At 42.9% G+C, this 144,179-nt stretch overlaps 1 protein-coding gene and 1 long non-coding RNA gene across 17 annotated transcripts; one reads left to right on the top strand and one right to left on the bottom strand.

Moving 5' to 3' along the window:
* Positions 1-23,470: 23,470 nt before the first annotated feature.
* On the bottom strand, positions 23,471-143,050 carry kirrel3b (kirre like nephrin family adhesion molecule 3b). Of its 16 annotated transcripts, none has more exons than XM_057049591.1 (17): positions 142,751-143,047; positions 142,552-142,621; positions 74,177-74,326; positions 69,123-69,272; positions 59,344-59,513; positions 55,031-55,181; positions 49,467-49,572; positions 43,834-43,982; positions 43,620-43,747; positions 43,115-43,241; positions 34,304-34,404; positions 32,354-32,564; positions 31,283-31,390; positions 30,772-30,855; positions 30,389-30,504; positions 29,584-29,670; positions 23,471-28,022 (listed from the first exon to the last, which is right to left on the bottom strand). In XM_057049591.1, exons 2-17 carry the CDS (start codon positions 142,592-142,594, stop codon positions 27,561-27,563), a joined length of 2,343 nt encoding a protein of 780 aa, XP_056905571.1. In that variant the 5' UTR covers positions 142,595-142,621; positions 142,751-143,047; the 3' UTR covers positions 23,471-27,560. The 16 variants fall into 16 exon arrangements, with proteins under 16 accessions (XP_056905571.1, XP_056905572.1, XP_056905574.1 ...); XM_057049592.1 differs by having other exon boundaries at positions 30,395-30,504; positions 142,751-143,046; XM_057049594.1 differs by having other exon boundaries at positions 32,366-32,564; positions 142,751-143,045.
* Positions 41,135-42,805, top strand: LOC130534925 (uncharacterized). Its single transcript, XR_008952999.1, has 2 exons — positions 41,135-41,468; positions 41,886-42,805. It is a non-coding gene; the product is annotated as an uncharacterized LOC130534925 (long non-coding RNA).
* Positions 143,051-144,179: the final 1,129 nt, after the last annotated feature.

Below are 144,179 nucleotides of genomic sequence, written 5' to 3'. Positions count from 1 at the left end.
GTTGTCAGCCAATATTCCAGTTCCATTCTCAGTGAGGGATGGTACAAACCCCCGTGCGTGGCACATGTATTCTGAATACTTGCATATTGTATCCCTAAGAGGAAAAATCAAAAGCTTTCATTTCAAGGCTGATACCAACTCTCATTAACTGCGTTTGAAACAATCTTAAAGTAACTTAACGCAGTGATTTCTGTGAAATGTTGGAATTCTGTGAGTGATAAATGAATAAATGGTTGTTTTTTTTATTGTTAAATAATCCAGCAGACAACCTCCTTAAGGATATAATTACATTAAAAAAAATCAATGGTGGATAAAACTCATTTATTCTGTGGGTTAAAAGGATAAACTGTGACCTTGGATGAATGAAGGAATCAAAGCCTGATGGGATTTTGGGTTGGAAATGTTACATTTGCAATTTTCACATGCTGCCAAAGTAAATTCTGCCAACACGATGACCTGCGCCAGAACACAGTGTTCATTCCTTTCACCGACAGCTTTGCTCCTTCACTTTAAATGTCTCTTTGTTGTTTTCAAATAAATAGTAGAAACAGGACTCAGTGGTTCATTAACTTGATGCTGAGGGTGATGCTCAGCGGTGGCAATGTCAACAAAAGTCAACAACACATTTGAATAAAAAAAGCAAAGGTTCCATTCCAATGGTTTTAGAGTCCATCGGGATGAGAACACAGATGGCAGGTGGTCCGCCCGACGTTTCCCCGTGGGGAGAAAAGATAACCACAAAACCCAACAAGCTTTCCTTGCAAGAAGTCAACCATTCTTTAAAATGTGAAGTCCAAATTGATTCTCTCACACACACACTAACACACATCCTGGCATTTAAGGTCTGCATGCATGCTTTCTTTAAGAGTTTTGAATGATGCCAGAACGTGACGTCATCCACCCAGCAGCAGTTCAGGCTTCCTGCCTTCAGCCATATGCTCCTGCAATATGACTGCCTGGATGCATCCTTTCTTGGTGATAATATAGCATTTGTGGATGACACCAGACACTTAATGCTGTGCTGTAGCAATAAATATCCATACGATTTAGGATACTCTACAGCTTAATGGTTGGTGGGGGTCACTGAGGGAAGCTTTTAGTGCTGGACCTGGGAGTCAAGATGAACTTAATGGACTTCAGTTCCTTTTTAAGCAAAGTGCAGCAGGCGCTGTAAATGGGCTGCTGGATGATTGGCCGTGACCTCTGGGCTAACTGTGTGTCAAGGATGTTGTTATACCTCAGCAAGCGAGGTTTCCACCAATGTCTCCCAGAGTTTCTCAGGTCTGGAAAGATAATGAACATAAAGAGAAAGGACGCAAACACAAAGGCTGAACTTTAGCTCCAGACTGAAACCCTTGAGAGAAATTAGGAGGGGCGCTGATTGAAAGTTTTGTGTTTAACCTGTTTTTATACTAGGATTTTCCTTTGGGTTGTTTCACTCACTTTTGTCAGTAATGATAGGGAAAGGTCAAGTGGAAAATGGTGGTCACCTGTTTTAGAGGGAGCAGTATGTAAGGAATGTAAAAGTATGTCTATCGCTGACTACATTAGTCCAGCCAGAATTTTCTGATGTCACGACCTACCAATTGCCAAATGAGGATTGTCGCCAAGTCAGGATCGTCTCAGCATCTGGGTTGCCAGTTAACACCGAGCTGCTGCTACAAATGTTTTCCATCGCATATATCTGATGTTAATAAACCTAAAACAACTCAATATGATTCACAAATGAGTGATTACAAAGATGACTTTAAAAGATGGAGACGGTTGAAAACGGAAAAGAAGACGAAGACCAATGTCGAGGTGAGATTCAGTGCCAGGCGAATTGATCAACCGCAGCACATTTTCCACTTGCTGTAAGAGAGGGAGTCGAGGTGAATACCAAGAAATGATGAAACTTGAAGCAAGCTGACCCCCAGCAGGTGGATATGTGAATGATGTCTGCCGACTGATCGATGTTTGCGCTCACATTTTGTCATTTCTGTGCAGAACAAGCCTGTTGTTCACTTGTATGTCAGGGTGGGAGAGCTTTTTCTGACCTATTCGGCCTCTAAAACTAAAAACCTATTAAAAGATACCTTAAAAGCAGCACTCCATAACTTCTCACCTTGAGGCAAGGAAGGCAGCTCTGCGCGGCTCCCCTTCAGCTGCTAAAGTTCAGCTGCCTTCACTCGCCACTCCTCCTGATGAGCTGTCCAAATTGAAATGGCGTGTAGCCTGAGGCTGAGCTAACTGGTAAATAAAGGCACCACAAGAAGGAATTGTGGTGCAGTATGAGCAGAATTTCAGTGTTTGGCTTTGCAGCCATTCAGTGTTTTGCTGAGACATTAAGTTGCCTTTTCTCCTCTCCCCAACTTGATTTTGCAGAAACTTCAAAAGGCAACAAGGATGTATAGTATATAAATATATACTATATGTATTTCTAACTCTACAGCTCACTGCAGAGTCTGTGAGCTGTGTTTTTTTTTTATGTGTTCCTGTCAAGGGGATTCTCATGAGGGATTTGTGAATGCAGCTGGAACTGCTTGGGCTGCTTGTGGAGAAAAACGCCCTCCCCACATGAATGATTTCCTCTATCTGCTGTGATCCCATAACAAGACACAGGGAAGATAGGGCAGGGGTGGAAGAAGGTGGAGCAGGGCCACTTAAAGCCTGGAGGTGGTGAAAGTCAAAAGTGGCTTAAAGCAGTGATCCGATGTAAGCCAGTGGCCCGGCCTGGTCCGCACACTCATTCTCACTTCCCGTCAACAAACGAGCTATTGATTGTGGCTTTAATGGGTTCTTTTGGGTCGAGTGCAGTTGTGCTCTAATTGAAAATGAGAGCGTGGGGCTTCCACCAAACAGAACAGAATACATCTGCTGATGGTATCCCTGTTTTGATATTGGATGTTATTAACAGGTTTGATGGACACGTGATGACAGGATCAGATGTTTTAAGCTTGATATTTTCAGTGCAATAACAACATGTGCGTATAAAGCCATATGTCCAGCTTAATAATTATGAATGAATCCTTTACATGATGGTGCTGATTTGACTTTAACTAAAAGAATGGAGGAAGCGATTCATTTTGAGGAGTTTAGTGGAACAGCCCCCGCAGACTGATAAGCACATCTCCACCCTTTTGAGAATATCCCATTTCAGTTAAGGTAATCACATTTTGAACCACAAACATGGTTGAAATGAGATGACAAAATCAGTTACACACTAGAACAACTACAGATAAAAAACTGCTGTACCAGAATGTGGACAACACCCTGTAGAAGCACTAGCAGAAATACAGCATGTTTTTCTCATATTCTAACTATCTGTACAAACATGAAAGTAAAAACTCTCTCCCCCTGGGTGGTCTCCCTCCCCTTTAAGTGCGGGTCCTCTACTCGACTATTAGCTGTTCCCAGCACTGTACTCGGGACAGAGATCTCAGATTTTCCTCGGCTCTGTTGGAGCCATTCCACCACTTGGGAATCACAAGTGCTCCCATGACCACAGGGATCATTGTTGTCTTCTCTCCCCACAACCTTTAACTGTGCTCTCAGGCCCTGGTAGTTCCCCAGCTTCTCCTGTTGTTGGGGACTGCCACATCTATCACTACAGCCCTTTTGTCCACTTGTCTTGTCCAGACTTGTTTGTCTGGTTTGACATCACTTGTTTGTCAGTCTGTATCTGCAAGTCCCACAAGATCCTAGTTCGGTCATTTGGAAGTTGTGACCCACTTTGACCTCAGAGTTCCCAGTCCACAGATGCTGCTGTGCACTATACCAGCTACGTTGTGGCATCTCTTGTGAGCTTTACCTGCTAGCATCATTCTGCTTTTCTTCTTCTGCTACCATGATCAGTGCCTCAGTCCAGCCTTTTCCAGCCACTGGTAGGATTTGGTGATATCTGACACTTTCTCAGTGTGGTGGTGGTATACGTCATGCAGGGGCTAGCAGCAGAAATCTGATGGGGTCTTTTCAGGTATTCACTTAGCATCTCTAGGAGATGTTGTTCTGATCTTATCCATTTCATCCTGGACCTTTGACATCCTGTCAACCCATTAAGGTCTGATAGTTGTACATTTGACTATCAGCATTAAAGCACTTCATTAAAACACCCCAAACCACTGCAGTTGAGTCTTTAACAAGATGCTCCCCTGCTGATCATAACGGACTATAACCAATCAAACACTTACGTTATTCAAGTACAGGTAGAGACAACATGAGGGAAGAGAAAATGCCAGTTTAACACTAAAGTTTTGGCAACCCTAACCCTAACAAAGTGATTTATAAGTCCCAAAAACACATTAGTGGTAAGAGCCAAACACGAATATGGGTCCATTAACACATCATCCATCCTCAGTTAGCTGCTTGTTAATGCTACATAAATTAGGGTCACATGGGTTCCTGGAAACTATCCCAGCAGTCACTGGGAGAAAGATGGGAAATGTCCATATGCCTTGGACAGCACATCACAGGAGGCACACGTGCACACACACTCAAACTTAATGGGTTCCAATCAACATAATGTTGTGGACCACTGCATCAAATACCTGTTCGCTACAATCCAAGAGTGTCTCTAATGTGGAGGGTCCACAGGGACTCATGAAAATAAGTTGTCTGAAATGTGACCACTCTGGCGTAGTCATATTCCGCTTCCCATTTATCTGTAGCTTATCTTGTTAAATGAAGTTGACTTTAATGTAGAGCAGCTGGAAGGTTAACATAACACATTTGTGTGTATCTCACCCAAAGCTGGCCGCCTCTCGCTTCTACGTTTGTTTCACATGACATCACGCAGCAGCTGCAACCGTTCAAGGACCCATTTGATGCAGACCATTTGCTGTGCAGTTGAACAGGACCGGCTCACTAATGACAAACAGTGTGTCAGAAACATGATTCTACAGACAGCTCAACCAGGAAAGTGTCCAAAACTGAAACGCTCTGTTCAGCACGATGGAAATGTTTGTAGCCAGTAATTGTAGCACAGGCAGCATCATGGTATGACATAGTTTACACACGACATAGAAAACTGACTTCACCAAGTGGCATTCACCAACACTGATTAAATATCTCACATTCACTTATGTCACAATTTGTCAGCAGGCTTGCTGAGATCCATCAACGACTTGTTAACACCCTTGGAAGTGTTCTACCCAGGAGGAAGACATAACATTAAGCATGTTCTCATGCTTCCCACCTCCCAAGGAGCCATCCCAAGACACACACACACACACACACACACACACACACAGAGTTAAAAAAGGATAAGCTGCCCCTGCATCTGCACCAGAGTTCATCATGTCTGTCACAGAATTTGGGAAAGGTCAAAAGGTCAGCCGTTTTACACTCTCCCATTAAACAGAAAATAAAGTCAGGACATTTCCATACTTACCATACAACACCATTTAACTGAAGCTGTAACATAATGCAAGGTATGACCTTGACTGATGCTGTTAATATTGTTGCTATACTTATACAACAACTGGTGGTTTAATAATAAATAATGCAGAACACTGCAAATAGAGATGGAAACCTGTTTGTGTTCTGTCATCTTGGAGAGGAAATGGCACGACGAGAGGGAATGGTGGTGCGCTGTAGCTATCACCATGGATACCACTGCTTCTGTTTTAACTATTTGTAATGTGGCTACAAGAGCGCGGACCGTACCCTAGCCGCTGCTACGCTCTTACTAATGAATCACTCAATTCCAATCATGGAGGAACATTTAAGTACCAAACAGAGACAACTTTTATGAGGCAGTGTGGATGCAGAGGGAGTGCTTTCAGGATGTAAGCTCTCTGACAAGATTGTGGTGAAGTGCACTCCAAAAAAAAATTAACATTTGTGCTTATGGAAAATCATCATTATAATGAAGGTAATTAAGAAGCCAAATGTCTACATATATATTTTTAAAAATTATTTATAATAAATCATCCACAATGAAAGCTTGCTACTATGTTACAGTCATCCAGATTCAAACAGGTCTGGCTGAAATAGTCTAACATTAACACAACATAGTGTTAATTTTAAACCGATGAACCATGAAACAGGAAAGCTAGCATTTGTAGCGGTGAGAGGGAGAGTGGAGACCAGGAGAGGAGTGCTCCATGCACAGACTAAATAAGACAAAGGTGGAGAGTTACTGCACATATAAGGTTTTGGAAGGTTTTCAGCTACTGGACAGAACGTGCACAGTAACCAGAGGGAATTATGATGTAATATGCAGTGATTCTGCTACGTTGCTGCCAAAAGAAAATAATATATTTGATATAAGACTTCAGCAGCTGGGATGATAAGATTCCCATCTTCTGAGTGAATCCTGCGGGGACTCATCACTCTTCAGTCTGCGAAGTACCCCAGCAATGTGCCATTTTTCTCACAACAGAGAAATAATGGTTCTACCGCATTCATGCATTTTACACAGTTCATTATTTTAATTGGTTGGCTTGTCCGGCTGATCTGGGCAACAGGGTAAATGTCACGACCTGCTCTTCTGCTCCCATGCTGAGGTGGAAAATTTCGCTCACTCTGCCACACCCCTCTTCCACACCCATCTGATTTGGCTTCACCATTTTCACCTTTTGCTTCTGCCCAGGCTGCATTGAAGCCACGACAGTCCAGTTCTGCTTTGTCAGATTGTTACCACTCCATTCCTGACTCTCCAGCACTTTCTTTGATTGGACTTACTGGTTTTGACCCTGCCTGCCTTGTTCTGTTCTTCTACGCCTCTGCCCTGGTAAATCTGGCAACCTTCTGCCCCCGATTAAGAGTTTTGCCATGTGTTTATTTGGACCATTGCCTGCCTGTGGCAGTGAGGTGTTTTCTGCACTCCACGGAGGCCCATGATTACTTCTGTGCTGTTACCCACAAGTATTTAATAAAGTAGTTTATTAAAACTTTCCAGAACTTCTGTGTTGCGAGTGGATACCACCACACCCATGTCAATAAATCTGCATTGTCATTTTAACCCTCATCTGTTGCAACATTGGAAGAGGCTGATGTTTAACATGCCCCCCTGGCTGCTAGATGATAATCAACTTGTCTTGGCCTGAATTAAATGTATTCATGCATCATGTTTGTCATCTCTCATGACAACCTGTGTAAGTATTGAACTGCTTCATCTCTGCTTGCGTTCTGGTCTTTCTTTTGTTGAGAGACATTTCTGAATACAGGCGTTTCCTCTGAGCTCCCCCATCCTGGTTGCTCATTCTTCTGCCTTTCGGACGGTCAGCTGTATAACACTGATGGTTCCTCCACCATGTAATGAGAATTTTATATCATCCATTAGCATTTGCAGTTCTGGATACAGCAGAGCTCCCTGCACATCGGATGAAGAGGTCCACATAAAACTACGTAAATCTATGTTGATCAAAGTTTCTTTGTTAATTTTTTTAAAGAAATGCTGAATGTTAAAGCTTGTTGTGCAGTAGTAACAGCATCCAAAGTAGCAACTTTTATTTCACACATTTCCAGGCAGTTTATTTCGCTACTGTGGTCAATTTGCAATGATGTGATAAAAGTAACTTCACTCAAGTTTTCCATAAACTTCATTTCTGCTTCTTTGATGTGGTTGATGGGAAATAAATGGGCCTATTTATAAAAATCACATTCTCTGCCCCCCCCACCCCCTACCTTTACACACACACACACACACACTCACACACACACACACGTGCGCAAATGTCAGAGGGGCAATGAGCTCCTTATTAGAGAATATGCTCCAGAGAGAAGCCTTGCTTTAATTAATTTTGTGCCCCGCGGTAACCAGAATAAGAGAGAGAGAAACATGATCAATTGGATCTTCTTAAAGACAACGTCAGTCTGTCTGGAGGATTCACTCCTATCACCTTTTTCTTGTTTTTTAATAAAATAATATCACAATAGTAATACTACCTTTCTGGTGTTGTATTCTGGACTCTCCAATCCGGATTAATCTGGCATTGACTGGACACATTGTGCCACCCTGCTACGTTGATCTTTTCACTTTTGGTCACATGTTAAGATCCTTTTGGGGTGATCCAGCATTGACAGGTCAACATCCCATCAGAGGGACCACAGAATCCAACCCAGAACCTTGTTGCTATGAAGCAACGGCACCAAATGGTGCCCCAGCTCTCTCCCTGACCAGACCAGCTTTAGTTTAATATATTTATCATTGTGAAAATAGATTAATCATAGTCAGTAACATCCCAGAGATCATTGTGAACCAGTAAGACCTGTAATATTAAAAATAAATAAATAAATAAATACAAAATGTCAGCAGCAGCAGATCTTTATGGCTTTATACTCAATATTAAAGTATTTTTCTAGGGCAATTCCAGCATCTGGCTGATTTTATCATTGTCGATGATTAGGAACCTGCAGAAACTTGAGGTGCAGAGTTGGGTTTTAAACTCTTTGTACTGTCATGTGCAACACACTGAAAAACGCTCTCATTATAAACAGTTTTGTGGTGCAATGTACCCATTGAGTTTGGTTTCATGTACTATTGCAGACAAAATGTGGACTTTCCTACGTATGACTGACACCCTTCCTACAGGAAATAATTATCTTTTCTTTCCAAGCCTCTCTGTTTGAAATGTAACAACAAAACTGATGTGAGGAATGGAAAATCTCTTAGCTGAATGTCCGGCCTGCTCACAGCTGCTCATAATGTTTCACATTGCAATGTAATTCAACCGTCAGTGGCAAGGGTTAGGACTGGCCCCGGTCAGGGCTTTTTATGGGCTCTACCTCAGGGAAGCTGACCAGGGAAGAAACCCAACTCAAGGAGGCTGGCCTGGGATCAACCAAATAGTCCTCAGTGTGTCCTGTTGTTGGGCCCTATTATCAGGTTGTAAAGTCCACTATTTCTAAATTATGACTCACATATGATCAAAAGACAGTGTTGCTTTCAACAGCGGTGTAGTGGCCCCTGGAGAGGTGGGTCTACTCTTAATTTACACCAGTTGCTGGCCGTCAGGGCCTTCTCTGTTGGCCGAAAAAATATTAGAATTATGGTCATTATATTTTTTCCATGTATACTTATAAAATTATTCCAAATGGTGTGTCTATTTCCAATTCTTTTTATTGTGTTTCTGATGGTTTTGTTGCTTCCAGATATGTATTTTTATATTGGAGCATTTAACCAATCACATTTCTGCTATCCTTTGTTGCCAGGCAGAAATCAATGTTTTCACTTCAACCAATCAGATTTTAAGTTGGTGTCACCAGGGCCCTCTAGCGGGCATAGGCAACGTCACCGTATTCAGACCCACTGAGTGGATAATCGGAGAGCATACACAAGCTAGCAAACTGCATTAGCCGCACACACAATTGTTTTAGTGATTTCTGACAGCATGCAAAAAATAATAATAATAAAAATAATTTGTCAGTCCACAATAGCTGAAGGAGGATGAGAAGAAATAGATTTGGTGGCTGATATACAGTCAAGGCCATTTTCAAGATGGACTTTTAAAGAAAAGGAAATATGTTCTTTCAGTCAGAACATTCTGATACAGTGGATGAGTTGTTTGAGACTCTTCAGGTCACTAATTGGTTCTGCCAGTCAGTGCCACATTCCATTCAGCTCCTTGTGCTGTGCATGAGTTTAAACGTGTTCACAGTTCTTTAACATGTTCCTCAGTAAGGCGGATGCTAATTTCCTTGATGGCCACATGATCTTCGATCTTCTGCTTGTTTGTTTCAGCAGGCCCTCCACTCTGAAGAGTTGTGGAAGCTGCTGTGACAGGACACTTTGTTCGTAGACTGTTATATATGAGGAAAGGGTCACAAATATATTCAAAAGTTTGGAAATGTTTTAATAAGCCACTACTCATCCGACCAAACATTCTTAAAGTGCTGCACAAGAGCTCCGAGGGATCTCCAAACAGCACAAAAGCCCGAAAAGCCAATGTGAAGATGAGCCTCCTTCAGCTGCTGTGTCTATGAGTTGAAATTTATTTTTGCTTCATTAGAAAGCGATTGACCCCTCTTACCTCTTTAACTGCATCTGATGCAGCAGGTTTAAGTGTTTGGTTCATACAGTGCCTTAGAAAAGCTTCAGGAATATCGGGGTCAACCTTTTTACCACTCTGGTGGAAAGCCAGCATTACTTAAACAGGTGAGTGAACCCTGTATATCCCATCTGCTCTTGAATTTTCTAGTGCAACGAGTTCAAGGACGATGAATTCAGGGCTTTCATCTTGAATTGATGCTCTGAGAGAACCTTAAAAAAGAGGCCCCATCAATTAGGACAGCTAACTTATTCGATGATGCTATTAGGTTACTGACACTTTTGCTCTGCAGCTCATCTCAGTAGGTTTTTTGTACTTGTGTTGCAACATAAGCACTTGTCCTTGTCCATATACAGTATATGTTGTATATTCTGCCATGAATGTGGAACTGAGCCCAACTTTACACCATTTAATGAAGCTTTCGTGGTGAGAAAAGGGTCTGTTCAAGGGTGAGCAGTAAACAGCTTCAGTTTCTTTCCTATGAGATAAAGTCATTCTCTCCACTGCACCTTCAGTGGTGGCGTATTTTCATTGTCCTGCCACCTTCAGAGCTTCAGTGAGGGCCTTGGTCCAAGTGTGTTCTCTCACCTTATTTCTCAAGAGTGACAGCCTTATCTCGCTACTTCCATGACCAGACACTTCCATGTGCTCTTTCAAAGCTGCTGCTGAGTTTAATAAGGTGGCCACCATGCTGAAAACAAGCTTTATCCAACGATCAAAAACCATAATGATCACTGACAGGTGAATCACATTAATTGCCTCTTCATCGTGGTACCTATGGTATATTAGACAATTAATCATTTTCTAAACACTTTGTCCCTCAAAGTTAATGATGTAGAAATGGGAAATGTCGGCATGTCTAAGAAGTTGAGACAGTTTGATGGCTAACAGGCTCGTTTGAGGGATCTCCAAAACTACACTATTTGTTGGTGTTCCTTGTCTGCAGGTAAACCGTCAGCAGGGTTATGGGATCTGCCAGGGACGACACCGTCAGGGGCCTCAAGGTGGCCATGCCTCGATGAGTCAGGGCTGTTTCAGCAGCCAAAGTAGGACCAACACAATAATAGCCTGGTGGACATCATGTCATATCTAATCGGGATAATTTGTTAGCGAATCAGTAAAAATCTGACCTCAGGAAATACAGCTGGCTATGCTAGGTTACAACAGCAGGTAGTTTAACAAAGTATGTTTATCTATTAGAATAGAGAAGTATTAAAAAAACATTAGAGGGAATCAGAAGATCAATTGAGTTTTTTGAGTGAATATGATTTGCTTGGTTCAATATTCCTTGAAAAGCTTCAAATCCTTTTCTAACGACACAATAACGAATAAATTACGATGAGGATCAGACGTGGAGCTCCAAAATCAGGACGTCACCTTTGGAAATGGAAATGCTCAAATAGGTTTTAATGCATAACAAATTAACCTGAAGTGATGCTGATGCTCGGAGAAGGCAAGATTTATGTCTGCCTGCTGTCTGGTGCTGAGTAGGCAGCGACGAACGTCACTTTAGGGACTTTTCACTGAGGGTAGATGCTGAATATCTGTTATGAGATCAGTAAGTGTGAACCAAGGTGACAAAAAATGCTTAACATTAAGCCAAAACTCACTGGAAAGCCAAATGGAGGCACAAATGAACTATTTTTGATTCCAGTTTTGAAAAGAAAAACTTGATTTTTGCACAATTCATACCACATGTAAACAAGAAATTATCACAGGATTCCATGCTTTTGGCTTAAATTACTTTAGGATTAGCAACATGAGGCAGCAAATGCCATTGGTCATGTAGTCCCGTTGAGTTAAAAGTGGCAGAGCAGCAGCGCAGGAAGGAACAGGAGCTCAAACATGCAATGCTAATCTGTTAAATAACTTTGCAGCATTGCTGATGCTCCGCCACGCAGCGCTGACCCCCTGGTGCGATGGCATATGTTAATGAAAAGTGCCACAGGATGTCCTCTGCATCCCTAATCTGCCAGTGTCAGAAGGGATTTGTGGGAATAGCCGTAGACAAGTTCCTTTTTCCGTGTGGTTGTATCTACTTGACACACGTATGTGTTTGTGTGTCTGTGTGATTAATGTGCATATGTTTCCACTCCTAATTCAGAGTGGGCCAAATATGAGCACGAGGTAGAGGCAGAGAAGGCACATTGTTTACATATTAATGTTACTTTATTTAAATAAAGGGCTTATTGTGTGATGCTGGTGATAATTACCTGTTGTTGGGGGAAGGGGGGGGGGGTGGGGGGGTTGTCATTGAATCTGTGCCCGATGCAGCAGAACGTCTACAGTAACCGGTGAGACAAGACACACGGCACAGATCCCATCTATCCGATAGCTGGTGCCAAACATGTATGAGCCATCATCATGGTGGAGCTGACAGGAGGAAAATGTGCTGGAGTGACTGGGATATTTCCAGCTGCACCACAGCATTCGGGGCACTCCAGTCAACAACCTTCAGCTTTTGTGATGGAACGACAAATAGCCAAAACCCCAACAGTTAAGAGATTTGTATTCTACTTCCAGCTGTCAGCATGATCCAATTGAAGGGAACCAAAATGTTCTTTTTTGGACGACGCAGAGCTTTAAATCTATATTTTGAAAAGCAACATCCCAGCTTTAATGCTGATCCATCTTGGAATCCGCACATGTCTGCAGATTATTCATGCACAAAACGATTTACCACTTTGAAATATTCATACAAAACAGGAACAATTCTTTGTATCTGGACAGGTGAATCATTCTGTGCAGGCAGCAAGTGTAAGTTGGACTGCCCGCAGCACCTTTGTTGTCATTCCGCATGGCTGAATCCTGAACATGCCAGCGGGCATTAAAAATAATCCCACTCATGCTCTGCGGCGCTAAGTTCTCTGCCACTGCCGACTCGCCGGACTCGGGTCCAGGACATGCTGTGCAGGAGCCACAAATGGGAACGAACAGGTGTCACTTTAATTATGTGTCCTCCCTCTTGTTTGAGACTGGAAGAAACGTGGGCTCGTCTCATTATCCTCGGAGCTCTGCTGGGACACACTGACAGGGGCTTGCTGGGCGACTCAAAATATAGATTTACAATATCTGTCAGTTCGTGTGGCTTATAAGAATGAGCACCAACAGAGCGTGCTCCTTCCTGTTCACCTCTGCTTTTTCTTTCTTTCTCAGTCTGTCTCCTGCTGTAGCTTCACATTCAAACCTAGCAACTGCTCTGCTAACACCGAGAGGGTTGGAGGAAACTGCTTCCTCTTTTCTTGTTGTAAAAGCCCGAATAACTGAAACTTCCAACGTCTGCACCCACCCTCTAGTTCCAATGAGCAGTAATGTTTCTAAAGAATATGTAAATCACCTTTCCTTTGAATTTAATCAAGCTCGGTTGTTTTCACACCACAGATTTGATTGGCATTTATATCCAAGTATACTGATCAGTATCTACAAACTACAGATGTTGTATTTCACATCATCCAGACCAGGAAAAAAAGAAGGTCAAAGAAATTCAACCTCTTTAGTAATGTCACTATTTACTGAGCAAATTCTGCATAGTTTCATATTGAAATGCACATGATTACTCTGAATGCATTAATAAAAGTGTCTATTGAAGCTTAAAAACAGTCGCCTTCACTGCTACAGCGTTGGATATTGATCCTCGCATGTCCTCGTGCACGCTATGCTTACAGTTTGACTCCTGACATCAGACTAATGAAACTTTCAGGGCACAATGGCAAGTTCTAGTTTTAAAATGATCCATACAATTGATGAATGGGTTTGTGTCCCTGTCGGTCTTTGCCAAACCTTGAGTCAAACATATCCTTTAACTGGGTTTAATCTCATGAAAATGTCCTTTAGAAAACCTCTAAATGGTTCAAATAGCTGTCAGCCAGTGTAAATTTGCTGTTCCGAGGAAGCGTTGGATCCACAATACCTGAAAGAATATTATTATTATTACCCATTTTGTGAAAGGTAGCTGGAGGAAGGAAGAAAAGAAACAGCCTCACAGGATAAAGGCATTAACACCCCTTTAACATTTAGCATACAGGTTCCCTTTGAAATATCACAGCTTGTTGCTGTGGTTATGGTGAAAGTTTGGCCATCCTTCCAGGGTGCATTTGTCTCTGTATCCACTGCTAATACTAACAAACATGTCATCACAGCGCCCAACTGATAAATTTAATGTTGTTTGGACACATTTTGCTCTCTTTGTTCTCACTTAGAGCTGGGTGAAGTTCACCCACCACCTCGTGAGCAACAGATGATCAAAGGGATCCAGCAGATCCTTTTGGCTCCGATACAGGCGAGACCCTGCAGACACCAAGCGCTTCATGTCAGGCTGGTCACCACGTGCGTGAGGCCGACCCCTGACTGCTGTCACTGACCTGCTGCTCATCGCTCAGGTTCTGCTAATGAAGGTGGATGCAGAAAGCGCTTCTCATTTTCTCTAAACATATAGGTCATTATTTCAGACGTGTGCACATGATGATTGACTCATTAACGGCATCTCCCGCTACTTAGCTGTTCCATCAGCTTTGTTTCCTAGCTACCAATATTCTTCTATGCAACAATAGGATGATTTGAAACCATATGAGGAGACTATTGGTACATTTCTATTTCCCTGGGGATTAATTAAGATTTCACTGTCAGTGCGGTTACCCTTTTATCTCTGTTTTCAATTTCCATTGGTAAAATAAAATAAATTCCCTTAGATTAAAAGTTCTCCCTCGACTGTCTTCCTCTTCATCTTAGCTCCCTTTCTTCATGATGTAGAGAGAGTTTTCTAGTTCAGTGGCCAGCTTGTCACATGCTGCTGTTTCACCATTTCTGAATTCAAATGCATTCAAAAAAATGGTAAAACTCCTCTTTAAGTAGCTCCCAACCCTGGTTCTGCTGCATGGTTAATTTAGAATATATGCTGATGATATTTCTCCTTTGTCTGAAGTGAGAAGGTCATGTCCTCCTGCCCATGAAAGCCAGACTGGATTGTCTGACCAGTGAGTAAAGTCTTTTCTCTGTAACAACAAGCATTTGTAACATTCTGGTGAAGATGGAAAGGAGAGAAACTCTGCGTTTGGGGGGGAGGGGATTCTAAGCCTTTTCTCTGACTTTTTGTTCCCTGAATTTCTCTTTACTGTCAGTTACTGAGCTCAGATAGAGCAGGGCTTCATTTTCCGCCTTCCGTGACATCGCTTCATTCAATTCTCAGATTGTGAGGTCTCCTCTGCTGCTATTGAGTCTGAAGCTTTGAGCTTGACGGCTATCGCTCTCACACAGCTCCGCTCCAGCTTGAATTAGTGGAAGCTCTGCAGGTTCCTGTCAGGTCCAACCCTCAAACTTTAGATATTGAATTTCCGTCCTTTAGATCCAACATTGTGCTTCTGAAATAAAACTCAGCTGCCTGAGGGCAGCGTGCGCGCGCACATGCATCTTGTGTAATGCTGTTGCTTCACCATCGATGTGCAGCTAAAGTCAGGATCTTGGCCCACACAGAAATTCAATCAATAAAACCGCACTTGATCACGGACCAATTTGACTTCTGCACCTACCCAACAATAAATGCAGCATCTTTCACTGTGTTCGCTAATGTGTGTGTGTGTGCGCGCGTGTGTTCGTACGTGGGTTTAATGAATTAAATAAAGAATTTAGTTCTGCGCCTTGTGACATAACTCCTCTATTTCTTTTTCAGGCCTGTGAACTGTCTGATGTTGACAAGGTAACAACACAAACTCATTTCTTAAAGGTCAGCGAGGCCTGAAATGCCTCCAACACCATCACGCCAAAGGTAATACATCTTTCACAGCCTTTGAAAACTTTACTGACTTTTTTGTTAAAAAGAAGTTTCTTGTTTTCTTAGTGACCTCTGCAACATGAGAGGAGAAATGTATTGTATCGATTCCCTTCTTTCCTTTTTATTTTACAGCAAAATAATGTCTTTTATTCAATGATTGAATCAATAGTTGACTTGTAGTTGTGTTTCCAGGAGATAGAATCTGTTCCACTACAATCCAGCAGCTAAAATGCAGTGAAGTGTCCAACCCAGGGTGCTTTTTTAGGAAATTAATACAGGTGAATTACCTTAGAATCACCTCCTCAGGTCTTCTCTGCTCTCAGCTTTTTTTGACTGTGGTTAAAATGCATCAATGTTGAGTTAGGTGTGAACAATTTGACAAATATGACACCATAAATATGACACCAAAGTAAATAAAGTCATAATGAGTTACACAGTACACCGACACGAGCTATTAAACAGTCTAAAACCTGGATAAACGTCATAGCCATCTCGTATGCGCACCCACTGACTGTAGTGAGAGGACGCGTGTTATCGTCCATCCAAGCTGTAAAGAACTGCTCCATTTAAATAGAGCCAAAACATCAGAAGTCACTATGCTCCAGTGGTTTTTATTTTGAGACCCGTCAGAGCTAAAATGGTGGATGAAGCTGGGCTTATTTCTTCACTGCTGGCTGTCATCATGGGGGTGCTTTAGCGTCTCTGCTCGGTTATAATTTAGCTTAATCGAAACCTTGATGATTTCAGCTTTAAAGTATAGGCTAGAACAGTTGCTCAGGCGAACAGAGATAAAAACTCTTTTCCTGACAACCATGCAAATAAAACACAAACAATCTATAAGACGATAAAATGAATTAAAGGTCTACAGAAGGACAAGAGAAAGAATACAATCCTGCACATTGTGTGACATCAGGAAATGTTATGGAATGTGTGTTTTCTTTAAGTCAATTAATCAAATGTGTTGCTGGAGGCTTGGTGAATCTTGTAGCTGTGCAGTGAGAGACAATGTTTCTCTGAGGGGAGCAGGTGAAAGACATGGTGCCTGAGGTGATGAGAGGTTTCGCTGAGAGACCGGCGGCTGCAGAACAGCTAGCGTACTAGACTGAGTTGCCATTCACCACGATGCAGATGGGTGGAATTGGAGCAGGAGTTGCATATCCAGAGAGTTCCTCCTCAGGAGCCTCGGGAAGCGCAGACGCTGCTTTGCCGTTTTCACAGCCGTTGTGCTACTGATTGTCTGAGCCAGGTCCTCACTGATGTGCAGACCAAGAAATTTGAAATGTTGCACCATCTCCACCTTCTCAGCTCCTGGTTAACACATCAGAAGCTCTGTGCTGCGTTCCCTGAAGTCTGAAAACAGTTCTTTTTGTGTGTCAGGGATTGTTGGGGGTGATTGTGCTGAACACACACCTATAATCCACAAACAGCATTTCTACAAAGCTCCCACTGAGCTGAGTGCTGTCGGGACAGCGTCTTCCCTGGATATACTCTGAAGAGATAGGGGAGACCGGAGAGACCAGTAATGGGACCAGTATTGAGCCTGGTTTATCCTGCTTGTTGTTACACTGATAACAACTGTGAAGCAGTGCATAACAAACTGCCAGCTGCTTATTACTAGCTAAAGAAATTAGCTTTTTTTCATTATATCATCAACAGACCAGCTTTTGGGGAATATAGAACTCAAGAAGTCATTTCTAAATATCTCTCTCTTTCATGGCATTCATGTGTGGCAGCAGATGGATGTGTAGGAGACTTGCTTTTTCATTGGCTGCTCAGTTTGACCCTCTCGCTGTCAGACTGCTGTGTCTCAGACAGGTGGGCGCACACCCACCACCAGCCATAGAGGGTCCCTATAAGTAAGAGGTCATCCAACAGTGGGTGAAGGTCCAGCTGGGCAGCATTTGGACACAAATGGTTGGGATTTACCAATAAATGAGTACAACATGTTTTATTGCAACCTGCTCCTGTTTTCTCAAACATGTTCATATAATGTGGACACAGGAATTTATAAAACTCCAACATTTCTGGTAATATATAACATTTCTGTGGTGAATTTTTGCTCCTAAACTGTGAGATACTTTCAAGCAGGCTGACTTCTAAACGCCTCTCTTGCAGCACACACTCCTAATTATTGTCACAGATGGAGGTGTTCTTCAATCACTTGATTCTCCACCCTGATTACACTTGACATTTTACTCCCGAGTGTCCAAAATTATCTCCATGTATGTAAATTTCTACATTATGCAAATGATATTGCAAAGACATCAGAGACTGGAGGCTTTTTGTCCCAACACGTGTTGTGATCATGTTGTGGCAGGACAATAACTTAAATCATACTCAACAGTGTAACATTGTGCATCTTATTGTGAAACCTTTATCTAAAGACTTTCTGAAAATAGCAGCCCCCGCTACATACGGTAGACCACCGGGCAGAGCATCCTGGTAGAGATCTCACCGTTTGTTACCACGAGGGGGCAGTATAGAACCACCGAGGCTGGGGTGTTGGAGCAGAAAATCAGCTTTAGACTTTGATATCTGATTCCAGAAGTTTGATGGCTGTCATAATCTCCAATCTGCCTTTTTCCTCAGGTCTGTGTTGTCATTATGAGCCGCTTAGACCGCCAACTTTGGCTCCGACACACTTCCCTTTACAAAGAAAGGAACGGTTTACAAAGAAATGGTAATCCATGAATATACTTTTTTTTAATATCTACCAATCAATATTAATTCCCAGTGACACATTGCATGAGGCATTTTTGCTCTATGTGCCTAATTAGCCACTTCCAGGCCTCATAATGTCATCACAGAGGTTGTTTCTAACATGAGTGGTTTACATTTGAGTGACCAAGAGACACTTAGAGGGAATGTTGGGCTCATTAGAAAAATGAGTCATTGTTATCTCTCCTTCTTCCATAACTACAGGCACGGCTACAACCCCTGGGCCTGCTCCCCTCCTTCTGCACTTGTGTGAATAACTCACAAAGTCCCATCCATGGCGCAATTAGGGGATTATTACATCCTCAGCTGGACCTCAAGCTCCAGGGTGAATTGTGGGGGCAGAAGGGGCTGGACCTGACCCCCATTTCCATCCACGCACCAATATGAAGCCTTGGCTGCTCTTATCCATGACCCATTTACTGCTCGTGTGTCCCCGTTCTACATCTCCCTCTCTCCCTCACGCACACACACACACACACACCACACACACACACACACCACACACACACACACACACACCACACACACACACACACACACTCTCACAGTATGTTGTCTCATCCAGCAGGCAGGAAGATGGCATCATGAGTCACGTCATTGCCAACAGCTGTGCAAAGAGCGCCATGTGGGGTGTTCGCTCTGCCAAGCGGTGGGTGGGGGTGTGAGGTGAACATGGCTACAAGTTGGCGTGTGAGCACCTCTCCTCTGTCTGCTTCTTTTACCTTTCTCCTCTTGTGGCTCTGCATGAAAGACGCCATCTGCCCGCTGCCAATCATCCGGGGTTGCCACTGCAGCTGTGACACTTTGCTCTTTGAGTCTGTCCGTCATGCCCTCACCTCCCTGCATCCTCACGGGACAAAAGTCATCATTGTCTATGGCCGACCATCTTTTTTAAATGGCTCTTTAAGCTACTGTTACTGGAAATTTAGGATTGAAATACAATCTAGGATACTACTTATAAAAAACGCATAAAACATAATTGTTTGAATTCAAATTTTAAAAATAATCGGCAAGTTAAATATAATTGAGAGAGTGTAAAGCTTCAGAACTGTAGGACTATTGTGGTCATCAGGACAGCAGCATGAATGATCAAGATTATGACTGGAATAAACTGGGAGCTGTGATACCACCAAACATAAGAACAACTAAATAAAAAGAACTAGATGTGGTCAGGAAGACAAAAAGGAAACAATTGTTACCTTGTAGAACCAAAGAAGTTGGTAGGGATTGTAAAGGTAAGGTAGCCTTCAACTGCCTTCTATTCTTTCATAAATATGTTTGTTGTGAAAGTGGAGGGAAGAAAACTTCCATGGGAAAGTTTATCTGTGTAATAATCCAAGTCAGATGCATCAAGATCATCCAAAACTGATCACTAGCCAATCAAAAGCATCCCGACTCCTTTGTTATCGGGGAAACATCTCCAGACTATCTCTCTTGATAACATCAGACCCTGCAGCCTTGTGCTCCTCTTATTCAGTCTTCAGAAGAAAACACTCTTCTGCTTCAGAGAGCAATAAAGGTCACCTCCATCTCCCCAAAACTTTGGTAAACAAAGTTTCATCAGCAATTAGAAAGACTGAATAGAGATTCCAACAGCGAAGGTTCACGCTGCTAACAGCTGCAGGAGACAGGCTGTCCCTGTGTCTGTGCTGCACGTCCACCTGAAGAGAAGAATTTAACAAATGGACTTCAACCGAGCCCTGGAACTGCGATCCAAATGCCACGTCTGCCAGCTCCATTTGTTTTAAATGTACTGCAAATGAAAAGCAATTTAAGGCCTGAGACCACTAAGAGAGGCCCTCACCGCTAAAGTGCAAAGCAAACCTTAATTAGGGGAACGATTACTGGGCCGTGCACATGCTCAATTTGCTTCAAAATCCTCTCTTTCTATACCTCCTCCCAGCTACCGTTCGCACGACGTCAACAGATTCAATTAAAGCTGGAGTCTGGGAAGAAGACGCATCTTTCCTGCCATGACTGGCAAAAGATGAACTGACTGATGTTCCTCCACTAACTGCCGTGATCCAGACGACTCTGTCAACACCACCTGTCAAAACCCCCCCGCAGGGCAGAGGAGGACACCATCCCATCAAATATCACACCTTGCCCTCCTGCTGGACGAGATGTTGTCCTTCCCGGACTTCTGGAGAAGTGTCAAGGTCGCTGCACCCTTCCATCTGTCCATATATCTATCTATCTATCTATCTATCTATCTATCTATCTATCTATCTATCTATCTATCTATCTATCTATCTATCTATCTATCTATCTATCTATCTATCTATCTATCCATCCATCCATCCATCCATCCATCCATCCATCCATCCATCCATCCATCCATCCATCTATCTATCTATCTATATAGGAGGAGAGGAAAACTTTAACACTGGGAATGGTCATAGGATCAATAATTCATTTAAGGTGCTAGCTGGGATTGACCGTGTCATCGCCTCGTAATCAGGGGGGAAGATTTATTTAACTCAAACTGCTTCAAATCCACAATCCGACGGCACGAAAAGGGGATGTTCTGTTGATTTTCAGTGTCCTCAGGTGGCCCCAAGATTTGTTTTATCCTCCCACAGTCCCCCCCCCAAGTCACCCCCCCCCCCACCACCCAGAACCAGCATGCAATTCCTTTAGAACTCCATGGAAATAAACAAAAGGGCAAATATTTCAGGACAAATAGGGTCAAAAGTGTATTCTTTAGTATCCAAACAAACAAGGACCATGGACCATCACCACCTGGCGACATTATATTTCTGTTGCTTTGTTTCTTTACACCCTATTATAAGCATTAACATAATCATTTAATTACACAATAAGAGTCCTCTTAAAACATAGGCTTCTGTTTTATTTTATCAGTGTCTGAATAATCTGTTTGGCATCAAAGGAGAAGATTTATTGAATCTTGGTTCCGACCTAAATACTCCTCCCGCAGACATGGACCCATTTTAAAGGAAAATAAGCATAAGCAGAAGAGGTTAGGTTGATCCCCCCTGGCTGCAGTGGCTCAGGATCGACCTCCAACGGCCCCTGAAACGTCCCACATATGATTTATAGATCATTCATTTATGATTTATCACTGAGGCGCATCATTATAACAAAGATATTATCATTCTTGTGGAGTTTAGCGATCTTCGGGGCTTACGTAGAAACAGATGATTTCAATACAAATAACTGGAACTGAAGCGTTTCTTTGTCAAATGTGTTAATAAAATGTTTAAATTTAACTAACGTCTGTTCGGATTCCTCTTTCACCTCATTGATGAGGTATATACTGTATGTTATCCTCCTTGTGCCGAGGCCTGCTTGTTGTCTGTAAAATCAATCAATCAATCAATCAATTAAGCAATCGAGCATTTAACCAATCAATCAATCAATCAATCAATCAATTAACCAATCGAGCATTTAACCAATCAATCAATCAATCAATCAATCTTTATTTATATAGCATCTGTTACAATCAAAATTGTTTCTAGGAGCTTCACAGAATCCCAGGGTCTGAGCCCCCACAAGCAACAGTGGCAAGGAAAAACTCCCCTTTAACAGGAAGAAACCTTGAGCAGGTCCAGGCTGATGTGGGGGGACCCTCCTGCTGATGGCTGCTGGGTAGAGAGAGAGGAGAAGGGGGGAGGACAGGTAGAGGAGAGAATAGGTAGAACATAGAGATACATTATATTAATTACAATAAGCGTCGGGTTGGGTGGGTGAGCGGGGTCGAAAGTCAGTAGGTGGGCATACAGCTATGAAGGTGGCGATACCTGATGAATACAGAGTGGGGGGAAGCAGAAAAACGACACAAGAAATAACAACGCTGGTCTACTTGGTGAGGAGGAGAGGACAGGACAGGAGAGGAGAGGAGAGGAGAGGAGAGGAGAGGAGAGGAGAGGAGAGGAGAGGGGAGGGGAGGGGAGGGGAGGGGAGAGGGGAGGGGAGGGGAGGGGAGGGGAGGGGAGGGGAGGGGAGAGGGGAGGGGAGGGGAGGAGAGGAATAAAGTAAGGGAATAAAGCAGAGATTTAATGTTAGCTCTGAACTGGCTACTTGAGGCCTTTCCCCTGCTGGACACCCCTGCAGGCAGGCAGGCAGGCAGACAGACAGACAGACAGAGAGACAGACAGACAGACAGACAGAGCTTCTACTGTGTTATAACTGAGGCAGTAGTGAATGATTAGATTAGAGCCTTCCAATAACCTGGTCCAGGGAGAGGTTTTAAAGCGGCACCCTAAGCGAATGGTTGGCGTATGCTTGTGCAGTAATGAGTTGGGACTCACTGCGATTAGTCAAATCTATGACAAATGGCACTATTTGTGTCGGCTTTACAAAACATTTTTGAATTCAACTTGGGAAATCCTTCCAGGAAAATACATCCATGGCAGATGGATCCTCAATATTAGGACCACTCTGCTAATGGGACTTGCTTCACAGGTAATCCTGTGCAGGCAGAACAAAAGCCTTTTTTCCTGCCGTGTTTGCTTTCTTCCCCCCCTTTTTGGGAAGAATTGTTTGTGATGTGGGATTTTCAGAATGTTTCATATCCACGCAGCCTGGGGATTAAACCAGCTGGAGTGTGATTTCATGTGCATTGTATTGATTACATACAGGGGGAAATCGAATGGCTTTCAACTTGGAGCCAGCTCCTGAGACAACTTCAGGTGTTTATACGAGTTCATTTCATTTGGAGTAAGACTTCAAAAGAAACCCATTAATGGATTAAAGGGCTGCTTGTTAATGTAATGATGTGGATCTGCTGACTGTTCAGGAAAGTGTGTGTGTGCGTGTGGGGTGGGGATCGATAAATAAAAAGCATGCATGACCTTATGTATTTATTTTTATATTTATTTCTATATTTATCCTTAACCAATTTTCTGCTTTTCTACTGACCCTTTCCAGCACTAATTAGTTCTAACCATCTTTCTTCAGCGCATCACTAGCTTTTCTTTAAATAAACTGATAAATCACATTTGTGTGAAGACGAGACGGATCCGCTCACTCAGCTCTCACCACGGCAACAATGTGAACACAAACTCAAACGTTGGTTTTATTCTCCAAATGTACAGAGTAAAATCATCATAGAATCACAGACCAGTACAGTTAAAATACAACACCGTCTTAGATACAGAGGTCCACTGCTTGAAAATGGCCTTTCACCCAATAAAATGTACATGTTCTTTTTTTTCAGTAGAGTTATGCTTGAAGCATCACTATTTGTACAAACTCAACATCGGCTGTCAGATCTGGATCAGCAAGTATTTGCAGAATACTTTGCATTACTTGGATTATAAACTAGTGCAGACAATCACAGAGAAAAGTGCTAATTTGCCTTTCAAATTTGTTTTTCTGTAAATTTTCCATTTGAACTGTCTTTCTGTTGTAAAGATAGTCCTGCTGTGCCCTTCAGGCTGGTGCAGACTCAAAGAAATATTAATGCAAATACAGTTTAGTCCAGGCTTTTTTTCCATCCAGCTGTTTGTTATTGAAGGACTAATAAAGTAATGCCAGAAGAGAGAATGAGAAAGAAAGTAGGAACGTGTGACAGAAAGCATCAACACAGTGAAAACTGCAGTTTTATTTATATTTTTAAATGTCTTGAGTTGAACTCTCTCTGATGTGGAATCAGGGCCTATCATACAGGGATGGAGCCCCACTGATAATCTATATTTTGTTGGCAAAAGTCTAATCTGCACTTCATTTTCTATTTATTTAGAGCAAATTTAATGGGTTTTGCCTAAAAATCCATTAGATCTGGAGGGCAGAAGAGTCATCACTTGCAGTTGATTCATTTCACACTGCTCCTAAACTGTCTGCATGGAATAACTGGCTGCCCACTGGTCTCCACCGTGGACGGATGGCTTTGTTTTACTGTGGAAGGGGCAAAAACCCCTTGTAATTGGTCTGGGTCTCTGTGTTTATTCATCTGTTTTGCCTTGGCAAGTGTGCACGACTCACAAGCAGGGAAACCGGCTGAGCCAGCACTCGCCGGAATTGCGTCCACAAGTGAGCAGGGATTGACTGTTTCCCTACATGGGCTTTGACTCCCAGAGGCCGAGATTGCACACAAATCCATGTGCCCACTGTCGGTGCTGTCACGGTGCCGCTGGTGCTGGGACAGAAGGCAGGCCTATCAAATATTTATCTGTTTGTTGTGCAGAGCGCTGATTAACCCGGCTGGTAAAATGTTGGGATTAAAGTGGAAGCTGTGGCAGAAAGAAAAGAGCGGACCTTTAGAAAAAGAAGCTCCACCCATTTTGCATTTTCAACTGAAAACATGTGGCGTGTTTGCCCTGTGAGAGGCTGCACATATATTAATTTGCATTTGCCCGTATGGAAAGTGCATCACACCACATTGGGCTGACGCTCATATTAAGGTACTGATTCCACCTCCGGCCATAAATGTTGGGTGAAGATGAATACGAGCCTTTCAGAGGGGCTGACTGTATCATAACCCACTGTACCCAGTAACCCTACAGAGTTCCGCCTGCGAGAGTTAGAAGGTTGCAAATGATACTTTTCAGAAAGAAAGCAGAGAAAGTGATTGTCGTCTTGTTGCCTTCGCTGTGTGGGTTCTGAGCTTTAGCATGATAAAATCTAAGGACTGAGAAAGAAAGAAAAAGCAGAAAATAAATGTACACACAGAGGGACAGACTTCTGAAGAGCTTGATTGGTGCCAAAATCGATTATTAGCATCCAAACAGCACTTTTTGTCCTAAGCTGTACAATTGGTGCAAATCCATTTGTAAAATTAAAGTCCAAATCCTCACTAAAGTGATAATCTTATGTTGAGTGCCCACGAAAGCCACCGTCATCATGATGATGAGAGCGAGGAAGAAGGTGAGAACACTTAAAGATTCATTTGAACTATTTCACTCATCAAATGTCAGTGACATGTGTTTTTTTTTTTGTTTGTTTTTGAATTATAATTTGTGCTCAATGAATCAATTCATGTGACTGAAGTAGGTAAAATTTAATATTTTTTGTGCCCATGCAAAGCTTTTGTCGGGTGTAACAGCAGTTTGAGGCAGATAATCTGCTCATAAATGGAGAACCTGTGGATCAGTGTTGGAGAAGACGCATGTTCAGGAGTGAAACTCTTCTCTTCAACAAGAACCGTTTACTCCTCCTCTGGAGGAGTGCTTAGAGATGGAATAAAGAAACATAAGAGTTCAAACAATTATTTCACAGCCCCCACAAATGATGAATTACACCCCATTACACAAGATGGTACTTTAAAAGAAAGTGGAAAATAGAACAATTCTGAATGGAATTTCAGCTCCCTATTCTGGGTGAAACAGAATTCAGATTTTTTTTAAAAAGACGTAAAGGAAATTCTACATGGTTAATTATTTTCGGCGTATAATTATCCTCCAAACAGATATCATGTGGGAAGTGATTGTTACTGCAGTGATAATCTGCTGTTTACAGTTCATATAGGATGCTTTTGGTTTATTAACACACATTTTTAGAGACAGAAGCCAGTTAAATGTCTAATTATCAGGTGCCCCGTTACAATGCTATTGTGTTATTAAGTCTCAGTAACACAAAACCCTCTCTTCAGTAACTTAATCACTTCCTTGAACTCGTGGAATAAAGAGAACAAGGACCTCTGATTACAAACTAAAGAAATTGTCCCACGATGTGTGCTAGCATCTGTAGCAGAAAACAAAGATGAATTTTTGTCCTGTTACGTCTGCACGATGCTTCAAAAACCAGCAGCTCAGCAGATATTTCTCTGTGATTTGCCACAAAACATGCAAAATGCATGAGTGTAACTCTTTGATAACCAGGCTGACTGTAGACTTTTCACAGGAAGAATGAGAGTCTGCGTATCTGCAATCACAGGATTCCGTCTCTGCTCTCAACTCAAGCAAACACAGCGGCGGAGCTTCAATAACTGAACCAGTTTCATACGTGTTGCACCCAGAGTGGAGCGCAAAACAAAGCAGTTGCGTCAGCACAGGAGAACAAAATAAAGAGTAGAGAGTGAAAATAAACATTCCTAAATTTAATTTTAACATCCCCTGACCTGTGCAGAAACACACAGTTACTGAGGTCCAGAGTCAGCGACGATGTCGACAATATAATGGAGAAAGAACACAATAAGATCAGCTAAGAAAAGGTTTCCCAGTGTGGCTGATGAACCCGAGGGCGTCTCAGTAACATCCTGTGTTGCATTTGGGGAGCGTTTGTGCTGCAGGCTTTGGCTCTGCCGTTGGTGGAGTAACACCGCCGAGGATCCAGCTCATCAACAGTGAATGATCATCTGCCTTAGTCAAAGTTTGTATTCACAAAATTCACCATACACTCAAGGCAAAACAGATGTGGAGGTGAGGGGGCTCTCGTCTCTCATTTGGAGTTCTCCACGAGGAAAAAGAGTCAAGATTCAGGTGCTAGAAAAGGAATGACAGTCACATATGTACACCGATAATCTGTTTCACCTAACGCCATGGGAAAGTAATGCCTTGTAATGAGATCTCCATCTCTCCTTATCAGCCCAACTCTGTGGCCCAGGCACCGCCGCACTGAGGGGGAATATATTCCAGACATCCGTGGGCACACAAAGAAAGTTTCCTTCCACCTACACGGGAGACCAGTTTAAACAAGAAAGCTTCGCGTCCAGTGTTTGGAAAGAAAGTGCAGGAGGGATGATAAGTTGTGGCATTAAGAGCTATTAGCCAGCAGCACATTCATTTCTAGAGGAATGGCAGGACACAGAATACCAATAACCATCACTGTTTGGAAACAAAAATCATCAAGAGGCCCAAGACAAAGCCTTTGCCTGGTTGATTGTCCCACAGCCACCATGCCCCCTGCTGTCAGACTGCAAATTCCAGATATGAAATTCCAGAAATTCTCTGTGTCAGAGATCTGGGATTTAGTTTCCCAAAAAAAAGGGAAGGAAGTGAGGGGGTTGTTGGGAGAGAAAAATAAGGCTTCTCAATTTGATTTTTGGGAAATAAAGACATGAAATCACACAGGTTCCCTCAAGCCAACAAGTCCTCATGTCTCTAGGTGTTCAGAGCAAAGAGTAACGTCCATCAGAGCTGCTTCAGTCTCACAATCCTATAGCTGTTTGAACATCCTGTTCAATCCCTGTCCCCCACTGGCGGTCAGACGTGGGTCTGCATACGCTTCTGGAGCGGCCGCGTGAGGTCTGAGTTCTGTGAGGAGGACTGAGAGTAGTGGGAGGAGGATGAGGCTGAAGCCTTGCTGTCTTTGTCAAACTGCACGTAGCCTTCCGGTTTACTGTAGCTGCTCACGCTGCTGTCGCACTGCGTGTCGATAAACGAACTGGAGTCGCTCAGTGAGCCACGCTGGAACTCACGCTCACAGAGCTCGATGGAGCTGCTGCCCATGCCCAGCACAAAGCGCTGGCTGTAGTCATAAAGGCGGTTAGGCCCAGCCCCAAGGGTGGAGTAGATGTTGGTGAAGGACATGCCCGTGGGAACCCGCTGCTTGCCGAGGGTCCCCGTGCTGGTGGGGTTCCTGGCCTCCGTGGGCTGATTCCCAGCCATGGTGGGGGTATGGTGCTCCTTGAAGGTGTTGACGCTGTAGTAGCCATTTGTTGGGTCCTGTTGAAAGCACATGATATAATTAGTTTGCTATGATACAGCGGGTCAGATATTTTGACTCCATTTGCTTATTTTATAATGTGAAAAAAAGGGATAATTTCGTCGCCAGTGTTTTTCTGTGTAAAGAAAGCTGCCAACAGCAGTCTGCGGAGATCAGCCGCTCTCTGCAAGCCTCTCTTATCAAGAGCGACTCTCACCACTCAACAAGGGCTGTCCTTGCTTAGCATTTGCAGAAGACGTGGGTTTGGCATTCATTCGTTCCTTTATTTTAGACACAAAGGTGTTTTTTTATGCTGGAATAGTGGCAGATGATGTTTGACTTCATCACGGTGCAGATGAGGGCATTTACTGGGCCTGCATGTGTGCATGTCCACAGCAAGAGCGACTTAATCCCACTATGACTGGTGAAATGTGCTGAAATCCCTCCTTTATTGACATGTAAGTAAATGTCTGAAAGCTTGGAAAATAGCCGTAATTCTGGCTGCAACTACCAATTAAAGTTGAAGATAAACGATCAAAACAAGGCACCCCGATTATGAGGAGCAAAAGAAAAACAGTGGGTGTATTTAACCTAAAACCTTCAAGACATGTTCCTTGCTAATTGAACGATCCTAGTAGCATCAAGTCTGAGGAATATGTCACGGCCAGGTTCAGACACAGCAAATTGAATTGCTCCTCACAGCCGTCGTAGTCACATGTTTGACTGACAGGTGGCTTCTGAAGCCACGTTTGTGTCTGACAGGATGCCACCACAGAGCCCATCCAGTTAAAGGTTCGTACGTGTGGTGGGTTTTTTATGCCTTCGCATCCTCGACTGAGCAGATGCAAATGTCAAGAAGAAGATGGCCAAATCCTAGAAGAAGAATGCTCGTAATGAGAAGACGGGAACAACATGCGGGGCATCTCGTTATCCTCGTCATTATCACACAGCACAGGCAGCCGTTGTTTGTGCATTGGCTATTTTTTATGCTTCACACTGCCGGTGGCTGCTGTTATCAGTGATGAATAATGCCTAAAGAAAAGCAGAGGGACCTCCTGGAAGCATGTGGACACCTGACAGTGACATTAGCTATACTGGAAACTGAGAAAGGGGTTGGTGACTGCAGTGAGGTGAGGCTTCAGGGGCTGAACTTGACACCTGAGAGGATTCCATTAGCACTTGTAGACGCACAATATGTGTTAGAAACATGTGGCAGACAGGTGTGTGAGCCTGAGCCTCTGACGAATGCCCTCCATTTTATTCCTGTTTTATGTGTTTTAAAGCTCACCTCAAAGTTGGATTTAACTCCATCAGTAAAAGAAATAACAGCTTAAGGGCCAAGCAGCTTGCAACTACTTAAACCACCTTTGATGGGAGCCTAATTATTAAAAATCAGTTCTTTTGCCTCTGGACTTCAGGATACTTGAGAAATCATGTGATTCATGGCAAGGGATTAAAACTGATCAGCTATTTCTGGTGCTAGAGTTGAAGGTCACCATCTGCCCTGAAGGTTCTCTTTCTCGCTCTCTCTCTTTCTCTCTGTGTCTCTCTCTCATTCTGACTTTCCCTTTACTGTCATACCTTAATATGCTGATACTCTTTGTCTTCCTCTTGCAACACCTCCAGCTGCTTCAGAACAGACTCCTGCTGGAACTCTTCATGTTCAACCTGTGTGGGCACCAAACAAGGAATACTAAGAACCTGGGCAGCCATCTCCAAAACATGGCATCAAAAGACATCATTTCGACTTTTCCCTGAAGCCATTTTTAACACAAGATCACCTTAAATTGGGTTTAAGGGTTTTTTCCTCCAGGTGTTACCCGTTTGGAACAGACGATAAAGTATATCTGTCTCTTTCTAACCATCTATCCACCCCATGTTGGTGCGACATCGATCATTTTGAATCTTTTATCGGTCATTTTAAAAACAAACTGCTGATTTTCTAGCTAATTTCCATTTAATAACCGGAAGAAACCTGACTGCATTATTGAAAGGGGAATGAATCCACAACCACACGCTACAAATAGTTCAGCCCTGGAGCAAGCTGCACAAAACCGTAACACTGGGACACTTCCAAAGAGGAAACACTTCTTTGTGTGTCTTGAAGGCATGTGGATAGTCCACAGAAGTACACCCACTGTAGGATTACTCAGTATGCATCAGCATCTCCATAGTTACAGTGTATTGGGATCTGTTCCGCTCATTGGGACAGTGGCGACATGCTGGTAAAAATAGTTTCTGTGCCTTCAATACAGCACGCCCTTCTGTTCCCCCATTACAAGCATAATGCTGCAGATTAAATGAAAGGGTATTAAGTGTGAGAATCAGCCAAAAAAAACTGCGAGAACAGGAACAAAGGTGAAAAGAAGAATGTAGTGACACTCACACTCACCATCAGTTGTTTCATGGAAGTGTGCTCTTCGTTCTCGCGCGCAGCATTGTGGTCTTTGTGCACGATTTCCACGCGGATGTCATTTTTGGCCGACACGACTCCTTTCAAATCTGGCAGAAACAGATGGCACACATATATCTGAACAAGCTGGACAAACAGTATATGTGTTGCCTTGGCGGGGTGTGCAGCAACAAGATATCTGGTGATCAGTGAAGGTCCCCCAGTTTAAATTTCAAACACTGAATGATTAACCAGGTGTTTCCTGACAAAAGATAATCTTTTCCTACATAAGCATATGTAATCTCACACAGCCTTTCCATGGTTGGGAATTCTGTTTGGGACAATGCTTTGGATACTGTCATATAACAAAGTCTTACTTTCTGTCTTAATTTTGCTTGCAAGTTCTCTCTGGTGCGCACAGATGGAGACGGGCAGTGAGGGCATAACCAGGTGCGCTTCCTCTGTAGTGTACAGACAATAGACATGCTGAAGGGACCAGGAGCACAAATCAGGGCTTGGATAGAGACAGCGACGGACCGACTCTACCCGAGACACTTGGAACACGAATGGGTTGCGGTGAACATAATGTCTGATGGAATTAGCCTCAAAAGTGAATGTACTCAGAACGGGATTGCATGGAGGCAGCGCTTGTTGCAACCTGACATAAACAAGTCTGCCTTAACAAGTGAGACATCCTCTAATGTTCCCTGACAGTAATGCCACCTGCTTGTGTCACAGTAGAAAGAGTTGACAACCACAGTTATTTGAGAGCAGATTTATTCTCATTAGCTTTAAATGACAACAACATTGAAACAAATCAACCTTTTTTTCCCTCAATGTGCTGAAACAGGCATGACTACTTCAGGAAAAAACAAAAACTTAGCATACTTCTCTGGGAACGGGTGCAACAAAATGCCCCGATGGTTCCAATGAGGACGATGAGGGCAACAAAAGCTCCCACCGCGATGCCGATGATCACGGCCACTGGCAACGACTCTGCAGAGAACAATCAGAGAGAGGCGGACGGCGCCTTTTACACACTGCAAACATTACAAATGAGAGACACACTCACACAAACACGCACACACATCAGATTGTCTGCAACCAATTCCGTGTACAGGCAGATACTCAGTGTCAATATCCTCTCAGGCAAAAGGTCTTAAAAGAAAGAATAATACATCTTGAATAGCTGCTTCAAACCAAGCAGACAAAGAAAGTTCTCATTATCAGTGCGCAGATTTGTGTCGTTGTTTTATAGAATTCAATAACTCTCAATTTAGTCTCATTTATGCTGATGACAGAGTTCTCTGAGTGCTTTTATTTTGGACAGAGTGCATTTACAACTGCAGTGATGTTGCGCCTGTGCGAAGGTGGAAATCAGACACACATTTAAATAGTTCTCAGACATCTTCATTAGAGCAAACTTTAATAATCCTTGTTAGCCGCCCACATTGATGACCTTCTGGCTTTTGAGCAAATGCAAGCGCTCCCCCCCCCCATCCATTAAAACCCATTTAATGTCTTCTCTCATCAAAGTCATTTTTACATGAGCAGTTTATAATTTTCATTTGCGATTAGTGGGAAAACAGTAATCACAAATGGTAGAGAGGGAAAGGTCAGAAGATAACAAGTATGTGTGTTTGCAGCAAAAGAATTAGAGAATGGATTAAGTGTCAGTATCACAAGATCAAGAAAGCAGGTACTTGGTATTTTATATTCAGGCTACAGTCTAAGGGTCATTAGTTCAACGTACCAGGGGGCTGCTCTAACCTACAAAACAAAATTTCATTAACGTATCGCTGTTATTATCACAATTATGCTGCTGAACATTAATCATCCTGTTATAAATGGGCAGCAGTGGTGAAAGGCAGAAAAAGGCCATTTTAAAGAGGACGTGAATGTTTTTGCTCTCTCACGTTCACTGCCACACCAGAGAAGAGGAAGGTGAACTTGTCGAACCTTGGCTCCCACCTTGTTCCTTAAGGCGAATGATCTCTGTGTCAGAGCCAAAGCTGTTCCACGCCGTGCAGTTGTAAATGGTTTGGAAGTCAGCTGGGACAATGTTGCTCATGGTCAGGGTGGAGATGACTCCTTCCTCGGTGGTCACGGTCTCCACGGTGTAACGGCCAGATGTTCCTGACTCCAGCACCGTCTCCTTCCATGACCAAGCCTGAGGAAAGGCAAACGTTTCAGAAAAGGCTGTTTCTGACCCCGACCAGCAGTGTTCCCTTGTGAAAAGAAGGGACAGGTCATAATTGACCAAAAAAGCGTTATGTATTTATTCTGATTTTTTTTTTTTTTGTTTATTTTGTTGAGGGTACGTGGAAAGATAAGAATAGGATGTGTTTGGGTGCATTTATAGCAAGTGAAAGGATCTTAAATAGGCCTGAACAGGCAGTGTAAGGAGCTATCAATGAGAATACATGTTTTCATTAATCTTTCTATTAATCTATCCATCCATCCACACGTGTCTGTGGTGGTGGGGCAGCGGCAGCCTTTTCAAGCAGAGGAGCAGGAAAAGTAGCGCCTGGACAAAAAGTCATTAACAGGACTGCCAGGAGCCAGGATGAAAACATGTCAGGATGTTAATGAAAGCATGATGGAATGATGTGATGGTGGCATTTGTAGGGATGCGGCGCAAAAACGGGGGAAAATAATCGACTCGCTTTTGCAAGGTTTATTTATGGCATTCCTTGCCAATCTTAAAGCCTTTCATAGCGGCTGCTTTGTTCGAGGTATCATATGGCGGACTTGTTTTACCTTCCTTGTGTACATTTTATTGAAATTTTCTATTGTTGAGCATCGAATAAAACCACAGTTCATGTGTCAGGAAGACAGAGGCAAATTGGTAGAAACTGAATGTGTCAGTCAGTGACTTACAGGCACATTTTGCCTCGCTGAAGTGGCTTTAAAAAGTTTCCCCTGCAATTAATTAAGTTCTAGGATGCAGACTAAATATAAGGAAGCAGTTTTAATGTTGAAATCTTTTGTGCAAAGCTTAAGGTTTGAGAATGAAGGACGTTGTCTCAACAGCACAGATGTTTCCCATTTATCAGTTCCATGCAGGAAGTGACGAGAATGCAGCGTGACAAAAACCCAATACTAATAAAGGATAAATGTTCACCACAAACACCCCTTCTGTATGATTGTGATAGCAATTGTGCTGCTGTTTAATGCTGGGAATTAATATAATTACTGTAAAAAGAATATGACATAAACAACAAGCTGATAAATAAAGTATGTAATTAAACACACATAATCTTGTATATGTGCAACCACTCACACACATTCACATTTATACACAGACAGGAGCTCTGACAGAAATCTGACGCTCTATTAATCCTGATGGTGCGACGCAACAAGAGTGAGCTTTAGATGAGATGCTGGGTGTCCAAATCAGGCTTTGATGAGAAAATCAACCCTGCTAATTTAGAAAATGTTACTGTTGTAGGAATATTTATCTTCATGATGAGGTGAATGTTTAATTGGAATGTTTAATCGGCAATTGTGCTGCTAGGGAAATCCTTTCCGTATTTGTCTATTACGGACCTGTACCTGTATGTTCTCCTCAGATTATTTAAAATGCTTTCTGTAAATGATAGAACAGAATCTCTTGGGGTTTGCTTAGTGGGCATAAATTGCACATCAAGTGGACACTTGAGTGCGTCTGTGTATGTGTGTATGTACTTACAGTGTGCTTACACTGCACTGCAGTTCAGACAGGCTGTTACTAATGTGGAAACGCAACATTAGCAGATGATGTCTGTGTTTGTGCTCTGTCTTCTTCCTCTCTGTAAATTTGTGCTGACAAAGTTCTGTGGCATGTGTGACTGACACAGATCCATCTTGTCTTGGCTGTGAGGACATTTTCAACCTTCAGCCGTGACTAAATAGCTCATGTGTACTTACGATGCGGTCTGGAGGAGGCGTACTTCGTATGAAACACTTGATTTGGCCTTTTTCTCCATGTAAAGCTTGCTGCGTCTGTGTACTGGAGATAGTGGGTGGCCCTGAAAGGAAAAATGAATAATTTGAGTTATTTACTAAATTTCATGTGACATTTAGCCGACATTTGCAAGTAAATTTTAAACTAATTGCTCTCTGGTCTCAAGCAGGAACACCTGTATTGGGTAATTGGGGACTCTTGTTGGAGACTGAGCATCTCTCAACACAATCATCACATATGCACGACAGAAGGCCATAAATAAAGCCCCAGGACTCTTCCTGGAAGTGTTGAGTTATGGCTGGCTTAATTCCTTCCCCAGAGATAAATATTGATGAAGCGCGCAGGTTGTGTGGAGTGCTACAGTAGTGGAAGACAGATTAAGACGAAGTCTTCTAACTTTATTCAGGAATATACCGGTATGTGTTTCAAAACAACCGGCTTGCCTTCACTCAAGAATACATTTCCCCAAAGCAGACAAGATCATGAAACAAGACAGGTGAAGAGGGACCAAGTTATGATTCCTAGACCAAGAACTAATGCCATGAAAAAAAATGGTATTGTTTACAGCTATTTCTGAGTGGACTAAATTGTCATACATTATAATCCAAGAGAGAAGTCAAGAGAGTTTTAAAGAATAACTAAAAAGGTTTTTCTTTGTAAAGGCCTGAAGAATATGTGACATGTCTGCTGATTTTGTTATTGAAATTCTTATATTTTAATGTAGTTGGTAAAATGTTGGAAATGTGATTGTTGGCAGGAAAATTAGTGATGAAATTGTATGCATGTATCTATTTATGTAAATGTTGTAGATTGGATTTATATGAATGTTTGTAATATGGACCCCAGGAAGAGTAGTTGTTGCAGAAGTAACAGATAATGGGGATCCAATGAAAGAAATAAACAGGGGAAAATAAACATAACTGTTGCTTTATTGTGTAGTCATTCAGCAGGTTTCACACACAACAGGAGAGCAGATCAGAAGAATCAGACCAAAAACATTATAAACCTTTCCATTAGCCTGTCAAAGCTAAAAATAGAAATGTTGACTGGTTGAATGATAATGAGATCATAATAATTACTAATATTTGATAATCTTTCACACAGATTCACACTTACATTTACCATCCATCCATGGAGCCCATCCCAGCTGCCTCTAGGTGAAAGGCAAACGGTCGCAGGGCTAATTTCCTCTATAAAAGACAATCACTCACACCTTAGGTCTGTTTAGAGGAGCTAATTCACCTTTCCCTCCAAATGCATTGATTTGGGCTGAGGGTGCCCAGAGAGAACCCACATTACCACAGGGAGAACTCCAAAGAGAAAAGCTTCTGCCCCCCCACCCCCACCCCTGTGATTTTTACCCAGAACCTTAGCTGTGAAGTGACTGTGCTAAATGCTGCACCACCATACTGGTTAAATATCTCTCTAAATTGTTCATCAATAAAAAAAAGGGTGGGATCATAAATGTGATAAAGCTGGAGGATGTGAGAGCTAATCAAATGTGAGGTGAGATCACTGGTGCGAGACATCAGGGTGGCAAAACCCTCCCACAAGTGACATTTTCCCAATCACACATTTTGTCTGCGGGGTTGTGGAGCGGTACTACTTTCTGTAGAGACACCCCACCAGGAAGGGTCCTCATCTGGTAAAGCCCAGTGGAAAGGTGCTCCCTACACGAGCTGGGTGAAGCTGGAGCCTTTCTGACGGCCTGTCCTGTTAAACGTGTCTGATAACGGCAACCTAGCCTATGTGACCGGTCGGCCATCAGCCTGTTCTGGAGGCTCTTCACACCAGGTGACAGCACTAATGTGAAGATGTCACATGTGACCCAAATCTTTCTGTCATGTGCTTCCTCCTTCGTCCTCAGACGTTTTCTAGGAAGCACAAAGGCGAACAACGGCCAACTGAATAGCGTTCAGCTGTAAAATCAACAGCTACCAACGCACAGATCATTTGAAGATAGTGAAAATCCTAAATTTTCACTGATAATCTGATTTAATCCATTATAAAAAACAAAGACGCATCTGCTGTAGGCTGTGGCGTGGTGGAAGTTACAGAGTTTCAATGTGACAAGTCACCTGAAAATTCATCATTGTGACAACAAATAATGGGAAAAACAAGAAGCGGTAATTCAATAAATGTTAAAAAGAAGTAGTAGGTTGGCAGGACTTGGAGATATGTGATCAAGCAATATTCATTACTGCATATAGCCCCATTGTGAAGCCTGCTGTCCCTTTTCAGACCCACTTTCAGCAGCATCATAGTAGGAAAGGTTCGTGAAATTTGGAGAAGAGAGATACAGTTACAGCCCTGGAAATGTGCTTCCATTGTCACAAGCAGCTTGAAAAGCCCAACATTTAGCACTTCTCTGTACAGTTTTTCAGGCTGTGGCAAGTGAAGCTCCACGTGAGACTATTTATTCTCCACAAACTTCCCTCAGACCTGAGCTCTCTGCCATCTCTCTGATGATACATAATTGCGCTTTATTACCTGTCTCTTATTAAAATGAATTAGCATTTTAATGAGGCTTTGCCAGATGGTGTCTTGGTAGGAAAATGCTGAAATAACGCTACTGCTCCAAAACAAATGCAGCAGCAAATAGAGGAATTAAAAAGGGGTTTATGATCTCACCCATTTTTTCTTCTCTCTTGCCAACACAGAGCGGCTGCACGAGCCGTGTGTGGGATAGCTTGTGCAAGGACATGCCTCTATAAATGTTAGCAGCTGTAAGTGGGTTGTACAGCTACAACTGTCAAAAGGAGATCAATTACATACTGCAAAAGGGCAGGAATAATGACTGGGAAAGATCTATTCTATGGATTAGCGCTGCAAATGAGGATTATAATTAGATACGTTTATCTCACTGGCACAGGCAGGGTCTATGTACTTGCTACTCAGATCAGAACTTGTGATCTTAGGCTGGTGAGGGGTTGGTAGCAGCATCAACAGCAGGGGGGCATTCATCATGTTGGGTGGAACATTTCATTCATTCAGGCAAGGGTGATTTTGCATTACCAGTCTTGATCTGGGGTCTGCTCTTGCCAAAACCTTCCTTTGATTTCTTTGACCTTTTTTTTAATAATAATAAACCTGTGCACAATTCAGCCACAACACAGCTGGCAATAAAACATAAACTTGGTCATTGGAGAGCAGGTCCATGAAGGCAACATGAAGAAAACCTTGTCAGGCTTTCATTTGACTCAACATAATAAAAGTAGATTGAGCAGGATGTCGACATATTACAACATTCAACAATCTGTGTGTGTGTAATTCTCTTAGTGCCATTTCAGCTGGAATATTTTAGAGAAATAGAAGCAAGCAGAAAGGCAGGAAAGCACAATAATTCACTGTCATCACTGGCATAATTGGCCAGCTGAGGCTGGTATCATGTTCGATTGTCCTGAGTGTGCTAACAAAAGAATCCTCCACAGCTCAACACATCTTTACAGATGACACCTGGATGTTTCCTACCGTTCCAGATAGCTCAGAGCCAGATAATAAAAGCTGCAAATATTCACATTTTTGCTTAACGCAACTTCCAAATTACAGAAAATTGCTGTGTTTATCCCGAAAGAGCCCCCTTTTTTCCCAGTGTTGTTAAACAACAAATAAGCAAAAACAGTTTTTTTAAAAATATGCATAACACATGAAGTACCGCGGAACTATTGTCGATGACAATAAAAGCCCAATTCTGATCACTGAGATCATCTTTATTGGCCCCTAAACTGGAACAGCATGTCAACAGTGCCAATCCAATTTGTATCAATCAATCACCATGTTTTCTCACACCTTTGATGCAATTCACTCTTCTTTAAGACAACTGATCCAAAATAACACAGTTATAGCTTCTTGAAAATGCAACTGAGAGCAGACAGCTACTTAGTTCTATTCCCAACCTGAGAATCTCAGCCGATGGGCTACTGAACTTCTGAATTCCTGAGAAAGCCCAGAGGAGACCCTGCACATTTTGTTCTTCTTGAGAGTGGCTCTTTATTCAATCAGGCAGTGGTATTAAAAGGGCCAAATCCAAGATTTTAAACCATTTTTCAAATGTATTTAGCTTTAAATAGAGTGATGATCATTGTTAGCTGCAATTTTGTCACCCACTGTCCCTGAAGAGAACCGATGAAAGCGTAAGCAAAGAAATAAATCAGGGGCTCATTCTTGGTGCTAAAACAAATATGAGCAAATGAACAAAAACCAATATCAGTAAGTTATGCGATTTTAAAATACCGCCATACAAGACTGATGATATGGTTTTTGAATATCTGATAAAGAGTCAAAATCCAATTCTACAACACGTGGGACTGCCTCCAAACCTCACTGGATAAAGCTGAGAGGATTTCTCACCTTGATTCTGTACAATGAAAGCTGCTGCTGAAGCCACCCAATCATCTGACAACAAGCCAAGCTTTCACTATTGCAATGTGAACATTTGAATTTATATATTCAATCGCAGGAAAATGTATCAACTGTAACTACGATCCAAAAGTTACTCCTGACTTTTAGTCATTAAAAAGGTTCAGAGACGTAGTTCAGAGACATTGAAACCCTGCCTTTGCTCACTTTAGTGTTGATGACCATCTGCTTGGAAAACCTTTCTCTTAGCTGACTTTTAATTGAAAAGTATCAAAAAACAGCAATTAGAGTCTTTTAGGATGTTGAGACAGCTCATGTGAAGACGTCAGGTCAAAGCTTTGCGGAAAGTCCAGCTGAGCTTATCTCAACATACTTGAAATTCTCTGTTCAGATGGTAAAGGGCTGCATGTGAAATGTAGTTTTCAGCTTCATTAATTTGCGCCTTCCTTTCTTAAAGCAGGCTGCAATGCTAATTACCTGGGCGCATAAAGACAGTCTCAGCTAGAGAAATGGCACAAAACGAGAAAAAAGAAAGCTCTATAAACCAGAGCTCTGTGGGATATTGTGCGATCTGTTGGCCTCCCTCTCCCTTCCTGTGGTAATGGGCTTTCTCTCACTAGGTTGCCCGCGCCGTGTGCATGTGTCATTATGCATATCGCGTTGCCCACACACATGCGCTAACACATAGTTGCAGCTGCATTAATTAATATGTATTTCACAAATATATGGTCCTTAAGTACACAAGCTAAATCCCTCCACGCACATCAGAGAAGTTCTCTAAATTCCAAAATCAGAATGAGTCTGAGAACAGCTATGAATAAATATTTCAGGATCGACAAATAATCCTAAACAGGACGCGTTTTTATCCATGTGGACAATTTTTTGGTCACGCATGAAATCCTGCAGAGCTTTCCTCCACTCTCAAGATGTTTTAACTAAAAACCATGCATTCATTAACCATTAAATCACAAACTGCATCCCCTGCTAGCTGTTTGATTATAATCAAATTACATTTTTCCCTGGGGAGGGCAGGAATCCTCATGTCGATGTAGTACAACGCAGTGGGAGCCAGTGACACCGTAGTGGGGAGAGACAGACACAGGGAATGACAAACGCTAAACACATGTAATTTAAATGATGGCTCAAGGGGAAGGGAAGGGGTGGGGAAGGGGGCTGAACTGCAGGGAAAACAAACAGCAAAGAAGCATTCGATGTGCGGCAGACGCTACCATATCTAAATATGCACAGCGCCGTCTCCCATTCCTCCAATTGTCCGCGTCCCAATGAAGGTTCGCTCATCCGTCATTTTGCTTATTCAGTGTCAACGCCACGCAACTCGTGCCACGATGGTAGGGTTGCATAGATAAGTTAGAGAGGATGATATAGGACCGTGCATGAACCAAGAGCCCCCTCCTTCCTCCAGGCGTACATACACTTAAACCACAGTGTTGGCACTTTCACAACTTTGACAATCAGATTTGCCTCGAGGATCTGGATGAAAAAGGACTTCTCGTGTGGTTTGAGAGAGAGAGAAAAAAAAGATGAATTTCAATTATTCAGAAGAACAAAAAGTAAAATAGCCTTTGAATGTCAAATATCAGCCCATGCGGGAGGATGCAAAAAGGATGGAAAGCGAATATAAAAGTTGAAATAAGGCAGCCTAACCTCGCATGAAGGAATGCTGTGGAGCCTAAATAAACATGCCATTCCGGCTCTGTTGGAGTTGCTTTTGCATTCTAATCTTTATTAAATCAATCCATCTTCTCTTTGTCATAGAGCAGTATCGTCTGCAATAAGGCAGTCGCGGTACGATGGTGGTACAATGGCTGTTATGGATTCTGTTTAAGATGTTAGGAATGTGGAAAAGATGCCAGCTTGAACGGCAACCAACAGAATGAGAAACAAAAGAACTGCTCCCACCCCTTTTCTTCACACAGGCTTTGATTCCATCTGAGTTCCTGGCTGGGGGAGACGGGATGTGCCTCGCAGTGAGCAATGAGGTTCCGATCTTGTGCTGGAGGGAATACTGGAATCCCACCCTCTCTGATATGCAAAGCTACAATATCAGCCCTTGAAAAGGAAATCTTTACAAACATTGTTCTCGACTTGATATCGCTTCATCCCCAAATCACCAAACTCTCCTGTAGTTGTAGGAATTAGCAGCAATACATAGCCAGAATTAACTTAACATTGTGTCTCCGTCTTCTTAACCCCCCCACATCCACCCCCCCACCCCCCCCTTTTTACCCCCCTTAAACTTTCTGTTATAGTGGTAGCTATGGTTCAGATGGAACTGGGGTAAATAACTTGCCAGTTCGACATCTCCGCCACAGTAAAGCATGCTCCCTGAATATCAAGTACTGATAATGAAGTCATTTGTTTGAGAGTTGCCAGGTCTCCCAGCAAGGCTGGTATTCATTAGTCAGTCAGTGGTAGCAAAAGGAAGCTTCTGCTTGACTCACATGGAATATAATTATCAGTGAAGTACATTTCACCTGTTTATATAAAAAAAAAAAAAAAGAAAGCACCTCATTTTTGTGATGTGTTCTGTAGCTGCTTGGTAAAACGCCTCTAAAATCTGCTTCAGAGGCTATGCAGAGTTTTGAACATTGCTGCTTTTATCCATCGTAAATATGTTTAACTTGCTGCCTTGATGGATGCCAGTGTGGACAACGGGACTGGCCACCGGCCATCTGGACCAGCAAAGTAGGTGGATTTCTGCGCTCAGCCGTAAAGATCGGGAGCCCAGCGTGGAAGCAAGTAAAACATGTGCGTAGCCAACAATTCATTAACAACTCATTAACCTAAATATCGTCTGTTGTGTCCTGTTCCCGTCTAGATGCCCTCAATTTATGTAATATGAGTATTTGACTACAATGGTTCCGATTAAGATGCCACGGTGTAAGTCACGCTAGCTAGTCGACTTTAACAGTGTGACATGATCTCACAGCACCAACACATTTCTTTTCTCCTCATGCAGCACCTTAAATCAAGTTGATCTAGAAATCATGTTTATCTTGCATAAATTCCCCCGTGTGGGACAAATGAAGGAATCTGAATCTGAATAAACTACTCATTTCCAGTTCTCATTTTGAATACATTTGCCACATCCCGCGCATACAGGCACTGTTGCACATTATCTGAAAGAAAACCTCAATCCCTTATTTTTTATTCTATATTTTTCAGACACCACTTTACGTGCCGTCGATTTTTCCGCACGGAGCTTCTCCCCTCATACGTAGACGTGAGCAGGAGGACTCCGTATATCTCCGTGCAACAGAAAGCAAGAAGCGACGAGGGATACAGAGCTGTCTGCTGGAAGAAGACACATGTGCAGCACGTCCTGTAAGGCCACATGCACAAATGCAGTGAGCCAGCAATTAGGAGTCAAATTTTCTAAGTACACGTAATGTAATCTGATCTGAGGCTGTAGATTTTACACTGCAGCAACTTGTTTTGAGAAATTCTCTTTGACCTGAATGACTGACAATGCTCAGCAGCACTGTTGCATGCAATCTGACTTGTGAGTGACAGCGTCACTGCGTCTGACAGCGCACCAACTGCATACTCACTGTATACATGTAGTCATTTCTGTTCTTTTTCTTCAAAATGTTAAACAGCTATATACTGTAAATGTTGCCTTTCCTTAATCATTTAACTGACATGTTCTGTGAAGACAAAACAAATAGCACAATGCTTGAGCAACCACATCGTCTGGCTAGTGTTTAAACTCTGTTCAGTCAATTTCCATGCAGGCAAGAAATACAGATCATGCAGTCCAGTTTCCAGTACCCATGGTTTCTCCAGTCAGATGGCTGACCCCACCAGAAAGGACAACATCACCATTTTCATGGGTAATTTGCAAGTTATTTGCAGCAGAATCACAGTTGAAATGACGTAGGCGCGTAGGCTCTATGGTTGGAAGCCCTTCAGACGGTTGGTTATGTAAACCAAAGAAAAGGCAGAATAATGAGGCCAGCTTTATAGTCCAGACATCAATATTTGTATTTGCATTTGTATACATACATACTTGACAAAAACTCCCCTCCAGACATGCATCAGTCCCTGAACATGTCTGCAGTGATTTATAAAGTCATGCCAAGTTCTGGCAGCTTGTCTTGTGCAATTCATCAGAAAGCACCAATTTATTGAAGTTGATGGTGTGCTGACTGTGCTTCAACTTCCATGTAACATCAGGAGGGTCTGTCTCTATCTCTCTGACAGATGGCTTAGTGGGTAAAAGGGAGATGATACACATTTGCACGGGCTGAAATCTTGTGTGGAAATCACAAAAAACTACAGGACTGGTCAGCTGTTTTGACTTGCGATAATGAGTGAAAAGTCCATGCAAAAATCCCACTTGTATTTAAAACTGGGTGAATTCCTCCAAGGATCTGGTAAAAAATGCCGCTTACCATTGACAGTGAGAGAAACTTCCTTTTCACCCGCTCCCACACGTGGCACCACAGCACGGCAGACGTACTTCCCGGCGTCCTCCTGTCTCACGGACTTCAGAGTCAGGAGGTTCTCATTGCTCAGAACCTGTAAAAAAGTCAAAGATCATTTCATGGGGTGATAGCGATTCCAACCTGTGATAGCAACAAGACGCTCCAGCGGCGCTGAGCAGCTCATAAACCTTTTTATACCTTAAAGGGCACTTCTCCTCAATTATTAAAATCCAATTTAAGTTCAGGGACAAGCAGAGGAAAGTGCTTGAATTTGGCCTTTGGAACTGACAAAGAAAAGCTGAAACGGAGGTGAATTCAGGAGCGGCTGAGTTGGACTGTCATGTCTCCCATTCATGAGCTTCCCTTTTTTGTATTTTTTTTTGCTTTGACAAAGTCACAAAAAGAAAACTATTTCAAAGGTGATGCAACAATGTGTGAAGCGTTTCTTAGTAATGCAGATCAATATTCTCACCACTCCAGATCCTCTCTTCATCCACACTATGGTGAGGGAGGGATTTCCTGTCCAGGCACAGTTGAAGACAGCGTCAGACCCGAGGTCCACCTGCAGGGACTGAGGTTCGGCAGCCATGCGTGGGCCAACTGTCCAAGACAAACATCACTGACTCTCCATGATGATCAACCTGTCACATTTCTGAGAAGGCATGGAGATTTGATGCTTCACTCACAGTAGACGTCAACATTGCGGCTGACATTGGTACTGCCGAGAGGGTTGGTGACCTCACAGGAGACGGGTTCCGAAAAGAATGAGTGGTCCACAATGACCTCATATGTGTCTCCAGAGACCTCCTTGATTATACTTCCCCCTTTTGCCCACCTAGTGACAAGAATACAGAGAAGAGAGAGATTTGGTTCTGGGATGAAAAAGCTAAAGAGGAAGATAACGAGTTCACACGTTCTTGTGTCAACAGAATTCTTTTGTGTGAATAAATCATCATGCAGGGCCTTTTTTGTGCTTTGGTTTGAGCATGTTTTTGTGGCAGCTCTCCGTGCTGTGACAGGTTCCCCGGTGACTCGCCGCAGACAGCACGTTCCTCGTTATGCCAGGAAGAAGAGGAAGCACAGAGTGCCAGCTAAGAAGAACAAAGCTAAAAATGATAAATGGGTTGCTCCTCCACCTATGAAGATGTTGGCTGACACGCGCTGTATTCCATATGACAGCCAAAGTTAATAAATTGACAGAGGTTTACATAAAGAACATCTGTTTGTGTTTGTAAATGGCAGCTCTGGTGACAGCCACACAGACCCTCCCCGAATGGTGAGGTGAGACTTTTAGAATTCCACAACTGGCTGAGTGAGGTAAAAGCATCTGTGGATGTGTTCAGCTCTCTTGGAGGAACCTGAGCGGCATTGTGGGAATAAACAGCAGACAACAGACGCGGTGTCTCTCTCTATTTCACTTCCTGGCAGTATGGAGAGGAGTTTTGTGGGACAGGGAACCCATTTGTTTTCCATGACTAAACTGGTGCCATGCTTGACTGAAAAGCTATAATTTAAATGAGAACAGATTACCTCATTCAATCATTAAGTGAAGTGAAGCAGAATTCTAATTGGGCTTCATGGGACTGGTTTTTTTTCTGAACCTATTCTCCAGCAGTATATCTTCTTTGATTATTTATTTATTTTCCTTGTATCACATCTCAGCGCTCCGCTACACCTGTCGTGCCAAAAACATTACAAAAAATAGGCCACGGTTCTTTTCTTCGTTATTAATCCATTTTTGGTTGTACTTGTCAGGGAATACTCCCGTGGTAGCCTTGGGACAGGTGCACAGTTTAGATCTGCAAAGATCCATTGATTTAGGAAAATAAGCTCATATCCTTAGCACATTAACCATCAGCTTTGGAAAGCATGACATTAATCACAAGACCCATGGGTGGTGATAGAAGTGCATCTCTCACACCCTCCCCTTGCCTCTGCTTGCGATCAAAGACCGGCATCGCAATAACCCTGGCAGAAAAGTTGGTGATAATTGCAAACATAATTGGTTTTGTTCATTTCTCAAAACTTGTATAGAGAAAAAAGGGAGATAGATACACACAAACACCAGGATAGTAAAGCTGCTGGTTGTGCTAAAGGCTGGGTGAAGGTAAACACAAATGTTTTGCTATCTGGCTTGTCCAGAGCAGAGGACGTGTCTGTCAGGATTGTGAGCCCTCACGAGCATTGGAGAGAGCACAGACAGAATGCTGTCATCCTCAGGGAGCATTGGCGCTCTGCTGGGGTACTGGGCCTTGTCCAAGACTCATGTCTAAACATAGCATGGCCCAGGGTAACACAAACACCTGCACTCCCTTTGGGAGGATATAAGGGTCAATGCAAGCTTACTCAATACCTGACTCACTTCACACCGCTGAGATACACGTGGTTTTGATGCAGACAAACGTGTGAATCACGTCAACATGAGGTAATGCACGTGCGTGTGCATAAGCATCTGTGTGTGTCGTGAATGGTCTGTAGGGCAGCACTGTTGAAAACATAAAGGTAATGGAAACAGAACATGAGGGACACGGGGAGAGTTTTATATTGCAAAATGTGATTAGAGCAATAATAGTGTTAAATCAGGCAGGTATCTGTGCCATCAACATTCAGGCCATCTTAAATCAGGTCCTACAGTTGGCGTCTTATCCGCCTGGTGATGCATGGCACGGTGCAGCTACCGTAATTTCCGGACTATAAGCCGCTACTTTTTTCCTACACTTTAAACACTGCGGCTTATTCTACGGTGCGGCTTATTTATGGTTTTTTTCGTGGCGCACTATCACAACTATTGTAAATCAGTCATTTTTACTAACCCTCATCAACAAGGAAAACACTAGAAGAAAAGGTAATGATGCGACTTTTAAGTTAAAAGCGATTACTCTGGCGGTTGAAGACGGAACTCGAGCTGCCGCGCGTAATCTTGGCATACATGACGGTAATCAATGGCGAGAAGGTGGAGACGCCAGCATGAAGAACTGATCCAAAGCAAAAAGACAACAAAAGCTTTTAGACATAAACATCGCAGGTGGCCCGAGCTTGAAAACGTTCTGGAAGACTGGGTGAACACACAGAGAGCAGGCGGCTGTGGTTTTTCCGCTGTACAAATCAGACGGAAGGCAAAAGCAATCGCCGCCGCGATGAAAATAGAAGATTTTAGAGGTGGGCCATCGGGGGTTTTTAGATTGTTCATTGTTTGAGTAAAAAAGCATAAACAACGTAATTTGTGTGTAGCTGATACAAACATATATTTCAAGGTAGCTGCATTACAGACACCGTTAGAAAAAAAAACATTGACACGTACAATATATTTGTTTATGTTGCTAAGCTAAAAGTTAAAAAATCCTGACGTGATAAAATTTGGATTTAAAGTCTCTGTATAAACATACAAGTGAAAAGAGTGGCTGTTGTTTCTTACCTGTCTGTTAGTCACTCGTCAGTGACTCGTCTCTTACGGTAATAAAAACATACCGGTACTGAATGTTTTCGATCTAATTTTTCATATTACTACGTGGGATACCTGCAGCTTAAAATCTGGTGCGGCTTGTATAAGTACAAAATTGATTTTCTTTCTAAAATTAGATTATGCAGCTTATAATCAGGTGCTCTCTATAGTCCAGAAATTACGGTAATTGATGGCTTTTGAATTCTCAGTGGAATATAAGATGAGTCTGGTGTGATGCTGACAGTTTAACATGTGCATAAAACTACAGAATTGATGGTAATGGACTGGAAACTCACATACAAACATTCTGTCATTGGCCTCTTGGATTTCTCTCTTTTTTCTTCCAGCATTATTTTTGTGACCAACTGTGGACTATGACATTGACTTTGTCTGTTAGCAGCAACTCGGGCGGTTAGACAGACTCGAACCGGCAATGCTTGGATGGATAAATGGACATCCAGATTTGTATTGTTAAGCAAAAGGCAACAAAGTCTCCAGCTGTTACACCAACATCAGCCTAACTCAAGACTAAAAATGTGCGAAGGACGTTTGATTGCTGCAGCGCAACGCCAATGAGGAGCCTGTTGTCACCCCGTGCCGTTATGTTTGCTTGGTTTGTTATTCTTTTTGCTCTCTCTGGTGATTTCTTGCTTGGATCTGAAAAAAACAACACTTCTTCTCATCAGACTGTGGCAGCGTGATTGTGAAGGATTCTATTTAACCCTCCTACTAAAGAAGAGAATTGAAGGTGTTCAGATGCACTCTTTTTTGCTCTCAGAGTGTGTTGATTCCCCAAGTGCAGGCGGCAGCAGCACATGCCCATTACTCTTGCTTCATTCACACTTCAGCATCACTTATCTGTACTTCCAGCCCCTGTCTCCACACCAATCCTTTCCAATTCACCGGTTGCCTTCATCTTCACCCATGTCCAGTGTCTGTGCTGGAAATGATTTGTGTTGCTGTAAAAAAATATATCTCGTTTCCATTTTCGTGATTAAATTTAGATTTACCAAACTAGTGTGGCAAAAGCACATTGCCAGCACTATCTTGCCCCTGTCTTCAGTGCACATTGGGAATGGATGGCTCTTTTGAGGATAGAAAAGAGGCCATCTGTCTGAGGACTACTCTGTCCTTGCGCTGTATCTGATCTTGGGTAGACAGAGTGTATTAGCACTGAAAAATGGTCCCACACTGCTTGACCAGCTTCCTACTCAGTTTGTAATATAGCTCTCTTGAGAGGGGGTGAGTGCGTGTTCTATGTGTGTGTGTGGGGGGGTGGTGGTTCAAGTCTCTTATCCCGATATTACGAAGCTCCCTAAATCGTATGCTGTGTCCTAAAGTTCAATAATTCAGGGGTCTTTCAGTGACAGCAAGAATTGAACAGGAATCTAAATAGGAGAGCACATACTTGGCAAGTCATGTGACCTTGGAGTGGACATTTACTCCCGCAGTGGCCACTGCACTCAGATGGCTGAGGGACTGGGTGACAGCAGCGAAAATGGAAGACAAATAGCATAAAGAGAAAGTTCAAACCTTTTCTTTTTATTCTGTTTGTCAAAAGGAGAGAAGTCATCTTAGCAGCTATTGTGTGTTGGCTCTTGCTGCCCCAGGGGGCATTCTGATTCAAGCATTGATCCAGTCTCAAAACAATAGAGGTGAAATCCCTTCACAGGTGCAATATGTGTCCTGTCTACGCTGCAAACCCACACAATCAAATACAAACCTTGTTTTTCCACCAGATCACTCACCACCCCTCCTCTTTTCTTTCAAAAGGGCAGAATCCATCAGAAAGGCCGCGTCGCTGTGTTGCCACCTGCGAGGGTGCTATACATCCATTTCATTTCCCCCAACTCTTACAAGATTCTTAGTCGGCCAATTCCCTTTGCTATCGATTTCATTGCATTTATTTTGCCGGGTTTTTAAAACCTCCCCTGCGCAGACCATCTCTTGACGAATCACTTCTGTCTCCTACATCTATGTGACTACGCCAGATATTTGGATCTCTTCTTCATAATGGCACCAAAAAATACAAGAAGAATCCAACTGAAACATTACGCTTAAGTGTATTGTTGATAAAAAGAGTGTGTCCATTTAAACAAAACTCCTATTTTGATTCTATTGTAAAATGAGCACTGTGCTGTTTTACTTTGTGAATACCTTTCTATCTGAAATGGTTTTAAATCCAGGCAAAATCATTTTCTCTACCGACTGCCATCAAGACCTGTTGTGATATGAGGAGAGTGCACGCCACCAAACAGGACCCGCGTATAAAACAGTTGGGCTTCTGTATTTCTCTGAGTGAAAATTTCATTTGCCCGGGCTGAGAACATTGTGGGTGTGATGATGCAACACCCCCCCCCCCCCCCCCCCTCCAGATGCACAGAGGAGTATTTTACCTTTTTACACCATTTAAAATAAATAACTAAATCTCATTCATGTTGTTTAGGTTTTTTTCTTTATTCCATCCACATGTGTTCTGACAGGTACAATCTGTTTTCTTTGTCGCCCCAACTGCTGACCATATCTTCACTAAATCCTAGCAGATAAGGGACCGCCCATCTGTGCAGGGGCCCTTTGTTTGTTCTCTAAGAAGCACTCAGAGAGTCCAGAACAACACCTGTTAGGTTGTTTTGTTACAGTATAGAAGGTGGTTGAGTAAATCTGGAGGAGGGACGTCTCTCGCGGTTTTCCCCACACACACATACCATGAATTCTGCTGGGATGGTTTTGCAGATGATACTTTTGAGAAGCATTCTTGTTTAGTATTATATTGTAAATTTGTGTTTACCCATTGCTAAACACTACATGACACTGTGGTGTCTACCATGATCAATACAGTGAACATTACACAGGTACAGACCGATGTTGTCCTCTTACCTATATAGTGTGACTGGAGGGTTGGCCTTTGCAGAGCAATGGAATTTCACTAGATTGCCCTCCAGAACAGGCTGAGGCTCCACGGACAGATTGACCAGTGGGAGATCTAAAAAACAAACACAGAGATGCAGTTAAGGATCTCCTCTCCTCTCCTCTCCTTTCCTCTGGTTTTCTTATTTTCTTAAATGAGGAATAAGTACAGCACAAACGGCTGTATCACTGGTGTAGATGCACTAGATGCAATTTAACTGCAATATTATAACATGTTTAATAAATGAAAGAAATAGAATGGCTAATTATTTTAGGTAAACAGCAATAAACAGCAAAACAGTAACTAGTCCTCGGCATCTTCTCCAACCCAGTCCAATTAATTCAATTCTGAGAATAACAAGCACACAGTTTAGATCATGTTAATCTGCACTCATTAACATAGGTGTGATTCCTCAGAAGATACATTCATTTCCATATCAATCTTTTCCCTCTGAAGCAAAAACCATTTCACTGCCCTGACTCAGAGCAGGAAGTTACTGGTAAAGCTCTTTCTTAACAGTGTGTGCAGAGGGGAAAATTAAATAATCTGATTGAGAGTTAATATTTTAAAGTGTGTGTCAAATGACGATGACAAGTAGTGACAGAATTGGTGACTAATTCCACTAAAAAACTGTATATATACACAATCTCCTGGGAGCTTGTAGGTCTGCAGTATTTTAGTTTTTAGTTGTTCTACACTCTTGAAGTCTCAGTTGTTGGTCCTTGGATCTCCAGCTTGGTTGTCAAAGCCCAGAGTGCTGGGATGCCAACAGGGACCACCTCGGTCTCCTGTTTCTCCTGTTCCTCTCAGCTGATGTTGCTCCCATTGGGACTGCCATATCCTTCACTACAGCCTTTTAGTCCAAGTCATAGTACTTTTTGGAAGTTCAGTGATGACACCTAATTAAAATACCACATTCAGACAGATATTCAGAAGAAAAGTTTAAAAAACTACTCTACAAATCCATTCAGAAACGCAGCACAGAGTTCTGTCTGTGGTCATACAGAGATTTAACCCTGTAGCTGTGCAGATGTTATAGCTGGCTCAGCTACCATCAACCCCAGAGATGGGGTGGTCTGGGTAATACCTGCTTATACATCCATATTCCTAGGCAATATACATATTTTCTTCCTTGAGTGACTACATGCGCTCCACCTCAAACTTCTATTTACATCCATCAGCAACAGCTGCAGCAGCTTCCTATACTGAGCACCCCCCATGCACAAGACACTGTCTGCAGGCAGAGCATGCACGTGTGGGTTTGTGTTTGCTGCATATGTTTATAGAGTAGCTTGGCGTCCTCCATGCTAGCACTGCATGTCTTAAGTATCCATTTAGTGTTCTCAACCTTGCAGGTGGTTATTTATGGGAACAACAATGTGATCATCACTAACCTCAGAAACAAAATGACAGATGTGAGGAAGGCGGAGGCAGTAAAAACACTAAATAAGTATTACATTTAGGAGGAACGGGAGGGCAGAACAGGTTTGGTAGTCTCTGTCTGTGCTAACACCTGTAGTCGGCAAAGATTTATGTTGAAGTGGAGGTAGAAGGAGGCAGACACCTTCTTGAATAAAAGTATTTCCACTTTGCCAAATCTTAGCCCTGCCAAAAAGCCAAAGAGCTCATTGCAGGCCAAATGAGAGTCTAGGTGGTCATTACAGTCTTAATGATTGGGGCCTGAAACTCTGAGTCTTTATTTCCAAATGAATCACAGGAAAAAAGGGAAGTTTTCAGGAAAATGACTGTTACATTTTGACATCTGCCTCCTCAAATACAACAGACAAATTAATCACTTTTGAACTTTGATGCATAGAATAATGTAAATTAAATGGTTCATTTCTGAGAGCGTTAAGCTTTAGAGAAGATAAAATGTCTTCAGACGTCGCTGGTTGAGTCAAACAACAGGATGAAGATGGAGGCAGTGATAAACCCAAGCTTTTGATCACGTGATTCAAAGTGGAGACCAGATGGTGTTTTTTGGAGCAGTTTACCCACTCCATGCTCTTCTTTAAGGCAGTGCCAGCATACGTAGTTTTTTCTTAAGGCTTATTTTCCAATATCTCTGGGTCATTGTCGAGACAGATGTTCCCCAGTACAGGACCAAACTCAAGCTTCAGGAGTGTCAGCTGCCTCTGAAAGACGGGGACGATGTTTGTGGGCTGCTTGTTATCTTGATGCCTCGACAATATGGCAACGCTGTCGTATAGCTGCCTGAACAGAATGACTGATGACCTAAGGTTATGCTTGTAATGAGAAAGTGAACGGTGGAATCCACATCTGTTCACAGTAGACAGTGTGAGTTCTTCCAGCCCATCCGCAAACATTGTGCCAGCAGATCAAAGAACTGATACCAAGCCCATGAAAGGATTGCTGTCAAAGAATGGCTTGCAACATGTGATTCATCTTCAGGGCAGTGAGTCTGGGAGCTATGTGGACAGAGCTCAAACATACACAACTACATGAATCAATCATCAGAACTTAAGCTAACAGCGGAGCATTGTATTGCCTGTGCGCCTTCTCATCAACAATATTCTCTTTTCTGTTTCCCTACTTCAGATAAATTTGCCATTATCTGCTTGATTAAGCAAAGAGATCATGTAGCTGCTACTAAAAACAAATCCTCCCCAATTGCACATCTGCATGTTCTTTATTAATTAGTTTCAACAAATGGCATCCATTTATCTCCCACATGGCTCAGCTTGTTTGCATTGCAGGGAACCTTGGCTGTGCCCATCCCTGAGGATTCATATCCAGCAATGTGTTTGAGAGCCTCCATGTGGGGCAATGCTCTGCAGATATCCAGCTGGACTTGAACATATTTGAAAAGCATATTTTTAAACTGAGTGATGACTAAAATCAGGACATGGAACTGTGGTCTCAGAGTCATATAATGCCATGGTGTTTTCATGCTAGTGATTACAGTGCAACGGCCATAATGCAAGTTGAATCACGCAGCTAGAGGAACCAGCTTCGGGGGGTAGCCACCATACTGCTATCAAATAATTACAATCTACTAATAGACTGCTATGCAGCTACGCAGTCAGCAGTCTGTCCAGGGTTCAGAATCAACACTTCAAATACCTCTAATTCTGGCAAAATAACCAGAACATACTACATTTAGATGCTAATTTATCCAGCCCATGGTCACAGCTCCCTATGAACTATCATGAGGAAAAAAAATGCTGAATTTGGTGTAGCAATAGCATTAGAGTGATGATAAAAGAAAATACTGCTGTACAATGCATTGGACTTTAGGCTTATTTAAGCTGTACAGCAATGTGCCGCGTTGTCTTTAGACTATTCTCATTTGGATTACTAGAGAAGGATGAAGCAGAGAGGAAATAGTGCAACTAAGCAAATGGGGGAGCCAAATATGAAATGCGGAGAGGGGCAGACGGAGCCAGATTTTAATTACTTTAGTCAACATTAGTTTATCCAATAGGATAACATTGAATTGAATTTCTGCAACGGTAGCATCGACATCAAACTGGGCATTTTGTGTATTTGTATCTTACCACAAATAGTCATTAGTACATGTGAATATCGATATTTAGATGCACATTATTGTATATTTAATGAGTATTGTTTCACAGATGGAGGCCGTTTTGGTTTGTTTTTAAGTGCAGAGAATATGTAAAAATTCTATATACTGGTATGTTGGGTGATCAATAATGAGAGGAGAAAAGAGGACCAGTGTTGCATTTATTCCACAGGTTGACATGTGCAGCCACATTTTGATTTGTGCTTTTCAACTGTATCCAGGCTTCTGAGCCAAGTCATTTCTATTCATAATATTGTGTATTGATATCTCTACGAAGCTCTAAATGTCTTGTATGCCTTGAAAGCCAAACATTCCACAAAAGTGATAATAAACTTTGTTCTCTATTTTACTTTGTTAATGCTGACCTCCGTCCCCAAAATAATTTATATTCTCTCGGGCGAGGACATATTAACAAGAGCCTATTTCCACCCTTTTCCTTTAGACAGTTGAGTCTCTAAATAATCGTTTAATTGATGTGGATGAATCCTTGAAACCACTGGTAAAACGTGTGTGTGGAAGAGAGAGATTATCAGCGCTGATGTTACAGCTGAACCAATGTCCACTGGATTCAAGGGCTCCGGGGGATTCGCGGTTCCCTTCATATTTCCCTCCAGCTACCTTTTCCTCTGTGGAGCTGCAACACTCCGACTCAGACTGTGTGCTTTCTGCTCCTTAGAGACACAGAGATCAAGTCTGATGTTTTCCTTCAGGTTGCTCATCATGTATTCATCTGGCGGATGCCCTGATCTCACAAAGTAGTGAATCACAGAAATCCATGCGTTCCAGTACCGCAGATACATTAAACACATCGAAGCTGTTTTCAGTGGCTTAGCGTCAAATCAGGCAGCATCGGTAGAGAGCACAAATCAATTAATGTTCAATTCTGTCACGTGTCATTTCGGGAGCAGCCTAAATTGAGGCGGGAGCGTTGTGGAGGTTCTGATTCACGGTGGTGGCTCTCTAGTCTCTACCCATCACTGGGGATAAAGAGGTAGGATTCGGAGAGAGAAGGATGGGGGACAATTAGCAGCTAAAGCTTTTGAGATTGAATCTTAACAATTTGACTCTGCTGTCGCCCACTTTGAGCTCACTCTGTGTAAAATGTTGCTAGAGTATTTAATTATTCTAACTGCATTTTAATGCCCCATTTTTCAGAGTTTCATCCCAGCTGATTCCAGGATGATTAGCATTATTCAAAGAGACATTATAGATGCCGACAAATCACATCTCATGTGGGCAGGCCTCTGTCTCGCAATGTATGGAACATTAGTTGCACACAAGCATTTTATGGCCTGTGCATGAATGCTGGAGCCTGCTCTTGCATTTTTGCCTCCTGTAGTGGCGGTTTGTAGAAAGCACAATGCTGTCAGTCACACTGCTCCTCTGAATAGCATTTTTTGCTTTATTAGTCATACGTAGTGGTGTTGAAGGGGCTGTAAGTGATGTGAAATCCATTTGTCCAAAGCCTTTCTCCTATTGTGAAGGGCTCTTGATCGAAAAAGATTCCCAGACAATTGAAGCTGAATGTGTTTTATACGCTGGGCTTATTTTAGAGGGGACCTGTGCACGCTCTCATCAGAAAGATTGATGGCATGAGCAGGGAAATAAAGGAGTTGGAGACATACCGCAGCAAATAGGTAGCCAAAAAAGACAATTACATTCATTTTAGATGGACGGCTCCTTTGATATTTATTCATAGCTAACAAAAATAGTGATGCATCACCAATTGTCCACCTACTGAAACGGTATCAAAAAGAGACAAATTATAAATATCCATCAGAGCATAAAGCTGAATCCTAAATGTTATTGGAACGTTAGCCAAGTATGCAGAAGGAGGATTCACTCCTGGACGAGCCCCATTTCAGAGCTTTTGGTCCCGTCTATTTAGATTCTAGACAGTTGAAATGATAATAATTCAACTTTAGCTGAAAAATAAAAGAGAAAAGCAACCAATTGTCCCTCAGGAAAATGAAAGAATGGGGAACTCACGCTGGATGTCAATGGTGACGCTGGTCTCTTTGCCACTGGGGACAGCCTTGTTGGAGGCCTTACAGATGATCTGCTGCCCCGTCTCGATGTTGGAAGGAGACAGATAGAGCGTGCTCACCGTGCTTTCCCTCCTGCCTTCCCGGAGCAAGGTCTGCAAGGTGACAGAGGAGCAGCGTTGAAGAGAGGGGTGTAAATCCTGTAAATCTATGGATGGAAAGGTTAAGGCCTCTGCATCTATAAAAAGCACCATTCAGCATTTGGTTCCATTGCAGTGTCAAAAGCGAACTTTTTAAATCTCTGGGTGGAAAGAAACAGTGTATTCACAAATACACTCAGCGTGTTTTTTGGGGTGAGCTTAACTGTAAAGCTTTTGTTATATATTTAAATAATATATCTTATTTTGGGCCACTTTTTTTTGTATCTAGAGAGCTGCACTCTAGCACACGGCTTATCATACTCCACAAAGAAAATCAATGTTCTTTTCAGCATTTCGTCCTCTGAGCCCTACATTTCGGGAGCCATCTGGAATCGGTTGGTAGCGCTCAGTAACTCTCACTCTCCCTAAAACGCTCAGGGGAGATTTCTGGGAGTCTTTCTTAACCAATATGGGGCAGAACAGAGCCACTGACTGGAACAAATTGCGTGGGTAACAGGGCACAGTGTGGTCAACCACAAAGTCAAGATACATTTCCTTGCCATCTCTCTGAAGGAGGCATGCAGTTGCTGTGGGTGTGTGTTTTCCTTCTTTTCTAAGGAGATAAGGCTCTGCTGTAGTGAATCACATCAACTGTTATCTCAATATAGAAACAGAGCTACAATATTGACCAGGAAGAGCTCCCAAAGGCTTTGTTTCCCTGTGGTTTTATATTTTCCTGAGGTTTTATAACATATAGATTGCTTCAGTAATGCAATTACTTCCTATCAGGAAGATTTTTGCCTTAACCAATAAGTTCAAACTATTCCAGTCACACTATTGTTTATGTTGTAGAAATTAATACAAAACTAATGCTTAACGGGGACTTAAATATCTGCAGAACTTGCCAAAAATGTCCTTGGACATCCACAGCATGACAGATTGCAGAAGACGTTCAGTAAAACCTACAAAAGTTCATCATACAATGAGAAAAAAACAACATCTTTTATTAACAGTATTTGAATAAATTGCTAACATGAAAAGACTCTCAGTGAACTTGAAGATGTTTTCCTGAAGCCTTGAAAAAAAAAATGTTTGCGGCTAACAGAAGCTGCTATTGGCATTGTGTTATGTGACCTCTGACCTCAGCGAGATACAGTCTCAAAGTTGATTGTCTTGAAAAAGCTATTAGGTGCTGTGGAATAACAGGGGAGCCATGCGAGCGGCGAAAACACCAAGGACTCAAGTGGCATCTGAAAATTTGGCGGTTTCCAGTGCCTATTGCATTGGGATGATTTGCATTAGCGTGTTTAACAGTCTGAATCCAAGTGCAGCTCAACAACTTGAGCTTCTTTACCGGAACGAGCTGAGTTGTGAGAGCATTTCCAGTATACCAGTTTGGACTGAATGAACTTCCAGTGATGTTTCATCACTAAAGATAGCAGCTCTTTAATGTGAGGAACATCTACAAATGATGCAGTTCCTCATCTACATCTGCCAAGATTTCTCCAATGAGCTGAAACCTCAATAAATTTACCTTTACATCAGTCGGTGTCTTAAGAAGCTAATTATCAGTGGAAAAATTGGCTTCAATTTTACTTCTCATTCTTGTTTGATCACAACATATTTAACTTTTCATGGAGTAGAAACACTCAGCAAGACATCTGCAATAGAAACCTGTCTTCAAACCTGTTCACAGTTAAAGTACCTTTTATCACAAGTTATATAAAAAGATCCGTAGAGGGATTGAAGGCTACTTTTTTTTTGTAAATCATTTGTCTCAATTAGTGTTCCATTAGTTGGTACTGCAGAAGATTTACATTTTCAACAGAAGAGCGTTTGTGTGTTGAAAATCAGCGCACGTGTCACTTACAGAGCCGCGCACATTAGCTCAGTCGCAGGACGTGTCAGTGTAATATCCTCGGTGAGACAATCACCATTGTTCCCCTCCTCGCTCTGAACCCGTCTCCAGTCATTCGTCTTCGAAACGGCTCTTAGCTGGCTGTTGCTTTGAATTCCACAGCATGCCACGTTGCAAAGTGACACATTTTCATATTACTGCCTGGAGCCTATTTGACAAATTCCTTAAATCACATTGGGGGAGGAATATCGGATGTAACAGAGGCGGAGGGGGTTGTTTCCCCCATTTAAAAGCTGATTTACCAGTATAATATAGAAACTGAGGTGTTTGTGAAGGAGGGCCTGAGGTTGACCGTTCCTTTTGGTCTGAGTTTGTGCTAATTGTGCAAGACTGAGTCATAATTCAGATTTGTGTCAAGCAACAGCATTAATAGCCGTAATGATGTTATCAAAAGTTGTTCACTTTGCTCTGAGGGCTCTGACCCCCCCCAAACAAATGTGTCACGTTAGGTGAATGAGCATGTTCGCAAATTTGTGCATATTAATTTACTGCGGTGTAAAAATGTTTTTGTTCCCCTTTGAAAGGTTACATTTATTGATGTATTATTTTTGTTATGGACCATTCGTCCGTGTTACTAATTATACGATGCAGCCGCCTATAAATCCACCTTTCATTTCTACTCCATCCATGGTGGCTTTTTCCCAGGATAATGCAATGGAAACAGCAGCAAATAGGGACAAAAACCCAAATCAACATTCACAACTAATCACGTCAAAGCAGAAGTTTATATATCGGACTGAAGAAGATCAAGAGAACGAACGTTCACATAAGTACCGGTCCTGTTTTCTGTTGGCTCAGAATGAAACGCAGAGCGGCCCATATAACTGTCATCTGTTTAGAGTGAGCTCGCTCTGCAGCCTGCCCCAGAAGCATACGTGGGAAATGATTGTTGTACAATTTCAGTGTAAAAGCATGGCAGAGCGAGTGTGCCCACCTCTGAACCTCTGCCCGAACACCGGAGGCTGCGAAAACAGCCCTTTGCTTTTCTGCGACTGAGCGGACGAGCAGATGGGAGATGAGTATTTGAGGGGAGAGAGAACATTATTGCATTATTCATTAACATCCTCTGCCCACATTTTTGCAGCTTGTCTTGATATATGAATCATTCACCTTCCCGCAGCTAACTTCATCCATTTAATTACCCCCCCCCCAATGTTGGCAATGCATCATTTCAGTGACGCTCTGTTGTGACCAACACAGTGCAATCTTATGCTAAGCAAGAGCTTTATTTCATTCACTTTGTCTTCAACCCCTGTTCCAGTCAGTAGTCTTCCAAGAGATCGTAGAGGTGAAGCACTAGGGGCATTACTGGGAAATTATCTTTGGGTCAAAACTATCATTAGATATGACACCATCAGGAAAGCAATTTCCTCCACCACATCTGCTTGCATTAGTCTTCCTCATCTGTGGAATATGAGAACCATCAGGGCAGATGCTTATGCTAACAAAATGCCCCCTGCTACTCAAAATTATTTATCATCTTTCAATCGAACCCATTGCTATTTAATGGGAGGCAGTAGAGCTGGGGGAGGACCCCTCCGTAGCAGATCTCAGACCAGGCAGGTGATCATCCATCAACTCCCAGCAGAGAATGACCTCAGGCAGGAAGCACACTCCCGTCCACCATTAGCGCCCCCCCCACACACAACCGCTTAATTCAAATCAGTCTGATGTCGTACGCCAGTCTAATCAATGGCATTTATCTGATCTTTGAAAAAAGCCGATAATGGGTTGTTGCAGCGCAGACTGTGAGAGGCGGCGTGGGAGGCACGGGGAGTCTAAAGTGCTTGCACTCGTCATGGACTGTTTAAATGGAAAGAGAACACGACAGCGTTGATTACCTGACGGTCTTAATGGTGAAAGTGAGTCAAGAGCATCTGCGGGCAGGTGATCGTATCACCAGAGCAATTTTAGCTCTGGCAAACACTCACCACAACAACAAACATGGCAACTTGGACATCTCACACCTCAGGTAGAAGACTGCAGAAGAAAAGTTACAGAGCTTTGGAAGAACCATCCCGGGGAATTACATCACAACACTGCAAGGGAAGGTTTCCCCTTTTGATTGCGTAACCATCACCTTGTGTAAGTTGAATTTTTTTTTAAACTTGGAAGCAAAGAACCATCCTGAAAGCTCTAATGGATTTTCTTTTTTTTTATCCTTTTTCAGTAAAAAAGCAAAGCCTGCATCTGTAGAAATTCAGCCCTTCCACATATTCAACGTTCCAAACTGGTGGTGGAATCGGGAATGACACACACCTCCGAGCTTACCTTGGAGTACATGGCCCCATTGAGGACTTCTCCGTTACGGATCCAGATGATGGACGCGGGTGGTTTGGCGTTGTCGGTGTGGCAGGTCAGATTGAGGGGGTCCCCGGCCCGGAGGCTCACCACCGGCCCTCCACTTATGACTGGGTTCTCAGGAGGAACTGACACAAGGAAAGAGAGGACACACCTCAATCAAAGCACAATTAACTTGATGTAAAATACAGTGGAAACTGTACAATCAGGCTGATATCAGTATTGTGTTAGAGATACACCTTCTTTTTTACTCTTTAGTCACTCTTTCTCCCTGATATTGTTCAAGAGGAATGAAAAAATATGGAGTAGAAGTGCTGTCATTATATATTTATGTGCCCTTTTTAAAAGTTGCAGCTTTACTAATAAACAGAATGAAATCTCAGAGAATGCACCGAGTCGATTTGTGACCAGCAGACATTTCATGTGTTCAGCTTTGTCTTTCTGTTTGATGCTACACTCCTGGATTCATTCAACCACAATCATTGGGACACTTTCTTGAATTTCACCCTAATCGTAATTCCATCTCATTTTTTCAAATGTGTCCTGAACACAACCCTCCAGGAAAATCAGCTGACGGACCTAAATTTAGGCTGCATTTTCTTACATTGAGCGTGGATTCCGCTTGTCGTCAAGAATACTCCCTGGCAACAGCTTGTGCCTGGAATGTAAATCAACCCGAGCTTAACCCCCCTCAGACACACCATGTCTGCTCAGGGCACTTTTCCTTCTCTGAACTGTGACAGACACAACAAACAAGTATGACAGCAGAGCTAGGTGTACCTGCGGAGGACACGGATAAGCTCCCATTCCTCCCATATCCACTCTCTGTTTGTTTTTCCTTTTTTTTAATAACTGAAACTACGGTGAATTATTGATTAACCTGAGTGCTCATTACAATGCAGATCTGGGTCAGGATGAAATCAAAGGCTGCCGGCAGCTGCCACACGGGTCTCCGAGAGAACCGGGACTGCAGCCAAGGCTGTGCCACAGCACTGTGGTGGAAACTGAGAGATTTCCTACCTTTAAGGAGCAAAAATTGGTTTTATTTTGAGACGTCATTTCCAAAGAAGTTTGAAAACAAGAGTAACTGAACAGCTCCAACACGCTACAACCTAGAGATACCCAGTTTGTACTGCAGTGCTGAGGATGGAAAGACAAGCATCAAGCAGATGGACCACGGAGTCAGTCTTGGGGCTGTGGTTTGTCATCACATGCAGGTGGTGCATGAAGCGTACACGTGGACACATTTTTGCTTTTATCCACACTAAATCGTGTGAACGAGTGACGTTTATTTGAATATAACCGCACATTATCTTTACGCATACGTCTTGGACAACTTCTGCAACAGCAGACACAAGCAGCCTCAAAAGAGCTGCGGCGTGACACCCGAACGCTCCTGTATGCTCGGGGGAACCATCTGGAGCAGCACGCTGACGCTGACTGGACATCCACAGGCACAGAGGAAAGCGCGGGGGCATTCTGTTCGTGCGACAAACACATTTGCAGTGCGAAAGGTCGCTGACGAACAAACAAGAAGGACGATCCAGATGATCAGACGCCTCTGAATCAGTGGCGCACATTTCTAGTGAGTGAGGTTTGAGTCAGGGGGTGGGAAGACTGAAGTTTGGACTGTAACGCTGGACTAATAGCTCTCGCCACACGGACCTGCGAATCTGCTATTCCAAAGGCAGTTCCACTCAATGGTTTCTATTGTACATCTGAGGCTGAAATTCAGCGTTAATTCCAGCCGGCTCCCTTTCATCTGGTTTTCATTAATATGCGGGCGGTAGTGAGAGGTGGAAGAATCTCGGGTCAGCACTACGAGATCAGACAACAGAGTGTGCTGATCTAGGCAAGTGAGGAGGAATCTTTGTGAGAACGTGGTCACCTTCTGCTCCTTTATCAGCAATCTTAAACAAGGTCAAGGAGATCACTTTAGTTTATTCTTAATGTGAAAAATAGGCCTAGAGCGATGTCATGGCATATGCCAATGAGGCAGGGAGACTGCAGAAGGTACTAGTGACTGGGACTCTCCACTTTATCATTAACAAAATATATAAAAATGGAGACTTTGTCATGGAACCTTGAAAACCTATTGTTGAAGATTCGCTGTTCTTGGCCAAGTGTCAGCGCTTTCTTGCACCGACGAGAGAAACGTTAATTAACTGTCAGGCATAAAAGGCACGCATAAAAGAGTTTTTATGGCAGGAGGAGATTAGAAAGAAGCATCTGACAGTGTGTGACTGAGAAGAGCCGGAGCATGTCCAGTCAAATGCGTTCTCGCTCGTCAGCCTCCAAGTCTTTGTTCAACGCTTCTTTCCTCTGAAAGGAGGAAAAAAAAAGTTTCCAATGTTGTTGTTCCTGCTGGGGGCACAGGAGCGTGGGGTGTTTTTAACACTGTGCATGTGCAGCTAAGCAGGTCAGTGGCAGACAGAACAGCGCACATTACCTTTTCAGGTCATGTCCCCATGGAACGGCTACCTGCGCAGTCAGACACTGAGTGACCGGTGAAGGAGAAGCAGGAGGACACGGCTGGCTGCTTCACACCTCCTTTCTGTTGTCCTCCATTGTTTATGTGCGGCGACGCGCTCGAAGAGCGCCGTCCAAAGCCCTTGATGCCACCACTGTAGTAACAATATTCTTTTCAAAGCTTGAACTTGCCTGACCTATGCGAGAGCCTTTCGAAAAGGGAAGATTGGACCAGTAACCTAGAACCCATTGGATTCAAATGAAATGAACCGTCGTCTGAGATCTACTGATCCTGCATCGACGGTCAGGTGTGACAGTCATACGGAGGCCAAGCTTTAAACCTGAATCAGCCATCATCATTGCTGGGCTGTTTGCAAACTCGGCACTCCCTAATGGCTCTAAATTAGCTCTTTACTGCAGCAATTCGATGGACTTGGCATAAGTATGGTCGGTGGTCCAGATTGATCACTCCTCTTTAATTACTGGGCTGACTCACCACAAAGTCTCCTTCTCTCGCTGCATTTGCCCTCAACAAATTTACAATCCATCCTGCAAGTGCACTGTTGGTGCACGTGGACGTATGTAAATGCAATGGCAGCTTTGGGTTTTCAAAGAGGATTTTTTTTTTGGTCTGAAAGTCGAGGGTAAAGGGAAGCACTGTAATTTTAAGGCTGCATTAAAAGCTGAATTAGCACCTCAGAAAACGAGCGAACCGACTCTCCAAACAAAATATGATTTGTTACATGATTAAAGCTAGTTGAGAAAATTGCAATTTCCACAAATTCTCTTTGATAATTGAGATTACATTTTGCTGAAACCTTCAGAGAACCAAAGCGCTCGTTTCAAAAAGCCATTTTGCTCCGTTCTCCTCTGGTCCTGCGGAAATTTTATTTGCAGTGGAGCAGCCTTGCTATTTCCTGCTACCTTCAATTTGATAACAATTATCTTCCAGGTTTTCAGGCATTGTTATGGAAGGCAATAAACAACTGTCTTTACATGAGCAACCAGACTATCATTACTGAAACAACATTAATAAACCACACCTGAACTACAACACTCACCTGTGTCAGACAATCTGGACTCACATTTGCACGACTAAAATACATCTGGAGGTTGTGAAGCCATGTTTTTTTGTCAGACACATAAACCCAATAGACTGCAGTCTTCAGAAAAGTTCATGCAGGAACTACAGTGATTTAGGAGGTCTGTTCTAGTGTACTTATGACTGCTCAGTTTTCGACTTTTAAACAGCCAGATTCTATTGTCCAGCAGCAGCAGCTTCCGAGGCGGCGGCAGCAAGGGAGGAAAAAGTAATTTTGGGCTGATAAATGAAAGAGACTTCCTCCCAAGAACGCTCGCAGGTATGAGGAGAGGCTGCTGATGGCTGCGTGCTGTAGCGCTTTAGCAGCCGAGCTCGCTTTCCTGTCGCTCTCAGATTCCTGCACATGTTCTATGTCATCTGATTACGACAGCTTGCAGTTTGTGATGGATGGATCAGGGGAAGGAAACGGGGAAAAGGATAGGAGAGGGACACGCAGCACAGGTGGATACAAGAGATGCACATGGCTCACTGGCCCAAAACGCCGGCCCTCTTCGAGGGCTGTCACTCTGCATCTGTTTGAAAGCCAGAAGATCCTCAGCCACACGCACGTGCACACAAGAAGGTGGAAGAATGGCTGAATGAATAAAAAGAAAGAAGCTATCAATGCACAAAAGAATGGTAGATAGCAATCACAAGCAGCCTGACAGACTTTACACAATACTTACATCAAAGCAGCAAAGGGACGATTTGCAGAGAAGAGCGAGGGGCAATAATAAGAATAATAAGCAGCAGCACAAGCATGTGACAGAAGAAGACAAAAATGGGACAAACATGAAAGGGGAGAGAAAGAAAGCTAACAGAAAGGAAAGATCCCCAAACAGGAAGACGTAGGCGCAAGCATTTTAGGCACAGCGCTGAGGAAAACCCAGTGGCGGCGATTTTGTAATCCATCAAGTGAGCAAATGAGGAGAAGGGAAGGAAAGATGAAGATGAAATGAGGAGTGAAGGACCTGGCAGAGTGGTGACAGCCCCGAAGAGATTGTACCCTTAAAAAACTAGCCATGTGCCGTTCTGGGCCCTGATCTCCACTGACATGGCTGCTCCCTGCTCACCTACACAGAGAGCTGCGCATACGTGTGTGTGTGTGTGGCTGCAAACATAGGACCCTTCACTATGCACTCCTGCCGCTGTACGAGCCCTCTACAGAAACTAGCTGACAAACGTGCATTTAGATCAGCTCAGCCTGTGACGCTTGTTTTTGTAGAGCACAGATGTATCGGTGTCATTTTTCTTCCTTCTGTTGGAAGATGATGGGTTTGAAAGAGAGAGAGAGAGAGAGAACATCCTACATACAGTCTGTCTACCATAATCACGCAGCTGTTCACAGCCTCTCCACCACCGCTGCAGCTGTTGCTGAACTCCTCCTTTACGCTGACGCAACAGCAGGAACAGCACCGTAGCTCAAAGGTCAAAGGGTACATGAGAATAACTGCTGGTGCGAAACAAACGATACTTTGCTGCTGGGCTGAATCTGATGAAAAGTGATTGGATAATCCTGTTGCCCTGCGTCTGAGCCAGCCCAGACCGATGCTGTTTCCTTTGGTTAAGGATCACACTGTGTGTAAACACACCAATAAGTGAGATATTTTCAGAGCCTGGCTCACTTAGAAGCAGAGATAAGCACCGATGCTTCTGCTTTTCCAGACCAAAGATGCATCTCAGCAGCATCAGGCTTATTTACAGCGACTTCTAACACCTCAGTATTTCTCTTTCCTCTGCCTTCAAAGTTTACTTCCATTACTGGAGAAATTACAGAATGATCCTTGACAACTAAACGAATTTAAGCGGATTCAGGGAAAAAACAGATTCGGCTTTTGTTGCTAAAGAAAAAAGTTGCCCTTGGGCTTTTGTGTTCATAAATACTGTTTCAAAAGCACAGGACCAAATATTAACAATGCAGGAATAGATAACAAATGGTACAATGGCTCGTTCCAGCAGCGGATCATCCAAATGTCTGACAAAGACCAGCGTCAGCCTGTGTGGGCAGAATCCTCTAACATGTCGAGGTTGTTTCTTCAGTCTTTTTCTTAAGTTGTCTGCTAAAATGCAAATGATTTGCTTCATAATTATCATTATTTCTCCTTGCATGACGATAGAACAAATGTGGTTTTACATGAATCCAGTAATGCTTGAGTGTGACGTGCAAAGATGACATACAACAAATATAAGAAATTAAACTGGCAACACAACAGTTGATCTTAGAGTCAAGCCAAAAGCAGATTTTTTTATTCATTTATTTTTTTAATTTGGTTACTGTTTTACCTCATTCGAATGCTTCCGCTTGGTGATTTATTCATTTTAAGTTTCAACTAGGAAATCTTGCAGTTGATGTCAGCTAAGCCTACAATGCCTGACATTTATCATTAATCTCCAGCAGTAGGATGGAGATAAGGTAAGAATGTTGAAGTAATCTGTGATCATGCTGCTCTTCAGAGGCTGATATCTATTAATTACTTGAATATGGATACAATCATTCCCAGTTTGCTATCTTTGCTGTTAATCTCTGGCTAACTAAATACGCGACGAGCAATTTGGAAACTTCAATTAGCAAAGATTATGTTGCTGCACAAATTAGCCCCGTAATAATTGGGTGTCATTTTTAAAAGAGCATTTTAAATTAAGAGGAATTAGCAATAAAAAAAATTAAATGATGTGACATAAATAGAATGCAAAAGTTCAGGGACAGATAAAAAACAATCAAATGCAGGGACATTTTGAAAAAACCTCATTAAATACCTGCTTAGTAACACATGTAATAGCAGCATATTGTTGTCTTATAGATTATTAATATTCAGAGTTTTAAAAAAAAACGGAATTAATGCTTGCTTCGGTAATATAAGACTTGCATTTACATTTGTCCATTCCATGAAAAGAGACTATACATACATGGTATTATGAAGGGGGAATGACTGTTCATATGTTGTTAGCGCCTAAAAAGTTCCGTATTGTTTGGATCATCATTTATGGACAACTACCTGCAATACTTCCTGTAGATGAGGAGCAACTGTGAGGTCATAGCTGGTGAAATCTGAGTACCGGTAAATAGAGAAATTGGTCATTCAGAATAAGGTCACGACCAATCCTTTGTAATAAATAAAAATAGCATCAATATGTTGCTAATACAGATGTTAATAACCAGGTAGCTAATGGTGGATATGTGCATCCTTATCTAAAGTGTTAATAATTTTTTTTAGAATATTATTAACTGAGGGACACTGTCTGGTCCCTTTGTTCTCATTGTACCCAACCTGAGGGAGAAAGATTAGAGCAAAGGTGTGGAATGGAGCCAACAGGAATCATAATTAGCCCCTGGGGTCTCTTTTAGAGCTGAATCTCTTCTTTCATGACTAATTCACGTGACCCTGATGATCAGAATAAGATCACTGATCCTTTTCTGATATGTTAAGTTTATCCTGTGAACAAAAAATTGGTTGAAACGTGATTCTTTTGTGGGCATGGTGATGATTAATCTACCTTCCTGAGTCTTGCATTTGGAATTAAGACAAGCCAAATTTCTAACAGCAAGGACACAAATGGTTGGAAAAATGAACAGAATACACATAATACTTGCTCTGTGGCAGTGATAAAGGCTTTTTCTCTGTGTCTTTGAATATTTATGCTTCATTACTTTTGAGCCTATCAGTGAGCGGGGGAGGGGAGTTCCTCTCAAATGGCACATGGAAGAGTTTGGGCTGATATGGACTTATGAAGGATGGAGGGGAGAGTTTTAGATTTATTCTGCTGTCAGCTCTGAGCAGGGAGGCTGCACGTCAGTGTGTGCACCGGTGGGCGTGTGTATAGGAAGTTTGTGTACTTTCATTTGTGTGTGTGTGTGCACAGGTGTGTGTGGAGCCATAGCCGTTTTCCAAGTCAGCAGACACACTCTGTCACCGCTGGCAGGTAATTGACAGGCAGGAATTTTCAGTGACACAGGCCTTTGCATACATTTCCTCCATTACCTTGTGCATGTCAGCTTGGAATTCTTCTTGGCAGTGCACTCAGGAGTTACCAGCTAGCTCTGCAGGGGATTAAACAAACACTTTCCATTCAGGCTTATGGGGAGGAATGATAAACTCTCTCACCCTCAATCAGCCAAACAGGTGATAAAGGCTTCCAGTTTCTCATTCTCACTTCCAGCTTTGCCCCTTTGCTTCCAAAGTCAAACATGTGCAAATGGTTTATTTTTTGTCTTTACTTGCAGAGTGCAGGCACAGCCAGGGGAGAGGGTCTGATATCTTGGAACAAAAAGCTTATTTGCATCGTCGTTATGAAAAGTTATCGACTGAAGTGATCAGATGAGCTGTTATAAATACATCACCATTCAAGTCAGTTTTCGCCGTTTAAAATTGTGACGGTACTTAGCCGAAGCCACTGAACTACAGCTCGTCTGGAACAAATCCATCCACACCCACACGTGTACCTCTACGTATGTGTCTGTTTAGAACCTATACAGCAAACCACGCTAGCGATCTCTATCTGTTTCAGATCTATTTAGGGTTGTGAGGCTCCTTGAATCTACCCCAAGTCTGTATAGCATTTATATCTGTGACGCCACTGTTTTGGCCATTCATTGTCATTCCATGAGGTCTGACACAGAACTACTGGAGCCTTGCAAAAATACCAAGCTTGGAGGACTGAAAACCGATAGCTCCTAAGAGATCCATCAAGCAAACAGAGGTGGCAGCAGCTGTCAGAGGCTCTTGACTATATAGCTTATGACTCACTAGCAACTTGCTATCTGAAACCGATTCTGAAGCTGCAGAGAGCATCCTCTAGTGTTGGGAGACAGCACCGTTTTTGTGTGGGAACGGCTTTGCGCAGCCCATCGCAACACTGGTTTTAAACCGCTGAGATAAAGCAGGAAGATCTGAACGAGCAGAGACAGACGGTCAGAGAAAACAACCCACACTTGTCGCTCCGTGTAAAACATTCACAGTTCTCTGCGCATTTGTGGAGGAGCTCTGTGGCCACAGGAGGCACACTCCTCTCTTCTTCCTCAGCCTTCGATCTTTTTGCGATGCGGCTGACTCCAGGAATCCTCCACAGAGGGACGGAGAGAGAGGCAGGTTGTTCCATCAAGAGAAGTTGGCAGGGGTCAGAAAAGGAGAATTAGCAACGTGCCCGCGCGAGTCCTGCTCGGCGAGGTGGAAATTGCAATGCTGAATGATAACCTCATAAAGTTTAATTAAGAAATACTAACCTCTGGAGCTTTCTGCGCCAAGGCTGCGTTCCAAGTAAAGAAATTAAAGAGCAATCCAAGACGTTTGAAGTTCTGTCATATTAGTCGCCATCTTTCAAATGGGAGGCATTAGCATTGATTTGATACCTCCCTGAAGGTTTGTTCTGACTCCAGCACAAATATTTGTTGATGTTTTCATCAACCGCTGATTTATTATTTATTATCTTCTGAACTGTCCAATGATTTGGCTCAAGAGGGTTTGAGTTGACATTTTACTGATGGATAAGGGTTAAATCTCTTTTGATTGACTGATTTTCCTTTATTTTATTCCTTCATCATACATGCATATCTCAGACTGGAGCTGGGTTAGCTGGGTTAGCATTACCAGTAGAAAAGTGATCAAAAAGCTCATAATGGAAACACCTGACTTTCAAAAAAAACCTCCTAAATGTCAGCAAAAAAGGTGTTTTGCTCTCATGAGGAGGAATTTTAGATGTTTTGATATAGGAATAGATCTCTAAAGTGCAATGGAAACACTATCGCATTTAGCTGACACGGGGCCTGAAGTATGAAGTCACGTGACCAGTTATCAGATGAGATGGCGGCGTGGTAAATATAGACAGAAGAGAAGAGCAAATATTGTATTACACATAATAATAAAATAGCACCGACAAACATTATTATTGCCAAGGAAGCCACAGTAGGAACTACAACTGTACCAACATACAACATTCATCTTTCCTCCCGAGTCTCGAGGCGAGATTTAATAAGAATTACGAAGGTCAAACACTATTCGATGGAAACTTGTGCAAAGCAAAATTTTACTCATTGAAATCCCAGAAATATTGCAAGAATATAGAAAAGGGAGAAAAGAGCATTCATGAGTTTGAGTCCTCAAACCAGAATATGAAATGAAGTCAATGATGTAGGTGTGTTTGTGTGTGTGTGTGTGTGTGTGCGGTGTGTGTGTGTTCAAACTCCACTCACCGAGTACAGTGAGACGGGCGGGGCGGGATCTCATGGCTGCCTGGACAGCCTGGCACTCAAACACTGCATCGTCCATCAGCTCCGCATGCTGGATTCGCAGATGATGTTCTCCTGAACTGTGGTCTCCAATCACGGTGTAGCGAGGATAACCTGCAGCACAAACGCATAATCCTCTGTAGCGTTAAAAAACCAAGCCAACCAATAAATGGATGAGTCCAGATATTCTGGGTCTGACTGGTGTGAGCCTGACCTTCAGAGTCAGGACATCTAACGTCTAAACCAAAGAAGAAAAAGTCTTGACTTTAAACCGCCCAAGTTTGTGAAACTAAAGGAAACGTTCACTCGTTCCCAGTCTGGTTATGAGCGAACACTGTTGTCATTTAAACAAATCACCAGGAATGTTTTAAGTCGCGAGATTGTCTTTGCATGCGTGAGTTTGAAGTCACACTTGGAAACAAACCAGTCTCATTTCCATCAGATGCATGAGAACCATGATTCACGTCATGATTCAGAGGTCTACAGGCTTCAGCCCACTGCCTCCATGCCCGAGTTGATGAAACGGAAACAAAATTAGAAATTCCTGCATGATTAAAGCCTTGTTTCAAAGTCTATTCTTGCCCCCCATATGTCGTTACCACACCAAATGTGTTTAGAGCTACTACAAAAATGAGATCTTTCATCGCTTAGTAAAATGATTTATGGTTCAATAATGAAAGATTTATTTTCAAGGGATGTGAATATTTCACATGTTGAGGAAGACAAATGAAAGATATTCCCTTTTCCGTTATCTAACCCCATCTCCAACGTGTTGGGAAGTGATTCTCTCCAGATGAGACAGAAAAGTGTGTTTAGCTGGAAACTATAGGGCACCTTCTACATGTTCTGGCAATCCCGTTTCTTTTCATTCGTCTTTATTACTGGAGTTTGGGTATGTAAAATCACTCCTGTGAGTGTGAAGAAGTTCATACTGAGAATTTCTTTTTTTCCCCTCCAGTGGTCCTTGAAACCTTGTTGAGCAGCAAAACTAATGGACAGGATGGGAGAGTTTCACACTCCAAAGAGTTTAGATGTTTTACAAAGGCCCTGGTGCAGTAATAACAATAATCACAAGTTTAGGATGCTTATTTGCACTTTTTAAGCATACAGATATTTGGATATTGCTGGCAGTAAAATGTGGATTTGTCAGTAATCGCAAGATAGTCATGTTTTTCCCCAAACATGTCTTTTTTTTTCTCTTCTTTTCTCACTTCAGATTAATGTTAAATTGAAATTCAAACTTGTTGCCTCAAGTCCCGTTTTAGCACTTTCAAATTACTTGAAAATAACTTCATGCTAATATTGTCCACCCCTGTATAATAACTGGTGATTCACTGTGGTTTTTTGTGGATTGTCTTTTGGAGCTAATAAATGTGGAAATGGCCAAGTAAAGAACTAGCATTGTCGCAGCTTCACACAACAACTTCAGGTATGTGAGCCCCCCCCCCGACGGTAAAATGGTTGTCATATGAATATGGCTTATGAGCGATAGCAGGACTTTGGTAGAACTGCTCATAAATGTGATGGGGTTAATAGAGATGTGATCACACCTAAAAGCTTCCATTAATAAAGTTAATAACCACCGCCTGAAAAAGAGCTTTCTGCGTGTTCATACTCAGATTGGTGCCTAAAATAGAGGGCACACCATTATGAGCACAAAGTCACCTGGGGACCCATTTTGATTCAATTTTATGTTCATTGCTGAGATCCAAAGCAATGATGCCACAGCAGATCACAAGGGTAATGATCATTGCGCTTCCTGAATGATGTGACCTTTAGTTGACTCTGCTCCACAAAGCCACTGTGTATTCTAACGTCTTAGCCCAGGAAGTGCCTTTACTTCAACTGCACTTTTGTTTCGCTTGTCTTAATTGCGCCAAAGCATCAACCATGTACATTTCAGTTTTTAAAAAAAAGAGATGATGCAGCCAATTACGTTATTTCTGCCGCTGGCAACCTGAGAATAATTCGAGTGTGTGACGATATTGCTGTGTTCCAATTTCATTGCTGTGCATTAGCTGTTTCCAAATGTAATTTGCATTTTGTGGTGGGAAGTAAGTGATAAGACTTTAATAATCTCATTTCAGAAGAGCAGAAGTGGGTTTTTGCAACATTTAGCACCTTGATGGAGCATTTGTGAGTCTAGCTGAAATCGTAATGGCGCAGGTGAAGACTGATCACCTCTGGTCTGGTGTTTACATGGAAGCCCATTGATCTGAGCGCCACGTTTGAAGACATGATGTGTTGCCTCAAGTAAACAATGTAAAGTATAGCCATGAAGGAGCAGTCAATCCATCAGGTGGAAATGGATTTATCCTGGGGCAGAATCAATTTCTGGTTGTGCATGTGTGTTAGATGGTGTGTATATGTAGAAGACCCAAGGGGAGGTGGCCGTGTCATCCGTCCACCTCATTATTGAGAGTTCTGGGTGGTGATTACGCTGTAATATGCAGCGTTGGCCGCAGTGGTTACCGTTGCCAACGCCACTAATGCTAATGATTGGTCCAGTAATACCACTTATTTGTAATGGTGGTTAGTTTTCATTCTTGATGGCTGTTAACAGTAATTATTTAATTTGGAGTCATTTTACTCTGGTTACTCTGCCTTGCAGAGCATCTTACCTAGTAATCGATAATATCAAGGGACAGCTGTTCGGATCGTTGCCTCACAGCCAGAAGGTTCTGGGTTTGCTTCTTTTCCCGCCCGTGTTCAATTTGTCCCATTGTCCGATGAGATTTGGGGGAAAGATGAACTGGTGACTGTAAATTCAGCTGAGGTTTTAATGGTTGTGGTTGGATACGCTAACCCGGTGATGATCCAGCAGGGTCCGGTCCAGGCTGTACCACCCATCGCTCCTGAATGCAGCTGTCAGTGGCTCAATTTGGCTGCTTTGTCTTCGCCCATGTTGTGAGCAGCAGATACGTTGTTATGAGTATCCATGTCTTTGATTGGCGTTTTCGAAGCGGACGTGAAGCGACTCTACTTTTCTTTCATTAGAGTGAGAAACGCGTGGAACGTGTGGCGTCAATAGAAGATTCTGGAACAGATAGGGACGGTTGGCTTTTGTGTCTTTTTGTGCTAAAGTGTTTTTCCGTATAATCACGGCTCCTGTGAATGGAAACAGGTCTCCGGAGGAGAACCACGCTGCCGATGCAGATCCTTTCGGTGAAAAGCTTAACCGTCCTATATTGTTGAAAGGCTCGGCACAACATTTGACTTGCCAGCGATTGTATGTACACAGCTGCCACCTTTCATTAGTTTCTGTACGTCTCACAGTGAATACACTCTGCATATGTTAACGTGGGCAGGCATCACAAAAAAGACAGCTATGAAGCAACACATTTTCAAAAAGTGTCATCCCTCTGAATAGAAGGCATTCAGCGTCTTCCATGCTGATCATTGTACCTTGTTCTCCAGACAGCACACTATACAAAATCTTGTGCTTTTTCCTGATTCTATAGGATGAGCCTCACAGCACAGAGGAAAGAGGAAATAAGTGGGGGGAATAATTAGCACTGATTCATATGGCCTTGTCTTCTTGAAACAATGAAAATGGAAGCAAACAACCTTTGCACCTGTTTTACTTTAACCCGAAATACAACGATGGTCTCCCGCTCTGCCCGCACGAACCCCTTCTTTCTGTCTTCAAAGATCCTAAGTGCTCTCCCAGCCGGCCTCAAAGGAGACTCAAAGGCTGCGGCACGACTGTTTATTGCAACCCACCCCCCCGCCGGCTCCCATGGGCCTGATAAGAACCGGAGCAGGGAATAGGTTGGCTTTACTGGGGCTCTGCCAGCCACTGAGGTTTAATTACACAGCACATCAATGACAGCAAAGGTCTGTTTGCTAAAGGTCAGAGCATGAGCGGACACCACCAATTCCAAGTTTAATACATTTTTAATCATTCCTGTCATTGCTGACCGTACAACAATAGTTTTGCCTGGCCAGAATAATATGTTAATATATTTAAACCTCTCTGTGCCGTAACCTATAGAATCATCATTTGTCACTCTTGCTTACACTGTGGAAACATGTTTGTTTTTTTCTTTCGGTATTGATCTAGAAAGAGGAGCTCGCTATTGAACTGTTTCTGCATTTTCTCAATAATCAGAAGTTACTGAACATGCGATATTCCCCTGAAGGGCTTCCCTAAATATGAACTGTGTGAGATTCGAGCTTTTCTGGACAAATAATGTGGTCATTCCTGAGCGATAAGGGCACAATATGCTTTAATGAATCATTTGCTACAACAGCTCAGAGCGTCAAAAGATTGTAAGTGTTAATTTAGAGGTGTGAAAGTTTGTTTGAAATGAGCTCAGCTAATAAATAAACATAAAAACTCAATTGGTGGAACAACAGGCCTGTAAAAAAAACAGCACAGTTCTCCCTTTTACTCCAAATTAAACAATTAAGAGAATTATACATGAGATGCTGTGTAATTAGAGTATGTCAGCCGCTCTTCAAAAACCTATTTAGCAGAAACATCAGAGGACGCCCGGCTGAACTGTTGATTTCTGCCTCCATTCACTCGTTTGTGTTTCTGTGTCAAACCCGTAAGACAAATCAGCATCTTACAATGAAACAAAGATTCTGATGCCGGTGCTTTCGATTTGTCTTGCAGTTCTTGGCATTTTCTTTTTATTACTAACCGCTCTTGATGCTAATGCTGATGTGAATATGTGAGTGTGATGGCCCCATTTTACTGATGGTTGTGGTTTTTATGTCATGGGTGCAGTAATCGCTCTGTTCTTGCCTTTTAAAAGCATTTCATAAGCTCTGGGTCCTAGAAGTACTTTACAAAAAGGGTTCTTCTTCTGTGATGCTGCATTAAATGAAAATAAAATGACTTTTTTTTTGCTGCACTCCCTGTTTGAGGAGTTACATAAACAGCAGGATGTGACGTCCGCATGCAGGGGTTAAGCGACAATCTGAATGTGACTCATGGGCGAGAGTCCTAATTAAAGTAGGGAAACAAGCGTGATGCAGAAACACAGGGTGTCATCAACATCATTCCTTACCAGACAGGTCTCTGCCCACCCCAAGAGCCAGGCCATCTTTGATCCACAGGACAACACCATGGTAACCAGGTATGGTGCAGGGCAACGTCACCGGCTGGCCGGCCACCACCACCAGGTCCTGTGGTTGCTGCGAAAACATGGTCTCCACCCCTTTAAAACAGGACAAGGAGAAGAAGCTTTAGTGTGAGACATTAGGAAGAGGTTTTGGTGTAAAGAGCATTTATCAACGTGCTTTGCTGCAGGAGTGAGGAGCATCACTCCACTCCCACCAATGTTCCTCAAACCTCGCGTCAAAATCAGCAATAAAGGAAGATTCCTCTACGATCCTTGAGATCAGAGGTGCCAGTACAGCACTGCTGAAATGCACCCTAGGAGACAGCCATCAGGTGTCAGCTTGGTTCATTTATGAAGGATCGTCACCATGCAGATGGTTCTCAGCTCACGGATCACATGTTCTTGTCTGCCAACACTGCTTGAGGGTCATACATTAACTGGAGCTCACACCCATGTATTCCAACTGTGCAGCTACTATTAACTGTCCTCCTCTGCCATGTGTTCAAGCGGAAAAGTGGTGCGTGGTGAACTCCATTAGAGGCAGATGCTGCTCTAATGGGGGGGTGGTAAGGTTGGGATGTTGTGGAGGCTGCACACCAGTAATAATGTGCAGTTAGACACTTTTAAGACACAGACATACACACTCCAACACAAATGCAAGGGTTAAAATTATTATGGTTTACCTGCGTCTCGGGATGGCGCACGTATGAATCCAATTGATAAAAGACAAATATTTACTGCACATCGATTACTACTAGAAATAAGGTCAACGCGTTTGGCGATGGCCCCCACGAAGGATATTTTCATTCTTTAAAATTAAATTCCCCTCAGTGGAAAAGGCTCCTTTTCTTCAAAACTCTGCTGCCGAGGAGGGATTTGAATCTTTTGTTGTGCTGCTTTAATACCCGCTACAGAAAGCAATGCTTGCTGTCATGTGAGGAACTGATTGTAATTTAGTTGGAAAATGCCACAACAATCCCGAGAAGTCATTTTTCAGTTCTGACCCGAATTCTACAAGATGGATTACTTGTTATAGATGTAAGCAGGAGTTTTCACATTGATTCATGCACTCTCTTCTACGTCTACTCTGTCACACAGGCCTCCGTGATGCCGTATTTTAATAGAGATCTATTACTAAAGCAAAAGCCTAGACACAGGTAGCTGGAGCTCTGCCTCATTGCAACGGTGCATGTTTCATCATTTTACAGACTGAACAGGCTCTGCCTTTGCTAACACTCCCTTTTTGTAGCTGAGTAAACATGCGATGGGCTGATGGTGGCCGGATGAGACTTTATCTCGGTTCTGAGTTGCCCTTCAGTCCCAGACAGCTCTGCTCAGGCCTGACTCTGCTCCCACATGAGGAGCTTATCTCAACTGTCCCCCGCTTCAGCATGAGCGCTGCACCAACATACAGATGGCGCGTCAACACTTCAGCTGGTGCGGCTCTGAAAAAAAAACCTGCTGTAAATATCACTGAATTGTGTATTGTAGGATCAATTCAGCAGCACGCTAATTGATTCAACAGGTTTGCCTTGCTGTCTGTGCACATGCCTTTATGCTTCCTTGAGCCCCTCGTGTCATCAAGGAAAAGATTCTATTTTAAAATAGACTTCTTGCCACACTGGTTGGCACACAGCTACAGCAACAGATGGATTCCAGCAACAGTCTCAGCTCTTCTACGTTTTAATCTCTTCACACAGGCAGATTTTAGACCTCGGTTTTCTGTGATTGAGAACAACAACCTGCCCAGAGGATTCAGTAAACAGAACACTGACTCCAAAAAGTCTCTTTGTGTTAACATGCTTGTGATGTCGCTGGCACACACTAAGCTGTGTGACTGAAAAAGGTCACTTAAGTAGTTTTGCACAAAAATATCTACACAGGAAAAAAAAAAATCGATCGTCTGGCCCTCGACAGGGCTTTGAAATTTAGGCAACTCTGTCGACATTGACCCTCAAGAACGTCCCTGGAGCTTGTGTCTAAAGGCAGGAATGGCACTGTCCAGTTCCTTTTAGGGAGCTTTAATGGAAATATGGACGTTTTAATGGAAATAAGTTATTCATTTTATTTTTGCACTATTGGCCTGACCTGCAGTAACTCTAAGCTCATGTCAGGGCTTAACACAGTACAACAATACTGTATTACAGCCAGTAAATACTAGCCCTTAGTTTAACCATTGAAGAGGAGTTTCTACTTCAATTACTGTATTCATTTGCCGTGTCCAAGCAATGATATTCAGTGAGATGATACTGATGCATTTGTGTGACATTATTAAAACCAGGCTGAACTCTTGGTGCCTTTTCAAGGCGCCAAGGGAATAACAATAACGAGTGAAATTTAGTAATCTCTACTTCACAAGTGCAAGAGGAGCTCTATTTTGACAGCCATCAGAAAGCTTTAAGAAATATGTCAAAGAATAAGCATGAGTGCCATAGTTTGGGAACAAAACTGTGCCAGGGTGATGGACAGTCTTTTCAAACAGCAGCTTATTCTTTATTAGAGTAACCGTTAAAAAGTCACCTCCCTCAATCAATTTACAGCTCGGTTGAGTCTTCCAACAAATGCTCTGCATGCCAGCACACAGGAGCAGAAAAATGGTTGATGTGCTTGAGAGGCTCTGGTCTCACATCAAGGTGCCTACATTCATTCATCCAACCCCCCCTGCCCACATAAATCTCTGTCACTTCCGTCAGATTTATCCTTCTCTGGGCTGGCAGACTGGCGAAACACAGATGAATGCATTAAAGCTCTCTCATGTAAAATGAAACAGTGAAAGCAAACGCAACGGCAAAATTAAGAATTAAATGATAGACTTCTACAGTCCAACATGGATCATAAGAAGTACATCAAATTTGTTTCCATTTATCTTGGGGACAATTATTACGAACTGTAACTGTATGTTCAAATCTTTTTTCTTTTCTTTTCCATCATTTGGCCTTGAAAAGCTTTGTGTGTTGTAAAATAAAATGCAGAGAACAAATACATCAATGCGGAAAGAAACTTTGTTGAAAGAGTGTTTTGTTTCACGTCTCATCATTGTCTGTTTAGATCAGAGTCGTGTCTGTTACCGAGGCTAAGCTCCACTTAGATGGTCGCATTTGCCATCAGCGTATTGAGAACGATTCTTTGTCAGAGACGAGTCAACGCGTTCAGAGCAGCACCACGAAGAAGCGTCATTGACGTTTCTGCTGATTGTCACAGGAAAGGAGGGGCATTCATGTTGAGGTATGTTGGGCTTTGTTTTGGGGTCACGACAAACAACAAGACTAACCAAAACCTTGGATGATGTTGGATGCTTTTTCCTGCCACTATTTAATAGTGAACTGAATATTTGGTTGCCCACTTGAATTAAATCTGACACGTGGTTTGGCCGAGATCTAAGGACAAACGCATTTGCTTTTGGTTGTGATCCATATTGGGTCTGGATTTGGATTAATTTTCAACTCTGGACAGAGCTCAAACACTGAGATTGACAGTTTTATTGTCAGTCAAGTTAGTTCTGATCAACCAATATTATCAGCCAGACACTCAAAGACTTAATGAAAGTTCAGTTTATATAAAATAAAATAAGAAATTCTTGTTCAACAACTCATAACTGACACTATTTGTCACCTGCTGTTAATATTTTCATTTGGCTGCAGAGAAACTGATCCTGGAAGCCCTGAGCAGCTTCAGGCAGTACAGTTTTAGCGAGCTTTGGTTGCCCTTTTATCACTCTTGCCCAATAAGGGTTGAAAATAACCACTATGGATGCATTCTATTTCTGAAGAGTGATCAGCATGCAGCCGGTCCAGGGTCATTATGGAAACTACAACCACATTTATGTTGGCGACGGAGACCTGCAGGAGAGCGGCATTAGAGCCGGTGACTTACTTCCAGGCTCTGCTTTAGCTTGTTGGTTTCTTTAATTATGACATTTCATGCTGGTGGTACTCAGCGGTTTATGAACAGAGGTACCGAAGACAACAGCCAGTGGGGGGGCTGTTTAATTTGCTCTGAGCATCACCATAGGCTACAGGTGCTGGGGAGCTCAACACTTAAGCAGAATATACAGCACAGTCCTACTGTAACGGCCACAGAGTTTAAATTCTTCATTTGTTCTGAAATTTGGAAATGAAATCAAACAACAGGCCTCAGAATTTTATCATAGTTTCATTACGGGAAGGTAGTTGAAGCAACCCACTGAAAAAAACTGGAAAAAAAGCCTTTCCAACATTTTCTTTTTTGTAGGTTGCAACCTGCAGTCTCAACGCTTGCCACTGAAATTGGCATTTATAAATGCAGCCAAGTCTTTGTTACATGGGCTACTTCATTAATATTTGAGTGTAACCCCCCCCTCTGGACACATCTGGCAGTGTTATAACAATAGTTACCAGTAATGAATATTTCATAAAGCTTTATCAAGCCCATTAGAAGATGCATCTATTAGCATCAATCTGTCTTCCCCTTCAGAATGCTCATTTCCTTCTTCCCCAGCATGTCCACTTGTCAAACAAATACAGTATTCAGACAGATATGAGGAGGAGCCTTTTGGTGCATCGATAGCTGCCATTATTTGAGTAGCAATTCTCTGTGTGACTGCGATTTGATGAAGCAGAGAAGATAAAGACCATCCTGCCAAAAAAGACGCTGTATTTCTGCCCTGTATCATACTCTGCATTAGTGGAGCACGACAGTAGCCAACGCGTAATCAAGACAAATCACCGCCGACGTTGCCTTCAAAAAATTACAAATGGTATCAGCAGGAAGGCCTTGCAGGGGCCCTCTTTATCATCAGCTACACGGCAGGATTTCATGGACATCTGAACCTGGAGAATTAGGACCACAAACAGTTTAGTAAACGTCTCCAGGCACTGTCTCTATCTGACACGTAGTCTCGGGTCAGAAGGTGCATCAAAAGGCTAAGAGCCATGGAAGAGCTCATCCCCTGCTAGAATCCAGTAAACAGAATGATCAGATTTATCATCTCTTTTGTAGTCTCCCATTTTACTCACCTCATTCTAAATACGTAAAGTCAAACCGTAGAAATCCCAGTTTCACGTACGTACGAGGTTTCTCGTGGCAGCGTAAGACAGCCCGACTAATGATTGCAATTATAGAGCTGTGACTCCTGTGGCTCAGTTTCCAAGGTTACCGCTGTCCAAAGAATATGGTTGGAATATTCAAGTTAACCCCTCAGTAACGTGAATCAAAGCAAACTTCCTCCTGTGACTGAGTGATTCAAAAATGTGTGGGTAAACAAAGCTAATAAACATCATTTTAGCATGACTGAATGGTGACACAAATGAAGCGCAAATGTGGGAATAAAATAAAATGTGGAGAGCAGGGAAGTTCAGCTGGATTCTGAATGAACAGGAAGGACATCTTCTGTCTCTGTTCCAACCTCCCTGCTGTTGTAGTCTTCAGTGGAGAGCATTTGTTCTGCTCTTTGTTTGTGCCGCTCAAGGCTGGCCTTATTATTCTGTTTTCGCTTGTACAGGAACGCCAGAGTGGAGTTTATGGATGTCAAGACATTTGATGATCTGCAACAGCTATAAGATGTTTCGGGGGGAGGGGGGTGCTTGAAGGGTGTTCAAAGTGAGCCTGCACAGGGATTGATCATGTTCATTAGGACATGATGAGCGGTTGAAGCAGACTCAGGTGGCTGATTTGATGGATGCGTTGAAGAGGGGGCCTCAGTCCAATAAGGCGTATCATATATTTTGAAAGAGAGACCCATTTTTCTATTACGTGATATGTCAGAGGCACAGAAAGCCACATTAGGCTGCCTTTTGTACAGCTATAACTCACGTTTTGTTGTTCTGACAGGATATAAACACTGGACCATAACTTTGAGCGAGATTAAATCATGAGATAGCTCACAGCCCTGGGAAAATAAAACCAAAAGCAGCATCCGTGCCCACCATGTGACCTGCCATGAGTCAGTAAAGTTCTGAAAGGACCGGTTCACCACTGGAAAACTGGGACACTACAGGGATTTTACCTATTTGCAAAGGTTGAAGAGCAACCGACCACGGAACTTGTCAGTTTGTCTGTTGGAACACGTCACACTAAGATAAGCACTCTTTTGTGACCTGTGCTTTGGTAGCAGTGTACAGTTACAATTTCCATCCAGTAGTTGCCAAAGCATAATCCTATATCTCATTTGTCATATCATACATAAGGATATATCTGTATATGTGAGAGTGTTTGCCCTTTCGTTAAATTATGTTAAATACTACGTTAAATACTACGTTAATGAGTCATTCCGATCTTTGACAGCAGTGGGGAGAAAATCATGACACCCCCTTTAGGAACATAAAAACGTCTCTGTTGTTTAAATTTATCATATTATGCGATTTGCACAATCACTGAGCAGGAAAGGAAACTTTCTTCCAGCAAAAAGGAATGTGGTCTCATTAAATGAGACACTCTGACTGAGCTCTCCCTGTCGCTGCCTCATAAGATCCCCGTTGGACACCCTCCCGACAGTGGAGACATCCATTTTCCTCTCATCGTCTTCAACTCTTTTCTTCCCTTGGAGACAGCCTCATCTCATTCTTCTTCCCTGACTGCTGTGACATTGAAAGAGACCCCTAATCAAAACATTTGTCTTTCTTTCAGCCTGCGCTCAGACCGGTGAATGAGAGCTGACACCACTGGGAGATGTATTCGTCCCGATCCCGGCCTCATCTCCGTGTCACCACCAGGCGAGTTTTTTTATCTCGACAGGCCACTTATGAATCCGCTACTTAGCCTTGATTTGGAGGAATGGCTCATGACTGCCAAAGTGCCAGGTTAAATCACAGCGTCAGTGGCTTAGACATGGCCATTATATGTGACATGGGCATTCTGCCTTTCCCATAAATGCTCATAAATGTTGCTGCAATCATTTGTCCTTTTTTCTTGTATCAGATGTAATTGCAATTGTTGTAATGGGTAAAATTTAAATGGCCGCTTTATTACGACCGTATTTCTATAATTACTTTTTTTTAATATCACACTCATTTCATCATCTGATAGGAAAGAAAAAAATAACTTAGACTTTTGTCACTGTAGAAATAGGGTCGTAATGTGAAAATATGACAGAAAAAAGGAAAACGTTATGATGAGCCTGCTTGGTTAACAGTCTGAGGCTACCTGTCTAGAATGGGCCATTGGAATAGATGGATCATTATTAAAGTTGTAAAATTAAAATGTTCGACCCTGAGTGATGTTTTTATTGGTTTTTAATGGATTTATTGTCAACGATCTCTAAGATGCATACCATCTGAAACCTAAAATGTGCAATCAAGCAGGCACACTGCTATAAAGGTGTCATTCCTCTCTTCCACTTTATAAGATTTCCCTTTCTAGTAGGTGGTCGGGTAGGTGTGCGTTAAGTGGCATGACCCTGATAGTGGCTAACGAAATGTGAACAACAGCTTCAATTAAAGATTATATAGATATTAAATTGGCTGTAAAAAGTCATAGAAGCTTGTTTCCTGTAAACATCTCCACACATTAATGTGTAAGGACACTTGAGGATGGTGTGTGTGTCTGTGTGGGTGCAGAGAGAGAGAGAAAGAGAGGCAGAGATGTGAGGTAGAGCTCCTGCTGGCTGGAGTACCTGTCAGCCACAGCAGAATGCTGTTACAAGACAAGGTGAGACGCCTTTATCAAGGTGTACTGGACACCACTGACATGAGATAAGAGGCCTGAGCCGGAACTACTTTATACCACACCTTCACTAAGAGGATCCTGTCAAGATGGGAGTTAAGAGATCCATTTCAGCATGGGGAGCCACTATAATACTTGGCTGCAAAGAGCCATTAGACTATCTTTTAAGTATACGTCTACTCCACCTTTAAGTGCATTTAAGGGAATACAACATGCTCTCCTGTAATTTCATTTGTCATTCATTTGTCTGGATTTAAAATCTTTCCTCAAATGGACAAACGCATTATTGGCAGAAAGCTGTAGAAAATGTCTTTGAGGAAGTTAAAACTAGTTTAAAATAGGCTGAGTCTTAAAGTACAGGATTACCTGTAGCCACTGCAATAGGATATACTAACAGAAGAGATGCACTGAGCTGATTTAATGTGCCCAAACTCTTTTGGAGGTGGTCTGGGAGGTGTTGCAATGACCTTGAACTGGAGAATTTCCATGAATGCAGCTGCACACGGCTCAGAGCTGTTTGTAAACATGCATAATAAAGATTACCATCAAAGCTGTAGAAAGACTTTGTTTCTAGTCCTTGGTTGAACAAGTTTGCTTTTCGTTGGGGCTGAAAATCAGCCAAAGTGACTTTTGCTCTTTGAAATGTCATCTTATTTTAATTATCTCTGCATTTGTTGTTCAGGAAGGTAATTTGGAGTCATATTGATGTTTGGGATGTAATTCTAATAGCTGCTGTGTGCCTGTGGATCAGATGAACTTCTTCTTGTCATCTTTAACCACTCAAAGCGCTTTAAGTCTACATTCATCCACACACCGGAGGCAGAGATGAACTCACAGGGTGCCACATGCTCTTTAGAAATAACCAAGCGTACACTGATACACCAAAGATGCAGCTTTTGTAGCTATTTTGGGGTTCAGTTTTATGTTCAAGGACACCTCCACCCATAGATTGCAAGGGCCCGGGATCGTCCGACAGACTTTCATGTCACTCTTTGGCTGCTGTACCAGTTGAGCTACAACCATTGTTGGGCAAAGCGTCCTTGAGCAAGTTAACTAACCCCAAAATAACCCCCAAAACTACATTCTTAGTATGTGCATGTGTCGAATCACAGGAATATGAGCACACATATGACAGATTTCAGAAAGGTAACAGGCTCAGAGGCATGCTGAAAGTGTTCTCCACCAACAATCGATCACCCTGTACTGGACGGGACCCTTGGACTTTCCCTCCATCTCCTGACACACTACACCTGTCGTGAACACCTCTCAATCAAACATGAATTTGCATTTCCACTGTAGCACTTTACTGCCGAGCGGGGACATAAAACCCACACCTGCCTTCAAGTAAATAAATGGGACTCAATATAGTGTATAAATGATATAAAAGCACAAGCTGGCAGGAAACTAAGCCTGTTATATATTATGTCATTTATGGTACATTAGCGAATGCAATAAAAGTTCACAGCTGTGTGTGATGCAGGAGTTGGAGGTTTTAAAGGACTTAAAGCAGTACTATAAATGCAAAACTCTGTGAGCACAAAGCTTCAAACATCGCAAATGCTTCCCATCATTTTTTTCTGCATCTCCTCAATCAAGTGAAATGATTCATATGTGTAATGAGCTGTTGATCAGAGTATTTATGGGAAAAGTTATGTCTGACTTGAGAGCCGGCCTTCGTGGAACTCCTCTCATCTTTGGAGAACATATTCAAACAGAATGTCCCAAAAAAAATTATATTTTAACAGTAAACTGAAAGTAGTTTTCTTTTTCACCTCTGTGTTCACTCTGTTGTCAGTGGTGACTGGTTGAGAACAGCCCGACCGTCCTGTCAGGACGCTGTCCAGGGTTAGAGTAACACAGAGATCACAGTCTTCGTGGATCACAGAACCAGTCTGACACCGAGCTCAGACACTTCTCATCTCAGGTTAGTGTCTCTCACTACCCCTGGCCTCCCCCAAGGCATATCACCACAGCCAGCTCAGCATCCTGGTTACGTGTCTGTGTAGCATCAAGAAACCTTTTTCCCCACCAGACTACGACTTTTTTTCCACACCTCTTGAACTTTCTGTTGCCAACAGCAGCGCCTGGGGCCATGATTCAGTTCCTCATGGGGAAGAACTTTGAAGCTCCCAACATATCCGCCTGCTACCTCTAAACCTCCACCCCCCCCCCACCACACCTTCACATTGTTCACTTGTGTTTATTTTCTCATCTGCAGGGTTGACATCGCCAAGTGTTCATGAGGGAAGCGGAGCCTTTTCCCAGCGAGGGTCAAAAACACTTTATGGATTTAGCTAACACAATGATGCCTCTGTCTCGAGCTCTTAATCCAACTATATTCCAAACCTGCACAGCATTTGAAAAAGTAGACGGAGACAGTGGACGACTGTGTTTCTCAGACTGTCCTGCGAGCTTGTTGAGACAACACTGTCAGAATGACAATCATGAGAAGGGGTGATAAAAACTGCGCCTGGACAGACTGCAGAGATCTCTCCAGAGAGCTGGCATAGCTCATCTCCTATCTCTAAGTACGACCTCCTCCTAATCCACAGTCAGCCATTTCTCTCTGCTCGCTATGTATATGTATTTAGTCAGAGAGGAAGTGCTCAAAGTGATGATGAGCTGGCTTCAAAATATTTAAAAAATCTTTTATCTACTGCTGATTTTACTGCTTCTACACTCCTGTAGCTTTGGCTTATTGTCTTTGGACACATTGGCTGCTTTGGTGGACTGTCTGTCTCATCCAGAGATGTAATTCTGCAGTAAAGAGCTCAAACAGTGGTGCAGATATTGTTGGTTCAACCCCAGACCTCTGTATATGGCAAGTGTCCATGGCTAACATATGGAACCATACAGATGCTTCTGAAGCTGCATTGCCGGAGTGAACAAACTTTAGTCCATTTAGCATAAATGTGCCATTTGTGCAGTCGATAATGGAGATATGTAGCGCTATGGAAGGTCAGGTCGTGGAAGATTAGAGTGACTATCCCGTACTGACAGTCTGACCTTTAATAAGCTCGTAAGCTCACAGTGTGACTTCTCTCCTTGTGCTTGGTATGTTTTTCCTTACAAATGTAGCTCACTTACACAGCCTCCAGGCTTGAATTCAGTCATCAGAAGCCTGAGCTAGTGTTTTTTTTTCTTTTTTTTTTCTGTAGTCTCAGAGTTATGGCCCATACAGAGTCATTTAACCCAGAAATATACTTGGAAAAACAGAAAGCAGCATGGGCATGCAGCACTGCTAGTGTAACAGTTAATGAGTTTGCCCTTTAGGATGATAAACATCCTCTACTACTCTAGGTAGTGCTCACAATTACGCATCTTCTTTGTTCTGGTACTACTGGTCAAGAGGGAATGAAGACAAAGGCAGATATGACTAGCCGACAACAGCCTTTAAACTCTGCAGGAGGACAGCTCTCTTCATCCTGGCTGCAGAGGGGCAATTAAAATGTCAACCCCTAAACTTTTGACCGCCTGACTTCCTGAATCCCTCCTTTTTTCCTCACCCGTCTCCTTCTCCGTGAGCACTCAAGAGAGGACTAAATATATCAACCTGTCTGCTGCTGGTGCGGTGCATAAATCGAGAGAGGGCGGAGAGTTAAAAAAAACTTTAAACAGTTTATCAGGACAGCGCAATATACCTCCCCATTAATTTCCAGGCACATATTTTCATGAATAATTATTGCCGATAATATTTTTGTTCAGAAAACTGGAAATAATAGAGAAAAGATGAATGGACGGTGCTGAAAAATAAACAACAGCTCTGAGGGAGGCACCAGAGATGTATTTAATGTGTGACTGCACTTGGACAAGGACATGGACGTGGCTCTCATGTGTCCTTGTAACCAATCAGGTTGGTGACCTTGTGTGAGGTTACACCGAAGAACAAACATAGATGAGCATTTTAGTAATTTCTAATAATGAAATGGATTTCCTGAGTATGATGGGATTTGTTCAGCCGCTCACTTGTATATAGTGCTTTCTTTCAGAGTCCACTGTGTTGCAAAGGAACATATTCTAACCCCAGAGTCTTCACTTACATACAGCTTGTGAAGAGAATTGTGTTTGCTTTTTTCTATATGTTTCTGTTTTCAGTCACAGTTAGTTTAGAAGTTAGGGATAGTATAATATTTAGCAAGAGTAAAAACGATAAACAGTCAGTTGACCCTCCCTTGACATGACTGTTGTTTTGATAATTGTAATCAGGAGAGACAGTCAGACGGGGACTGTTAAACCCCCATCATAAAACTTGACAGCATAGTTTACTGGTGTTGATAAGTTCCTCTGCAAGAAGACTGTGAACTGGCCATTTGGGAAACAACGGAGAATAAGGACTGTACCAGCATCCAATGGAACTGGAAGAAAACAAGGTCATCCAAGTAGAAGGACTGGATTGGACTGGATTACCATCAATAATTTGCATATGTGTTTCTATAAAAGACTGGGTCAAGGGATAGTTAGGTTGTCAGACTTCATGCCCTGACAATTGACTTTGTTATTGTAGGGTTATGAACTGGCCCGGAGCTCTGTAATATTTGTATCTTGAACTGGTTCTATTTGCTAAATACATTTTGAAAATGGGATTTTTTTTCTTGAAGTCTTCATTCAGAGAACATGCGGATTAGCAACGAGAGGTATTGTGGTCCAACATATGTTTGAAACGAATGTAGACTACCGGGAAAATGGGGTTTATTGATTAAAGCTAATTTTTGCAGACTTTTTTTTTTAATCCTGAAACTGCTACAGAAACAAATCTTCAGTCAGTCTATTGGTTTAATTTTGGCCTCTTTATGCTGCCTATTTCAGTGAATCTGTGTTATAAACCACACAAACCAACATATGGGCATGTTAACAAGGTCCAAAACCTGATTTACATCACAGGAAGACTAATTAAGTGTCTGTATTAATTTGCATAAAGAGTCCAGACAGGGATCCAGCTAACAGTCCCTGTTTCTTGAATCCAGAAGGGCCGAGAGAAACTCTGCAAATGAGTGACTGAGCTGGCGGTCACTAAAATCAAAGATCCAGGCTGCATGTGAAGTCTACATATGTTCTACTGCACAACAAAGACATTCCACTCAAAGACAGAATCTCTTCGGCTGCTCGTTTAATGATTGTTTGTGTTCACAGCTCACAGTTCCCTCTTACAGACGGCAATGATTTATTTGTATTTTTTATGCGTGGGAAACCATCAGCAGCCATTATGAGATCTCTTTACAGATGCTGATTGAACAGCCTCCTTAGCTGCAATATATTCTCCAGCAGCCTCAGCTGTGGGCAGCATGTGTCAGAAACAGCATTGAGCCAAAACAACATTTCATCTGCTGCTTTAGGAGTCGTGGAGGTATAGATTGTGCCCTCTCACGCCTTCACGCTCCAGGCTCTCGCTAGCTGTTTCTTCCTCAGAAACAATAAGCACATCATGGTAATCCATAGAAGTGACATCCCCTTCCCCCGCCCCACTGATGGCACAGTTTTTGTGAATTCAGGGATAGTTTATCATTTTCGGTGACCGTGACTGATGGACACCATGTTTCTAATGAACAGAGATTTTTCCTTTAATCTTTTCTTTTGTAAATTTCTTTATTTTTTTGCTATGTGACCCTTCAGCAGCCTTTCATATCAAAGATATCTTAGGTCTACTCATCATACTTGCGACAGCTGGCAGAGAAGCATGATGAAAGCAAGCAAGAAAGGGGAGGGAGATATGAAGGCATATGTGAACTAATTTCATCAAATATTTGCTTTGCTTAAGGTCACAGCTGCCAATTAAAACTGAATAAAAGCAAAAAAAAAAATTTAATAAAAGGGCTGTGATGTTTATTAAGATTCTCTCCATACAACAGCCAAAGCAGTGGCCAAGGTGTTGGAATTAATAGGGCTATAGCCTCTGTGGCGGAAGATTGTTGTTCCTATATTTCCAAAAGCGATAAAAACACTTTTCCTGCTAGGTGTGCACGTCCGGACCTTTATGAGCTCAAAGAGTCACCCTGTCAGACTGATCGCTGTACTGTTTCACACCACAACAAGAAGACTGAGAAGGTCAACGTTGTTGACTCGCTTCGTGAAGGTTGAACAAAAGATTCGCAGACAAAAGAGGAATACCGATGGAATGAAGATGTCTCCCTGATGAAACACAACAGAACTACAGGAGGAAAGACCCCATCTTCGTGTGAAGGAAGGCGCTGTAGCGTTATCAAAGCTGCCTTGTCCATACTGACAAACACGTCAGACACAATTTAGCCATTAAAGGAAGTTTAAAGGTTTTTTTTTTTTTTTTTTCTTAAGGAAAAGCTGGAACAGGGCTTCAGGGAACAGGGAGTGAGAAAGTATTTGAATCTTGCATGCCCCACCAGTGAGGAGCGCGCTTAATTAGCCTGGGTATTTCATTAAGACAGTCATTAAAGTCATCACAGCTTAGTACAACACTGACATCCCAGAGCAGGACACTGTAACCCCTCCCCCCCCCCACACACACACACGTGCGTGCACGCTCCCTACACGCACACATGCAAACTAGGCGACGCTCGTCTTTACGGAGCTGAACAACAAACAGTGGGGCAAAAATCCTTTCAGGATAATTAATAAGAAGCATCCCTTCGGCAGCTCCAGCTCTGGGAGAAGGTTGTATCCTTCATCTGTTTTCCTTACACTCACAGGGGCCATCCGTCATTTCGCCTTAATGTGTTTAGTTTCACCACACAAGGACGGTGGGATGGGGGGGGGGGGGGGGGGGGGGGGGTGAATGAAATCATAAAGGACACTTAGATTGCCATTACATGGAAGAGAGGATCCCATATATCACAGCACAGTGCATGTTCATTTCCAGTAAATGACTTAAGCCTTATGCTGCAAGAAATGCCTGATCTGCCCCTCCATCTCTTTGTCTCCAGCTCATAACCTCAGAGAGAAGGAGAAAGATGGTATCCTGCACTAATGTCATAACTCTATCCTATTACTGATTATGGTGCATTTCATACAGCAAAAACCCCATTTAGTCCAACGCTGCTTCCAGACTCATAAACAAAGCACATCATGTTCTCCTTCTGAAATTGATAATCCTCATTTCATGCCCAGAAAAACAAAAGGCTCCATGGTATTGTTCTTTTATTTTTCCATCTAAGCTCAGTGTGCAAATGCTTTCCATTTTTTCCAGTCAACTGATCTCTGGATCGTTTGCTAGACTCTGCATGCGGGGACTGAACAAGGAGGACCTGGGAAGACATGGAGAAGACAAAAAAGAAAGCAATGGGGGGAAGGGTGAGAAGGAGAGAGAGATAAACTCATTTCTGATCTTAAGTGACAATTTGCCATGACATTTTGCCGCAGGAATGCCACGCTGATGAAAAAGCGCATAAATAAAGGATGCAGAGAAGACATCAGGCTGCCACAGGTAAATGGAAGAGACAGAGAGAGGGGGACAACTGTGGGGGGAGGAGAAACACGGATGGAGAGAGTGAACCATTTGGACATTTCTGGCTACATTCCCTTGGCCATTAGAGACTCTGGATCCGACTTCACATGTCATTAGAGGCTGTGTAAATCAACAATTAGGTGCACAAATGAAAGGATGTCAGCTATTACCTGGAGCACAACAGGCCACAGAGCACTCCAGCAGAGTCAGGATCCCTTATGCACATCACACACACATACACAGTTCAATTGAGCAGCTCCCGATTTGGCAAGAAAACACCACTGCATGTCTCAATTAGACACACGCCTGCATTTTACAGGAAGAGCGAGGAACGCGCGCAGTGAAAGCGTCAGAATCTCCACGATTGAAAAGAAAAAGACGTATCCGTCCTTCATTTAAATGCAGCTGGAGATGAGCTGCAGCAAAACGTGGTGTTTGCGTGAAGACAGAAGGGGTTGTGGATGAATATAAGGCCATTTACAGTAGAGTCAACAGAGTTGTCCCAATTATGCAGCCACCCAAAAAGAGGCCCTATGATAATCCTGAGGCACGCTGCTCTGCTAGATTTCCTGTTAAGATGAAGAAGGCTTGCATACGTTAGATCCAGTGACTACTTCTGCACACTCACCCCGCACACGGTGCACAATGTTACAGCACTTAGAGGAATCTGCACAAAGCGCGATAAGATCAAAGGGAGCAATACCCGAGGTTTAAGTGTTGGTTTGCCAGCCTGGAAGATGGGAAACTGTCACCAGGGGAGAGAGGAGTGTTCATCTAACCCTCCAGGGATTTGTTTACTCTAATGCATGTTATTAAAGCAAACAGCTGCACTAGCTGCATGGGGGCTGTGTGTTCCTATTCTCTTTAGGACTGTGCAGTGGTACAGTGAGTATCCAGGCTTGTCTACCGCTTCAACATTTTGCTGCACATTTTTTTATTTATCTTTGAGCTGCTAACAGCTTCCGTGACAATTTCCCTGGTAATTGCACCATCCCAGAATTCTGTGCTAGCACTAAATGCCATTACACAAGCCATAGCTCCCTCGGAGCTAGATAGCAACGTTCTAATGAGGGCCTTTTTATTTTTGCGCAGCCTCAAACTAACTGTGCCCGCGTTTACCCACTTCCACACCTTCTCTTGACATCTCAGCGCTCAGCATGAACTGACATTTGGCCCCAGCAGTGGTGACACTTCGGGGTTTTAGTGACACCAATTTGCAGGTCGCAGGTGGCAGTTTTCTGCCAAGAAAATGTGTTGCCGATAATTTTCCAACCCGTTTGTTAATTTTGAAACGGGACCTTTAAAAGTGTGTGCGTCTGCAACCTTTATAATATAATATTTCTTTTTAAGCTTCACCAGAAAACAGTATACCTAATTATACTCCAGGATAAATATGCTACTTAAATTTGAGAAACATCCTCCAGTGTTATTTCCTTTATTCCATTATTCCCATTTATTTCAATGATTTATTTGACAGGAAGTGCTACATTCTCGTGAAATGCTCCATAGTTCTTGGAGGGGGAAAAAGCCTGTATATTTAAAAAGAGTTTATGACTCGACTGCACTCCTCATCCTGACACGCAGCGAAGCTCTGCTGAGTGAGTGCAATGTCTCAGTGCCTTGTTACCTTTGCCCATTTTTTTTTTCTTTCCAGATGCTGTTTGTCTTCTACCCTCTTGCTTTCTGTGCCTGGGGGCTTCTGAGAAACTGCAGTAGGATTGAGCACTGCTGGGTTTTGAGCAGTATGTGGGATGGATTTATATGACAGAGCCTCCCAGATGTGCCACAAAACCATCATCTTTAGCCCTGGCATCCAGAGATGAACAGAAAAGGAGTTAGGAAGATGCACTAAATGGCTGGATGCTGTCTCCCCAATCACCCTGAACAAAACAGAGCTTTGTATGGTAATGAATCTCCACCGATAAGCTATGGCAGACAGGAGAAAAATGTGAGAGGCACTAAATCATGACTCTGCCGGCATTAAAGAATAATGATAAAGGCGAACACCGAGACGTCTTTGGTTATTGATGTGTCTTTTATGATCTGCCTTTGTTGAAGTGAGCGCGACACTAATGTCTGCCCTGTGGCAGAAAGAGAGACACAGCGGACGCTCTTCAGTTATTTGCATAAGAAAGGAGAAAAACAATGCTGTGTTTAAAAATATATAAAGTGTTTGTGCTGCGCTCATTTCTAAATCCAATCCAGTGCCTTCACCAGATGTGCTACTTTATAAGAGTAACACTCAGTACGTTTAAAAGAGAACTTGCTGGTCCGACTGATCGCGGTGCTGTACGTATCTGAATAAGACACACCAATAATATGATTGTTCAATTCGCATGTATACACCTTAATCGGAGCTAGACAAGGCATCTCCACAAGCTTCACAACGATCCCAGAACACAAACATTCAAGAAAGCCACATACATTACGTACAATATGAACACAATTGTTGGTCAGCCACCTGACTCCAGCTGTTTATTATGTCATAAAATGGATCAGCCTGAAAGAGGCCCCATTACCCTGCTAAATACCTTTATATCGCCACCTATTGTTAAGGAGGACACTTTGTTCCCGTCAATTATTCCCTTAGTAAATGTTGCATAATGTTGCATGTAAACTGGGACAACAAACACATTTTCAACTATTTTTCTAGCCAAGTTTAAATTCGAGCAGAGCTGGAATAAACTGTGCATGTAAACATACTGAGCGTGAGGTGTGTCAGCGTGACCTGCTAGGACCCACCTGGGGGACCCAGTGTGTGTCTGTGTTTGTGCATCTACCCGGGGCAAAGGCTAAGATGGTGGAGAGCATTGTTGAAAGCATGTGAGTGCGCTCGTAAGAGCACGGAGCTGTGCGGCCCAGGTGAGGGCCAGCTTTTATAAGCACAGCCTTTGGCTATGAGTGCAAGTAATCAGCATCCCTCCTTTGTCCAAAACTATTAGAAGCATCTGTAGCTGTGGGTGGCTGTCTAGCAATGGTTGATTTGTCCTTTTCATTTCTACTCTCTCTCTTTCCCTCTGAATGTCTGTGAGTTTTTGTGTGTGTCTTTCTGTCTGTATCTTTCGCATTCTCTTTTTGACCAATATTGGTACTTATTTGCTTCATTAATAAATGTGCAGCATTAACGGAGAGCCAGCAGCAGCATCTGAAAATAACAACCACCGACTAGCTGAGTTGCAGCCTGGCTGATTTTTGTAACTTTCAGAACTGGGTCGTACCAGATGGTTGGACACCACCATTAGCAGCTCAGAGCATCTCAACAGGAGCTCAGTGGCAGGTAGGCTCACAGTTGTGTCGCAAGACTGTGCATGATGGACTGAGGGAAAGAAGATGTGTGTGCTGTGATTAAAAGGCTTGTTTTAATCAATAGATGTGACTGGAGCGGTAAAAATCCAGTTTGAGAGTGTAGGAATAACAAATGAAGGACAAAGTGAGCGATGAAGGCGAGTAAGTAGAAGGAAACAATGATAAAAACCTGTTTTACTGCCCGGGACAATGAAAATACCCTGACCATGATCTCAAAGAATTCATCTGAACGCTAACGTCCAGCTGTCTTTTCTTACACCTCACACAATGCAGTTTAGTTTTTACTTTAACTTCCCAGACACCGATCTTTTGTGGCCTTAAAAAAAGTCCTTGATGGCATCTGCAGCTCCTCAAGAGGCAAATAAAATATAAATATGTTTCTGAGTCATGCTGTTCTCCATTATCCTGATGTTTCTAGCATTTCAGACAGCCAATTATGGAAACTCATTAAGATATGCCCTTTGAAAAGACAAAGAAATGAACAAATTTCATTTAAAAAATCTTCAAATGATGAAATCCTCAAATGTAACCAATATATTTCAGTACATCTCATGAATCTGTCAATGTCAAACAGACAAAAGACTCAGATATGGAGAAGCGCTGAATGTAATGTTCACCTGATTGGCTGATCTGAACCATTCAATGGTTGATAATCTGGTTAGGCTGGAAAATTCCAAAAAAACAGTGCAGTTCTGAATTGAGGAGGATATTCTTATTTTCTGAGGAACTTTTTGAAAAACCACTTGAAATTTGCACTGATGTCTACATTATACTGCTCTTCCTCCTCAGATGAATGATCTCTGTTCATGCATGAGCAGTGTCTATCATCTATTACCCCGTGTTCACGGAGCACTGCAGTTCACCGGGAATGTAAAATAAGACCAGAGTTTCTTTTCATATATGAAATCATCTATCATTGATAAAAATGTGTGTTAAAATCCATTCTGCTGGCTTGTCCAGGTGTGAATTCCCGTCATTTGTAGGTAAGACTAATTTGACACCTGCCTCATCATTTACAATGAGGCTTTATGGGAAGTAATTGGCCATCTGCTTTGGCCATCTTGCTGTTTTGGACGGTGGCCATGTTTGTCTCCTGCTGCTTAGAGAGCCTGCAGGCTTCCTCTGAACATGACCCCTTTGAAAAACATTTAATTTTACATACACTAAATACAAATGCTCAGTTGTATTGATTCATTTTAAAAGGATTCAAAGTCTTTAAGCTGAGAAAAAGAAGGAAAACCTCTTTTCTGGTTCAAACTTCTTAGCAGGTAGCCTAATTGCTCTGTGCTTCCTGTTAGTCAAGGTTAAGTCTCTCCTCAGGTGCTCCCACTTTGCTCCCTCTGACGTTGTCACCATTTGACGACTTTGAGATGACAGGCGAGGAAATCTGAGTGACAGTAGCTTCACGTTGACGTTCATGCTGCCCGGCCACTGGGAATAAGTGTTTAAAGTTGGCTCGCTGTCGCTGAAATGTAAGAGTTTAGCGTCGAGGGTGGAGAATCAGAACTGCTCAGGTGTTTAAGCTTGCAGGATAGAATCCAAACAGCCGCTGTGAGATGATTTTAATGTGCATTTGGAGCATTGTCTTTTTCCTGTGAGGTGAACACCCACATCCCCAACAAAGGTGCTGCCAGTGGCCTAAACAGTTCAGCCTCTGACTGAAATTCCATTTTATTGGACATGGCCAGGGTCACATGATTATTTCCTATTTGGGTTCTGTTTTGAAACTGTGCTGAAATTAAAATAGCTGAAGTTATTCAAATATTGCCCAGACTTGGTTACCCAAATCCCAAAGCTTCCAGGGCTTGTGGTGCTAAGGCAGACACAATCTGGCTCATTTCTGTTTCCACAGTGTAAACTAGAACTGCCTTCAGGAACATCATGGTGGACATATTGGTAAGTTATATGTTGTTCATGTTAAGAGCCACTAATAACATTTTTCTGCCTCCGGAAAGACACCAACCAACTGCAGCTATGCTGAGATAATCCATTGGGGTACTGACTATCATAATCATGTTGGGCACACTGCAGGGAACCACAGAGGAGGATCCTTTCATATCTGCATGGCTTCTCTTTAATAGGAAACCTTGCTAAGACATAAATAACAAATATTTCCTTGCAACAAATTTATGGTCAGCTTTCCAAACTCCTGTTTCATAAAATAAAGAATAATGGGCTTAGTTTTCTTCTTCTACCAAACATTCTGCATTTTTCACACTTTTGAAGAACCCAAAACGAAACATTATTGTTTCTACTCCCCAACAGATATCCCATCAATTCGCTCCTGGCTTGATCATATCAATGCCCGCTGTTACCAATAGCTATTGAGCAGCTTGAGGAAAAGTGGAGGAAGGCCTCTTGTGGGGGTTGATCAGTGCTTTCCATTCAGTAGGCTGAGAAGACCTCTATAAGAAGTTATTTCTCCACTGTTTTTCATATGTTTTATAGATTCTCAGATATTGCTGAGCAATGTTGCTCAGTAACAAACAAGGCAGAGAAGCAGGAGGAGAGCAACACCCCGCTTAGATTCCCATTGAGGAAGCTGTGAGAATCAGAGCAGCTGGCCAGCAGGAGGTCCCATTTGGACTTTGAAGGCAGAAGCTTTTAAAATCCAAACAATGCCCTGTTTCTCTGTGCAATTCTTTATTGATAGTGTTTTTCCCCCCATTATTTCTTTCCCTCTTAGCCTCACATACTTTATCTGTTACTTCACTTTCGTCCGCCCTTCTTTCTCTTGCGTTCCTGAATGTGCTTTCTAGCACTAGTGTATGTATGTGCACGATGGTACATTGAGTCCTGTCACAGGTTGGGAAAGCGGGTTGTGTCACTGTTACCAAGGCAGACAGATGTGTTTAGGCAGCAGAGTGCCGGACCTGCCAGGCAGCATCAGGCTCACCCGGTCACAGCAGAGCTCACTGGGTATTCCCACATGGGAAGTCCAACCACGGACATTTGTCCACAGGTAGGTTCAGATGTCCGCAGATGCCTGAGACGAGCAGCAACAACAGCAGCAGCAGCAGCAGCGGCAGAAGCATCAGTGGCAGTCACAGCTGTAGCAGTGGCAGCAGTAGTGGCAACGGCAGCAGCAGGGGCATTAGCAGCGGCAGCAGTGGCAGAAGCAGCGGCAGCAGTGGCAGAAGCATCAGCGGCGGCCACAGCTGTAGCAGTGGCAGCAGTAGTGGCAACGGCAGCAGCAGCCCCTTTATAATAGATGAAGTCTGAGCAGCACATCGTTGCACACAACGCAACCTGATAAAGAGCATCATCATTATTCTTCTAACAATGAATCAATTATTGGAAAAGTTCTCCAACATTCCAGCTCAATCATTACTTTAGCATGAAGGACTGACCATGCCTACAAGGTCTGGAGTCAGACACTTTCCACTCATCCCTAATGCTGTTTTTTGCTCTCTTATCTTCTGCTGAGGACAAGAAGAGAACCTGGAAAGTAGAAGGCAGCTTCTTTCCAATAAGAATCCAAGTTGATGACACATGTCTGTTGGAAGCACAGTGATTCCCTCAGAGGACTGATGATGATTCATGAAACACTTCACCCACTCCGTAAGGTCCAAATTAATTAATTTAATCCAAATTTGGTTATATGAAACCACACCGAAGATACTTTTCCAAGTCATTGGATATTTAACTTTGGCTGAAAACTAATGAATAAGTGAGTGTAAAATGAGCCCATGCTGGTTCCTTATCCACCAGCGATCAGACATGAATTCCAACACAAACACAGAAGCAAAAAGTCGACCCTAATTTATTTTGGCATTTGATTTCTACACTTCTTTCAGCTATTACTTCAACAGAGTTGGTGAGCTGATTTTAAAAAGTACACATGGAAGCCTGTGCCAGTTTTGTTTTTTCTTAGTGCAGCTGCTGTCAACATGAGTGTAGTTGGCGAAAAAGGCTGAAGTGTTTGAAACTACTGGCTGAAGAAGGGATGACTGGCTTTAATCACATCTACAGTTTAAGGCTCAAAAACTTATCGACACACAGAGAAAACACGGAGCGAAAGGTGCTGAGGTCTCACAACTAATGACCACTTTACAACCTGAAACATCCCGAACTACAGAGCAAAAACATCGTAAAGGTTTAATCACAGCGGCTGCACTGTGGATAACATTTCTGTTTGTATTTTCATCAAGAATCTTCAGTTAATAATTAATCATCAGTCCTGGATCTAGAATCCATTGTCATTCTAGAATCTAAGCTCACATTTTATTCCAGTTCCTTTATAATAATGCCTTTTTAGTTCAGACACAAGAAGATTGCTTGGAAATCTGAAAGGCACTGTCACGAGCACACGCACCGCTCCCATCCAGACGCGTCAGACGCCCGTCGCCATAGCAATTGAGCTTTCTAATGAAAGCTGTCCACCAATGAGCTACCTACCGCTCTCATCAGTCCGAATGCCTTCCAGAGGTGCATCTGCCCATTCATTTCTTAGCCGTCAGCTTCAGAATCTGCTCATTTACTCCTCCATACAGCACAAAAGATCCTAATGAGAGAGCACGTGTGCAGCCGGAGAGCCAGAGTGCTTTTGACTTTATACTTTAAGCAAGGGTGGAATTTAACCCACGGTGCTGTGGTGCTGATGTGACATTTCCTCCATACGGGCATATTCACACACCGCCTGAGTGCTGTTAGGAGATGGCTGCGAATCCTCTGTGGATGTTTCCAGTGAGGCTGTTTTAGCATCCAACCTCTGCTTCACCCCCACCCCCCCACATTTATTGCTGCCTAATTGGCTACAGGACCTTCTTTCCCACTTCAATATATGTTTTGACAGTAAAGGAGCCAAAATATAGCCAGCAGCCTCGCAAGGCTTTTAAATTCCTTACATTGATTTACATTGCTGCTGCCAGATAGTGAAATAATAATTTAATCACGCAATGAGGCAATTTCTTTATTTTCCAAGGCCATTATCATCCATTTGACACTGTGAATTGGGGGAATGCAAATTGCCAAACACCATTTTTTGAGACATTTCTTCCAGTAAACAAATGACTGAATACATTCTTGTTAAAAGTGTGGAAGCAAGAAAAACTCCACTTCCCATTTGTGTTTAGTTTTAGGGAAATTAGCCAAAGTCGGGATGTTTATTTTTAATTCAACCACTGTTTATCTTACATATCATGTTTCAATGCATTAATAAAGATTACAGTGATGTAGACGGCTACTGTTAGCGTAATCGTTCCTCTCCTTAGCTAAAATGCGCTGGGGCCACATGACTGACAGGTGATTTCAAAACTAAAATGTTAAAATGATTTTTAGTCTAATAAATTGTTCATGAAAATGAATTAAGTGGGCTGAAAGAGGAGCTAAATGGTTGTGATACACCAGTAAGGTTCGCTCAGAGAACATTTACTCAAAACGGATGTGCTTTTAAGAGGGTTAACGTTCGTTAAAGTCTTATCACCTCTCCAGGTGAGTGGTGATTTTTGCCAAATGGTACTCAGTTATTGGTTATTAAGTTTGATTATCATGACACATAAGTTGAGCCTCAGAAAGTTGCCTGGAGTTGTGGTGTTCCAGCCTGCGGCTGCATCCTGCTCATGACGGCAGAGGAAGTAAAAACTAGCCTTGTCAATTTTCATTATTAGGCATCAGGTGCTGTGCCAGGTCTGGCCTCCATGCTTGGCTGCTCTCCACCACCCTTGGAGCCTTTTAACCCTAATTGACAGTCTTAAGTCCACTATCCTGGTGTTGCCGTGGAGACAGACAGCAAGGGAGGAGGAGGAAAATAATGGTCGCGTGCAGAAATGTTAAAACTGTAAAAGTCGACGCAGCTGCTTCTAGATGAGTGAGAATGTAATGATTGTGCGAAAAAAAGCACTCAAGTTGGAGAAAAGTTCCTCTAATTTCATCCCGTTGATTTAATTAGAACAACGGGCCTTATATCACTGTCTCTGACTCCCATGTAGGTGAATCCCTTTATCTACTTAAACATTTACCAGCGCACATGTTGACTCATAAGCTTCCATCCCTGCCGCTCGCCTCTCCACCCCGCTCCCTGCTGCTGAATGCTAAACCAAGCGAGTCATGATAATCGGTGGGAAGAGGCGACTAAAGCTACTGCTAATCCATTCTGGAATTACGGGGGAGAACAAATTAAGAAACTTCAACTCATTAGCTGAGCTTTAATTCACCGCCCCTCCTGGAGTAATCCCTAAACTCTGCCTCTCCAGTTAATTATGCTCGGCCCTGGATGAGAATCCTTCCATTGTAGTGCTGCTGCATGTTGTTGTCTTGTGTTCAGTTTGTGAGACGCTCGTGCCTGGTTAGCAGTTTTGAACCAGTACGGCGAGAAACATCAATAAAACAGCAGCCTACAGCAACAATAATCTAATGTTAAATATTCCTCAGTTGCCAAGATAAGCACAACGATTTTGGCAGTGCGATGATTTATTTATTCAAGGATTCAGGCTGAAGGGAGATGATGGAGGGAGATATGTGTGTGTCTGTGCGTGGGTCTGTGTGTGTATGCCTGTGTGTTTGGCGAGGTATATTTCTGTTAGTACTGCATGAAATATGAAAGTAAGCTACATGAAAATCTTAACACATTCGATCAGAGATGTGCATCGATTTGTCCACATGTGGATTAGTGTGAACTTTTCAGGGTTGCTCCTAGTGTGTGTTCGTGTGGGAAATGCACAGAAGCAACGTTCTAGAAATCAAACGAGGCTGTTTGGAGAAAAAACTGAATGATTTACAGGCTTTGACTTCTTCAGGTGATGATCTACCAAGTTGCCTTTTCCCATTGATCGGTTCTAGGCTTTAAGGTTGCTTTAGCTGTTTGAACAGAATACATAAAGTTCAAAAGTGCAGCTCTGCTCCAGGTTTTACAAAAGGCCGAGATGTTCATGAAAAAGAGATGTGTCCTTTTATTAAATGCAAAAAATATAGGGAAAAAGGGTGTTTTTGCAGCCAAAGTCTGTAAAACTAAAAATAATTGTCTCAGGTCTGTTTCTTAATGTAAAAGAAAAAAACCTGCTAAATCTGGAAGACATGAGGACAAAGTAACACAGCTAGCTCTCTGGTGCCATAAGGAAACATGCTGGAACTCTGCTAGGGCTATAAAAACATCCTCTTGAAGAAGGCATGTTAAAAAATGGATTTAGCTGTAGTGTCCATGAGTACAGCCACAAAATTAGCAGGTAAAAAACAGACTGCAGCTGCTGTTGGCTGGAGCACGTTGAGAGAGGATTTCAGAGGCGATAGGAGCAGCATGGATGGATTCACATTTGCACTCTGTCATGGCACGGGTGATAAGCCACCCAGAAGAGAGGCTTTTGTAATTTCAATATGGATAAGTGGCAGTAGAGGATCAAGCAGGAGCTCCGATGGCTAGGTGGATGGATGGATGGATGGATGGATGGATGGATAGATGGATGAAGGGAGGGAGGGAGGGATATATTTGCAGGCCTGTGCTTTAGAACCACTTCATGTGCCTCACTTATCTTGCTAGAGGCAGGTGCACTGATTGTTGTAATCATACAACCCCTCTGGGAGGCCTAATATGGCTGCCGTGTAATACCTGGCCCTGCTTTGTTGTTGTTTATGCTCAGACAGCACCAGTGGCCCCACCGTTTGCAATCACTGCCTCAGCAATTAACTAGGACATCGAACACACGCCCTCGTCACCCCACCCTCCCACTCCCTGCTGGGAGCACATTGATTTGAGAGCTGCGGGGGGTCAGTTTGGGGGAGATCCTTCATCAGGCTAATGAGCTGTGGCCATGACAGCTCTGGGGGAGTGAGGGGGACGCTGCCTGTACTCATCGGTCCTGGTGGGGGATGTTAGGGTCAACAACGCTTCTGATGTGCACATCAATGTTTAGGATCAGGTGAGAAAAGTCCTCCACCGTCTCCAGGGGTTGTGACGTGCGTGATGTCAGTTATACAGTAAGACCGCGGATAACGCCATAGAAACCAAAGGAAGTGGTTTGATTGGAGCTGCAACGTCAACAACTGCATGAGAAAACTATGAGCATTTTTACCACCTTAATTTTTTTTTTCTGAGCATAAAAAAATATTTTCTCGCATAGCCCATTGTTGTGTTGTGTTATTAGGCTTGTTGTCTTCAGGTGTGATACCATCATGACGTCTCAACAGGACCGTCGCAACAGTTGAGGTGTCTGCTCTGCTCCATGCAAATGAACCCCCGTGTTTGCTAGATTTGATCTTCCCTTCAGGTTTAATCCGACACCACATCTGATCTGATCTGACGCGATGTGAGCGCGGAACCACACGTCTGCCGACAGCCAGGAGGGCGGACGGAAAAAAAAATCTGAATTAAATACCTGAGTCTAATTAGCTCTGAAATCTGAGGTTAATTAAACAAAAGCAGGTTAAATTAGGTGGCAGGGATTTAAGTGGCGACACATCGGATTAAGGACACCCCACTTATTCTCTGAATCACTCATCCTCTACAATCCACAAAAAAAACACACTTCAAGCTTCATTTTAAGGTACATTTTATGACTCAAGCATAAGTGGTGCAAAGAACTGTCAAACACATTCAGTCGGTCTCAGAACAGACTGATTCACCAGTGCACTGCCTGTCGCAACGTCTCAAATGTGCATCCCGTCAGATATCAGGGTTACCTGATAACAGTGTGACAATAACATACAACCCATCAGGCCTCTGACACACGGGGGGGTGGGGGGGCACTGAAGGGTTCCAACTACTTATAATTGATGTCAGCGACTGGTCGTCATAAGTGAGCTCACACTTCAGGACTACCAAAGCTTTTGTGCTACCATAATTAATGCTGACAGCCTGTAATAACCTGAGTTACAACTACTGAGGTGGGAGGAAGCTCATCGTGTGCTTTTCTATTGGGGGTCAGGTGTGGACCAGCTGCTTTAAATTGGCTGCTTTAAATTGGCTGCTTTCTAGTTGGAGAGATCTATACAGCTGAAATTGTATTCCAGAATTAAATAGAAACATGTAAGTGATTTTTATTTTCCCCGCATGAAGGTGAGCTGTTTTATTCCTTTGTTTGCTCTGCGCCTTTGCCCAGGCGTTGTGTTCAAGGTCGCAAATGCCAAAACACGAATCCTTCACACTCTGATTCCCACACCTTTCTCCATCCTTCCTTTCCTGCACCACTGAGCTGGGACATCGCCGTGCAAAAACAGAGATCCGTGTATTTATTTCACCCAATTCGTGTTAGTTGAGGAAAAAGAAAGACTACCTTTAGCAGCCTGAAGGGTAGACATGCATCCGGGAGGGAGCTGCAGTGTCTACGCCTTCAGCCGGGGCTAACAAAGGCTTGAAAACACCCACTCTCTGCAAATGACGCACACAAAAAGTAGATAGGCCAATGGGAGCCATTTGTGGGGACAGAGGTGACATGGTCATATTCCTGCCATCACAAACACTTGAAGGTCCACCATCCATTTGGCAGTCTTTTGAACAGCACTAGGGTTTTACATGGGGCTGGTTTTACATGCAGCCCTCAATAACACATGTTTTTAGACCTGTAATGCCTGATGATTCACTGCCAAGTCTCTTTAACTGATAAAACTCTGGGATGTAGCAGAGGATAGCAGGAAGTGCCACCTGCTTCTTTCCAGCCAACACAGACAGATGCATGTGTGGGCCATAAATAAATGTTAGTAAATTCGAACGGTGCTTTTCCCTCGCTCTCGGCGGATGTAGGACATAAACACGTGCTTCTTACACTGGAGCTTAAACAGCCGTATCCAGGAGCTGAAGCAACATCACATCTGTATAAGCTGTCGCCATCATAAGTGACATGGGATATTCCCTTCCTAAGTCGTTATTGTGTATCGATGCTAAATCTAAAATGCTCAGTTTAATGGAAGGTATTGACTTAATAAGAACCATTCTGCTTCCCACCACTAGATGGCACTATTGATACTACAGAGGCAACCATTGGCTTTTGCTTTATTAATGAGTATTTTGGTGGAAATGCTGATATCCGTGGCATCGCAGGAGGTCCCAAGGTAGACTCCCCCCCAGGCTGTAGCCTGACACCAAGCACCTTTTTTAATGACTCGTTATAGCCGCAGCTCTTGGGTCCTCCCAACACCCATTTCCTCCTTACTTCCACCAGATGAAAAAGAACCCTGAGGGTGGTCATTTGTATCTGCTGCCCCTGTTCCTCAGTGTAGTTGTCCAGCCTGCAGGCATCCAAACACGTGGAACCACATGTCAAGAGAAGTAATAGCACAGATCGATGTCAAACGATGCACGAGCGATTGGACAGCTCACTTTCTCCTACATTTTTCTCTCTTGAATGCAGCAGCAGTCGCTGAGGTGTTGCAACATCAATATCACAATCTTCTCACTGAGGTGGGACTGGGAAAGTTCTTTAAATGGAAGTTTGCTAAACAGCGCTCGTAAGAGAAGGCTAAACTGCGTTCCAGCAGCGCTGTCATCATCCTTGAGAAAAGTCTAAATGAACGTTCGCTACCGACTGATCTATAGTCCGGAGCATTTGGAGGAGATTACCAGAATAATCATCTGAATGTGCTTCCTTCAGGAATCAGCTCCACGACTGAATGGATTACATGAAAGTAATTCCAAGCTCAATATCAGAAGCTATCCCAAAGCCAGGAAAACAGATTCTGATCTCATACTTTTGCTTTGTCCTCAGGCTCTCTGTTGCAATATTAAGCACCTCTGAGACTCTCCAGTGCATAAAGCAGCAGGTTCTTATAGCACCACCAAGGTCACACGTTCACGTGCATATTTTGCATGTTTCCTTCTGCAAACGGTGTTTCACCGACAAGGTTTCGACCTTGACGCTGATGTCAGTAAACCTTCCAAAATAAACAATAATACATTCCCAAGTATTCTGCTAAAAATTGGATGCATATGCAAGGAAACGACTAGACAGAGATCAAACGCAGCAGCTGGAAGATTTAAAGGAAGTAGAAATTCCTTCTCCAGAAATTGTCCGTGTTGATAATATGGGCCCACATCTGTCACTCTGAGCCTGTGGCAAGACCCTGTCTCCTGGGACGGAAAGTAACAGGCAGCTAATCAGCTCCCTCTGAGATCTTCATCATAGGCAGCCGCTTGTAAACACACAGGCGCTCAGCTACACGTGCACTGCCGTTTGCACGTACTGTACGCCCAGACACAAAGACGCAGATAAAACGGATTAGAGTCCAATGCGCCGACAGAGAAAAGGACAGGAGAAGGACGGGCTGTCTGTGTGCCGTTTATGTGTGCGCATGTGTGCGTGTGTGTGTTTGTCCGCTGTCTTTCAATCTGTGCTTAGTAGCCTCTGTCTGGCTCCACTACCTTAAATAATCAGTCACACCGACTCACCTCCAAACACACAGACTCCTCTCTTCTCTTATTCACCACTCTGTGATTAACAGCCCCGACTCACAAGGATCCAAACTACAATATCGAAAATCATTGTAAAAGTAGCATTTAGAGGAGTCAGATAGAATATTTGGTAAAACTGCCTTTCATCATACACCGCTGATTGATAACACGCCTCATTGCAGAGTTGTGTGGTTTACTCGACAAACACAAGTACACGTCTGCACGTGTATTCAGTCGATGCCGGCTGTCTTCACACAGACACAGACACGTTTCTACTAAATAAACGTACAATGCCGATCGTGCGCCCCACACTCAGAGGCTGCAGTACATTCAGTTTTTGTGAATACTCTATGCCAACGCATGGTTGAGGCCTGGGGCGTGTCACGTGCTGCGAAGGCATTAATACCGAAAATATCGGGGGAAAAACACACAAAAACATGTTGGAATCCACATCTGAGAAGTTGACAGAGGGTGAGGATTAGCTCTGCAGCGATCTGTGAAGCTGCCACTGCTCCACCTGCTGCCAACGTGGGTGAGATCAGCATTAGCCCAAGTGGCAGCACCCTAATCCCTGACCAGGGGGCAAACACCCATTGGATGTTTTTGCTCCGGGCAGCTGAGCAAATGATGCCTGATGATAAAAAGGAAAGGGGAAAAAAAACCCAACCACTCTCAACTTTCTCTTTACTTTTGCTTAATGACTTGCTACTCTCCTTTTCCAGAAGAGCAACCAAATTTATCTCTCTCTATCTCTGACTCTCTCTCTTTCTTCCTCCCTCCTATTTCTTTAATGCGCACACAAAGAGGAACGCACATAAAGCTGAACCCATGACAACCAGTGGGATAAACCTAGCATTTACCTCAACAGCTGGGTTCACCACCAGCTACAATTAAAACCATTAGCATGCTTAATTAATGGATTTGCTGGCAGCTCATGTAGCCTTCCCCCAGCTGAACCCACCAAGCCACAGAGATCCAACACCCACACCGCTGCTGCCGATGGTGGCCAAATTAGGAGAAGAATCACGCAATAGTCTGATTTTTGTTATTTTACGTTTAATATTTGGCCTGTCTTCAACTGTGTCAGAGCAGAGACCTTTTGATGTGTTGTACATGGTAAATACAATAAAAATAAATAAATGAATGGTTCTAATGACAAACCAGAATCAGTGCTAGCTCTGACTACTGCTTGACTACTGCTTCTTTTTGCCAAAAAGGCCAATGTGAGACTAATTGTACAATCACATTTAACTGAAATCATACCAACAAACTGAATACTCTGGGTTTTCTGGACAAAGCTATAGTTTTTAACATTGATACAGTTTCATAGAGAACAGAAGTGAAAGGCATCAAACATGAAACAGGAGAGAAGCTGAAACGCAATGCCAACCGTTCAAGCAACTCATCCTAATCGAAGCTGGAATCCGTCACTATTAACTCACTAACCTTTTCTAAAAACCTGAATGTGTCTATTTTTGTATTGAAAGGGCACACGTTTTTATTTTTAGTACTGCTGCTTGGAAGAACGTATATTTTGTAATATTCTAAAAAAAAATACATATAAGCATTAACTTGTTTTTAGCTAGATTGTGGCTACACGAAACTAAGGGAGAGACGACTACTTAGGAATGATGTTATAACTTCATGCAGTAATAATGTAATGCTGCGATGATGCTGGCGAAGAAAACCCAATTAGATGTGGGTACTGGCGCACAGTTGTCCGCAGAGACCCGCCGACTCTGTTAAGGAATGTATCACAGCGCTCAGCTTATTAAGATGTCGTCTGTGCAAGCTCTGCAGGTTCGGGGTAAATGCCCTCATGGCAAATTCTACTGTGGGCCCGTCCATCCAGCCTGTCGCCACTTTTTCAGTCGATGGCTCTTTAGTGACTGTCATTTGCTGCTGAGAATGCTTCATAATCATTTTGTGCTTCTTCATCTAATTAGGCTAAAGGGATTTCACTACAAGATAGCAAAAAGAGGGGGTAGGGAGGGATGTACTCTTCTTAACCACCACCAGGACACCACTGCTCTTCCTACAATTCTCAGTTCTCAAACCTAAAAGGAATAAAGCTTTTATTTCTTTATTTTGTGTCAAAAGGGTGTGCAGGCAGTGTAAACTTCCAAAGCTGCAGTAATTGTTTGTGGTTCAAGGACCAGCGGAGCCAGAAAAACTAAAAAGTTCTGTCTGTTCAAACAGAGTTTGGTCTTTGGGGAAGGACATATATTTCCAGCAGCGAGATAGAATCCTTATAGATTGTAAAATCCATCATATTTCAAAATATGATGGATTATATGTTTACCGCCACGCTTATTCATTAAAATTAATTTTGCATTCGGAGAATCAGCCGCTAAAACATTGCACCATCCTAAATTAATCCTTCGGCAATGCTGTGTGGAGGGGGGCTCCTGCCAAGTCTTCCACACCCAGACAAGCACACATATTCCTGAGAACGCACCACACACGCCAGGCAGACATGTGTGAACGAGGCGTCTCTGTCGCTGGACCACCTGACCCGAGGCTGAGCAGCGTCGGGGGACTCCAGGGAAAGGGATAATAGAATTTCTCTCGCCGGCGTCCTGTTAATTACAACAGACCTTGGCATGGAATAAATATTTATTCAGGGGCTCCAGCAATTTGCATGCATGGATACTGTACAAAGGGGACATAAATAAATGCATAAATTAACACAATAAACACATAAATAAAAAGGGCCATCAGCTACAACAAGTGAAGTAAACAACACAAGGATAACATTGACATCAGGGCAGAAAATTTCTTTATCTGCGTTAGATGACATTTAAAGTACATTACTTATGCCAACATCATGTGGTGCCCATAGACAATATTATGCAACCACACGCACACACATCCTCACATTTCTTACTTTGTGGGGACTTCCATAGACATAATTCATTACCCAGCTCCTCACCCTAACCCTTTCTGTCTCTACTAACCCCTAACCCCAACCTAACCCAATTCTGACATTAAAAAACATGTCTTAACAATCAAAGTCCTTCAAAATTTTGAGGACCAACCAAAACGTCCTCCTTTCCTGACATGGCCCCATTTTGTAGTAGGATTAGGGTGGTACTCAGTATATGATAAATGTGAGAACACACACACAAACACACACACTGCACTGCTCTGTGGGCCAGGCAACAGCTGTGTTTGGTGCAAGTGGAAGGGTAGCTAATGAACCAAACAGAACGCTTGACAATTCACATCTGCTGACACTCCCCAGCTGCTGCCAGCAGGCCAGGGTTGGCAGACCAAGACCTAATGCCAGGGTAAACACCTGGGTACAACACCAAAGCAATACACCAAAACATACAGTCCTATTCATGTACACACAGATCAAACCCAAACACACCACCGTGCACCGACATTCCGAGGTATAACTAACTTTGATAGCGTCTCTCCAGAACTGCAGCTGAGGAGGCCACAAACGAGCAGTGCAATACTTACAGCCTGTGTTGTACACATGGCCTGATGTATCATGTCGCACTCAGAGTTACCTCATTATAACTCGAAGCACAACATCCTGTAGCGACGCACTGTTTGTGCCATTATCTATGATGCCACGCTAAGTGTCTTACTTCACTGTTTGTGACACTGCAGGCTAAGACTTTGTTTATAGCTGGGGGAGAGAAGGCGGAGGAGAGGAGAAGCTCACTGTCATTCAGCAGACAGGTCTAGAGGTGCTTTTCCTCCACAAAGCGTCCTTGTTGCCCCTCATGTTCCTCTCACGCTGGCTTTAAATTTCTTATTTTGCTTCTTTTTTTCCGCCTTTCATCGCTCTTTGCACCGCAGAAGCAGCTCGACAGCAGCATTAGGTAGGCATTACAGCACTAAATTTGCCATTTGGCTCACATGTTGAGGATGGATGATGTCCCATCTGGTGCCGTGAGACTGACAAGTTACAAAAATGGGGAGGACACTGCTATATGTGAAAGTAATCACAGTTTGAGAATGTTTTCGCAAATGTTCTCCTGGGTGTTCGTCGCAAGTTCATAGCCTCATTAACAAGAAATGGCTGGCAAGAAGTTTGGTTCCAGTGTGTGTGTGGTAGGGAGTGGGTGCCTCCACCTCTCTTGTTTCATTGGACACCTCTTGACCAACCCATCTCTCTTCTATCTACTGTGGCCCATTTTCTTCAATGTTAAGAAAATGGCTTGTCATTTGATAAGAATTCTTCAAACCTCCTCTGGCAGCCAGCGAGTAGCAGTCCCATCAGCAGCTGCGGCTAATTAGCTACTATCGCTAGCTCTTTTGGTGCACTCTTCACTGCTTTCCTTCGCCCAGTTGCTTCTAAGTATATATTACTGGATCGTTTTAGATAAATGAAGGTTGGCACATCAGAGATGGGGAGAGTTTGAGGAGGATAAAGGATTTTGCATTGGTCAAGACAAACGACTGTGGTGCTTTCAATCACTAACAACAACAAACTGAATCCAATATGGCCATCCAGATTTCCATTTGTTTACTCTAGCTGCATCAATCAAAACAGTAAAAAAAAAAAGAAAGATTAAAAAAAAGCCTTTTAAAGTTGGCGATATTAGCGGAATGTAGCTTTAAGCTGAAAATTCATGGCTGGATAGTTCATGGCCACCCTAGGCAATCACAGGGAACAGAAGCAGGGCAAAGAGGTGGACAAAGGACAATCATCCTCCGATTAATTCCAGGTCCTTTGTGAGACGCATAGGTGCTGCTGCTACGTGCACAGCCATTTAACCTTCTGGCTAGCAAATACATTTACGATATTTGCAGTTTTCCATTATTGCATCTGCTGCAACTTGCATACCTTCAACCTGTCTGTTGTGAAAAATTGGGGTAATTAGCAAATCAATACGACCCTATAGAATTACCAATATGAATGTGCTTTATTTATCGGCAGCAGAAAATAAAAGTCTGCAATCTGTCCTTTAGGGATAAAAATATACCATATTTGACAGGCAATAGGGTTACTCATGCCACACTTGTGTGCATGCATGTGCATCTACTTATATCCCAATCCTAATAAACACATACTTCCTTTATTCAATGGGACGTTCGAGTCCACATTCACATTAAACCTTTTCAGAAACAGCAGCGCTGATATCTGATCCTACATTTTTTCCTGCCTCTAAGAGTCCTCTCTATTATATTCTTACCTCATTTAGCATGTATGACACACTGTAGACAATCTTTAAAGAGGGACATATTAGAGCTCGCTGAAACACTTTACCTGCATGGGGAATGTCTGAATCAGTGCAGAAAGGAAAGGAGGCAAAAACATTAAAACTATTTCTTTAAGTCCACAGGACAGGTGTGTTGATTGATTCTGACTCAACAGATTTCAGTGGGATTACTGCTGGTAAAGCAGGTGGTCCAAACCTGGCGAGTGGAAATTAGCCCTTGTCAATGTGTAATGACACACTTACTCACAATCCAGGAACCATATTAAAAATAGGAATCATGTAACACAGTCGTCACTGACAATGCGTGAAAACTGCTGAAAACATATCTGCAATTAAGGTTTAGATCACCAAGGATTACATCCCAATTCTCCTGTGTGTGTGTGTGTGTGTTTGAGTACCAATGGGAAAACATTTGCGAGACTATTTCTACTGTTCGTGTGTGATTAAGATGTCAATTGCAATTATAGAGATGGATGGAAATATACTTTTTTTTATCCTTTCAGTGCAGAGCAGGAATAATAAGCTGACCATTATATGCAATTTATCTTCCATTTGCTGCATTTTATTTTCTAAATACATTGATTTCCATTTATTTGCTGGCATTGTGGAAGTTCTCACAAACATTCCTCATTCCGTTCCTACTTTACTACCAGGTGCGTATTGATCAACCCATTCCTGGACGAGTGTGAATGACAAACTGCCCCTTCAGTTAAATTCTTTATAAATCACACAAATAACAACACAACCCTGCGCCACAACTGACAGATAAAAGATGGATTGTAGACACTGCAGGGGTAGCATTGTGAGATGGAGCCCATTAGGACTATATATTTATTTAAATCAATATGGCTGTCTTGTAAAAAACAAACAGTTTCCCTCCCTTGAGGTCGAGATGTGTCAGATAATGACAGGTCTGTTATGTTTGTTTAGCCTGTCATTCTGGTACCCCCTCTTCAACAGCAATCCTCACTTGCATTGTTTTCTTTATCCAGGCGGACAGACACGTCTTTGTTGTGTTTCTCATGTTAATTTAATTTCTGTGGGCTCAGATGGGGCAATGGCATCCACTCATAGAAGAAGTGGTGGAGGAAGAGGACACAATGGGGAAGGAGAGAACACGTCAATAACAGACATAGACTTCATATATGCACTTACAGACACAACTGGCTGAAATGTAGTTCTGTGTAGCATTGTGTGTAATCAAGACTCACATCACATGCACTGAACACCAAAGAGCTGCTGAACTTAGCCAAACCCTCCTAAACCTCATCTGAGCTCTGTGATGAAGCTGGTAAATCAATAACTGCTCAACTTAATTTGACTGATTTCTTGTTTATCCCGTTGGTTGATTGGTGTAGCTTCAACTCACAGCACAAGATAAATTGCGTTAAAATCTATTTTCATCTTTCTAACTGCTCTTGTCTCTTCTTTTGGTTTATTTTACCAAAACAACAGCTTTAGATCTCCTAATGAAAAGAAATAAGGGAATTATTGAGGAATCTGTGCTAATTTTCATTTAGTTCATAAGAATGCTAACATGGTCACACCAGTGTTAAGTGCCAAACTGAATGAAGCAGAGGCCAGAGCCATTTCAGGCTGGCCTCACTGATCTTAAATCATCAGAGTCTGACAGTAAGGAGATGTCGATAAATGGAGCTAGGTGAGACATTCAGAGTAATGCTTCTTTCAAATCTTTGAAAAGGGAAAATAGAAAGTGCAAAATTGGAAAAAAGAAAGCCCCCCAAACACACACACCCACTTTCTCTCTTGGCCCGCTGCACTGCATCTCCCCAAAGACAAAGCTAATCGCAGAGGACGGCATTGTGAGGGATGACAGTGGATAGGTTGTCTGCAGGGCAGCTAGGCTCACACTGGGCATCGTATTTGTGTGTGTTAATGTGGCTACACGTGCGGATTTGATCTCGGTCTCAGTGTGGGGGTCATGGCACAAACATCACAGAGGCTTACCCCCAACCCTACATCCCCTACATGTGACGTGTCTTCCTCGCCGCATGTGCAGTGGGATGCATAGAGTTTCCAAACTCAGAAGAATCATCCCAAGGCCATGAATTACAATCATACATATTTAGATGTTTTATTTTTTTTATTTTTAACAAGATGATAAATTATAAACCTTTGTCCTGCACTAAAATAAACAGCATTGGTCTCAGTGCTTCAAAACAAAGCCGAATCCCAGTCAACCAACCTAAGAGCAGAGCGCACGGATGACCCCCAGGCCAGTTGGAGTCCATCTGAGGTGTTGATGTGCAAAAGTAGTAGATTCCTAATTGTGTAAAATTCATGCTATTAGAATCACGTCAGCAAGATGGGACTGAAAAAGCACGGCGGATAGACGGTCTCGCGAAAAGTGCAAAGTGATGTGAGCGCAGTTGAGCAGAATTCAATCGAATGCTGTTTGTGAGAGCAGCCCTATGTGGCTCTAGGCTCCGCTGTCATTGCAGAAACAAAAGCATCAAAGAATCTCTGGTGGGTGAATGGCGAGCCCAGCTGCCACTAACTCCACGTCAGGAGAATGAGACTGGAAAGGAAGTTGTCATCCGCCAACATTGACACCACGGGGAAGATTTGTCAAGCAGTTGAGGGAAAACTGAATGAGGGACAGGAGGGTGGGGGGCAACCTGAGGCTCCTCTGCACCAGGACAAGGGAAGAAAGGCTGTGAATAACAAATTAATTAGAAATGGGTGCAAGATAGCGATGGATGAGAAGCTCGACGGAGTCCAGGGGAAAAAAAAGCCAATCACTGAGCAGTGAGCTGTGAGCCTCCATCCATTATGTGGGGACTGACAAGTTACCAGCAGTCAGAGCAGGAGCTGCACTTAATAAATCAAAGCTGACAACTCCTCCTTGGCCATATCTCAAGTACAGCTTTCCCACATCCCCTTGTGCAGCTTCCATTAGGCTTCACCTTCTGTTGATACCAATTACACTGTCCAGCATCTTTCCCAGCGCTGGATCTGTTGACCCCTTGGTTGCGTTAAAAAATAACTACATACTCGATTAATGTTGATGAAGATAAAGATCACAATTTTGGGAAAGAAAGGTGAATTTCTTTGACCTCTAGCAAGCCATTGTTTAACAGAGTATACTCTATAAACATCAGAGTTTAGCGCACACTTGTTTAGGGTCCTCTCTGACCTCAACAGCCACTGCAAATCACAGGAAGACGTGTGATGCTTTGCTAAAATGTGGATGTTCAGTCAGTGTGTCAGGAGAGCAAACTGCAATCTCCTCTGCAAAATCTAGCACTCATGATTCCATCTAAACCAATTTCTGTTGCTGTAATTTAGCAGCTTGGAAACCATAAGGCCTGTGGTAAATGAATTTAAAAAGGACAGTTTCTCTGACACGGTCACTAAAACGATATTTTCCTGCAGTTTATTGTTTTTATTGCCATCTCTGCTGAGCCATTATCTCTTTTCACATGTGGCAGATTTTGATAGAAAAACACTTCTGTTAAAGGTGAAGGGAAGGTTAGTTGCCTTTAAACATTGCCATCATACTTTACCTGTGGCGCTGACAGGAGGAGAAATAGTCTATACTTGAGGCAAACATATTATTTGAGCATTTAGAGCCTCTATAGTCTGTGCTGACATATAAGATATATTGAAAACCTGAAATCCTCTGATAAAGGAAGGAGAGATTCTAAAGATTTACACAGCAGAATTGCTCATAGTGCAATAATGGCTGTGAGAAGAGAAGCCAGTATTTTCCGTGTCGTAAAATAATGTGGTGGAGTGACATAAATATTGCCCGAATGGCGATAATTCGGACATCTTGTTTAATTTGTTATACATTGATCGGCGTACTGATTTAACCACAACCTTTCTGATGCTGAAATGTAAGAGCGTAAACCAACAAGCTGTCCAATTCGAAGCCATTTTGCAGACTCAGACAGAAAATAAGCCCGTTTCTTAGTACAGACGCATGCTGCTTTACCCATCAGGATACTTTTCAGCTGCTCGCATGAAGCTCAGTCCAAGTGATTTGTATTGTGTGACAACAATAAACCACATGATCCCCCTCCCCCAAAGGTTAAAGTAATTACACCAAACCCCGAGAAACAGTCAAGAAGCCCAGAGGAAGACTAATGTGCAGCTTTAGGATGGAGACGAGCGGATCGCACATGAGCAGTCGAACAGCTCTGCGCAGCTCCAGTCAGCATCGCCACTTCTCATCAGCGTCCTGCATATTCTGCTGCTGATCTCCTGAGGCCCCTTCATATGCATTTGCTCTCAGGGAAAGGCTTATTGGGACTAGATTGTTGCATTTTCCCTGTGAGGAAACTTCTCATTACACCACAGAAGGCAAGAGCTGCTTAGCTAGTTTAAGAAATTGCTGTGCCTGTCCCACAACCCTGAAGGCTGTGGGTTAGCAGGCTCTAAAAATGGTCAAGGAATGAAGGTAATGGTTCACCTGCAGCAGGGCTGCCTGTGCAGTGTATTTCTGATGAGATCCCAGGAGCGTTGAGCATGTGCTGCTTCAGATAAGCAAGCCAAAGATGCTGCTAAGACAGATGGAGGAAAATGGACAGCTGGATCGTCCCTCCATCTTTCCAAGTTTCAGAGAAGGACGAGATAAATACATGTGATAACTTTACTGTCTGCCAAACACATGGTACAAATACTACTGTGGTCACTTGAGACAAGGCAGGATGACTTCTTAATCTAACAGTTTTCTCCTCAGTCCACTCACAGCCTCCCTCTAAATCTGAATCCAAACATCATCCCTGCCAAATCTCACCAGCGAACGAAAAACAGCGATTGAAATTTCAATAAACTCCCCTCTGCCTGTGTAATTCTCAGGGTGTGAAACATCTATGTGAGTGTGCAACCTGGCACGGATGAGAAGTAAAAGTCAGAAAAGTTAGAATCCATCGTTGTCTGGTTTGATCGGATACTTGCGAGGCCCCGTGACAGACAGACGGTGGCTCAGATTATACTGGCTGAATGTGCTGCCTGCTTCCTCCCTTAAGTCGCTGCGCTTGATGTTGCAAGTCCAACACATTCGAAATAATAACAGGCCCGCTGTCGGGCTCATGCATTATGAAAAGTGCTTGGAAACAGCTGCAGAACATCAGCCAAAATAAAAGCATTAGCCTAAAAAAAAATCCACTGTCAGCTGGTACACGTGCATGCATTATTCCTATTCTGGTTTGAATAATGTAGCAATTCGGTGACCACTTTCTCACAATTAGTGGAGCGTGCACTGAGCATCTCACTGTCTCTGAAAGTGGTCGCTGGGCTTCACACTCTAACAGACTGTGCATCTGATTTGATAGGAAATCTGGTAGCGATGATATCAGTGAAGATGGATGAAAATATGGACTTTTACTGGAGATTGGAAGTGTTATTTCAGTTCAACCATACATCGATTGTGGAGTTTTTCTGGGCCATCTTCGGTCAGAATATAATTTAGATCATAATGATGGAATAATCTAAACATATATCATCACCCATCAAATGTGGATGATAACACCTACTGCTACACTTGCTGCTCCACTGACAGTTGAACCTCCAGTGTGAGCTGCTGAAATGGCTGCTGGGGGAATTTATTCCCGCTCCCTTTCTCCTCTCTCACTAGGCTATTTTTCACAGCTATCGTTGTTTTCAAGGTCAAACAGTCAGCCTTGGAAAGCGCACCCTTTTTACCACAAAAACAGAACCTGATTAACTCTTGTATTTATTCGACTAGAACCTGTGTGCTGATTGCACAGCCGTTTAAAATCCAACATCCAAGTTTTATGTATGTTTCTTTTTCTAACTAGCACCTGGTGACCTTTGAACTACAGATGAGGCTGTGCTAAAAACAGAATGATTTAGCCTGAGTGGTGGAGCACACTGAATTTGAATGATTCAATAAGACAAATGGAGAAAAGGTCAACATCCTCATCTCATCTGGGCCAATTCCCCTTTGTGTGACTTTGCCACTGTTCCTGAGCAAATATCTGGCTTAATTAAAACATGGATGAGACGTCTCCCCGCGAACACCTGGACAATCGTAAATCCGGTTGAACGTTGAGGTCAAGGGGATAGAGGATGAAAAATATGTGTGTGCATGTGGGTGAGGTGGTGTTTCTGATGGAACATTTTTATTCACCTGCCTTTATATCTGGGCAGCAACACCCTTGACCCGCTTGTCACCAATCCTTCATGATGGCTGAATGACGGGCCCGGTGCTTCCCTTAACCTTCTTTTAATCAACCTGTCTCCCTGCATCACCTTAAACATAAGAAGCAGCTGACGCTAGACACCGAGCATTTGTCTTTGCATTACAGGCGGACGGCATCTCCTTGAGAAGCCCACCAGATACATCAGCGTGATAAAGTGGTGCGTGTCCTGCTTGACGGAAGCCTCGGAAAGGAAAGGAGTCTGAGGCTCAGGAACGAAAGGCAGAGCGGGGGAAACATGAGAGGGTTATGCTTCAAATCAGATGAGGAAGAAACAGGATGAGGCGTGGTGTGCGTGAAGGAGTGTTCATCTGCATTCGGTTTGTATTGACCTGTGAAACTCAACGCCTGTTGTTATAGCGAGCATCAATCAATAGTAAAGGGAGATGGCTGTTGGCACAACCTGAAGTGTAAACTCAACCTTTTTGGCTCATTGCCCAACAAGAAATAATGTCTCAGCTGCTGTTATTATTTTCAACAAGGTAACCAAAAGTTTTCAGATTTAAAAATGATTAAAAACTATTTTACACTCACCATCTTAGCAAAAAAATGCTAACTTTAGCGAGTGTTGATACTTCAACAATGCATATAATCAATTTTAAGTTCTTCCGGTGTGGCTGTGGTGAGAAACCTGTTCAAAATAACCAATGCTTTATTGTTTAATGGCAGCAAAGGTCACTGATGTTCTTTCTCTGGATGAATGCCGTCCCCACCTTTATCCTTCATTTCTGTTTTTGTCACACGTCCGGATTGACTTCGGACGAGGCGTCATCTTTATCTGTGTGATTTCAGACAGTAATAATCTGTTCTCCACCTACCTGTCATCCCTGATGGAGCCTCTCACTGTTGATGTTTGAACTCCTGCCAAACCTGCTCCGTTGCTCTTCTTTGGCTGCTTCCTCCTCCTCCTCCTCCCCCTCAAACCCAAAACCTTGCCACCCGGATGACACGTAAATAAAAAATCATGCCAAATAACTTTCATACTTGACTGTACACATTGGTAAAAGTGTAAACCAGCCCACCCACTCAAGCAGAGAAAGCCACGAGCTTCTGCTTTAGCGCCGCAACAGAGCACGGCGCTCTGACAGGTTGAAGGTCACTGCTCCGCTGAACAGGCTTTGTGGTCACGACGGAAGCCTCCATCGCAAATCACAGGGCCTGCTTTAATCCTTAAATCTCATGATGACAGGCAAAAACTCATTCTAAGAAAAATGGATAGCAAATTCACACGCAGCGTTGCGCTGTATTTTGGACTCTCAAATATTCGGGTCTGAACAGCATCAACGGACCATCTTGGCCACAGTGAGGAAGTTTCAGCCATGATTTGATGCCTCTTACGGTTCAGATAGAAGAGGGAAACTGGAGAATCGGGAAAAGCCACATATAATTCAGACTACCACCAGAGCTGCACTCACCTTTGGCTCTGATAATCTAAGTAGCAACTAATTGATTACCTGCTGCAATCGAAAAAGCCTGAAAAGGTCAAGGTGTGGTACCATGCAAAGGACAAACACCACAGGCAGCCAGAAAAGGTTGAACACCCTTTGCTAGTTTGAGTAAAGCACCGGTGGATGAGGTAACAGGGCTCTCAGGGGGGGCTCAGCATGAGTGATTTTGGGGCAGAAGGTATTCTTGTCTAAATATAAGCACTCAAGCTGTGCTGGCTGGCTCCTGTTGAAGACCCTGGCTTGAGACAATGTTGAAATCCAGGTCAGAAGGAGAGAATTTGCTTTAAGCTGTGAACACGTCCGCGTTTTGACCATTTAATCAACTAGCTCATGCTACAGATATTAGGACATTAACCACTACTTATATGATTGCTCATTTTCATGATCAGTGAGCTGTGTGCAATGTGGATTTCAGTTATACTGATGTTAGATGAATTTCCACTTCAAATTAAATAAAATCTTCGTCATTGTGCACAATCTCTCTTGTTCTTCACCCCTCCTGCAGATGCATCAATGATAAAGTGGACGGGCTAAAAATAATCAGTGACATTTGACACAAGAGGAAACATGTAACTTCTGAGAAAACATTGTCCAGCCCCAAACATTTTTTCCTTTGTTTTTTTTTCAAAGTGCCCAAATTTAAACGCCAACATCTGTCTATGCAAATAAAGCGGTCACATGCAGGTGCATTGTATTTATATATGCTTCCTCCCTCTACCTGCTTATTTTAATTCCCTTATTTCTTTTTACAGGTGTTTTGTCATTTTGCAGTATTGATTTTGAAGAGTTGGGGCGTTTTTTTTCTTTTGTTCGTGATCTTTTATCCACCCCTCCTACAAGTCGTCTGCAGTGAAATTATGGCTGACAGCCACAGCCTTGCTGGAGCCGGCCAGGCAGTGGTTGTTAAAACCCAGAAAATACAACAAGACAAACTTAAAGTACACTTGAAGGACAAAGAAGAAAGTTGAATAATTGAAAGCCCCACTCTCATTAGGACTGTTAAAAGAGCCCGCCGATCACATCACATCGGCCTCACTTTTCCAGTCACTTTGCTCCTCCTGTGCTGTGCAGCACACCATTTCCACAAAGGCATTAGGTATTCTTACACATAACTCTGGCTTCCCCATTAGTGCTTCAGGTCTATTTAAGGTTCAAAGGGGAAATAATGTTGATAGTCTCTCTGCTACTTATGCAGTTCTCATAAAGTAAAAGACATTTTAGAGAGAAATAGCAGCAAGTACTGGGCACAGTGCACAGCTGTTATAAAGCTCCATCAGGACTGTGGGTTCTACTTGTCATCCTGAAATAATTCATGCTACCATTTGCACTTTTACCAGTAGCCTTTTACTCCTCGTGGGAACTCCCAAAGTGTCAGCAGTTAGATAGAGGCAGTGCAACTAAGGAATGCTTCAGGTTTTACAAGATCATCTGGTCCCAAGTGTTGAAAATCTCAACCTCCCGACTCCTTTGTGCACAGAAGGTTCGAGGGAAGTGCCCACACACAGTCAAACCAAGTGCCAAAAAGAAAAACTGCTAAATTAGCTTGGCTGACCATAGCATATTCTGACACCCTCTGCAAGCCTTGGCCTTTTTTATTGTTTGCTTTGTGGTTTTATAAAGGTATTTTAGGAGTGCTCTGGGAGCTGCATATACTGCATCTGCTGACACACGTGCATTTCAGAAAGTGTCAGGGCTGCAGATCAAGTTATAAGGTGCATTGGAGGTGTCGGTATGCTGGTGCTTATAGGAACCTCGTCGCCTAATATTAGTCTCACCGCTTACGCTCAACTTTTCTCAGTCTGGCAATGAAAGGGATTGCGTGTATTCTCACTCACAGAAGTCAATGTCAGAGCTCTGCAGATAAGGCAGGACAACCCAGTGACACTCGCTGATGATCTTTCACTACCAGGCCCCATCAATCAGATCAGAGGTGTCAGGAGATGCGGCTTGTTTGATTGATATTGCGTGTCATTGTGCTGTGAAGAGAATCCGATTTGCAAGGTAGAGACCAACTGCCTCTGGGAAGTTAGTCAATATGGTGCTTGCCAAACTTTAATTAGCACAGAAGGCCCTTTGTGCTGGGGCAAGGTAACATTGTGAGTCAAGTGTCAGCTGGGATGTGGCTGTCACTTTTGAAATGTCCTGGTGTGACAATGGTGCCACTGCACATTATCTGTGTTAGAGATAAGATAGTGCTCCGCTTCATGACAGCAATTATTAGATCAATGATCCATCACTTAAAGCCACTACAGGACTAGGGTTAGGGTCAGGGTCATGTTAGGGTCAGTCCTTATGGGTATTCAGAGGATTTTAAGAATATTGTCTGTGTCCAGAGTGAACCCCTCCACTCACCCAGAGGCAGCTGGAATTGTCTCCATCACCCATGACAACGGAAAACCGGGAGAAGCTGGATGGATGGATTGCTTAAATGTTTTTCTTTTGAATATTAAAAATGATTTAACAACTATTTTGGAATAGTGATCAGGCACATGAAGGTTAAACCAGCAGTGTACACATGTGCAATGACAATGAAGAGATTATATTGTGTTCTGAAGGGTTTAATCTTGCTTTAAATATCACTGGCATTGGTGATTGGGGACTACAAATCATCTGCAGATGTAAAAATTAGGGAAAAAATAAATGAAAACATTAACAATCAGTTTTATTCTGAAAGAAATATGATTAAATAAGTCTTGAGTTAAAATATGGCGTAAATAATGACAGGTTCCATTTCATATAATGACAATAAGTGTGTGATGTGTAAACAGTCATAATTGTTTAGTCATAATTTCATTCAACTATTGGACTGTACATTATTCTATTATAGCTCTAAATGAGCTGCCTGTGTGTCAAATTGATCAGACAACAGTGGGAATATATCAAGAAAAGCATGCCTTGATGTTGAATTGATTTATCCTCTTGGATTTATACTAAGACTCTGTTATCATTTGCTGATAAATCACACAAAGAGCTTAAATCAAAGTTTTCCTTCTGTTAAACCAAACTGGTCCAGCTATAGAGCAGAATGTTGTAAACCAGAGTGCCTGCTTCGTCCATGTTGCTCTGGTAAAGCATATCAGACTCGAGGGAGCGAGTTTTATGTCTAGTTAAAATCTCGCATCTTGCTGGGAAATATGTTTGCCACCCAGGACAGCTCTTTTGTGGGGGCTTCAGTACTTGCCAGATGAGAGGTGATGCTGCTCAACTCACTACTGAGTGGGGAGGAACAACAGGCACAGAGATCATATTTACAGGCTAAAACTGTGAGCATGCATGCAAACACACCAAAGCGCACTCTTCCCTGACAGTGGACTGATGGCATGCAATTATTTCCTCAATGGCCAACCATGTGTTTATCAGAATGTTAATGTATGCATAATAGCAGGCTCCACAATGGCTGCAAGAATGTCAGGGCTGCCAGCCTGTCAATCACGCTCAAAATAGAATGGCAAATAAGTACGGGCTGCTGTCATGCTAAATGATAGACAGAGCCCCCTCACAGCCTCTAAGCTGACAAATATCAGGTCAGTGCATAAGGGGGGACCTTTCAGGAGAGCTAGTGGATGGCCAGACCACTACCCACAATGGACAAAAAAGCCTGCAGAGAGCAGGCCTACAGAGCAGGCTTTGGCAGACCAGGGTGAGGTCGACGAGAAGGCATCAAATGAAGCAAGCGCCAAGTTGCTGCGATTGATTATCTGTGAATCATGTGGGATTCTCCCTGACACCCCCCTCCTCACCCTCCATTCACCTTCCAGGAAGGAAAAATAAAGTACAAAATGGAAAAACAAAACAACAAAAACAAAAAAATTGCGGATCGAATCCCTCTTAGGCTTGAAGAGCCAAAGCCTTTATTTCTTTGATTTGTGCTGGATATTGGTTGACAGCATGTGGGAGTGAGGAGTGTGCAAAGTTAGCATACCTGGAGCCAACTTTGAGTGCTTTGAGGAGTGATATTCTCACTAGATGTGACTCTTTGCTATGAAAGAGTGTGGAGCAAAGCAATGGATCAGGATGTTAAAAACAACATCAACATGAACACAACTTTTCTGGCAACAAAATGCTTTCTGTGAACCCCAGCTGACATGAAACCCGAAAAAAAACGATTCCCCCACGTTCCACCATAGCACCTATCAACAGTCTTCGGCGTGACAGCATGTATCTGCTGTGCTTATTAAAGACGAGAAGTGGATCATTATCATCCCTCGGACAGATGTTCTTCTGATAAGTGAAAGATGGTAATTAGGAAAGGAATGGAAGAGGCACTAGTTAGGAAAGGAAAATTGGGACAAATGAAGGAGAGAGGTGAAAAAAAGAAAAATTCATCTGGAGATTGTGGACCTCACATGTAGGATTAATGCCAAGATATGAAAATGGCTTTAAGTGAAATCCAGTTTAGGCATTAGCATGTAGATCAACTACACACATCTTCTAATGACTGCAAGGACTGGAGGTTTTCTAATTATTTTAAAGTGGCTTTATTACAAAAACATGTTTCTTCATTTGGTAAGTGATTTGCAGACTATAAAGAAGAACAAGGTGGCGTTTCACAAGTGAGCTTACAGTGTCCTCCATCCTTCTCATGAGGCACAAATGCACTTCCTCTGTTGAGAAACGCCTTCACAGCTTTGCTAGTTGACCACAGTGGCAACATTCTACACCCCCCCAACCCCCACTGTGCACATGAATTATATTCAAATCCATCTCCAGAACGACGGAGGTAGGCAATTCAGACAAATCAGATTTAGGCAGCACACCCTAGGGTGGCCTAGCATGACACTGTTGAATGTGCATGTCACTGAATCAAGTTAGCAAAGCACAATCATCTCGCTACAATCAATTCTTAATTTCATGCTGAGTGCAGATTAATCGCTGCAGCGAGGAGAAAGGGTGAGCTTTAATTTAGGTCACCATTAGCGGAGACTTTGTTAAATACGAGAGAAGCAGAGTTGGTGGAATCTAAAATGAACACAACTCATACATACAAAGCTGGTTATGTTTATCAAATCTTAATGATTGCAATACCAGACCAATGATTAACGCAATTACCACAGAGATAATACAAGTATTCTGTCGGGCTAAAGGAGGAAAAGCAGCCCTAGAAATCCGCCGTCAGGGCCGTGTCAAATTAGAGACGCAATAACATGCATAAGTGGTAAAAAGTGCATTATGCATCACACACACTGTGAAAATCATTTTCTATAGGGACGTTTAGTTCGTCTCACCATGCATTTAAACGACCTCATCTCATTGGTCAATGCAAGATTCATGAGCTTTTTCAGCGTGTAATCAGTGATATCCAAGCAAGATCTGTCTGCCTCAGTAAACACTTTATTGAATCAAAGCTGGCAGATTTGGCCTTAATGGTAACATTCAGTGGTCACCCCTGGTAACGCTGGTGGGACACACCGATGCTCGTATATATCACTTTATACGAGCTGTCCTTCAGCATGACCTTGATGATGGTATCATTTATTAGCCATTTTATTGACCAATAATACACTGTGCCAAATAAACTGGGGTCCAGGACACAGGGTCTGATCATCAGACCAGTATGGTGAGGACAATCAGGCAGGTAACAGAGAGCTTTTTAGCGGATGAGTCCACACACAGAGGTTGTTTACAGCGCTGGCTGCCCTGGTTATTTACAGAGTCATTTCTCTTATCACTTGGGCTTTTGTAAACAACCAATGGGGAGGTAATGCAGTGTCCACTCCTGCTGAGTCCACTCTCAGGTTGGTGGAGAAAGGAGAGAGAGATGGAGACCTTCTAACAAAGTGGCTCCTGAAGGGATTTTGAAAAGGAAACAGGAAGTGCTGGGATCATGTTTCCACCCAATAACCAGAACTGTTTGTGCCAAAGACTTATTCAGTGACCTTGTGTAATTGAATTGTAACTAATCATAATTAATAATCAGAAGGTGGAAGTGCCCACTCTGCAGAGAGCAGGACATCTAATTTCAGGGACACTCTGAAACCCACTGCTTGTCAATAGAGCAGCTCTGCTTCAGAGGGAAAATGAATTAATTACCTTCTGCGTGTAGCAGAATTAATAAGATGCATGATAACGTATGGTGCTTAAAAGAAAGGCCTGGCTCTTTTACCATAAACTGTGACTGCTGCAAGATCAATCAAAGGCAATGCGGTCTCTCACTCCTAAACTGACAACAGCACTGCTGTGCCAAAACAGCCTCAGAAGGTCCTCTCAAGAACCTTCAAAAGTACCGGGGACAGGTGGTGATAGAAGATGGAGCACAGGACCTTGACTAAGACGGTACTTAACGTCATTCCGAGAAAGTTTCCCTCACAGGAACGGGGAGAGTAATGTTCAAGTATAACGCTGTATCCCCCCCCACCCCCCCACCCCCGGGAGCACCCAAATAATGCAGCTCCTGCTAAATGGAGTGCCCAAATAATGCAGCTCCTGCTAAATGGAGAGGCTCAGTTGTGAATAAAGGTCTGATCTCTGTATATACAAAGCTGGTTTAGTATAGCACATTAGTCATCCCTCCTCCAATTATTGCCATGGCAACACGGCATAGTCTCAAAGTGCATCATTTGGTTCTGTATTGTCACTCAAATCACATGACAAATGATTAGAGCAAGGCCAAGATTTAATCATGATATCTAAAATTAATGAAGATAGCAAACTTTGCTCTCGTCTTGCATAAATAAAATCTGCCTTTTGCACCAGCTTGTTATTTAATCGCACATTTAAGGGCAAACGTTGAATGACACAATAGTGTACAAGCAGAACTGTGTTTTAGATGCTAATTCGCTGGAGCTGCAGGGCGCAGCCGCGTGTTTACATATCGAACGTCAGCTGTTGGTGATGATTTCTGGCTAACAAAAGGCGCAGTGAATGATCAAATGCAGAGCTAACATGCCGGGACAAACTGACAAAAGACTGCACATAACTCCGGTTGTCAAGTCAGTTTAGCACCACTGAACTCGCTGCTATGAAGCCAACATGACAGAGCTGGCTGAATCCAAAAGGAGGAGAGTGACATTAAATGGCAGCGTTTTAGATTTCAAATGAAGTAACAGGCTGCCAGTTGACAAGACAAAGGCTCAAAGAGTTGCGAAGGAGTCCTGTCTCAGTGCACGATTGCAGAGTTTTAGTGGAGAATACCTGGAAAATTTCGTCAACTCTGCATTTCTTTCTGTGAGCAGCGGTAGAGGTTTCCCAGTAGCAAATTATCATTTGTACATTTATGATTTATAGTTTAATATCGTGTATATTTACTGCACTCCTTAGGAGAATCACTAATAATTGAAAGATGGTCTATTTTATATCCTTTTTGCTCCAATTTTGCAATTAAACAAAAATAAATAAATAATGAGCAACGCAGATGTCAAGCAAATTTAAATGTAGAAATCTGTATAATTTTGAGAATTACTTGACGTCAAATACCGTCAAGTCAAAAGAAAAGCCTTGAAGCCAGCTAGGCTTGAATTGGCTCTTGAGGACTTGAGTAAACAGCGTTTTGCACTCTAATCCTACTTAAATTCAATGATCTTTGGTTACTACTTTTGCTGTAAATGAAACCAGGGGCAATTGCCATTTCCTTGAGATTCCATTGCTTCAAAAGGCGGAATATATAAGCCGGCCTCAATGAGGCTGCCGCAAATGATGTTTATCAAGGACAAAAATGTGTTTCATCTGTGATTCCACTCAAGGCACTCAAGCACAAGTTACAAAGCATAAAGAACAAGCACTTATTCAGACTCTCCGCAGCTTTTTACCATTGCGAATTTAAGGAGATATTGAGCTCATCAAGTCAGGTCAAATGTCATCACCCATGTCTCCTGAGACATTAGCATTTCTATCATTAGCAATAAAAATGACATTTTAAAACAAGGATTTAATCAATTTTCTGTTGAGTAATGCTTCTTTTTTGAGGTACGATAATACAGCTACAATTACCTCATATATAGTGTCATATGCTACTTTGGCATCCTGTAGCAAGACCTCATTTAGGGGCAGTTTAGAAGGTGTATTTGGATCAGAGGAAGAAATCAATCTTCCCTAACTGGAACTTCATTGTAGACTTTGTAACAAAACCTCGCTAGCTTTGAAAACTAGCCTTTTAGCAGATTCCAGCTGTTTTTAACCATGTGTAATCATGTCTTTTATGAAATCTTATTGCCCCCTTTCAAATAAACTAAGATCAAGATCATGTAAAGAGGTTATGTGACGACTGTTTGCCAACAGTGCTGCAACAATAATAACGCTCAAAATAAATTCTTTGCTCGCTGGCATCTCACCACACTGTTGTATTCCAGGCGACGATTGAGCAGAGTCATTCAGTAAAGTCAAGGTTCATTTCATTTACCAAGATTAATCATCCAATCACACTCAACAGTCAGGCAATTGTTAATTTGTGCCCTGAAAATGCCCTTTAGCAACAATAGCAGCACCTTTGGTTTGAAAAGGCACAGTATATGAATATATAGATGGATCTTTTTTCCGTGTCTTCCAAAAAAAAAACAAACTGGTTTTCCAAAATATATGTTCTTCTAAAAATGCCCATCTTTTTATTTAGATATTCCACCCACATCAGGGCTCCTGCCAAGGCATCTCCTCAAATCAGTAAGCCTTCTCATTTAGAGTTACATTCCTGCAGAGCTGATATTGATGTTATAGCTGTTGTTGGATAAATGAATACTTGCTCCACACCCACTCTAGATGTCAGGCTGCTGTTTGGCTGCACTTCTGAGGAGATATTTGACCACTTTGAAGAAAAAGAAAGTTTCCTCCGGTGTGATTTCAGAGAAGGCAGAGCTCTGGATCAGCGTCAACAAGTACAGAAATAGGACACAACAGTCCAAATATGGTTTCTAGAGGGTCGAGGGGATCTGGCACTCTCCTGTCCAGTAATGGGAGCTTGCTGCCTGGATTAGCAGAGTTTCTAAACTGAGTGCTGCAGATTGTTGGGATTTAGGGATTTTCTGGGGAAGGATTGACAGTAGTGCGTGTAGATGGTGGTGAGATTGAGAGCAGATTGCTGTGATTTGGGCATGATTATCCAGTTGGTCTTGTCACTGATCTCCATCATCCTGTTTCATTTTCTCAGGAAGTGCAGCTCATCACAGGCAGACTCCAACTGGCTCAATCCCAGGGAATGGTCTAATGGCAGTTATTAAAAACACCTCCTGCTCTGTTTGTCAGGTTCGAAGGTCAACGTCTTTGGTCAAATCATCATATTCTAGAACCACAATGAGGAACATTTTATATTAAATCTATTTATAATAGGCTAGATTTGTGATATTGGACATTAAAGCGTTATTAAGATGGCATTTCCATGGCTGTGATGGACAGTGATGTCAGCTGAGGGAAGCAGGTATGTGTGGACCTACACATCCCGACTGGGAATAGCAATAATATCTGCAAATTGCTCCATGACAAATGCTTCTAATTTTAGAATGTTATTCACAATCTGTTGCAACCGATATGCTCCAGACGTTTTTCTAAAGAACCTGCTGACCTCCATTGATTAGAAATGCACAATTAGGTATTAATTATTAATCAGGAGCTCACAGATTAATAATTCACTTTAAAATAAAGGAGAAGAACACATTTACCCACCAACAGACCAGCGGAAGAAGACTGTCAGAAGAATTTGAAACTGTGGATTCAGACGGCGGAGGTCGCTGTGTGTGATTAGCATGAGTTATTGAAGGGATTACTAGCAGCTACTGTACATACGTGACCATGACCGAGGTCAGCATATACATTCACCATAAAGGTTTGAGTTGGAGTGAAGGAATATCAAAGGTTAAGTTCAAGAAAAGGTTGGAAACCTGCCCGAAAAATGTCCCTGCAAATGTCCTGGCGGCCAAAATCAACTCCGGCGATGGCAAGACGTGACCCTCTAATGTCTCGAGTCGTTCAGAGGTCAGGTCGCGGGATGAACCAACGACGTGGATCCAAGCGTGACGGAAAAAGAGACAATGACAAAGGCAACTGTTGACATCTGGCTGCACTAACTTTCTCTGAAGTGAGAAAGGTTGGATTGTGGCAAATCCCCAAATTAGTTTGTTCTTTCTGTCTGAGTAAAAAGACACAGGGGACAGGAGCCAGAACGACTCGCCAAAGACAAAGTCATTTGATGCAAAGGCAAATGTTGGAAGGCGAAAAATATAAATCTCAATTACAAGTGTGTGCTGTCACGGTGTTTCTTGGCACTGTGAAGTCCATTAACAGCCAGTATCTATCGAGTATTAGTCTTTGGACAAAGCCTAGGTCACAAGAGTGTCAACCAATCTTCTTCAAACATTTAAAACAAGGTTAATCCTTGTGTTGTCTTTGCCTTATAGAGGACGCACTAATCTGAGTGCTCCGTTAAGAGCCCCGGCAAGGTTAACGCTGCTCTGCGGCTGACAGAGGGGCTCATTCTGAAAGAGATTTACTCACTCATATAAACACACATGTACACACACAAACACACATTTTGTTTTTGCGTGTGAGAAGCCTACCTAACATTTATTCTTGCAATCGCCAGAAAAAGTACCAAGTGATTTCACTTTAGATAGCAGGTAGCCTTGTACACACCAGGTGATGGCTCAGGAAGGTCAGGGAGGATCAGGAAGGTCAACTGTTCCTTCATCCAAAAGCAAATGTCCAAATGCCCTGACACGTTTAGAGCATCTGATCGCTTTATCCTTCTTTTTCTTTTTTAAAGGCGGTGAATGCAAAGAGAAAGTTTGCCTGGCTGTGACATCAGTGTCACTTTGTCAACTGCTGAGCTACTTGTCAGTGCAGATTATTTCTATTGCTCCAGTCAACTGTTTCAATGTCAGTGCATTCATGATTGCACACAGCATTAAAGGGCCCGTTTATCATCACATACCCATTCAGAATTCTCCTTTTTGCATTTATTTTATTTTCAGGTCCTGTTTTGGAAATCAAGCATAAAGTGTAAAGCCACTATTAAATGGCATGATGACAAAAGAAACACTGACAGAATGCACCAGAGAAAGTAGCTGCTAATGCTAATGAGCCACTTGAAGCCGAGGTTATAACATTTCTCTTCACTGAACTCTACCCCTAAGTGTGTTTTGATGTGTTGTGGAGGGACACTGATTTTAAAGTGTTTTTTGCCAGTTTTAATCTCAACCACAGGAAGGCACTTTAACTCACCATATAGGAGCAGAAGGGTTATGCTAATGAGCGCTTGGCCGGTGAAGAATATATTGCTGTTGGAAAACATTTTGGCTTCTGCCTTGGGAGCTAATTGAGCACTGTGACAATGTAGTGCTTGGCTAGTTCACATAAACACAAAGGAGTGGGAAAATTCAATTTTGCAGCTTGTTCAGAGAGCTCTGCAAGGAGAAAGGACCAAAAAAAAAAGCAACGCTTAAAGACGTGCTGTCTCTGTGTCTGGCCTGGTGGGTATGCAAATGGCTTTTACTGGCTGCATGGCACTCGGAGCAGAAATTGGATATAATGCTCGTCAAGTTTTGACAAGGTGCAAATAATGAAGAAGATGTTTTAGAAGTAAGAGGTTCATCAGGGAATTAAGCCGCTCTCATTTATGACTTTGATTTTCTTGATCCGCTGAGGTTTATTTTCCCATCATTCTAAAAGCGGCTTGTTGTGAATAACTTAAATCCTTAAAGATGTGGAATTGACAATGTGGAGAGAAATATCATCATGTAAGAAAATAGAAATTCTTTTATATAAATTGCCTATAATATTTAATACATTTAATAGTTTTTTTTATCCTTCTTGGGGACATAATAAAGCTTTATTTAAGTCAGAATGGTGTTCAATAGCCTCTTTACATCAAAAAGACTACATTTTAACATATAAAATGAAACCCATTGTCTAATTAGAGCAATTAGGCTGCTAACGAAAACCTGATTTGTAATTATGGTCAAGGTCACGATAGAAAACAGGGGCATTTGTCTGGACACTACCATCGTCTGGAAGTGTCTGACCCCCTCCTCACATGCTGTCTTCTGATGTAAGATGCTTGCTGAATATGTATTACAAGTGGCAGAGGGACCCAGCTGGTGTCACTCGGCCAGACCTTGACCCACGCACAGCGCTGGGGCTGGTCCGAGTCAGGGAGGATAGGTCTACATGTCCATCTTGCTGATGCAGCTCAGACAGAAGCCACCAATTAGGTGTCAGTGGATGGCCTGGGGGTAAGACTGGCCTCCCACACTGATCCTAAAAAATTGCGGAGGATTTAAATTGATGTTGTGTACAGCACGGGAAAAGGAACAATTTCATCAAATCTTTATTCCTCATTCTAATGGAGTGGAATGTATGCTGGGCTCTAAAGCAATTCAAATGTACAATCAGCAGTTTCTTGACTGTGCTGGTGTTGCTGGCTGAAGACAGCTCCACAACAACAAAAACAACGACAACAATAATACAGGGTTACAGTGTTCTCATAGCCATCATTTATGCCCTTTGAAAGAAGCAGCAGTGGTTCTTGTCTTACAAATTAAAATCTCTGCACAGACCAAAGTGTTGTTTAGTCTCATCTTTTGGGCTCTGAACACAGACAAAAGCCAGATTTTCTCACAAAGGTACTTTGCTGCCTATTTGATGGGAGCTTTTGTAACAATTAACTGTGCTGTTTTGTTCTGACATTTTCATTCATTCATGAAATTAAGCATAGCTTTGAATTTGCATCAAGATGTAGAAATAGTAAAATTTAGATCAAGATGGGGAACGGTGCACTGCGGAGGTGCTAGCTTACTGCCGTTGCAGTTGCAAATGATTGTTAACAGTCTTTTCATTCTGGAAGCTCTTCTCCCTTTTTAAATACTACAATTAGCATTAGAGGCTAGAAGTGCTAGAGATTGTTCTTTGGCAGAGCAGGGGGATTGTAAAGCCAGTGGATGAGAGCACTGATGTTAATTTCAGTGTGGGGGTGGTCAGTCGTGGGAAGGCAAAGTTGAGCTGGCAGCCTGTTTTTACAGTTTCAGCCTGTGAACAAAGTACCTGCTTTTCACCGTGACATTAGCAGAAGTGATGCTCACTTTTTTAGAGAACTACGGTGCATAGTTAAACCAGCGGCTCCACTTTATTCCACAATAAAGTTGCTGTCACACATGTTCACGTCGAATAAATTATGCTGTAGTGGTTTTGCTTAAATTTGGCAAACTAATTATCATGTATGGTAGTTACGGTTACGGAAATACAGAGCGTGAGGTTTTCCACCTCAACACGTTTCATTGCAGGAATTCATAGTCATTTTCGTCGTGAGGCCATAACGTGGTTGTACGGTTGTTCACACTCACAGACTTTATTGCTGTCGCTCCGCAGCAGTCGGGGCATATGAAACAACCACGTGAAGCGCCTCAGCTGTTGCAGTCGCGAGAGGACTACGGTGATGAATCCTTTATCTGACGCCTCCTAATTTATAAACGCCGCTTCTTCCTACAGCAGGAATGTTGTTGGAATTTAATTTACAATGCAATTTATGGTCCAGGGAATAATGTTGGATAATTTAATGGAACCTCATCACTGCGGGCTCCACTTTCCCGTTGTGATGCGTCACTCAACACCGCGCAGGGGGTTAAATCAGCTGCTTTTGTTCACGCTGGACGTTTCAGGGATCAAACTACAGCACATCATCTGCAAATCCCATAAAACACTATAATAATCAGCTATTTTGTCAGAGCAAAGATGGTCCCTATACCTTCTCAAGTTAAATACCGCGTTGTCTGCCCATCGACAGAAGAGAGGTGAGGGATATAAGAGACAGGGATGACTCCTTGTGCCGTGTTTCCTGACTTCCCCTCCGGACACAGTGTGCTGCCATCAGTCATCTATTTGCTCCACTGTCAAACAGGCATATGTTAGAGTTGTCCTGTCATGTTGCATTTGGTGAACTTTAAGATGCCCCTGACCTGCTTTCTGTCGCCAGGGGCACTGGGAGTTGGGATGATGGGATGGACACTGGTGTGCAGAGTCCCAGCCCGCGGTCTCTAGGGTCAGGTACATGTTGGCACGCGTGCGGTAGAGGAGTCGTTAATACTTACATGTTGCAATTTCTTTGTTTCTTTGCTGTCGTAGCACGTTCCCTCAGCACACTCCGGTTCAGTTTCCCAACTCTCACTCCAGCCGTGTGACTTAATCAGTCTGACAGACTGTGGCCGCCTAGGGAAAGTCTCTCTCTCCACAGTCCCCTTTCTCCTCAAGTTTACGCTTTGTGTGACAAACTCATTCTGGCATCCTTTCGAAAAGCAGCGCTCTCTGTTGGACAGCGCTCCGCAGTTTCCTCGCACTCGAGCGTCCACACAAAGGCTAAGTGCACGGGAGAAGCGTGCATGCACTCACAGGTACACGCAGGAGCATGCAAACACCATAATATGGGAAGACATAAATACACAAGATGAAAAGGAGGACGCCCAGTTTCCCCCAAGCACAAGGATCGAGCTTCACACTACTCTCCCATGGATTGCGAACACACGCACACAGACACGCACACTATTAATTTTGAAAGTGGGTTCTGAAAAAGGCTCCCATGTATAAAGTGGGAGCACTCCCGCTCATTGGTTTATTGTTGCTGAGTGACATTCTCAATTAGTTTTCATCAGAGTCTCCTGGCGTCTGACCTCTTGAATTGTTTTCCAGAGCTTGTTATAAAAGCAATAGGATTCGACTTCCACCGTGCCACCTAACCTTGGCTCATGTCCAATTTATTTTAGCCCTCTCCGGTTAGGAGGGGAAAAAAATCAAAGACTTTGGTCCATGCGAAAGGATCGTCCTGCAGATTTAAGTTAAATTCGGTGGCACAACACATCCATGGCAGCTTACACCGGCACACTGCAGAGATCAGAATTATATCTAAAGTCCAAATGGTAAGTTAGGAACAAATTGAAATGGATCCCCTATTCTGAAAAGATATTATATGCTGGCAAATCGGAGGCTTAGTCCTTCTGAAATCAGCGACAGTATAATAAATAGAAAATCGACAGTAAAGAGAAAAGAATAGAAAATGAAAAATCTCAGTGACATTGACTCTTTGCCAGAGGAAAGATAAATGGAGATTTCACTGAAGTGAAACTGTTTTAAGATTCTTTAAATGTTCTAACTATCAAAAACAATAAAGTTGGACAGCACTTTCTCTCATTCTGGTCTGTTCGGTTCTGTTCTATCCCTGCCAGAAAGAAGTATTTGATATTTCAAGGCTACTCTAGAAGATTATGCCAGCTGTTTGTGATGGAACATCAGTTGGAGAAAGATCTTTTTGTGTCTTGAGGACCAAAGTCACACTCTGAATCAGGCGAATAACAGTCAAGGTCCTCCTCCTAGTCACGTACATAAGATTTTTTTGTGGTTTTCAATAAAGCTCAGTTCCACATTTGAGTACTGACCAAGTTTGGACTCCTTTCTGTCCTGTTGGGACGCTGTGACTCATCTGCTCTTCAGGGTACAGACAGCTTTCATGCAGATTGCACCTGACAAACATTTCCCCTGATATATCATTTCACCTTCCTCCCATCTTTTGTCCTTACCGTCCACACGGTTACTCTTTTTGAGGACGTAGGCTCCTCTGGCTTGACTGTATTGATGGAACCAGTGGTCCTGCAGAGCAGAACATTCTGCTAGGCATTTTTTTTTCCTTGAGAAGGCAAAAGGCACAAGCGATGAGGACAAGAAAGAGAGGCCAAGAGTCAGATAAAGGACATGTTGGGCCTGCACAGGGAACCTCTCTCTCATTATTCCCTATTTTTAAAAGAAGCATTGACGAGACACAGAATGTTTTCAGTGGCAGTTTGTCCATTTAATGCATGTGTTACGCAAGCCTGATGCTCTTTCATCCACTGACTTTTAACAAATTGAGTTCCTTTTTCCTTCTGTTTCCTGGCTGACTATTCTTACTTTATTAGCATTAGGCTTTGTTTTTGTAAAGCAGTCTGCTGTCAGCTTAAAGCTTAAGTGATGGGACGTGCAAATACCGGATTTTTCTCCTGCACATAGCTGCCCCCCGACACACACACACCTCTTTTTTTCTTTTTTTTTAACAGCAATGAAGGAACATTGCAATTATGTTGGAGACACCGACCCCCCGGTGGCAAAGCCCCAGGACCAGATGTCAGCGAGATGCCAGCCCTCACCTCTGGGGAGCTCTGGGTTGAGATCTGGTTCAAGTCTCAGTGGGAGAAAGTTCTGCTCCCCTTTCCTTCATTAATTCAAGAATAAAAGATTCTGGAATCCGAACCTGGTTTATTCATCAGTTATGACCTACGACACAACAGCCATCGCTAATTCATTCATTAGCTTGATCATCCTGGCTTTCATTTTTTGTCTTGTTTTCCTCCTAATTTTGATGTTGTCATTTCAAACACACACACACACATTCGTTACCTAACCAGTCTGAGAATGATGGAACAGTTCCATCTTTGGTCACTTAAAAAGCCCAGATACAGTGATATTACAGTTTCCAATGCTCAACACATGCGCGGTTTCATCTGGACGTTGCAAGTGTGTATTCACTGGAGCAACACTGGCTGAGAGGCAAGAGCGGCCAGGAACAACAGTTCGAAACAACATGATGAGCAGAGTCATCAAAGCATGAAAGACACTCCTACGCTGCCTGGAAACAATGTCTCTGATTGAATTAGTATGTTTCAGAAATGAATTCCGAATTACCTGTTGATGGCCGTTCATGCAGGACGTCTTGTCATTGACATCCGCCGTGTCATCATGACTAGGAACGATCTGCTTGACCTGCTAAATGGATCATTTCACTCCTTCACCCCGTTCAAAAAGCACCCCTGCTAGGTGTTTGCCTGACTATTAATATTTTATCAAATACACGTCTTTCATTTTAAAAAGAGAGAGAGAGAGAGAAGAAATCACAAAGCCACCGCGCAATCTTCACTTTTTCCATTTCCAATCTGTGGATAGAGTTTCGTCCTCTCATTCTGTTCCTGTTCTCCCGCTGTATCGGCTGGCTTTGGAGATGAAAGACGCTTGTTTGGCAGCTTTCAAAGACTCACACAACTCTGAATGTCACTTGTATTGCAAAGTCGTGTTTTTTTTTCCCCATTTCATGTCCAATATGGAGGTGATGATCAAAAGAAATTGAACTGGGGGGGGGGGGGGGGGGGGGGGGGGGGAGCTATATGTCTGCTTTGCAGGCAACAATTCCGACCCTCAGACCCACAGCAGATGCTTTTAAGGCTTGTCCTTTTGTTAATTCCACAGAGGGGACATATCTGTATTTGTCCAGTTGAAAATGTCCCGGTGTCCGAACAACATAAAGATTTATCAAAAAAGCAGCCTTTCATTTCTTTACGAGGAATCTCTGAGGAATCTCTTTCTTCTTTTTTAAAAAATAATATGAATTAGGGTCAGTGCATCAAGACTATACTCAATAATTAGCAATTTTCTTCTATCTCAAAGGTAACAAAGATAAAAGCAATTAAGGCATGAAGCAGTTTCACAATGTCTGCCGATAAGAACTGACAGAACCTCAGCCATTAACTATCCATTTCTGGAGCACAACCATCTGGAGCAGTCTCTTTGGACTTCGGAAGATCCGAGATCAATTTGGAAGCTAGTATCCCTATATTTTAAAAGAGGCTGGGTTTGTTCATTATTGCTGAGATAACAGAAGGAAATTCAAGGCCATGAACTGGGGGCGAGGGGGAAGGGACTGGGGCATTCCAATTCATCTCCTACATTACAAAGTCTTTCAGCTTTCCACAACCAAGGATGTACAAAACAGAAAGTAAAAGTCAAGATCACAACAACAACAATTATAATAATGTAAATCCTTCATTTCCTTCGCAAAGCATTGTGACCATTCACAGCTATTCATATCTGTTTACAGTCAGAGGGCCGTACAATGCCAGTAATAAAATTAACATATAATGAAAGCAAACAATAATCATATTTGATGCTTGTTTGCACGTGAGCGCTGAGAGTCTCCTCAGACAACAAATACTCTGGCATTAAGGATTAAGGCTGCAAGAAACCAGCTATGTGTTCATTTAAAGTGGGTTGCTTTGCTTTTCACCGTCTCTCAATCCCTTCCTCAAATGCGAGATATATTTGTTTACCTTTGGAGGCATTGTTGTCATTACCGTCTTCAGTGGCTTTCAAAAATCCTCTCCTCGCTGTGGGAAAAAAAGAAAAGGGACTGCTACCCAGGTCCTGTTTTATTAAATGCCCCTTTTCCCTCTGTTTGCATACTATCACTCTTTCTGGGTCTTCTTTCTATGTAAATGTGTGGTGTGCTCATACTGACCGTGGCCCTCCAGGACAATGCTGCTACATGTGAGCCCCCCCCCGCCAAAAAAAATAGCAGCAGCGATGACATTGAACAGGAATTGTTATGATCCTGGCAGCTGACGCTCTCCACACCCACCTGTGATGACGTTGGACGGGAACCAGAATTGCCTCCCAATCTTGCATTCTCTGCTCTTGCTTCTTGCACTTTAGAGAAGATGACCTGAACATCGCCGACCAACCCCGCCCCCCCCCCCCCCCCCCATACCCATCTACTCTGACGGTAGTTCCTTACAAGCCAAAGTCCCCAGCTCATCTGTCATCACACAGACCTTTTCTAGTAACATTATCACTTAGATAAGGCTTCAATAAACTGCACATGGCTTTTAGGGTTTTCTCTCCAGCACCTCTAATCCAATCTCTGATGTGAGCTCTGTTCATCACTGTGCACCTCTGGCATTTTCTATGGCCTTGCACTCTTCAGTGTGCAAGAAGTAATAGATGGCCTTGCCCTTGGTTCACCCTGAGGCTTTTTGATTTCCTCTCAACTGTTTGTCTTTGAGATGTTTCAAATGGACGCTGCACTGTGGTATTTTGATTTCATTGAGTTGGGGTCAAAGGTTAGATGAGGATTGAGGTGGGTGGAAGGGGGGGAAGGGGGGGGGCGGGGTTACACCCCTACCGGTATTGTGAAGCATTTCTTTGGCCATTTGTCATTAGGCAGTGGCCAATGTTAAGTGGAAACCTGAAATCATTTCAAGTCTCTATTGTGACTTGCAATAATGTTCCCCGGAGACCAAGAGATGACTGCCGTAGATTCCTTCTAGTCTCATGCCAGATTGAAGCACCTGCCAACAGATTTGAAAGGATAGCAATTTAAACTGCCCAATGAGCATTAGCATTTTGTCGGTGCCTTGTGCTATGGTCTACAATATGAAATTACACTTGATAAAAAAAAAAGCAGTGAGATAGTGACAATAGTTCACCAGTTCCCCAGACTGTAAAAATGACATTATAGTGCTGTGATAAAAAACAATTAACTGCCTTTGAATCTGTGTTTACATCACTGAGGTATCGGGCTAATAAAGCTGGGACTAAAGATAATACACAGACAGTGACAGTTTTATTGCTTATAAAAATAGATCCTTTATTACTGTGGGCAGATTCAATCACAGTTGCACCAAAAGCAACAGATAGTAATCATTTTCCATCTAAGATTTCTTATATTTGCTGATCCAAACAAAACTTTTATATAAGGCTTTAGAACAAAGCCACAGAGGTTTAGCTTAGTCCAGATGTTTCTCATTGGTTCTCTAGCATACTGCTTGTAGCTGCTGTAACAGAGGATGTGTGTGTGTGTGTGTGTGTCGGTGTGTGAAGGTGCCTCTCGATAATTGCGATGGCACCGATAGAGGCAGGTGTCAAACGCCGCCGGCTTTTCCCACTGACATAGATAAAGAGAGTCCAGACACTTCCACTTCCTCCCATTGTACGACCGTGGATTTTCCTCAACAAAAACCAAACTGGCATCCAGCCAGAATGAAAGAGTACTGAAAGAGTGTTTGTCTGGGAAAAGGGTTGCTTTCTATGGAGAGTGGTTTCTGGCTCCTCTGTTCATGTTGGGATAGTGCGGTGGTGAAGAGACCTTTGTTTTCCAATGCTGAATTGTTTTACTGGGGCAAGCAGGTGGCTCGCGCTCTCATCTGGTATACGGTGAAAAGTAATTAAGAAATAAATGAAACATGCCCATCATTGGTGTTTTGTGTTGAGGGAAAGTGACAACTTGAGTTGTTTTTGGTTCCCGGGACCTCACGTTCCCTCTTGCCGCATTTTTAAAAAAGTTCTCCTTTGGATTACTACCAAGTGTGGGTTGTGATTGTCTGATGCTCTGCTGAATAAAATATATTGTGCTTTTGCTGCTGGATCAAACGGCCTCTCCAAAGCCATGTCTCTCACTTGCGTCTGCCATCACTGTTTGCAAGAGATGCCACTGAGCTATAGAACCATGGCTTCAGCGGCAGGACAAATTAACAAATCATTTTCTCAGGAGGAATTCTCAAAACTGATGGTTGCGGTTCGCAAATAAACATTCTTTTTCTTATTGGTTGTGTGGCAGCACAGTAGAGCGTGCACTGTTGAAAAATGCTAATTAATCAGATTTTTTTTTAAATCTTTGAATTGTGTGTGGCTTCATGTAACAGCATTATTTATTTATTATGATGGACATAATGAATCAATTTCTACCCACCACCAGGTATAAATAAGCTGAGCAATTGAAGTGTTGCGCTCAGTGTAAATGTGTTAGATCTGAGCAGGTCCTGCAGCCCCGTGTTTGGCCCGGGAAAGAGAAAACAAGGTCCCTGCCATCTACAACACAGCGGGACCTTCAGACGCAACACATCCACATTCACCCACAGGTGAGAAGCTTAACCCTAACTGCATTCAGCTTGTACAAGTTAAAAGACTGATTTGCATTTATATTGCCGTTCAAATCTCACCACTCTAATCGGAAGACCATAGTTGCAATCACAAACACACACACACACACACAAACATACACATGAATGCGCACAAACACAGAGCACAGGGAGGTTTTCCCTTATGTATCAAGAGCTGTGAGAGTTAGGAAACGAGATGGCCAGAAAATGCACCGAGGAAGAGAGGATGCAGTCACAAAAGTGTATATTGAGCTGTCCTAGAAACTTGCAGACAAACACTGGGAAGTCCTTATCAGATCAGTAACCTAATTTCTCAAATGCCATCTTTGCTGAGACACCACATGCATCTTCCAGACTCTCTTAACAGGCACAGGCTTGCAGCGGTTGGACTGTTTACGCACAGATGTTTCCAGCAATAGTGGGTACGCGACGCGGGGTGCAGAACGGTACTGATGCTTGCACCAGATTGACTTTATTTCCACTTTAACTCACGGCACACATACACTGAGCACAGTCGCAAAAATGTGTGAGACACAGTTTCATGCTGAATCAGACATTCCTAAGCGAAGGGTTTTCATGGGCCAATTAAGAAAACCCGGCACATTGCGTACCTTCATATCACTTTTCAGTTGTTTTTAATCTGCATGAATGTTCATTCCACTCAATGTGCAGTACTGGGTGTAACATCATTTACATATGAGCAGGACACAGTTTAAGAATAAAGCATCTGTATTTGCATTATGGTAATGGTGAACATTTCTTCACCTTTTTCTGGCGCAGATGTTTCCTCAGGCTCAGTGGTGTCACTACCGCATTGACAACAGTATTTTATCATTATTTCAGGAAACAAAGGCGTTTGATACAGCTGCTCTAAAGATACAAAGAAATAAAACCTGCTGTTTTTTTGTGTGTTTTTTTTCCTGACAACCCATTGGACTAAAAGGCAGAAGACAGGCGGAGGCTGAACGTGAGACAAAACGGTGAACAAAAATGTCGTTCCCGTTTGAAAGGCAACATTTTTGACAAGAAAGGAACAATTGGTTTTCACCTGCCTGTGTTCTAAAAGCAAAAACAGATCCCAGTTTAAAAGAAAAAAATATATATATGTATGTATGTATCACATCCTCTGAGAGGTGGAGAGATGGGATTATCAGAGCAAAGACAGCAGGCTTAAAACACTGTCTTTTTTCTGTTATTACTTTAGCTCAGATGAGGTTGATCCAACCCTGGCGACCCTGAGAATCTGTCTGATCTTGAGTGAGTGCTAAAAACATAGCATGTTGTCCCCTGTGCATTAAACTGCAATTTAGACACATTAATCCATCCCATAATCTGTCACCAAATAAAATCCTCACAGGGGTTAGTAAGAGCTTCCGAGCACTTCCCAACTTTTAACAGTATTCTCATCTCTCAATGTTCAATCTTTACATCTTTACCGGCATTGAGAGCAAAATGCTTGTTATGAATGGAAATGTTACATAAAATAAGTGAATGAAGGGAGAGCAGAGGACAGGGATGTCCTCGCAGGTGACCTCGTGATCACAACAGCATCTGGTTGAATTACTTAACACTGCCGCCCAACAGACATGTAATCTGGGATAATGCCCTTTTGCTGAGTGCACCAATCTGGATAAATTCATCCCCGAGGAATGAGATCCAGCAGTAAAGTCTCAGAGTGGGAGAATGAGGGGGAAGGGAAGAGGGACTTTCAGGCCTGATTGGTTGGTGCTAAAGAAAACTGTTGGGGCTGGGAAAAGAGTCTTCAAGATGGATAATGAAGCCCAACAGCAAACAGCTTGAATTTGTTGACTAGCTGCATGAAAGAAATCAGATCATTGTGTTTTCCAAGAACCCTCTAAAGCAATCACGCTGCCCTCCACGGCTGACCTGAATCCTGACAGATCTCAAATGAGCCTTAATCCAAACTTCACTGGATGGATTCTAGATTCATGCTTTGCTGCTATATATATATATAAGAGAGAGATACAGAGAGAGCATTAAAAGAGTAATTTTTACGCCAATACAATTTATATTGAATGTGTTTAAAATTTTGGGGTTTCCCAGTGGTAACAGTGACCACTTGGATTATTCCTTATTTATTAATATGTTTGCTTATTCCCATTAATATCCAAGCGGGCACCCAGCTCACTGGGATTACAGTGGATTTAGTCTATCATGGCACCGAAATGAGCAGAGGTCAAAGCAGCTGAGGTGACTTAAGCTGGTTAGCCTTGATGAGGCATGGGACACAAACAAGACAAACTGTATGCTGTGGGATGCTCGCATGAATTTATGTCAGCGTCCATCACTTACCCTGTTTGTGTGGGCATTATCCAGACAGGGGTGCCGTTGCCCACACCGGCTGTCACGTATGGTGACCAGATAAGTCAAACAGACAGGACAAGGACGAGATTCTCTTCAGGTATATCAAAGAATAACATAAAATGTAGATGGCGACAGAAAGGAGCTACATTTACACAATTATTCTAGAAGATCTTCATTTTAAATAAGCTCCAAACAAAAAAGCATCGGACGGGAGCATATAAGAGTTCTCTTTTATTGTTAATATTATTTTCTGGACCCATCAGCTCCAGATCTCTGTATGTATCTTATTGTGTGTAAAAGCACAACAGTCTTGTGTGCTCAAGTAGATTGGAAATGCCCTCTGAGGCGTCTAAGAAACATTAATTCCTGGCAAAAGAGTTCCCACACGTCTCAGATTTGTATTTCTGTTTGAGCAGCGCTGTGTAGTGGAATAATCGGGCTGTTTCTGTGCGAGAATACTTCACCCAAATATGAAAACCACACGCATGCATGATAGGAGAGATTGGATAGACATTTAATTATACTGTGGTGGAGAAATATGTATCAAATGCTGCGTCCATGAAAAAGTGGATTTGGAGTTGTCAAACAGCAGTTAATAGACAGCAGTAAATGAGATGGGGGCTGTGTCGACATGTTTTCCAGGACTAAGAACCAGCTTAGGCTGGTTGAAAGCTGAGATCCGGAGTTCTGACGCGAGACAAATCGTGGGCAGTGGGAGATAATGAAAGGCTTTTATAAGACGATTGTCGAGTCATTTAGAACGGAAATCAGCAAATATTTAACTCCTCTGCAAAAGCGGAGCAGACAGAGTTAAGAGAGAGGATGCGCGTTTATTGTCTAGTGGCTTTTCTTTCATGTGCAGCGAATGCGGAGAATGAGTGACAGAGAGAAAGATAGATGTTTCATCAGAGACGAAGCGATGAGACACTGTGAGGTGAGTAGAAAAATCAGGAAAGCATGTGAAGAATGCGAGAGAGGGTGCAGAGATTAAACAGGGGTGGGGATGGGGGGTGATGTCAGTGGACATGGTCCTAGATGAGCTTGGCCTGGGGTGAATGTGTTCCCTCAGTTCTTCCTGGCTGCTGCTGTGTCATCTGTCACTGGCAGGGGAGGTGACAGTGATAGAAAAGGTGGCCGCCGTGCACCAGAAAGAGACGTATCAAAAGTCTGGACTAATGACCTCTTTTGAGTAAAAAAAAAACCCCATCAATGCGGCTGCTGAGAGCCTCTCAATGCAGCTTTCATCCCATCAGTCCAGCTCACTGGCTGACCATCATTGTCTTTAATTTAAAAAATACTTGTTCATAAAAACGAGTGTTTGAGAGCTTTATTCTGACAGTGGCGCTGCACATAAACAGAACTGTAATTTGTAGGAGAGCAGGGAGAGAGAAGCGCTTTCTCCTCTTTCCTTTTCCTTCCCCAGAGGCGAGCATAGAGACGGTGGGTTGTTAGCCTCTGTTTACCTGGCGGGGAAAGCAGTACTTTATATTATGGTAATAACCAACTTTGCTAAAACGCACTGCAATCAGGCCTCATTTTAGAGAGAAATGCCTAAGATCCTCCTGGTTTCCAGAGCTCCGATGATGCTCACATCAAACATGTTGAGACCAACTTAAAAAGGCACATTTTGATCGGACCACTTCGGCAAATTTCAGAAAGAAATCACATTAACGCGTCTATATAAAGGAATGGAAACCCACTTTGGGGGAGTGAAGAGAAATGAGCTGCGAGTAAATATGGAACCACAACCGCCGATAAAGGACAGAAAGACGGCGGCAGAACAGAACAACATCAGGGACGGTTGCGGCGCTGCTTTTTAAAGCTTCATTTTTCTCTTCTGCTGTCAGAAATGTTTCACTGTTCATGCTTGTGTTAATTATTACTGTAGTGACTTTAATCACTGGATGATGAGGAGTATCCATCAACACGCGAAGGTGAATCCCATCTCCTTGTCTATTATTAAGTTGCTCTTCCATTAGCAGCAGCGAATACAAATACTTGAGTTGGTGATTTCGGGGTATGAACAAAGCAAGAAATAGTACAACAGCTAAGAGTGGGACGAACTAATTTAACCCTTGTTTAACAAAAGGCTACAACTCCCCGTGGGAACTAAGGTTACACACACACACATTAATTCAGTCCCCCCCCCTTCCCTGCCGCCCCTCCTGAGGGAGGGTTTTAATGTGACGGGGTCAAACTTTTTATGTTGACCCCCCGACCCCGGGAATGGAAAGTGCTGAAGTAGCGTGAAGCTAAAAGCTGGCAGGTCTCCACTTTTGGAGTTGGAGGTTTGCGCTCCTTTTCTCACCGCTTTGTTTACCAAAGACAACCACCTGGTGGCAAGCTGGAGAAACAAGCGCTCCGTCCCCGTTCTGTTCACAAACACACCGTCTGGTAATAAGAAAATCGGCAGGCAGTGTCTGAGGGGCTGCAATCGCGGTCTATGCAATGCCGTTAACTTTTGCCATGTGACCGGACCCCCGTAGATCTACTCAGAGGGTTGTCACTTCAAAACAATGCGCCCGAACGCTTGACTGAACGGGACTGAGGTTGGACGGCTTTGTTTCTGTGCCGACGTGCATGTGTGACAGGAATACAAAACCCACATAGTAAAAAAGGAACTTCTCTGACCGCTTACGAGAAATTACTGATGGGAAGAAAGTACAGGCTGCAAGCATCTCAAGCCTCTGTCTGAAACTGGGCTATTTCCCACTTTTCCTTTTGTCAAACAGCAAAAATCCTCATGTGAAACAACACAAACACGGCACCGACAGACAGAGCAACTCAGGGACATCAGCCAAAAACTCCCACAGCAACAACAACAAGCGCGCAAGACGTGATGAACTTGATGTGGAAAACTTACCGTGGCCGGAGATGCACAGGAGCAGGAGGACCCAAGGGATCATGACTGGGGTAGATGGAGAGGCTGAAACCTACAGGAAAACAGTGGGCGAGTGTGAAATAGAAGTTGGCAGGCACAAACATGCACGAGATGAGACAGTGCTCCTCTGTGCTGCTGCAGGGGACGGATGCTCCGGTCCCTGAGTGCTGTCTCCTTTTACCCGTGGAAGGATGGGAGTCTGTCTTCAGCCTCCTTCTCTGTCTGCCCGTCACTCTTCTGAGTGGTCAGTGCTCGGTTTTGGGAGATGCTCTCGATCACTTTCTGTCTTTCTGCTTCTCCACTCTGAGGCACTCACACTTCCTCTGTCGCTCGCACGGCTTCTCAGCGCCCATCCATTCTGAATCTCCTCACTTGCCCCCTCCTACTCCTCTCTCTCTCTCCCTCTCTCTCACTCGTGCTCTATCACTGACATAGTGAGGGAATAGAGCTCCACAGCCAGAGTCCTCCCTCACCCTCTCTCTCTCTCTTTCTCTTTCCTTCCTCTGTCTGAGTCTCCCTCTCCCTGTGTCTGGCTGACTGGGGGTCCTCACTCTGGGAAACAGCCACAGAGGTTGCAGCCCAATTAGAATGAGAATGGGAGCAACTCGGCCGACAAATAACAGACAAAAAGTGTGAATCCACCCCTCCTCCCAGGTTTAGACCCTGTTATTTTGCTGGATTCTGTGGCACAGAATTTAGGAAGGCAGCTTCCCAAAGAAAGGCTAAAGACCACATTAGCATAAAAATCTAAAGCCATGGCGCTCATGCTGCTGGGCTAGACTGATGGCTCTCACTCAGGAAAGGTGTGATGTATCATAAAATGCCTACATGTGCCGTCAAATGTCCTGGCTGGATAATTTCCTGAATATTAAGAAGGAAGGAGAGTGTTGCTGTACTAACAGCACTTTGAGAGCCCACCTGCGAAAAAAGATTTAATTGACACCAACAAAGACTACATTTGGCATTTTATTAGATATTCATGTTAAATTATTATTTTTCTTTAATTTATTCAACAGATATTGTGTTTTTTATGATTTGTGGTAGCTTCTTCACTGAGTAAAGTAAGAAAATATACAGCAGAACTTTTTTTGCACATCTACATTGACCACCAGATGGCATTTGTAAAAAAAACAACAAAAAAAAAAAACAAGGAAAAAAACCAAACAAACAGATTGCGGGATCTCGTTGTTTCAATTAGTCCAACTTTGCAAAGAGCAAATGTGACAGAAGACTTTGAATAGAAAGGATGCAGACAAGGTAAAGAGATCATTCATTCATCACAACCCTTCTTTTAATGGGTGAGACATTCTGAAAGACCATTCTAAATAAACGTATTTTACTCTTTCTTTCGGGCTGTATTTCAGGCTGCCATTGAAACGTGAGACATGTGAAGTCTTGTAAGTGGCTCAGACAGTGTTAGAGCCGCGGTGCCCCCACAGGGGGCATCATCTTAAACGACTCCGGAGACGCGGGACTCATCTGCTGTGAGTTTAATAGCCTTTAAACCAACTTAAAAAGACATTCTTAGAAAGTAGAGGAGAGCTCAATAACATGAGGATGTTACATTTTTCAGTTAAATCTGCTGCTGTCATGAAACCTCAGTGGAGTTC

This window comes from Takifugu flavidus, chromosome 12, assembly GCF_003711565.1.
Source record: "Takifugu flavidus isolate HTHZ2018 chromosome 12, ASM371156v2, whole genome shotgun sequence".
NCBI lineage: Eukaryota > Metazoa > Chordata > Actinopteri > Tetraodontiformes > Tetraodontidae > Takifugu > Takifugu flavidus.
This window is presented reverse-complemented; position numbering and strand designations above follow the sequence as displayed.

Coding starts and splice junctions, on each gene's coding strand:
- kirrel3b (XM_057049591.1), bottom strand. CDS start 142,594: ATGATCCCTTGGGTCCTCCTGCTCCTGTGCATCTCCGGCCACG. Junction 55,182..59,343: donor ACTCCAAGGTAAGCTCGGAG/GTGTGTGTCATT, acceptor GTCACCTTGCAG/ACCTTGCTCCGGGAAGGCAG. Junction 43,242..43,619: donor TGAAGAGAGGATCTGGAGTG/GTGAGAATATTG, acceptor ACTTTTTTACAG/GTTCTGAGCAATGAGAACCT.